The sequence below is a fragment of the Bombina bombina genome, chromosome 1 (assembly GCF_027579735.1).
Source record: "Bombina bombina isolate aBomBom1 chromosome 1, aBomBom1.pri, whole genome shotgun sequence".
Taxonomy (NCBI): Eukaryota; Metazoa; Chordata; class Amphibia; order Anura; family Bombinatoridae; genus Bombina; species Bombina bombina.
The window spans coordinates 837,448,049-837,592,227 of record NC_069499.1 but is presented as its reverse complement, the minus strand read 5'-3'; the positions used below and the strand labels follow the sequence as shown (position 1 = coordinate 837,592,227).

The window sequence follows — 144,179 nt, the reverse complement described above, 5'->3', positions numbered from 1 at the left end:
ACTGACTTAGCATGCACAGTTGCAGTGGTCTGAGGTGTAAGCGTGCAAAGGGTACTATGTCCATTGCCGCTACCATTAAGCCGATTACCTCCATGCATTGAGCCACTGACGGGTGTTGAATGGAATGAAGGGTGCGGCAAGCACTTTGAAGTCTTGTTAGCCTGTCCTCTGTCAGGTAAATCTTCATTTCTACAGAATCTATAAGAGTCCCCAGGAAGGGAACTCTTGTGAGTGGAACGAGTGAACTTTTCTTTTCGTTCACCTTCCATCCATGTGACCTTAGAAATGCCAGCACTAACTCTGTATGAGACTTGGCAGTTTGAAAGCTTGAAGCTTGTATCAGAATGTCGTCTAGGTATGGAGCTACCGAGATTCCCCGCGGTCTTAGTACCGCCAGAAGAGCACCCAGAACCTTTGTGAAGATTCTTGGAGCTGTAGCCAATCCGAATGGAAGAGCCACAAACTGGTAATGCCCGTCTAGGAAGGCAAACCTTAGGTACCGATAATGATCTTTGTGAATCGGTATGTGAAGGTAAGCATCTTTTAAATCTACAGTGGTCATGTACTGACCTTCTTGGATCATAGGTAAAATTGTCCGAATAGTCTCCATCTTGAACGATGGAACTCTTAGGAATTTGTTTAGGATCTTTAAGTCCAGGATTGGTCTGAAAGTTCCCTCTTTTTTGGGAACCACAAACAGATTTGAGTAAAACCCCTGTCCCTGTTCTGATCGTGGAACTGGATGGATTACTCCCATTAACAAGAGCTCTTGTACGCAGCGTAGAAACGCCTCTTTCTTTGTCTGGATTGTTGACAATCTTGACAGATGAAATCTCTCTCTTGGAGGAGAGTATTTGAAGTCCAGAAGGTATCCCTGAGATATTATCTCTAGCGCCCAGGGATCCTGAACATCTCTTGCCCAAGCCTGGGCGAAGAGAGAAAGTCTGCCCCCCACTAGATCCGATCCCGGATCGGGGGCCCTCAATTCATGCTGTTTTAGGGGCAGCAGCAGGTTTCCTAGTCTGCTTGCCCTTGTTCCAGGACTGGTTAGGTTTCCAGCCTTGTCTGTAGCGAGCAACAGCTCCTTCCTGTTTTGGTGCAGAGGAAGTTGATGCTGCTCCTGCTTTGAAATTACGAAAGGAACGAAAATTAGACTGTCTAGTCTTGGCTTTGGCTTTGTCCTGAGGCAGGGCATGGCCTTTACCTCCTGTAATGTCAGCGATAATCTCTTTCAACCCGGGCCCGAATAAGGTCTGCCCTTTGAAAGGTATATTAAGCAATTTAGACTTAGAAGTAACATCAGCTGACCAGGATTTTAGCCACAGCGCCCTGCATGCCTGAATGGCGAATCCTGAATTCTTCGCCGTAAGTTTAGTAAGATGTACTACGGCCTCCGAAATGAATGAATTAGCTAGTTTAAGGACTCTAAGCCTGTCCGTAATGTCGTCCAGAGTAGCTGAACCAATGTTCTCTTCCAGAGACTCAATCCAGAATGCCGCTGCAGCCGTGATCGGCGCAATGCATGCAAGGGGTTGCAATATAAAACCTTGTTGAACAAACATTTTCTTAAGGTAACCCTCTAACTTTTTATCCATTGGATCTGAAAAAGCACAGCTATCCTCCACCGGGATAGTGGTACGCTTAGCTAAAGTAGAAACTGCTCCCTCCACCTTAGGGACCGTTTGCCATAAGTCCCTTGTGGTGGCGTCTATTGGAAACATTTTTCTAAATATCGGAGGGGGTGAGAACGGCACACCGGGTCTATCCCACTCCTTAGTAACAATTTCAGTAAGTCTCTTAGGTATAGGAAAAACCTCAGTACTCGTCGGTACCGCAAAATATTTATCCAACCTACACATCTTCTCTGGTATTGCAACTGTGTTACAATCATTCAGAGCCGCTAACACCTCCCCTAGTAACACACGGAGGTTTTCCAGTTAAAATTTAAAATTTGAAATATCTGAATCCAGTCTGTTTGGATCAGAACCGTCACCCACAGAATGAAGTTCTCCGTCCTCATGTTCTGCCACCTGTGACGCAGTGTCTGACATGGCCCTAATATTATCAGCGCACTCTGTTCTCACCCCAGAGTGATCACGCTTACCTCTTAGTTCTGGTAATTTAGCCAAAACCTCAGTCATAACAGTAGCCATATCCTGTAATGTGATTTGTAATGGCCGCCCAGATGTACTCGGCGCTACAATATCACGCACCTCCCTCTGAGCGGGAGATGCAGGTACTGACACGTGAGGCGAGTTAGTCGGCATAACTCTCCCCTCGTTGTTTGGTGAAATTTGTTCAATTTGTACAGATTGACTTTTATTTAAAGTAGCATCAATACAGTTAGTACATAAATTTCTATTGGGCTCCACTTTGGCATTGCAACAAATGACACAGGTATCATCCTCTGAATCAGACATGTTTAACACACTAGCAAATAAACTTGCAACTTGGAAATACAATTCAATTAGAATAATATTAAAACGTACTGTGCCTTTAAGAAGCACAGAAGATCTATGACAGTTGAAAATTAATAAATTGAAACAGTTATAGCCTCAATCCTTGTAAACAACACAACTTTAGCAAAGGTTTAATCCCATTAGCAAAGATAACAAATTCTGAAAGCAGGAAACAAATTACAGAATAAACGTTTTTTATCTCAGTCAACTATAATTCTCACAGCTCTGCTGAGAGAAATTACCTCCCTCAAAATAAGTTTTGAAGACCCCTGAGCTCTGTAGAGATGAACCGGATCATGCAGGAAATACAATGAGTTGCTGACTGAAATATCTGATGCGTAGCAAAAGCGCCAAAAAACGGCCCCTCCCCCTCACACACAGTAGTGAGAGAGAACAGAAACTGTCAGAAAAAAAGATTAATCAACTGCCAAGTGGAAAAATAGTGCCCAAACATTTATTCACTCAGTACCTCAGCAAATGAAAACGATTTTACATTCCAGCAAAAACGTTAAACATAATTTCTAGTTATTAAACAGCTTTATGTATTTCTTACAGTGTAATTCTAGTGAAGTACCATTCCCCAGAATACTGAAGTGTAAAGTATACATACATGACATTATATCGGTATGGCAGGATTTTCTCATCAATTCCATTGTCAGAAAATAAAAGCTGCTACATACCTCTATGCAGATTCATCTGCCCGCTGTCCCCTGATCTGAAGTTTACCTCTCCTCAGATGGCCGAGAAACAGCAATATGATCTTAACTACTCCGGCTAAAATCATAACAAAAACTCTGGTAGATTCTTCTTCAAACTCTGCCAGAGAGATAATAACACACTCCGGTGCTATTTTAAAATAACAAACTTTTGATTGAAGATATAAAACTAAGTATAATCACCATAGTCCTCTCACACATCCTATCTAGTCGTTGGGTGCAAGAGAATGACTGGGAGTGACGTAGAGGGGAGGAGCTATATGCAGCTCTGCTGGGTGAATCCTCTTGCACTTCCTGTTGGGGAGGAGTAATATCCCAGAAGTAATGATGACCCGTGGACTGATCACACTTAACAGAAGAAATGGCTCCACTCTGTTCTCATGCCGGAGAAGGAGGCAGAGTCACATGGCAGAAGAGAAGTGTGTAGTTAACATTTAATATCACGCTCATTCACACCACCACCAACTTAAATCTTCAGGCAGCCCAAACTCTGGAAGAACGATCTTGATTACAAGCAAAAACTCACCCTGTGAGTTCGGGTTCCACAAACTCAAACCTTACCACTGTGCTACAGTGGATACACATAACTGCAGTTTAGTGAAAAATTAAGTGCAATCGAACTTAACCAAAGTCACAGCCTCAGGGGATAGTTCCCGCCATATAGAGGAATAAACCCCACATGTCTCACACATAAATTAAATGCCTGCCACTGCCAATTAAAATCCTTCCCAAAAGATTCATCTGTCCCAATAAATATTACAGGGAAATTCTTCCTAGTGCAAGTCTCCCAACCTAAAAGACAAAGGCACTTACCTGCAGCCTAGCCGTCCAGCAGGAGAACAGTTTACAAGGTGTTAGAGGACACATACTCCTCACAGAGACCTGTAGAAAGAGAAAGAACAGAGTAAACCTACTCTGGCTTTCTATACCATGTGCAGCAAATATGTTGGGAAAACGCAGCAAGGCCCACCTCACAAGTTCCTAACTGCTTTAAAGCCACCACCACCCTACTGAAGAGATTAATGTGGACTACGGCTAGACCCAAAAATATTGCTTAAAGCAAAAGAAATCCAATTTTCTTCAGACACCAAAACTTCACCTCCTCCATTGACAGAGGCAGAGAAAATGACTGGGTATTGTGGGTAGGGGAGTGACACGCTCTTTGCCTCCTCCTGCTGGCCAGAAGTGATATTCCCATTAGTAATTGATGACGTTGTAGCCTCAGATACACTTGTTGATATATATTTAAAGGGACACTGAATACAATTTTATTTTATGATTCAGATAGAGCAGGCAAAATTAAGCAACTTTCTAATTTAATCCTATTATCAATTTTTCTTTGTTCTCTTGCTACCTTTATTTGAAAAAGAAGGCATCAAGGGTTTTTTGGTTCAGACCTCGGGACAGCACTTTTTTTTATTGGTGGGTGAATTTATCCACCAATCAACAAGAACAACCCAGGTTGTTCACCAAAAATGGGCTGACATCTAAACTTACATTATTGGATTTCAAATAAAGATACCAAGAGAATGAAGAACGTTTGATAATAGGAGTACATTATAAAGTTGCTTAAAATTTCATGCTCTATCTGAATCAAGAAAGAAAAAAATTTGGGTTCAGTGTCCCTTTAAGCTGCAATAATTTTTTTAAACATCTGTAAGAAGTATTTTTGTTGTGTAACAGATAACTACTTCCGCAAATTCTACATCTAAAGTACGCGATTTAGTAACATATATATTTCTCATTAAAAAGGGGCAATAAACCCACATTTTTTCTTTCATGATTCAGATAGATAATGCAATTTTAAGCAACTTTCTAATTTACGCCTATTTTTTCTTTGTTCTCCTGCTATCTTTATTTAAAAAGCAGGAAAGTAATGCATAGGAGCCGACCCATTTTTGGTTGAGAACCTGGGTTATGCTTGCTTATTGGTGGCTTAATGTCAGCCACCAATAAGCAAGCACTATCCATGGTGCTGAACCTAAAATGGGCTGGCTGCTAAGATTTACATTCCTGCTTTTTAAATAAAGATATCAAGAGAACAAAGAAAAATTTATAATAGGAGTAAATTATTAAGTTGCTTAAAGGGATAGTAAAGTCCAAATTAAAACTTTCATGATTCAGATAGGGCATGCAATTTTAAACAACTTTCTAATTTACTTTTATCATCAAATTTGCTTTGTTCTCTTGTTATTCTTAGTTGAAAGCTTAACCTAGGTAGTCTCATATGCTAATTTCTAAGCCCTTGAGACAGCCTCAATTGAATGCATTTGAGTTTTTCACAGCTAGAGTGTTTTATATAGATAACACTGTGCTCATGCACGTGAAGTTATTTAAGAGTCATCACTAATTTCCTAAAATGCAAGTCTGTCAAAAGATCTGAGATAAGGAGGCAGTCAGCAGAACCTTAGATACAAGGTAATTACAGAGGTAAAAAGGAAATTTATGCTTGCCTGATAAATTAATTTCTTCTACGATATGACGAGTCCACGGATTTAATCCTTACTTGTGGGATTTATCCTCCTGCTAACAGGAAGTGGCAAAGAGCACCACAGCAGAGCTGTATATATAGTTCTTCCCTTCCCTCCACCCCCAGTCATTCGACCAAAGGTTAGGAAGAGAAAGGAAAAGCTAAAGGTGCAGAGGTGACTGAAGTTATAAAAAAATAAATATAATCTAAACCTGTCTTAAAAATAACAGGGTGGGCCATGGACGACTCATATCGTAGAAAAACTCAATTTATCAGTTAAGCATAAATTTCCTTTTCTTCTACAAGATTTGACGAGTCCACGGATTTCATCCTTACTTGTGGGATACAATACCAAAGCTACAGGACACGAATGAAAGGGAGGGACAAGACAGGAACCTAAACGGAAGGCACCACTGCTTGAAGAACCTTTCTCCCAAAACCAGCCTCAGAAGAAGCAAAAGTATCAAATTTGTAGAATTTTTAAAAAGTGTTAAGAGACGACCAAGTCGCAGCCTTGCAAATCTGTTCAACGTTTTTAAATGTCCATGAGGAAGCCACAGCCCTAGTAGAATGAGCGTAATTCTTTCAGGAGGCTGCTGTCCAGCAGTCTCATATGCCAGACGGATGATACTCTTCAGCCAAAAAGAAAAAAGTAGCCGTAGCTTTCTGAATCATACGCTTTCCAGAATAAACAATGAATAATGAAGATGATTGACGGAAATCCTTAGTCGCCTGCAAGTAAAACTTCAAGGCACGGACCACGTCCAGGTTATGCAACTTATGCTCCCTCTTAGAAGAAGGAATCAGGATTAGGACATAATGAAGGAACAACAATTTCCTGATTAATACTCTTATTAGAAACAACCTTAGGAAGGAAACCAGGTTTGGTACGTAAAACCACCTTATCAGAATGGAAGAAAAGATAAGGTGAATCACATTGTAATGCTGAAAGCTCAGAAACTCTACGAGCAGAAGAAATAGCAACCAAAAACAAAACTTTCCAAGTTAACAGCTTAATATCTATGGAATGCATAGGTTCAAACGGAACCCCTTGAAGAATATTAAGAACTAAATTCAAACTCCAGGGCGGAGCAATTGGTCTAAACTCAGGCTTAATTCTGGTTAAAGCCTGACAAAAAGACTGAACGTCTGGAACATCTGCCAAACGTTTGTGAATTAAAATTGACAAAGCAGAGATCTGTCTCTTTAAAGGGACAGTATACACTCATTTTCATATAACTGCATGTAATAGACACTACTATAAAGAATAATATGCACAGATACTGATATAAAAATCCAGTATAAAACAGTTTAAAAACTTACTTAGAAGCTCTCAGTTTAGCTCTGTTGAAAGGGTTGCTGGAAAGCCCACTGCAAGTGGGAAATAAGACACTCCCCCCTCCCCCTTCTTTTGCATATGAAAAGACCCTTTACACAAACAGGAGCAAGCTGAAGAAGGTAGCCGACGGTATTCACATAAAACTTTGGGGCTTGGTTAGAAGTCTAAAAATCAGAGCAATGTTATTTAAAAATAAGCAAAACTATATTTTTTTTTAAAAAAGAGAACTTTATGGGCTATATAAATAGATCATCTACAAAACATTTATGCAAAGAAAAAATGTGTATAATGTCCCTGAACTCACTGATAACCCTTTCTCCAATCCTTCTTGGAGAAAAGACATCATTTTGGGAATCCTAACTTTACTCCATGAGTAGCCCTTGGATTCACACCAAAAAAAGATATTTACGCCATATAGATCTTTCTAGTGACAGGCTTACGTGCCTGAATCAAAGTATCAATGACCGCATCAGAGAAGCCCCGCTTAGATAAAATCAAGCGTTCAATCTCCAAGCAGTCAGCTGCAGAGAAATTAGATTTGGATGTTGGAAAGGACCCTGAATGAGAAGGTCCTGTCTCACTGGGAGTTTCCACGGAGGCAGAGAGGACATGTCCACTAGATCTGCATACCAAGTCCTGCATGGCCACGCAGGTGAGATTAGAATTACCTAAGCTCTCTCCTGTTTGATCCGAGCAATCACCCGGGGAAGGAGAGGGAAGGAGAGGAAACGGTGGAAACACATAAGCTAGGTTGAACCACCAAGGCACTGCCAAGGCATCTACTAGTTCGGCCTGAGGATCCCTCAACCTGGACCCGTATCTTGGGAGCTTGGCATTCTGTCGAGACGCCATCAGATCCAATTCCGGTCTGCCCCATCAGAGAATCAGTGAGACAAATACCTCCGGATGGAGTTCCCACTCCCCCGGATGAAAAGCCTGGCAGTTTAAATAATCCGCTTCCCAGTTGTCCACTCCTGGGATGTAGATTGCTGACAGATAAGAGTGGGTCTCCGCCCATCAAATTATTTTGGATACCTCTTTCATCGCTAAGGAACTCCTCGTTCCTCCCTGATGATTGATGTAAGCCACAGTCGTGATGTTGTCCAACTGGAATCTGATGAATTTAGCCTAAGCCAACTGAGGCCACACCTGAAGCGCATTAAATATTGCTCTCAATTCCAGAATATTAATTGGAAGTAGAGACTCCACCCGAGTCCATACACCCTGAGCCTTCAGGGAATTTCAGAATGCACCCCAGCCCAGTAGACTGGCGTCTGTTGTCACTATCACCCACGAGGGTCTGCGGAAACACGTCCCTTGGGACAGATGATCCGGCGACAACCATCAAAGAAGAGAGTCTCTGGTCTCTTGATCCAGATTTATCGGAAGAGATAAAATTTGCATAGCCCCCATTCCACTGTCCGAGCATGCACAGTTGCAGTGGTCTGAGATGAAACCGAGCAAACGGAATGATGTCCATTGCCGCCACCATCAATCCAATTACCTTCATACACTGAGCCATTGATGGCCGAGGATTGGACTGAAGGGCTCGGCATGTATTTAGAATTTTTGACTTTCTGACCTCCATCAGAAATATCTTCATGTCTATAAAATCTATCAGAGTTCCCAAGAAGGGAACCCTTGTCTGTGGAATTAGTGAACTCTTTTCTAGATTCACCTTCAACCCGCGAGTTCTCAGAAAGGACAACACTGTGTCCGTATGAGACTTTGTCAGATGATAAGTTGACGCCTGAATCAAAATATCGTCCAGATAAGGCGCCACTGCTATGCCCCGTGGCCTGAGAACCGCCAGAAGGGACCCTAGAACCTTCGTGAAGATCCTGGGTGCAGTGGCCAACCCGAAGGGAAGAGCCACAAACTGAAAATGTTTGTCCAGGAAAGCAAACCTTAGGAACTGATGATGATCCTTGTGGATAGGAATATGAAGGTATGCATCCTTCAAGTACACGGTAGTCATATATTGACCCTCCTGAATCATTGGTAAAATTGTTCTGATAGTCTCCATCTTGAACGATGGAACTCTGAGAAACTTGTTTAGACTCTTGAGCTCTAAAATGGGTCTGAACGTTCCCTCTTTTTTGGGAACCACGAAAAGATTGGAGTAAAACCCCTGTCCCTGTTCTAGTCTTGGAACGGGACAAATTACTCCCATAGTAGAGAGGTCTTTTATACAATGTAAAAACGCCTCTCTATCTGGTCTACAGACAATCTTGAAAGAAGAAATCTCCCCCTTGGGAGAAATCCTTTGAACTCCAGTTGATACCCGTGGGTCACAATTTCCAGTGCCCAGGGATCCTGAACATCTCTCGCCCAAGCCTGGGCAAAGAGAGAAAGTCTGCCCCCTACTGAATCCAGTCCCAGATCGGGGGCCGCCCCTTCATGCTGTCTTGGTAGCAGCAGCGGGCTTCTTGGGTTGCTTACCCTTGTTCCAAGCCTGGTTGGGTCTCCAGACGGACTTGGCCTGAGCAAAATTCCCTTCCTGCTTTGTAGAGGAAGAGGAAGAAGAGGGTACTCCTTTAAAGTCCCGAAAGGAACGAAAATTATTTTGTTTACCCCTCATCTTAACAGACTTATCCTGAGGTAGGGCGTGACCTTTACCTCCAGTAATGTCAGAGATGATTTCCTTCAATTCAGGCCCGAATAGGGTCTTACCCTTGAAAGGAATAGCCAAGAGCTTTTACTTAGATGACACATCAGCAGACCATGATTTTAACCATAACGCCCTGCGCGCTAAAATGGCAAATCCTGCATTCTTAGCCGCCAATTTAGCAATTTGAAAGGCGGCATCTGTGATAAAAGAAAAAGCTAGCTTGAGAGCCTTAATTCTATCTAAAATGTCCTCTAAAGGGGTCTCGACCTTCAGAGACTCTTCTAGAGCCTCAAACCAGAAAGCCGCTGCAGTAGTCACTGGAACAATGCAGGCTATTGGTTGTAAAAGGAAACCCTGATGAATAAATAACTTCTTTAGAAGACCCTCTAATTGTTTATCCATAGGGTCTTTGAAAGCACAACTGTCCTCAATAGGAATAGTTGTACGTTTAGCCAGGGTAGATATAGCTCCCTCCACCTTAGGGACAGTCTGCCAAGAGTCCCAAACGGTGTCTGAAATGGGATACATTTTCTTAAAATTAGGAGAGGGGAGAAAAGTAAATTTATGCTTACCTGATAAATTAATTTCTTCTATGGTACGACGAGTCCACGGATTCATCCTTTACTTGTGGGATATTATCCTTCCCTACAGGAAGTGGCAAAGAGCACCACAGCAGAGCTGTCTATATAGCTCCTCCCTTAGCTCCACCCCCAGTCATTCGACCGAAGGTACAGGAAGAAAAAGGAGAAACTAAAAGGTGCAGAGGTGACTGAAGTTTAAATAAAAAAAATATAATCCGTCTTAAAATGACAGGGCGGGCCGTGGACTCGTCGTACCATAGAAGAAATTAATTTATCAGGTAAGCATAAATTTACTTTTCTTCTATAAAGGTATGACGAGTCCACGGATTCATCCTTTACTTGTGGGATACAATACCAAAGCTATAGGACATGGATGAAAGGGAGGGACAAGACAGATGCCTAAACAAAAGGCACCACTGCTTGAAGAACTTTTCTCCCAAAAATAGCCTCCGAAGAAGCAAAAGTATCAAATTTGTAAAATTTGGAAAAGGTATGAAGGGAAGACCAAGTCGCAGCCTTACAAATCTGTTCAACAGAACATTTTTAAAAGCCCATGTGGAAGCCACCGCTCTAGTAGAGTGAGCTGTAATTCTTTCAGGAGGCTGCTGTCCAGCAGTCTCGTATGCCAAACGGATGATGCTTTTCAGCCAAAAAGAAAGAAGTAGCCGTAGCTTTTTGACCTCTACGCTTTCCAGAATAGACAACAAACAGCGAAGATGTTTGACGGAAATCTTTGGTCGCTTGCAAGTAAAACTTCAAAGCACGAACCACGTCCAAGGTGTGCAACAGACGCTCCTTCTTAGAGGAAGGATTAGGACACCGAGAAGGAACAACAATTTCCTGATTAATATTCCTATTAGTAACAACCTTAGTAAGAAATCCAGGTTTGGTACGCAAAACCACGTTATCAGAATGAAAAACATGATAAGGCGAGTCGCATTGCAATGCAGATTGTTCAGAAACTCTTCGAGCCGAAGAGATAGCAACTAAAAACAGAACTTTCCAAGATAGAAGCTTAATATCTATGGAATGCATAGGTTCAAACGGAACCCCTTGAAGAACTAAATTCAAACTCCAAGGCGGAGCAACAGGTTTAAACACAGGCTTGATTCTAACTAAAGCCTGACAAAACGACTGAACGTCTGGAACATCTGCCAGACGCTTGTGCAGTAAAATTGACAAAGCAGACATCTGTCCCTTTAGGGAACTAGCTGATAACCCCTTCTCCAATCCTTCTTGGAAAAAGGACAAAATCCTAGCAATCCTGATTTTACTCCATGAGTAGCCTTTGGATTCGCACCAATAAAGATATTTATGCCATATCGTATGATAAATTTTCCTAGTGACAGGCTTTCAAGCCTGAATCAAGGTATCTATGACCAACTCGGAGAATCCCCGCTTGGATAAAATCAAGCGTTCAATCTCCAGGCAGTCAGCCGCAGAGAAACTAGATTTGGATGCTGGAACGGACTTTGAATGAGAAGGTCCTGTCTCAGTGGCAGTGTCCACGGTGGTAGAGATGACATGTCCACCAGGTCTGCATACCAAGTCCTGCGTGGCCACGCAGTTGCAATCAAAATAACTGAAGCTCTCTCCTGTTTGATTCAGACGAGGAAGGAGAGGAAATGGTGGAAACACATAAGCCAGGTTGAACGACCAAGGTACTGCTAGAGCATCTATCAGTACTGCTTGAGGGTCCCTTGATCTGGACCCGTAACAAGGAAGTTTGGCATTCTGACGAGATGCCATTAGATCCAATTCTGGTGTGCCCCATTGATGAATCAATTGTGCAAACACCTCCGGATAGAGTTCCCACTCCCCCGGATGAAAAGTCTGACGACTTAGAAAATCCGCTTCCCAGTTCTCCACTCCTGGGATATAGATTGCTGATAGATGGCAAGAGTGAGTCTCTGCCCATCAAATTATTTTGGAAACCTCTCATCGCTAGAGAACTCTTTGTTCCCCCTTGATGACTGATATAGGCTACAGTCGTGATATTGTCCGACTGGAATCTTATGAATCTGGCCGAAGCCAGCTGAGGCAACTCCTGAAGCGCGTTGAATATCGCTCTCAGTTCTAGATTATTTATCGGGAGGAAAGCCTCCTCCTGAGTCCACACACCCTGTGCTTTCAGGGAATTCCAGACTGCACCCCAGCCCAATAGGCTGGCGTCTGTCGTCACTATGACCCATGCTGGCCTGCGGAAACACATTCCCTGGGACAGATGATCCTGTGACAACCACCAAAGAAGAGAGTTCCTGGTCTCTTGATCCAGATTTATCTGAGGAGATAAATTTGCATAATCCCCATTCCACTGTCTATCAGAGTTCCCAGGAAAGGAACTCTTGTGAGAGGGGTAAGTGAACTCTTTTTACGTTCACCTTCCACCCGTGAGATCTTAGAAAAGCCAATACAATGTCAGTGTGAGATTTGTCTAGTTGGTAAGTTGACGCCTGAATTAAGATATCGTCCAGATAAGGCGCCACTGCTATGCCCCGCGGCCTTAGGACCGCCAGAAGGGACCCTAGCACCTTTGTGAAAATTCTGGGAGCTGTGGCCAAGGGAAGAGCCACAAACTGCTAATGCTTGTCCAGAAAGGCGAACCTGAGAAACTGATGATGATCTTTGTGGATAGGGATGTGCAGATACGCATCCTTTAAATCCACAGTGGTCATATATTGACCCTCCTGGATAATTGGTAAAATAGTCTGAATGGTCTCCATCTGAAGGTTCCCTCTTTTTTGGGAACCACAGATTGGAGTAAAACCCCTGCCCCTGTTCTGTTTTTGGAACTGGGCAGATTACTCCCATGGTATATAGGTCTTCTACACAGTGTAAGAACGCCTCTCTTTGCCTGGTTTACAGACAATTGAGAAAGATGGAATCTCCCCCTTGGAGGGGAATCTTTGAAGTCTAGAAGATACCCCTGGGACACAATTTATAAAGCCCAGGAGTCCTAAACGTCTCTTGCCCAAGCCTGAGCAAAGAGAGAAAGTCTACCCCCTACTAGATCCGGTCCCGGATCGGGGGTTGCCCCTTCATGCTGTCTTGGTGGCAGCAACGGGCTTCTTGGCCTTTTTACCCTTGTTCCAAGTCTGGTTAGGTCTCCAGACTGACTTGGATTGAGCAAAATTCCCCTCCTGCTTTGCAGCAGGGGAGGAGGAAGAGGGACCACCTTTGAAGTTTTGAAAAGAACGAAAATTATTTTGTGTGGTCCTCATCTTATTTGACTTATCCTGAGGAAGAAACATTTCAAGAAACTCCAGCCACCAATTTCTTTTAAAAGACCTTTATTCTTTTGTCATGGGTCCCATTGATATACAACGTTTCAAGCCAGCATTAGGCTCTTAGTCATGTACACTTTAGCTATACAGGTTTCTGATACTTATACCTGCACCTGTTAATCACTCACCTGATGTTAATTAACCCATTCCATAAGGAACACAACCATTGCTATTGCAACAGTGACATCTTGTGGATAAAAGATATAGTACACCACATGTTTTTATTCTGAATTTTTCAGTGTTCCTTCATGGAATGGATAAACACCATCACATATTCTTAAAACCACATAAAACCTATATACAATTTAAAAAGAGGAGCATAAAATCCCAATGTCTATAGAGCCACAGTAATAGGAATCAATGTACATAATACATTCTCATTATCATAAATTTCAGACAAAAATATAATCATACAGAAAAATTTAAAGAAATATACCTTCCCAAAGGCGCCTATGGTAGCATATAAGAAAAATAAAAGTATCAAGGATTTGATTGTACACACTGACATAGGTTCTGCTAAAAGAAATGTCCAATTAACAATTGGTAGTAAAAATAATGGTTGTTATCCGTGCTTGAATTGCAGTCATCGCAGTTCCATGATAAAAGGAAAAAACTTCTATCATCCAACTAGCGGACGTAAATTTACAATAAATAAATATTTTACATGCAGAACCACCTTTGCTATTTATATGATCAAGTGTCCATGTGGACTTATCTATGTAGGCGAGACCTGCAGAGAGGTAAGGGAGAGGATAACAGAACATAAAGATGTAAAAACATGGAGGCTCCTGTGTCCTCTCACTTCCTCTCTGCAGGTCATAATATTAGTCAACTTAGATTCCTTATTATAGATCAGGTAATGAAACCAAGAAGGGGTGGTGACAGGGAACATCTCCTCAAAATGAGGGAGATGTTCTGGATCCATAAATTAGATTGCCTGACCCCTAGGGGTCTAAATAAAGACTTTGATTGGAGTCTGTTTTGTTGACCTCTAATCAATTATGCAGCATATGGATAAGTCAACTAATAAATATATTATGGGTACAGACATTAATATCTAAGGATAATAATAACTGGTCAAATACTGGCAAATAGGATCTGAGATATTTTTTTGAAAAAAAAATAGGCGCCTTTGGGAAGGTATATTTCTTTAAATTTTTCTGTATGATTATCTTTTTGTCTGAAATTTATGATAATGAGAATGTATTATGTACATTGATTCCTATTACTGTGGCTCTATAGACATTGGGATTTTATGCTCCTCTTTTTAAATTGTATATAGGTTTTATGTGGTTTTAAGAATATGTGATGGTGTTTATCCATTCCATGAAGGAACACTGAAAAATTCAGAATAAAAACATGTGGTGTACTATATCTTTTATCCACAAGATGTCACTGTTGCAATAGCAATGGTTGTGTTCCTTATGGAATGGGTTAATTAACATCAGGTGAGTGATTAACAGGTGCAGGTATAAGTAACAGAAACCTGTATAGCTAAAGTGTACATGACTAAGAGCCTAATGCTGGCTTGAAACGTTGTATATCAATGGGACCCATGACAAAAGAATAAAGGTCTTTTAAAAGAAATTGGTGGCTGGAGTTTCTTGAAATTTTGGACCTTGGTGAGACTTGGCAAGTCTGTTACTCCGTGCCCCACTGGAAGAGGTAAATTGGTGTGCTGTTTTCTATTTTTTGATTCTACTTATCCTGAGGAAGGGCATGGCCTTTTCCTCCAGTGATGTCTGAAATGATCTCTTTCCGTTCAGGCCCGAATAGGGTCTTACCCTTGAAAGAGATGGCTAAAAGCTTAGATTTTAATGACACGTCAGCAGACCAGGACTTAAGCCATAACGCTCTACGCGATAAAATGGCAAAACCTGAGTTCTTTGCCGCTAATTTAGCCAGTTGAAAAGCGGCATCTGTAAAGAAAGAATTAACTAGCTTGAGAGCCCTAATTCTATCCAGAAAATCATCTAATGGGGTCTCAACCTGAAGAGCCTCCTCTAGAGCCTCAAACCAAAAAGCAGCTGCAGTACAGGAACAATGCACGCTATAGGTTGCAGAAGAAAACCCTGAAGAGTAAATATTTTCTTTAGGAGACCCTCTAATTTTTTATCCATAGGATTTTTGAAAGCATAACTGTCCTCAATAGGTATAGTTGTACTCATAGCCAGGGTAGAAATAGCTCCCTCCACCTTAGGGACCGTCTGCCACGAATCCCGCATGGTGTCTGATATGGGAAACATTTTCTTAAAAGTAGGAAGGGGAGAAAAGGGAATACCTGGTCTATCCCACTCCTTAGCAACAATGTCCGCAATCCTCTTAGGGAACGGAAAAACATTAGTGTAGGCAGGAACCTCCAGATATCTGTCCATTTTACACAATTTCTCTGTAACAACAATAGGGTCACAATCATCCAGAGTCGCTAAAACCTCCCTGAGCAACAAGCGGAGGTGTTCTAGTTTAAATTTAGAAGCCGTCATATCCGAGTCTGTCTGAGGGAACATCTTTCCTGAATCAGAAATCTCTCCCACAGACAGCAAATCCCTCACTTCAGAACATTGTGAGGGTACATCAGATATGGCTAATAAAGCATCAGAGGGCTCAGCATTTACTCACACCAGACCTATTGCGCTTCCCCTGCAACCCGGCAGCTTAGATAAAACCTCTGTGAGGGTAGTATTCATAACTGCGGCCATATCTTGCAGGGTGAAAGAATTAGACGCACTAGAAGTACTTGGCGTGGCTTGTGCAGGCGTTAATGGTTGTGACACTTGGGGAGAACTAGATGGCATAACCTGATTCCCTTCTGACTGAGAATCATCCTGCGACATACTTTTATCAGCTAAAATATGTTCTTTGCAATTTATTGCCCTTTCAGTGCATGAGGTACACATTTTAAGTGGGGGTTCCACAATGGCTTCCAAACACACTGAACATTGGCTTTCCTCAATGTCAGACATGTTGAACAGGCTAGTAATGACCACAAACAAGCTTGAAAACACTTTATTTTAGTGAAAAAATAACACTTAAAAAAACGGTACTGGGCCTTTAAGAGAAAAAAAAAAGCATACACATTCTGCAAAACTGCTTTAAAATACACCAATAGTTTAAATTTTTTGATTTAAGATTCAATTTATGCAGCTAAGTTTGCCGCACAAAGAAAGGAACACTTAACCCTATATTGTGAAAACCGGATCGTTAAGGCCTAAATCCGGAAAAAAACACCCCCTGCACCTCGCCACAGCCCTGCTGTGGCGCCTACCTGCCCTCAGGGATTGGAAAAATGGGGATAAAGCTTCGATTTGGCCCTACACTTCCACAAGGAACCACCGGAGTTGGAGCTTGCTTTGTTAATAAAACTGCGCAACTGAGGCACGAAAATAGGCCCCGCCCATCTCACTCGATTTTTTTCAGCCTAAATGAACTGCACCAGAGCAGTTCCAAACTAGCCATGTGGGTTCTGAAACCCAAAAAAGAAGCCAAGTGTACCCTCAATAAAGTCTCAAAAAAACGTTATTGCCAAAAACGTTATCAGCACTCCCAGTTCACAAAACGTTTGCCCACAAACATTCAAACTCAGTGTCAACCATTTTTTATTAGCCCCTTATGCAAGCTTAGTAATACCTCTCTATATCTCTTAGGATTACTGCTTACCCTCCCCCTCATGGTGATACTGTCAGCCAATTCTGAAATACCACAGTCTCTCCAGAAAAAAATGACTGAACATACCTCACTGCTTATAGCATGAAAACGTTCCTCACACTGAAGTTTCTTGTACCCCTCAGCCATTCTGTGGGAACTGCTCTGGATTTTAGTGACAAATGCTAAGATCATCAGCCTCCAGGCAGAAGTCTTCATCCATCTGCTGCCTGAGAGTAAATAGTACTCACCGGTACCATTTAAAATAAAAAAAACTCTTGCTTGAAGAAAATAAAAACTAATATTTTATCACCTCTTTCACTTTACCCTTCCTAGTACTTAGAGTAGGCAAAGAGAATGACTGGGGGTGGAGTTAAGGGAGTAGCTATATAGACAGCTCTGCTGTGGTGCTCTTTACCACTTCCTGTTAGCAGGAGGATAATATCCCACAAGTAAAGGATAAATCCATGGACTCGTCGTACCTTTATAGAAGAAGAACGGTATACCCAGTCTGTCCCACTCCTTAATAATCTCCGAAATTCTCTTAGGAAACGGAAAAACATCAGTGTAAGTGGGTACTTCTAGATATTTGTCCATTTTACACAATTTCTCTGGTGGTACCATAATAGGGTCACAGTCATCCAGAGTCGCTAATACCTCCCGAAGTAACAGGCAGAGGTGTTCTAGCTTAAATTTAAAGGACATGGCGTCCGAATCTGTCTGAGGTAACATTTCCTGGGTCCGAAAGTTCTCCCTCAGACAAAAGTTCCCTGACCCCCAACTCAGAGCCCTGTGAGGGTACATCGGAAATAGCCAACAAAGCGTCAGAGGACTCAGTATTCACATTAAATCCTGTCCTACTGTGTTGATCCTGTAACACTGGTAATTTAGATAATACCTCTGTAAGGGTAGTTGACATAACTGCAGCCATATCCTGCAGAGTAAAAGAATTAGACGCATTTGAGGAACTCAGCGTCGCTTGGGTGGGCGTTAATGGTTGTGACACTTGGGGAGAATTGGATGGCATATCCTGAATCTATTCAGACTGAGAATCATCCTTAGGCATACTTTCTTTACACTAAATATGCTTTTTACATTGTAAGGCCCTTTCAGTACAAGAGGTACACAAAGTAAGAGGGGGTTCCACAATGGCTTCTAAAGACATAGAACAAGGAGTTTCCTCAAGTTCAGACATGTTAAACAGACTAGCAATAGCCACAATAGTCGCAATTAACCTTTAATAGTGAATTAAACAAATTTCAGAAAAATATGTACTGCGCCTTTAAATATTAAAAGTGCAACAATTTTACTGTACAGCACTAAAAACGATTTTTTCCACTAAATAATCAAACAAATCAGTTCAAATTTTCCAAACATTATTGCAGCAATGGAGCAAAGCTAAATCACCCTGAATTTTTTTTTTATATATGGTAAAAAACTTTAAAGATAACAGCCCCTGCACGTCTGAGCGCGCGAAATAGGCTACGCCCACTATGGGCGTCGTGTCCACAGTCTCCCTAACCGCATGGAAAGCGGTTTTCATAGCCATGTGGTCCCCAAGTCTTAAAAACAGTCGATATGCCTACCTGCTGCCTTGATAAACATAGTAAAAACACAACAGCCTCTCCCAGTGTCAAGCCCTTAATAAACTAACATACCAAAGTAATAGTTATGTATGCACCAGTAAGATCAGTAACCCATAGTCCCTATATGTCTACTGCTTACCCCTTCCTCTACAGGGAATAATGTCAGCCATTTCTGATATAACAAGTCTCCTCGGAAAATAAAAAAAGACTGAACATACCTCAATGCTGCCTGTAGCATGACACCGGTCTCCACACTGAAGATTTCTCTTGCATTAGCTTCAGAACTCTGTGGGAACCAGAATGGATCTTAGTAACGTCTGCTAAGATCATCAACCTCATGGGAGAAAAAAGGATCTCTTCATTCCTCTTGGGAATCCAGAATGATAATTTCTCCCTGAGGAAAAATAGTACACACCGGTACCATTTTAAAACAAAAAATATCTTGACTTAAGAAACTAAAACTAACACCTCACTTTACCTCTTCCTATTACTAACACAGGCAAAGAGAATGACTGGAGGGAAGGGAGGAGCTATATATACAGCTCTGCTGTGGTGCTCTTTGCCACTTCCTGTTAGCAGGAGGATAAATCCCACAAGGATGAAATCCGTGGACTCGTCATACCTTGTAGAAGAAATGTATATTTCTATAACAGTGTTGGTTATGAAAAACTGGAGAATGGCAAAATAAAGGGATTATCTATTTTTTAAAACAACATTTTTGGTGTTTACTATCTATTTAAAATGTCATGCTCTATCTGAATCATGAATGAAAAAGTGTGGGTTTAGTATCCCTTTAAGAACATAATTTTCTTTTTTTTTTATTATAAATTTTTATTTTAGACAAAAGGTGCAATAACAATACAATCAATCATTTTCAATAGTTATTGTATATGGGTGGAACACAATATCAGCTCTAGAGGACACAATGAAAATGGGAGGGTCAAAAAAAAGAGGGCACCACAGCCTGCAAAACCTCTCTCCCTAAAGCTGCTTCAGCCAAAGCAAACATGTCAAATTTGTAAAACTTAGAAAAAGTATGTAAGGAGGACCAGGTAGCCACCTTACAAATCTGCTCCATAGAGGCCTCATTCTTGAAGGCCCAAGAAGAAGCCACAGCTCTAGTGGAGTGAGCCGTAATCCTTTGAGGAGGCTTATATCCCACTGTTTCATAAGTCAGGCGAATCATGCTCCTCAGCCAAAAAGCTATGGAAGTGGAAGAAGCCTTCTGTCCTTTGCGCTTCTGGTGTACACTGTCCCTTTAATTCTCAAAGTTTGAACAAAAGACTGAACGTCTGGCAGAATTACCAAACGTTTGTGCAGAAGAATGGACAACGCCAAAATCTGACCCTTTAGAGTACTGACTGACAAACCTTTCTGCAGACCTTCCTGAAGAAAAGCCAAAATTCAAGTAACTAACTTTGTTCCAAGAGAACCCCTTAGAATCACACCAATAAAAAGGTATTTATGCCATACCTTATGGTAAAGCTTACGAGTTAACATGTTTACAAGCCTGAAGCATAGTATCTATGACTCTCTCAGAAAACCCACGTCTAGCCAAAACTAGGCGTTCAATCTCCAAGCAGTCAGCTTCAGAGAATCTAGCTTTGGATGAAGGAAAAGGCCCTGAATTAGAAGGTCCTTCCTCAGAGGCAACTGCCACGATGGAAAAGATGACATCCTGCGAGGCCATGCAGGAGCTATTAGGATCACAGATGCTCTCTCCTGTTTGACACGAGCGATGACATGTGGAAGAAGAGCAAATAGAGGAAATAGGTATGCTAGATTGAAGATCCAAGGAACCGCCAGAGCGTCTATCAAAACGGCTTGAGGATCTCTTGACCTTGAACCGTACCTTGGAAGTTTGGCGTTTGCTCATCAGATCCAAATCTGGAACCCCCAACCTGAAGGTTATCATTGTGAAAACCTCTGGATGGAGAGCCCACTCTCCTGGATGAAAAGTTTGCCTGCTCAGAAAATCCGCTTCCCAGTTGTCTACCCCGGAGATGTAGATTTCATAGAGATGACAATCTAGAGATTCCGCCCACTGAATGCGAGTCACCTCCTTTATTGTTAAGGAACTCCATGTTCCTCCCTGGTTATTGATGTAGGCCACTGAAGTGATGTTGTCAGACTGAAATCTGATAAACCGGAGCAAGGCTAGTTGAGGCCAAACTGTCAAAGCATTTAAGATTGCTCTCAACTCCAAAATGTTTATAGGAAGAGAAGACTCTTCCTGAGTTCACAGACCCTGCACCTTTAATGAGCCCCAAACTGCTCCCCAGCCTAAAAGACTGGCATCCGTGGACACAATCACCCAGGAAGGTCTCTGTAAACACGTGCCCCAAGACAGATGATCCTGAAACATCCACCACAAGAGAGAGTCTTTTGTTAGAGGATCCAGAACCATCCTCTGCAAGAGATTTGAATGGTCTCCAATTCCATTGTCTGAGCATGCAAAGTTGCAAAGGTCTCAGATGGAACCGAGCATAAGGAATGATGTCGATAGAAGCAACTATCAGACCAATCACCTCCATGCATTGATACAAAAAAACAGAAAGGGCGCCTCCTAGTGTAGCCAATAAATGTATGACTTAGTACTAACTAATAATGGAATAATACTCAGAGTATAGCGGCAAAGAATGCCGAGGATAGCGGTCTGGGAGCTCAGCAGTGTCCCAGTAGACTCTGCACATACAAGGGCAGCTCCTCCTGAAATCAGTGGTAGATTCGGCAGTCTGTAAAAAGGTAAAGAAAAGAGGGCGACTCCTAGTGCAGGCAAGTAAGATGTAAGAACCCCTTAGACAAATCCCAGGTAGGTGGGTACTCACAATGTAAAGCGCACACGATAGTACAAGTTATGCTTACTGGGTATATTATAGTGTCCCAGTGCACATGTAAATCAGCCAAAAGGTTTTTCCTCCGGTGAAAGATGCAGGCAGCAGATACAAAAATAGGAGACTCCAGGTATAAAGTTTAAAAAAACTTTATATAAACGATAAAATGACAATAACATACAAAAGTAATAACAGATGTTAAAGATAAAATCAGTAAAAACTCGCTACGCGTTTCTCAGCGTTAACCATGCAGTTTCCTCAGGCTAGTGATACTGATTGATAGCTGGAGACTCCTTTTTAAACTGCTTCAGACCAATGATTGACAAAGACACTCTTTGTAACAGGTGGTGTATAATCCGCTCTAATACAAACATATGACAATGGACTTAATATAGTTTTCGCTGCTCAGTTAAAAATTGTTAGTAGTAATAAGTACAGATAGCAGAAATATCTATATGATGTATAAATAATGCAAATAGCAAAGATATCTTATAAACAAATACATAAGTGCTTAGTATACTACAACAGCGCTATATACCAAAAATAAATAAGACAAGCAGGCAGTAGTGTTAGTACAAACAAATGCTATAGGAATCTTATGTTAATAACAAAAAAGACCTATATAACAACACACAGTGAATAATTATAACTATATTTGGCCAATGACAAAACAAAATATATATAGATACAAGTAATCTAACTTCGAAATAATTGTTCCTCCGTTATGCGTGTCAAACAGAGCAGGAGTGGGGGGGGGGGGGTGAAAGTTGTAAGCCAATAGTAACTCTTTTACAGAATAAGTGTCTACCAATATCTATTTACAAAGGAATAAACTAATGTGAGTGTTGATAAATTTTAAAGTGACCTAAATAATATGTGTTAATTAATAAAATAATAAAATGTAACCATGCAATAGATCTATGAAAAAATATATATATATATATATATATAATAAATTGATGTGTGATTGAAATAAATATATATGGCTATAGCGCCAACAATATAAACTAGATTGTATGTGTTAAATAGTTAATAAAGTGTAAAAAGAAAAAACAAATAAGATCTCTTTGAGGAATGATATCGTCAAATACGGTTAGTGATATCCTATGTATCGATGTCATAGAAGGAAAATTGATCGATATGACTTAAAAGCAGTGTGGCTAAAGATGAATAAACTAAAATGAATAAAAAGTCTAAATAAGGGGATTGTATAATAAAGTGTTGCGATGTAGAATAAGTAAAAAATGAACACTATAACTAATGATAAGTGTAATAATATAAAAACATAACCAATAAACTGATTGGTTTAGCAATTAATGTGTATGGCTGTTGATAGAACATCACAACTAAAAATATTAAAGGCTAATAATGCCGATAGAAATGTGTATCAAAAATAATGACAAACAAATAATATTTGCAAATCTATTTAAATGAGAATAAAAAGTGATAATTAGGAAAGACTAAAAGATCAAGAAACTAAAACAGTAAACTAAATGGATAATATGTATATAAATACTATACTATGTGATCTAATGGTATAAGGAAAAAGTATATATATATAAAAAAAATTTTTAATGTTATGAATGAGTCAAATGTGTACTATATGTTATAAGTACTGAAATGTGCGTGATAATTTATTTAAGTTATTTCTAATAATTAATATTGTATATGTTCAGCTGAATGTAAAAAGTCATAATATACTATGCTGATGCTAAAGGTACATAATATGTATATAGTAGATTTATATCGATATTCTGTATGAATAGATTTTAAAAGTTTTATATTTTGTATAGAAAGATTTTATATATAGTGTAGTAATAAAGAATTTTTATATACATATGGACCCTCTATACATACAAGAGTAATATAGTGTAATATTGAACATATACATACAAGATTAATATAGTGTAATATTGAACATAGAGGATATGGAACATACATTATAAGAATGCCCCAGTGTATATGACTTCATTTAAACCATCAGGGAACAATGACCCAAATTTATATATCCAATGAGTTTCTCGCTGACGGAGCCTAGACATTCTATTTTGTGAGTTTATGAAGGGGATACTTTCTAATGGTGTTATTTTCCTTACACATTTATTAGTATCATGTACTGTAGTGTGATGTTTAGAGGTGCTATATTTATCTAAACCTCTCAAAATACATCTAAGATGTTCTGACCATCTCTGCCTGACTTTCCTACAGGTGCGGCCTATGTATTGAAGGCCACATAAACACGTAATGCAATACACTATGTAGATAGAATTACAAGTCATTCTTTGTTTCAATTCAAAGGTTTCCCCTGTACTATGGGATGTGATGGTTTTGGCACCATTAGTGATGTATTTACACATATGGCATCTGCTATTGTTGCATCTATAGGTTTCCATTTGGGATTCATCAATACGAGTGAAGGAAAGTCTAGAGCTGTTTTTTTAGAAAATGTGCCTCGTTTACTCATCACTACCTTACTAGGTGCCAATTTTTCTTTCAGGGTGGGTGCCCTTCTAAAAGTGCAACTTGGATGTGTCGCTAAAATTTGTTTAAATATTGGGTCCCTTCTTAGTAGAGTCCAATGTTTTGAGAGTATCTTCCTTATTTCTCTATAATTATCATTATATCTCGTAATAAATGTAATCTCATATTTAGGGTCACAGATAGGGCTTTTTTTGGACTTAAAGGGACACTGAACCCAATTTTTTTCTCTCTTTCGCGATTCAGATAGAGCATGAAATTTTAATCAACTTTCTAATTTACTCCTATTATCAATTTTTCTTCATTTTCTTGCCATCTTTATTTTAAAAGCAGGAATGTAAATCTTAGCAGCCAGCCCATTTTAGGTTCAGCACCATGGATAGCGCTTGCTTATTTGATGCTTTCATTTACCCTCCAATAAGCAAGCATAACCCATGTTCTCAACCAAAAATGGGCCGGCTCCTGTGAATCATATTCCTGCTTTTTAAATAAAGATAGCAAGAGAACAAAGAAAATTTGATAATAGGAATAAATTAGAAAGTTGCCTAAAATTGCATATATGAATCATGACATTTTTTTTTGGGTTTAGTGTCACTTTAAAAAAAGTCTTCGCTACTAAGAGCGTGCTTTTAAAAAAACGGATTCGATAAGTGCATTTGGATGTTTTTCTTTTTATCTTTTTTTTTGAGAATCTGACTTTGTGTGTCATATGTGGTCAAGTCCATACAATTTCTACGAATACGTCTAAATTGACTGTACGGAATGTTTAATTTCCAACTGGAATAGTGATTACTGTAAAAATCTAAAAAAATTTTACCGTCTACTGCCTTAAAGAAAGTACAGGATTGGATACGATTATTTTCATCCCACATTAACCCTTTAAGGACACAGCATTCAGTTTGCTCAATTGTTTTATGACGGAAAAATTCCGTCATATGTCCTTAAGAGGTTAAAGAAACATCTAAAAAACATAATTTATGTAAGAACTTACCTGATAAATTCATTTCTTTCATATTAACAAGAGTCCATGAGCTAGTGACGTATGGGATATACATTCCTACCAGGAGGGGCAAAGTTTCCCAAACCTTAAAATGCCTATAAATACACCCCTCACCACACCCACAAATCAGTTTAACGAATAGCCAAGAAGTGGGGTGATAAGAAAAAAAGTGCGAAGCATATAAAATAAGGAATTGGAATAATTGTGCTTTATACAAAAAAATCATAACCACCACAAAAAAGGGTGGGCCTCATGGACTCTTGTTAATATGAAAGAAATGAATTTATCAGGTAAGTTCTTACATAAATTATGTTTTCTTTCATGTAATTAACAAGAGTCCATGAGCTAGTGACGTATGGGATAATGAATACCCAAGATGTGGATCTTTCCACACAAGAGTCACTAGATAGGGAGGGATAAAATAAAGACAGCCAATTCCTGCTGAAAATAATCCACACCCAAAATAAAGTTTAATGAAAAACATAAGCAGAAGATTCAAACCGAAACCACTGCCTGAAGTACCTTTCTACCAAAAACTGCTTCAGAAGAAGAGAATACATCAAAATGGTAGAATATAGTAAAAGTATGCAAAGAGGACCAAGTCGCTGCTTTGCAAATCTGATCAACTGAAGCTTCATTCCTAAACGCCCAGGAAGTAGAAACTGACCTAGTAGAATGAGCTGTAATCCTCTGAGGCGGAGTCTTACCTGATTTAACATAGGCAAGATGAATTAAAGATTTCAACCAGGATGCCAAAGAAATGGCAGAAGCTTTCTGGCCTTTTCTAGAACCAGAAAAGATGACAAATAGACTAGAAGTCTTTCGGAAAGATTTAGTAGCTTCAACATAATATTTCAAAGCTCTAACAACATCCAAAGAATGTAACGATTTTTCCTTAGAATTCTTAGGATTAGGACATAATGAAGGAACCACGATTTCTCTACTAATGTTGTTGGAATTCACAACCTTAGGTAAAAATTCAAAAGAAGTTCGCAACACCGCCTTATCCTGATGAAAAATCAGAAAAGGAGACTCACAAGAAAGAGCAGATAATTCAGAAACTCTTCTGGCAGAAGAGATGGCCAAAAGGAACAAAACTTTCCAAGAAAGCAATTTAATGTCCAATGAATGCATAGGTTCAAACGGAGGAGCTTGAAGAGCTCCCAGAACCAAATTCAAACTCCATGGAGGAGAAATTGACTTAATGACAGGTTTTATACGAACCAAAGCTTGTACAAAACAATGAATATCAGGAAGAATAGCAATCTTTCTGTGAAAAAGAACAGAAAGAGCAGAGATTTGTCCTTTCAAGGAACTTGCGGACAAACCCTTATCTAAACCATCCTGAAGAAATTGTAATATTCTCGGAATTCTAAAAGAATACCAAGAAAAATGATGAGTAAGACACCAAGAAATATAAGTCTTCCAGACTCTATAATATATCTCTCTAGATACAGATTTACGAGCCTGTAACATAGTATCAATCACAGAGTCAGAGAAACCTCTTTGACTAAGAATCAAGCGTTCAATCTCCATACCTTTAAATTTAAGGATTTCAGATCCGGATGGAAAAAAGGACCTTGCGACAGAAGGTCTGGTCTTAACGGAAGAGTCCATGGTTGGCAAGATGCCATCCGGACAAGATCCGCATACCAAAACCTGTGAGGCCATGCCGGAGCTATTAGCAGAACAAACGAGCATTCCCTCAGAATCTTGGAGATTACTCTTGGAAGAAGAACTAGAGGCGGAAAGATATAGGCAGGATGATACTTCCAAGGAAGTGATAATGCATCCACTGCCTCCGCCTGAGGATCCCGGGATCTGGACAGATACCTGGGAAGTTTCTTGTTTAGATGAGAGGCCATCAGATCTATCTCTGGAAGCCCCCACATTTGAACAATCTGAAGAAATACCTCTGGGTGAAGAGACCATTTGCCCGGATGCAACGTTTGGCGACTGAGATAATCTGCTTCCCAATTGTCTACACCTGGGATATGAACCGCAGAGATTAGACAGGAGCTGGATTCCGCCCAAACCAAAATTCGAGATACTTCTTTCATAGCCAGAGGACTGTGAGTCCCTCCTTGATGATTGATGTATGCCACAGTTGTGACATTGTCTGTCTGAAAACAAATGAACGATTCTCTCTTCAGAAGAGGCCAAAACTGAAGAGCTCTGAAAATTGCACGGAGTTCCAAAATATTGATCGGTAATCTCACCTCCTGAGATTCCCAAACTCCCTGTGCCGTCAGAGATCCCCACACAGCTCCCCAACCTGTGAGACTTGCATCTGTTGAAATTACAGTCCAGGTCGGAAGAACAAAAGAAGCCCCCTGAATTAAACGATGGTGATCTGTCCACCACGTTAGAGAGTGTCGAACAATCGGTTTATTGATATATCTTCGTGTAATCCCTGCACCATTGGTTCAGCATACAGAGCTGAAGAGGTCGCATGTGAAAACGAGCAAAGGGGATCGCGTCCGATGCAGCAGTCATAAGACCTAGAATTTCCATGCATAAGGCTACCGAAGGGAATGATTGAGACTGAAGGTTTCGACAAGCTGTAATCAATTTTAGACGTCTCTTGTCTGTTAAAGACAGAGTCATGGACACTGAATCTATCTGGAAACCCAGAAAGGTTACCCTTGTTTGAGGAATCAAAGAACTTTTTGGTAAATTGATCCTCCAACCATGATCTTGAAGAAACAACACAAGTCGATTCGTATGAGACTCTGCTAAATGTAAAGACTGAGCAAGTACCAAGATATCGTCCAAATAAGGAAATACCACAATACCCTGTTCTCTGATTACAGACAGAAGGGCACCGAGAATCTTTGTGAAAATTCTTGGAGCTGTAGCAAGGCCAAACGGTAGAGCCACAAATTGGTAATGCTTGTCTAGAAAAGAGAATCTCAGGAACTGAAAATGATCTGGATGAATCGGAATATGCAGATATGCATCCTGTAAATCTATTGTGGACATATAATTCCCTTGCTGAACAAAAGGCAATATAGTCCTTACAGTTACCATCTTGAACGTTGGTATCCTTACATAACGATTCAATAATTTTAGATCCAGAACTGGTCTGAAGGAATTCTCCTTCTTTGGTACAATGAAGAGATTTGAATAAAACCCCATCCCCTGTTCTGGAACTGGAACTGGCATAATTACTCCAGCCAACTCTAGATCTGAAACACAATTCAGAAATGCTTGAGCTTTCACTGGATTTACTGGGACACGGGAAAGAAAAAATCTCTTTGCAGGAGGTCTCATCTTGAAACCAATTCTGTACCCTTCTGAAACAATGTTCTGAATCCAAAGATTGTGAACAGAATTGATCCAAATTTCTTTGAAAAAACGTAACCTGCCCCCTACCAGCTGAACTGGAATGAGGGCCGTACCTTCATGTGAACTTAGAAGCAGGCTTTGCCTTTCTAGCAGGCTTGGATTTATTCCAGACTGGAGATGGTTTCCAAACTGAAACTGCTCCTGAGGACGAAGGATCAGGCTTTTGTTCTTTGTTGAAACGAAAGGAACGAAAACGATTGTTAGCCCTGTTTTTACCTTTAGATTTTTTATCCTGTGGTAAAAAAGTTCCTTTCCCACCAGTAACAGTTGAAATAATAGAATCCAACTGAGAACCAAATAATTTGTTTCCCTGGAAAGAAATGGAAAGTAGAGTTGATTTAGAAGCCATATCAGCATTCCAAGTCTTAAGCCATAAAGCTCTTCTGGCTAAGATAGCCAGAGACATAAACCTAACATCAACTCTAATAATATCAAAAATGGCATCACAGATAAAATTATTAGCATGCTGGAGAAGAATAATAATATCATGAGAATCACGATTTGCTACTTGTTGCGCTAGGGTTTCCAACCAAAAAGTTGAAGCTGCAGCAACATCAGCCAATGATATAGCAGGTCTAAGAAGATTACCTGAACACAGATAAGCTTTTCTTAGAAAAGATTCAATTTTTCTATCTAAAGGATCCTTAAACGAGGTACCATCTGACGTAGGAATGGTAGTACGTTTAGCAAGGGTAGAAATAGCCCCATCAACTTTAGGGATTTTGTCCCAAAATTCTAACCTGTCAGGCGGAACAGGATATAATTGCTTAAAACGTTTAGAAGGAGTAAATGAATTACCCAATTTATCCCATTCTTTGGAAATCACTGCAGAAATAGCATTAGGAACAGGAAAAACTTCTGGAATAACCGCAGGAGCTTTAAAAACCTTATCCAAACGTATAGAATTAGTATCAAGAGGACTAGAATCCTCTATTTCTAAAGCAATTAGTACTTCTTTAAGTAAAGAGCGAATAAATTCCATCTTAAATAAATATGAAGATTTATCAGCATCAATCTCTGAGATAGAATCCTCTGAACCAGAAGAGTCCAAAGAATCAGAATGATGGTGTTCATTTAAAAATTCATCTGTAGAGAGAGAAGATTTAAAAGACTTTTTACGTTTACTAGAAGGAGAAATAACAGACAAAGCCTTCTTTATGGATTCAGAAACAAAATCTCTTATGTTATCAGGAACATTCTGCACCTTAGATGTTGAGGGAACTGCAACAGGCAATGGTACATTACTAAAGGAAATATTATCTGCTTTAACAAGTTTGTCATGACAATTATTACAAACAACAGCTGAAGGAATAGCTACCAAAAATTTACAGCAGATACACTTAGCTTTGGTAGATCCAGCAGGCAGTGATTTTCCTGTAGTATCTTCTGGCTCAGATGCAACGTGAGACATCTTGCAATATGTAAGAGAAAAAACAACATATAAAGCAAAATAGATCAAATTCCTTATAAGACAGTTTCAGGAATGGGAAAGAATGCCAAATATCAAGCTTCTAGCAACCAGAAGCAAATGAAAAATGAGACTGAAATAATGTGGAGACAAAAGCGACGCCCATATTTTTTAGCGCCAAATAAGACGCCCACATTATTTGGCGCCTAAATGCTTTTGGCGCCAAAAATGACGCCACATCCGGAACGCCGACATTTTTGGCGCAAAATAACGTCAAAAAATGACGTAACTTCCGGCGACACGTATGACGCCGGAAACGGAAAATAATTTTTGCGCCAAAAAAGTCCGCGCCAAGAATGACGCAATAAAATGAAGCATTTTCAGCCCCCGCGAGCCTAACAGCCCACAGGGAAAAAAGTCAAATTTTTGAGGTAAGAAAAATATGATAAATCAATGCATAATCCCAAATATGAAACTGACTGTCTGAAAATAAGGAAAGTTGAACATTCTGAGTCAAGGCAAATAAATGTTTGAATACATATATTTAGAACTTTATAAATAAAGTGCCCAACCATAGCTTAGAGTGTCACAGAAAATAAGACTTACTTACCCCAGGACACTCATCTACATGTTTGTAGAAAGCCAAACCAGTACTGAAACGAGAATCAGTAGAGGTAATGGTAAATATAAGAGTATATCGTCGATCTGAAAAGGGAGGTAAGAGATGAATCTCTACGACCGATAACAGAGAACCTTATGAAATAGACCCCGTAGAAGGAGATCACTGCATTCAATAGGCAATACTCTCTTCACATCCCTCTGACATTCACTGCACGCTGAGAGGAAAACCGGGCTCCAACTTGCTGCGGAGCGCATATCAACGTAGAATCTAGCACAAACTTACTTCACCACCTCCCTTGGAGGCAAAGTTTGTAAAACTGATTTGTGGGTGTGGTGAGGGGTGTATTTATAGGCATTTTAAGGTTTGGGAAACTTTGCCCCTCCTGGTAGGAATGTATATCCCATACGTCACTAGCTCATGGACTCTTGTTAATTACATGAAAGAAAATCTATATGGTCTTCTTGTACATTCCATGTAAAATTAATGCCCATATCATTCATATTAATCTCATGTTGAAAGTTTTTAAGATAGAGATATATATATATCTGTTCTCAAATGAACCCATGAATAAATTTGCAAATCTGGTCCCCATGGCCGTCCCCTTAATTTGTATGTAAAAATTATCAAGAATCTGGAAATAGTTATGGGTCAAAATGAAACCAATCAATTCCAACAAATAATCCTTTTGTTTAGCAGACATAAAAGGGTCGTCACTCAAAAAAAAAAAAAAACTATCTATTGGATTGAGACCTATGTCATGTGTGATGTTAGAATACAACAAACTGACATCACAAGATACCCAGTGAAAATGATCACCTTTTTCTATATTGGAAAGCTTGAATTGAAGGTCTGTGGTGTCTTTAATACATGATTGTAATTGTATAACATATCTTTGTAAATAGAAATCTATATACGCAGATAAATTGTCAGTTATACTGTTCATACCCACAATAATGGGTCTACCAGGGGGATTCGACACATTCTTGTGTATCTTGGGAAGGTGGTAATAGTAGGGAATATTTGGATTTCTAGAAATCAAAAAAACATAATTTATGCTTACCTGATAAATTTATTTCTCTTGTGGTGTATCCAGTCCACAGATCATCCATTACTTGTGGGATATTCTCATTCCCAACAGGAAGTTGCAAGAGGACACCCACATCAGAGCTGTCTATATAGCTCCTCCCCTCACTACCATATCCAGTCATTCGACCGAAAACAAGCAGAGAAAGGAGAAATCATAGGGTGCAGTGGTGACTGTAGTTTAAAATTAAAAAAATACCTGCCTTAAAATGACAGGGCGGGCCGTGGACTGGATACACCACAAGAGAAATAAATTTATCAGGTAAGCATAAATTATGTTGTTTTCTCTTGTAAGGTGTATCCAGTCCACGGATCATCCATTACTTGTGGGATACCAATACCAAAGCTAAAGTACACGGATGAAGGGAGGGACAAGGCAGGTACTTAAACGGAAGGTACCACTGCCTGTAAAACATTTCTCCCAAAAATAGCCCCCGAAGAAGCAAAAGTATCAAATTTGTAGAATTTTGAAAAAGTATGAAGCGAAGACCAAGTCGCCGCCTTGCAAATCTGTTCAACAGAAGCCTCATTTTTAAAGGCCCATGTGGAAGCCACAGCTCTAGTAGAATGAGCTGTAATCCTTTCTGGAGGCTGCTGGCCAGCAGTCTCATAGGCTAAGCGGATTATGCGTCTTAGCCAAAAGAAAGAGGTTGCCGAAGCCTTTTGACCTCTCCTCTGTCCAAAGTAGACAACAAACAAAGCAGATGTTTGACGAAAATCTTTAGTAGCTTGTAAGTAAAACTTTAAAGCACGAACCACGTCCAGATTGTGTAATAGACGCTCCTTCTTTGAAGAAGGATTAGGACACAAAGACGGAACAACAATCTCTTGATTGATATTCTTATTAGATACCACCTTAGGTAAAAACCCAGGTTTGGTACGCAGAACTACCTTATCTGCATGGATCAGATAAGGAGAATCACATTGTAAGGCAGATAACTCGGAAACTCTACGAGCCGAGCAAATGGCTACCAAAAAAAGAACTTTCCAAGATAAAAGTTTGATATCTATGGAAGAGGTTCAAACGGAACCCCCTGAAGAACTTTAAGAACCAAATTTAAGCTCCAAGGTGGAGCAACAGGTTTAAACACAGGCTTGATTCTAACTAAAGCCTGACAAAATGCCTGAACGTCTGGGGCATACGCCAGACGCTTGTGCAAAAGGATAGCGCAGAAATCTGTCCCTTTAAGGAACTAGCTGACAATCCTTTCTCCAATCCTTCTTGAAGAAAAGATAATATCCTGGGAATCCTGACCTTACTCCACGAGTAGCCCTTAGATTCACACCAATAAAGATATTTACGCCATATTTTACGATAGATTTTCCTGGTGACAGGCTTCCGTGCCTGAATCAAGGTATCAATGACTGACTCGGAGAAACCACGCTTTGATAAAATCAAGCGTTCAATCTCCAGGCAGTCAGCCTCAGAGAAATTTTGTCAGAATTTGAAAAACAGTGAAAAAAGGCAGTAAATCAAACGAAATTTTTACAGTGTGTATAATAAGCTAACAGAGCATTGCACCCACTTGCAAATGGGTGATTAACCCCTTAGTTCAAAAACCGGATAAAAAAAGAAACGATAGACGTTTTTTAACAGTCACACCAAACTGCCACAGCCTTGCTTTGGGCTTACCTTCCCCAACAAACGATTTTGGAAGCCTAAAAGCCCTTTAGAGATGTCCTGTAGCATTCAGGGAACTCCTGGATGTCTCAGTCTGTAATAGTTAATGCACAAAAAAGCACTAAACTAGGCCCCTCCCACTCATAGTAACACAGTGGAAAGCCTCAGGGAACTGTTTCTAGGCAAATTTAAGCCAGCCATGTGGAAAAAAACTAGGCCCCAATAAAGTTTTATCACCAAAGTATATATAAAAACGTTTAAACATGCCAGCAAACGTTTTATATTGTAAATATAAAAGAGTTTTACCTCAGAAAGTAAGCATGATACCAGTCGCTATTAAATCACTGTATTCAGGCTTACCTTACATAAATTTGGCATCAGCAGCATTTTCTAGCATTCACATCTTCTAGAAAAATATTAACTGCACATACCTCATAGCAGGATAACCTGCACGCCATTCCCCCGCTGAAGTTATCTCTCTCTTCAGTCATGTGTGAGAACAGCAATGGATCTTAGTTACAACCTGCTAAGATCATAGAAATCCCAGGCAGATTCTTCTTTTTTCCTGCCTGGAACAAAATAGCAGAACTCCGGTACTATTTAAAAATAATAAACTCTTGATTGAAGCAAAATAACAGCTACATTTCACCACTTCTCTCTTACTACCTCCATGCTTGTTGAGAGTTGCAAGAGAATGACTGGATATGGTAGTGAGGAGAGGAGCTATATAGACAGCTCTGCTGTGGGTGTCCTCTTGCAACTTCCTGTTGGGAATGAGAATATCCCACAAGTAATGGATGATCCGTGGACTGGATACACCTTACAAGAGAAACCTCTCTTTGTTATTGAGAATGCCATTATTATGACCATAAGAAATCAATGAATTAAGTTCCTTCATAAAGATGTTTGTAGGATTTTGTCGTTTTTTTTGTAATAATCTTGATCTAACAAAATTGAATGTGCTTCAGTAATGTAAATCTTCATAATTTTGAAGTACTATCCCTCCACCCTTGTCAGCCTGATGAATGACAAAAGTACTGTCATTCGCCAGACTGGAGAGAGCCTTCCTTTCATTAGGCCAAATATTGCCCTGTTCATTCTTATTCTGAGGGAGTCTTTCGAAGTCTTCCATAACAAGGCTTTGAAATAAATCCAGATAAGCCACATCCTCTTTCTTAGGGTGAAAAAGAGACGGTGGAGCTAAATTAGTGTGTATGATGCCTTCGAATAGTTGTTCAGATAAATCATCTGGATCAACATAAATGACTGGTGTGTCATTTGTATCATTTGTAAATAGGGGAGTACCATTAATTTTATGTGTTTTTAACTGTTAGCAAAATAACGTTGTAAAGATAATTTTCTAGTGAATTTGTTGAGATCAACAAAAAGTTCAAAAATTGAATCAGGTCACTTTAAAATTTATCAACACTCACATTAGTTTATTCCTTTGTAAATAGATATTGGTAGACATTGAATCTGTAGGAGAGTTACTATTGGCTTACAACTTTCACACCCCCAACTCCCGCTCTATTTTTGATAAGCATAACAGAGGAACAATTATTTCTAAGTTAGATTACTTGTATCTCTATATTTCGTTTTGTTATTGGCCAAATATAGTTATAATTATTCACTGTGTGTTGTCATATAGTTCTTTTTTGTTATTAACATTAGATTCCTCTAGCATTTGTTTGTACTAACACTACTGCCTGCTTGTCTTATTTATTTTTGGTATATAGCGCTGTTGTAGTATACTAAGCACTTATGTATTTGTTTATAAGATATCTTTGCTATTTGCATTATTTATAGATCATATAGATATTTCTGCTATCTGTATTATTTATTACTACTAACAATTTTTAACTGAGCAGCGAAAACTATATTAAGTCCATTGTCATATGTTTGTATTAGAGCGGATTATACACCACCTGTTACAAAGGGTGTCTTTTTGTCAATCATTGGTCTGAAGCGGTTTAAAAAGGTGTCTCCAGCTATCAATCAGTATCACTAGCCTGAGGAAACGGTGAGGTTAACGCTGAGAAACGCGTAGCAAGTTTTTACTGATTTTATCTTTAACATCTGTTATTACTTTTGTATGTTATTGTCATTTTATCGTTATATAAAGTTTTTTTAAACTTTATACCTGGAGTCTCCTATTTTTGTATCTGCTGCCTGCATCTTTCACCGGGGGAAAAACCATTTGGCTGATTTACATGTGCACTGGGACACTATAATATACCCAGTAAGCGTAACTTGCACTATCGTGTGCGCTTTACATTGTGAGTACCCACCTACATGGGATTTGTCTAAGGGGTTCTTACAGCTTACTTGTCTGCACTAGGAGTCGCCCTCTTTTCTTTACCTTTTACAGACCTCTATGCATTGAGCTACTGATGGATGAATCACAGACTGGAGAGAAAGGCATGAAGCACGAAGACGTTCATCAGAAAAACCTTCACAGAGAATCTATAATTGTTTCCAAGAAACATACCCTTGTATCTTGAACAAGGGAACTCTTCCCCAGATTCACTTTCCACCCGTGGGAACGTAGAATAGATAACATCTCTGTATGAGATTTTGCTAGATGAAAAGATGGCACCTGAACCAAAATGTCGTCCAAATAAGGCACCAAATCAATGCCCTGAGACCTGACCACTGCCAAAAGAGCCCCCAGAACCTTTGTGAAAATTCTGGGAGCCGTAGCAATGCCAAATGGAAGGGCAACAAACTGGAAATGTTTAAGGACGGCAAACCTCAGATACTGGTAATAATCCCTGTGAATGGGAACATGAGGATACGCATCCTTCAAATCTGTAGTCGTCATGAATTGACCAAAGGAAGAATGGACCGGATGGTTTCCACTTTGAAGGACGGAACCCTGAGAAATTGGTTTAAACACTTTAGGTCCAAAATAGGACGGAAAGTACCCTCTTTTTTGGGAACTACAAAAAGATTTGAATAGAATCCTAGACCCTGTTCCTCTAGCGGAACTGGAACAATCACTCCCAGGGATGATCGGTCCTTTACGCAATTTAAGAAGGCCTCTCTCTTTATTTGGTTCGCAAATAACCTTGACAGGTGGAACCTGCCCCTGGGAGGACAAGATTTGAATCCTAATCTGTAACCGTGGGATACTATATCTATGGCCCAAGGATCCAGGACATCTCGTATCCAACCTGCCGAAAAAAAGAAAACCTGCCCCCCACCTGATCCATTACAGGACCGGGGGCGGCCCCTTCATGTTGATTTGGAATCAGTGAAAGACTTCAAGGTTTGCATCCCACTACTCCAAGGCTGACCGGACCTCCAAGAGGACTTGGATTGATCCGATTTGGAAGAGGAAGACTTTTGTCCCTTAAAGTTACGAAAGGAACGAAAATTAGAACTCTGACGACCCTTAGGTCTATTCTTCTTATCCTGAGGTAAGAAAGAACCCTTTCCACCTGTAATGTCAGAAATCTCAGCCAGACCTGGACCAAACAAAGTTTTGCCCTTATAAGGCAAATATAAAAACTTAGACTTTTTAACCACAGAGCTCTGAAAACTAAAACGGTAAACCAGACTTAGCACCCAATATAAGAACTTGCATATTGGCACCACAAAAAAAAAAAAAAAAAAAAAGTATTAGCTAATTTGGGAGCTTTGATCCGATCTTGGATCTCCTCTATAGTAGTCTCCTCCGGTATAAGATTAGATGAATCATCACACCAATAAGATGCAGCCTCCACAACTGTAGCAATACTAGCAACAGGTTGCCACTGCAAACCCTGATGAATATACATTTTCTTTAAAAAAGTCTCAAGCTTCTTATCCATTGGATCTTTGAAAGAACAACATATCCTCAATAGGAATACTAGTTCTTTTAGCCAAATTAGAGATAGCCCCCTGTACCATAGGAACTGTGCACCAGGAGTCACGAATAACATCAGCAACAGCAAACAATCTTCTTAAAAACAGGGGACGGAGAAAAAAGAATCCCCGGCTTATTCCATTCCTGAATGATTAAATCTGCCATACGGTCTGGAACTGGAAATACTTCCACGGATAGAGGCACATCATATACCCTGTTAAGTTTACTAGAACAAATCTGAAATTAATTTCCTCTGAATCTGTAGCATTGGTCATTACAGTATCAGAATCTGATAACTCACCCTCAGAAGCCTCTGAGGATTTATCAGATAAATGGGAAAGACTGACTAACGTAAAACCCTTACCAACATTTAATACACTTGGATTTCCTCTTACGTTTACCAGAAACCGGAAAAGCTGATAAAGCTGAAGACACAGCAGATATTTGTGCATCAAAATCCATAGGTAAATAAACACCCCCAGAAGGAGGCTGAGAGGAACCGCAAGGCACTTCACGTGAAATAGAATGGGACGTTTTAAGAGGTAACTGAGGCACGGCCTGGACAGCATTATCCTGAGAGACAAGCTCAGGATACATTTTATCTTAAAAATGTAAAGTCTTATCTAAACATGTGGAACACAATTGCATAGGAGGCATAATCTGAGCCTCTAAACAAAGTAAACATTTAACTAAGGTAGCTGCAACATCTTGTTCAGTATCCATAGTAGCAAAAAGTATTTGAAGATTTTCACAGAATAAACAAATTAGAAAATAGAAGTACAATACCCCACTGCAGAATGAGATCCGAAGTAAAAAAACGCTACCTCTAAATCCTCAGAGGTAACTCACCACACCAGAACCAGGAGCTTCCACTAACAATCAGATTAAAAAGAAACAAGATAAACCCTCCGACATCCAGTAGACAGGATAATAAATACCCTTAGCAGCAGATCCAAGCAGCACACCACTCTGCTGCTCAAGACGCTGTGAAAACTAAAGCGGAAGTGCGGAGAAATACGTGACCGCAACGTCATCGGCTCCAAGCACGCAAAACAAGTGCCAAATTTAAAAACAAAGACTGCCACACAAAATCGAAGTAAAATTGCACCAAATCAGGGAAAATAAAATAACCCTGAAACATCCAGCCTTACTCAACCTCAAAATCTAGGGCTAAAAATTAAACCCTAAAGAATCTCCTCTTCTAGTTGTCCATTTTCATATTATATATATATAAAAAAAATAATAATACACTTAGATGCCCTAATACAGCCGAAACTCAAATTCCTATACCAGGAAATAAAGTGAAACCCAAAATAAGATCCACAGAGGATTAACTCTAAAGTGCTACCCTCAATACCTAGGAGGCAAAAGCACATACCAGTGGATCCGGCTGCATGGCAAGAACAGCTTCTAAGGTGTGACTGATACACCAACATCTGTCAGGGACCTGTAGAAAAAGTCTGGTTTTCTATCAAAGGGGTAGGATAAGTGTTAGAAATAAGACAAGGACCACCTTGTCACCTAACTGCTAAAAGCCACCATTACTCCTACCAAGGAGATTGACATGGACACAGCATAGCCCCAAATCCTTGCTTGCAGGGAAAAGTACCCATTAAAGGATTAATATCTTCAGACACCTTCTTCACCATCCTCCCGTGATCAATGCAAAGAGAATTACTGGGGGTTATGGGTAAGGGAAGTGATATTTAACAGCTTTGCTGGGGTACTCTTTGCCGCCTCCTGCTGGCCAAGAGAGAATATACCACTAGTAATTGGAATGAATCGTGCACTCTCTATGCCATAGGAAAGAAATAATATGAGTGGAAATCTTTAAATTTAGGGGACAGTTCAGAAGAATCTTGGGAATGGCCCTAGTGGGCAGTAAACCCTTGGCCACACTGCTGTAGGGGCAGAGTTACAGGACCCCGTCTAGGATTAGATATATAGATATGTTGTGCATAGCTGAGCAGGGACACATACCAAAACCTTAAATAGCTAACATTAAAGGAGTTAAATTATTCCTTACATAGCAAACATTAAAGGGGTTAAATTATTCCTGAGGTCACGTGTGGATTTTCAGAAAGAAAAAAAAAAAATGTACTGTCACCTTAAGAGAAAAAAAGTAAAAATAAATGCTGCGGCAGGATATATAGGGTAAATCGCTAGTTTTGATTAAGCTCTGATAAGTTTTATGATGAGCTCACCTAATCTCCTGAAGAATACAGGACTGCTATAAGAGATGACCACCAGTCTTTGAGATAAGAAGAGAAGCAGGAAGATATGCTGATTTGGAGTTAAAATGTTAACCCCTGTTGTCCCAGAGAAGATTAGCTAAGCATGAGCTGATATTTTTTTCAAAAATGTGTTGCTAACGGGACTGGCACTCAGTGTGTGCCTAATACAATCACTATAAATATAAAGAGACAGTATCCCAGTTTTTGGCGCATGATCCTACGTCCCCAATCTATATGAATCGTATGTACATGTCCATACTGATGAAGGTGCATTGTACTTACCTGTGAGCACCTTCCTACACAGCACCCAACCTCAGCTGAAGAAGACAGCTCATCTGAGGCAAAGCAAGCAGGGTGCTAAGGATCTCACAAGAAACAGCATCTACAAACTAGGGGATTGGCAGATACATCTGCAATTCACCTAGGGAGGGCTGTGTGTCGCAAAAAGCAGCACACATAGACCACAGGGCTGGCAGATAAAAATGCATTTCACCTGGGAGGTCTGACATTTACACACTGGGAAAGGATTCTTCACTGCCTGGCTGAAACACCCTGCCAATTCTTAATAAACCTCACTCCTTGCTGGAAGAAAAAAAATGATTTGTACAGAAGAGTGGGAGGGATTAAAAACTCTGGTATGTTTTTTTTTTATAGTAAGATTTATATCTAATTAACTGCACTGAAAATTAAAAAAAAATATATATAAAATAATCTAAATAAAAATAATCTGATACACGTGAGCCATCAACTGCTCCTGACTTTTGCAATCCAGCTGACACAAAGAGCAAATGAAGAGTTATGATTCAGCATGACTATTCAAAGATTCAGAAAGCTGATAGAAACAAAAAATCTACATTAAATATGTGACAAACAGAAAATATAGTATAACCAACCCAGCTTTAGTATTACCAACCCAGCTTTTCCTAGACATTCTATCAACAATAATCCACCAAATCCATGCAACCATGATTCTTAGTCAACTCCACCAGGTCTTACAGTCTCCTCAGAACTCTGTATTTCTCTGCTGATCCCTGGCTCGTTTGCTTCTTCATTGGTATCATCTTCTGAGGCAGGCGATGAAAAATCATCATTTGTTGTATCCTCTGCATCGCTGTCACCTGGATAGGAGGGATCGACAAAGACTATTTTATAAAGAAAGAGAGTAGTGAGAATACTGTATGATCTATTATAATATTTTAAATAATTACAGAGACAGACAAATGGGACAATACAGTCAAAATTCAACTAAAATACAATACACAAGTAAATGTGGAAGTTTTCCTGTTTTAGGGTGATCTTTTATGGTGTATCAGACATATCGGGAATATATCCATATCATGAGAGTGCAACTAGCTCAGAGAGCTGAAGGTGGGGCGCACTACGTTAACATGTATATTGAAAAAAAATTATGTACACACACACATATATATATATATATATATATACATATATATATATATATATATATATATATATATATATATATATATATATATATATATATATATATATATATATATATATATATATATATATAAAGACAAACATTTTAAAATGCCTTTTTTAACTTGAATCATAGAGGGGACTTTAATGTTCATTTAATATTAAAACGTCAAACAATGAATAATTAGCCTGCATGCCCCTAAAACCAGATTTTACTTACTGCTACTTCGGTCATGCTGTTCCACCCCTGACTCCTCTTGCTTCATAAGCTCAGTTTTCATCATTGCTTGACGAGCCTGCTGCTCCAATCCAGCAAACACCTGCTCCCCTGCCACAGGAAAAAAAAAGAAGATTTAAACCCATCAGCCCATTCACAATTTATATTTTAATTAGACATACCCTTCCCTTGCAGCCCACAAATCTAAGTTGTCACTTTCAGATTATTACCAAGTCATTTTAAAAAAAAATATTACTGAAGACCTCAACTTCTATAACTTTGTATCTTGTTACACAAGGAAGCAAGAAGCAAACACTGGCCTTAGCTTCAGATACGAATAGTCAGCCATGATTATCTTGCCGATTCCTACTCAAAATCATTAAATGAGTGACCTCTCTAAATGTGGAAAAATCCACTAAAAAAATCCACTAACACTCAATATTTGTATTTGTAATGAAAGTTATTTGGGGGAAAAAAAACACATCTTTTATTACTTTTTTTTGCACATAAGGCAGCACACGTTCTATTATCTTTAGGTGAAAGACTACAAATGGATTTACTAAATATCTGTATTCTAAAACATAAAAAGTAACCTTGTTATATTACTAGAGGAAGCACTATAGTTGACAGGTGCGGAGACAGGCTGCACGTAAGTGTGCAATGGGCTGGGTGGGGAGGGGACTCTGGACACCCTCCAGAGATAAGGGTATTCTAATCTAAAACATTTTTATGGTTAAATGTTTTTTCTTGATCCTTTTTCATTACAAATATAGTTAATAACCATGTAGGTAGAAATAAACAGACAAAGTATACATAAACATCTTCACAAATGAATGATCAGGTTCATATTTTGTTAGGTACGGAAAGGGTTTCTCGAATCCCCTTTGAATGAGTCCAGGACAAGGGGTTTTAAATGTCTGTAGGACCTTAGGAGCTATAGTCTCTAGCTTCTCTGATATAACTGCGACCCTCCGGTCTTTTGAGCGCAATATCATAAATCGTCTCATATCGTTAAATATAGTATGTTGACTTTCAGTTATTTAGTAGTTACAGATATCGAGAGTGATCTTCTAGGATTCAGCCTTGGTGTTATAATATAAAAACATCCATTGGAATGTAACAAAGAAAAGAAAAGATAGGAAAAAAAAACAAGAAACAATCATAGAAAGAAAACAAATTATGCTTACCTGATAATTTCATTTCCATCTGTGGGAGGAGAGTCCACGGCTTCATTCATTACTTGTGGGAATTAATAAACTGGCCACCAGGAGGAGGCAAAGACACCCCAGCCAAAGGCTTAAATACCTCCCCCATCATCCCGCCAAGGGAACAAGGAACGTAGGAGAAATATCAGGGTATATATGGTGCCAGAAGATTAATTAATAAATTTAGGTCCGCCCACCGGATTAACGGGCGGGTGCAGTGGACTCTCCTCCCACAGATGGAAATTAAATTATCAGGTAAGCATAATTTATGTTTTCCATCTTAATGGGAGGAGAGTCCACTGCTTCATTCTTTACTTGTGAGAATACCCATGCTCTAGAGGACACTGAATGGAAAAAAACAGGGAGGGTAAAGGAGGGGGACCCTATACTGAGGGCACCACAGCCTGCAGAACCTCTCTCCCAAAAGCTGCTTCTGGCCAAGCAAAAACGTCAAATTTATAAAATTTCTCAAAAGTATGTAAGGAAGACCAAGTGGCTGCCTTACAAATCTGCTCCATAGAAGCCTCATTCTTAAAGGCCCATGAAGAGGCCACAGCTCTAGTCGAGTGAGCCGTAATCTAGTCGAGCGAGACGGATCATACTCCTCAACCAAAAAGATAGAGAAGTGGCAGAGGCCCTTTGTCCCCTGCGCTTCACTGAATACACAACAAATAAAAGGACGAAGTCTGTCTGAACTCCTTCGTAGCCTGAAGATAAAACTTTAGGCAGTAATATCCTGAGGTGTAATTGCAGCATTTTATTCTAGCAGTGCTCTCACCTTTCCTCTCCAGCTCCGCGCTCCCAGCTCTGATGTATTTCCTCAGATACTCAATACATCTCCCCTGCAGGTGAATAGAAGAGTCGAATATAGAGGGGGAGGAGTGAAGAGCTGAACTGGCAGGACGCACTTTGGGGAAGCTCCTGGCCCACATTTGGAATATATGTGCTTTTTGGGTGCTTCTAACAGTTATCAATGTCTTAACAGTGGATATAACTTTAAAGGACCACAAAGGAGAGTGAAGGTTGCTTTTCAGAGTGTATTCCAGCCTATGCTGTTCAGCCAAACCAAACGTTTCTATTTAACAGGCTGTGGAGTTTTAAGATGCTGCATATTCCCCCCCCTCCAGGGACACACTGTTACGGAGCAGTCCTACTTGACTACACATACTGCATGAAGATGGCTACCGAATTAATCTGTGTTATGCTAGAAAATCATTATGCTGGACTGAGAATCTTGATAGCGCAATCTTTAGCGAGCTGTTCTAATCCACGTGGCTATCAAGATGGCGTCTGGGAACCAGAGACTCTTAACAATCTATTGGGATCTCATGAGTGTAAGAGCGCAAAGGAAAATGCAGCATCTATGATGGCATTAGATCCAGAAATAACTTCCCTTTCTGACACTAAGCGATGCCATGCATGCTGCTGTGAGCCTAGATGTGAAGGTGCAGGGTGCTGTTCCTTTGTGCGGGGTGGAGCCTGCTCAGACCCCTTAACCTCGGAACGCAATTGACGGGGAGCACAGCTCTGGAGAATTGGTGTTTTTCAACAAAATCCCTACACTAGAAATCACCCCATGCCACATAGAAGCACCTCATCAGGTCCTACATTGCCAGCGTTTCGTATCCAGGATTTCCATTTTCGCCGAATATGGCGATCAGAAGAATCTTGATACAGCAGAGATGGAGGCTGATCCTAAGGGATCACTAGCGCCTGATAAAGAAAGCAGCATCCTTCCAGCTCTACTGAGAGGGACATTTGTCACAGCTAAACCCCTGTTACACCAGAGAGCTTTAAGTGAGCAGGTATTTTCTTCCTGCGGGGTCATCTTGGTCTTCATTGGGGCCAGATATACAGCAGTTCAGCCTGACGACAGAGAACTGACCCCCACTGAGCCTGCGTACTATGTGGAGAAGTTTTATGCAATCATTGTTACTGCCTTGGTACAAGAGAACCGGGACCCTGGTGGATCTGGAGCCTCCAACGGCATGTTCAGAGCCGTTACAGCTTCCGTTCTGGATCTGGATCTAAAGGCAGGATTGAACTACAAGCAGAGTCCGTTCGGTGATACTGGTGTGGGGTAGGGTGCTATGCCCCAAATTTGCACCATTCTAGCAGATGGAAGGTTTGTGTGAACTCTTTGATTCACCTCCCCATAACCTGTGGACCTGGGTAAATGTGGCGATCTTAGAACAGACATTAGGTAATTTTTATTATACACTACGCCACTTCAACGGCACTAGCTGTAAACTTATGAGGATCTGCAGTTCTGAGACTTCCTACGTACAGCTGTATTGACAATGAGTGACTCTTCTTTTCTTTAAAAAATAAAATGTTATATCCCCAAGGTGACATTGCTTCAAGAACGAATTTAGTATAACTTGCTAGCAGTGGATCGCTTCATATGATTTTAGGCATTAAATATGACACTAACTAGAGTTGAACCCATATGACGTGATATGATTTTCTTTACTGCCTTGCTATATTGTAAATATGCTTAATCAAGTGTAGACTGTAGGACCATATAACCCACTTCAATTGGTATGTCTATGGGATTGTTTCTCCAACGATACATATTAAAACTGCTACCTGTTATTGTTGTCACTTCAGGGACTCTGTATCTTACAGCTAAACCTGATATACTTGGTCACATCTTGAATATATATACCCTAATGATGGCAATGAAGCCTGAGGTTTGAAGGACACTATTTGCTCTCATTTGTTGAATTCTAGTCTTTTTAATTATTGTTTGGAAATTTGGTCACATGCTCCTTATCTATATAGCATCTTCCTATGTTGCATAGCCAAGATGTTTAGTTGAGATTCTATATACAGTTATAACCTCTTATAAGGTAACCTAACAATTTCAGAGACAGGTTAACAGCCCTATTATAGAAGAAGAAGAAAAAAGGAAAACGTATTCTTAATCCAGTGTCCTTTTATTTAGAAATGTATCCGACCCTACATAGGATCAAATATTGTGTCCTTTAATTTGGTAGCCACAGCTTTACTTGCTTATACTATACACTGTTCTGGGTTTATATGATCTTCACTTTTTTGTATGGAGACTATATAGTTGCACTTTATGCATAGCAGTCACTTTAAATTTTACTTCATAGCATTAATGGGCGGATGGCCTAGCTATATGTACTATTTATTTTCTATTTGTAGCATAAATGAGTTAAGAAAAAAAAAAAAAAAAAAGTGGTTTTTCATGAGATCCACAAGTGGTCTCCATCTCAGATACCTTCCTATATCTACATTTTTAGATTGAGGTCCAAAAGGGCCTCATAAATAGCCTCGAAGGTTTACATTTTGTTAGGCATGTCACATATGTAATGTATCTTTGTTATGTTTTATTGGATATTGTAACTTGTTTGACTTACTAAGGTGAATATTCTGTATGATTTAAACCTCAATTTTTATCTATATCTATATCTATATATATATCTATATATCTCTTGTTAAGTGTATCCAGTCCACGGATCATCCATTACTTATGGAATATTAACTCCTCCCCAACAGGAAGTGCAAGAGGATTCACCCAGCAGAGCTGCTATATAGCTCCTCCCCTAACTGCCATTACCAGTCATTCTCTTGCACCCAACGAATAGATAGGATGTGTGAGAGGACTGTGGTGATTATACTTAGTTTCATACCTTCAATCAAAAGTTTGTTATTTTATAATAGCACCGGAGTGTGTTATTCCTTCTCTGGTAGAATTTGAAGATAAATCTACCTGAGTTTTTCTATGATTTTAGCCGGAGTAGTTAAGATCATATTGCTGTTTCTCGGCCATCTGAGGAGAGGTAAACTTCAGATCAGGGGACAGTGGGCAGATTAATCTGCAAAGAGGTATGTAGCAGCTTATTATTTTCTGACAATGGAATTGATGAGAAAATTCTGCCATACCGATATAATGTAAACTCAGCCTTAAATGCAGTAGCAGCAACTGGTATCAGGCTGTCATGTATGTATATTTTACACTTCAGTATTCTGGGGAATGGCACTTCACTGGAATTATACTGTATGCATAAAACTTTAGCCTAATTTGCAGGGACTAGCAACAGGCTTTTTAATAACACTCAATTTATTAATGTTAAACGTTTTTTGCTGGCATGTAAAATCGTTTAATTTTCTGAGGTACTGGGTGAAAAACAGAATTTATGTTTACCTGATAAATTACTTTCTCCAACGGTGTGTCCGGTCCACGGCATCATCCTTACTTGTGGGATATTCTCTTCCCCAACAGGAAATGGCAAAGAGCCCAGCAAAGCTGGTCACATGATCCCTCCTAGGCTCCGCCTTCCCCAGTCATTCGACCGACGTAAAGGAGGAATATTTGCATAGGAGAAAACATATGATACCGTGGTGACTGTAGTTAGAGAAAATAAATCATCAGACCTGATTAAAAAACCAGGGCGGGCCGTGGACCGGACACACCGTTGGAGAAAGTAATTTATCAGGTAAACATAAATTCTGTTTTCTCCAACATAGGTGTGTCCGGTCCACGGCGTCATCCTTACTTGTGGGAACCAATACCAAAGCTTTAGGACACGGATGATGGGAGGGAGCAAATCAGATCACCTAGATGGAAGGCACCACGGCTTGCAAAACCTTTCTCCCAAAAATAGCCTCAGAAGAAGCAAAAGTATCAAATTTGTAAAATTTGGTAAAAGTGTGCAGTGAAGACCAAGTCGCTGCCTTACATATCTGATCAACAGAAGCCTCATTCTTGAAGGCCCATGTGGAAGCCACGGCCCTAGTGGAATGAGCTGTGATTCTTTCAGGAGGCTGCCGTCCGGCAGTCTCATAAGCCAATCTGATGATGCTTTTAAGCCAAAAAGAGAGAGAGGTAAAAGTTGCTTTTTGACCTCTCCTTTTACCAGAATAAACAACAAACAAGGAAGATGTTTGTCTGAAATCCTTTGTAGCCTCTAAATAGAATTTTAGAGCACGAACTACATCCAAATTGTGCAACAAACGTTCCTTCTTTGAAACTGGATTCGGACACAAAGAAGGCACGACTATCTCCTGGTTAATATTTTTGTTAGAAACAACTTTCAGAAGAAAACCAGGTTTAGTACGCAAAACCACCTTATCTGCATGGAACACCAGATAAGGAGGAGAACACTGCAGAGCAGATAACTCTGAAACTCTTCTAGCAGAAGAAAATGCAACCAAAAACAAAACTTTCCAAGATAATAACTTGATATCAACGGAATGTAGGGGTTCAAACGGAACCCCCTGAAGAACTGAAAGAACTAAATTGAGGCTCCAAGGAGGAGTCAAAGGTTTGTAAACAGGCTTGATTCTAACCAGAGCCTGAACAAAAGCTTGAACATCTGGCACAGCCGCCAGCTTTTTGTGAAGTAAAACAGATAAAGCAGAAATCTGTCCCTTCAAAGAACTTGCAGATAATCCTTTCTCCAAACCTTCTTGAAGAAAGGATAGAATCTTAGGAATTTTTATCTTGTTCCATGGGAATCCTTTAGATTCACACCAACAGATATATTTTTTCCATATTTTATGGTAGATTTTTCTAGTTACAGGCTTTCTAGCCTGAACAAGAGTATCAATGACAGAATCTGAGAACCCTCGCTTTGATAAAATCAAGCGTTCAATCTCCAAGCAGTCAGTTGGAGTGAGGCCAGATTCGGATGTTCGAACGGACCTTGAACAAGAAGGTCCTGTCTCAAAGGTAGCTTCCATGGTGGAGCCGATGACATATTCACCAGATCTGCATACCAAGTCCTGCGTGGCCACGCAGGAGCTATCAAGATCACCGATACCCTCTCCTGTTTGATCCTGGCTACCAGCCTGGGAATGAGAGGAAACGGTGGGAACACATAAGCTAGGTTGAAGCTCCAAGGTGCTACTAGTGCATCCACTAGAGTCGCCTTGGGATCCCTGGATCTGGACCCGTAGCAAGGAACCTTGAAGTTCTGACGAGACGCCATCAGATCCATGTCTGGAATGCCCCACAATTGAATTATTTGGGCAAAGATTTCCGGATGGAGTTCCCACTCCCCCGGATGCAATGTCTGACGACTCAGAAAATCCGCTTCCCAATTTTCCACTCCTGGGATGTGGATTGCAGACAAGTGGCAGGAGTGAGTCTCCGCCCATTGAATTATTTTGGTCACTTCTTCCATCGCCAGGGAACTCCTTGTTCCCCCCTGATGGTTGATATACGCAACAGTCGTCATGTTGTCTGATTGAAACCGTATGAATTTGGCCTTTGCTAGCTGAGGCCAAGCCTTGAGAGCATTGAATATCGCTCTCAGTTCCAGAATATTTATCGGGAGAAGAGATTCTTCCCGAGACCAAAGACCCTGAGCTTTCAGGGGTTCCCAGACCGCGCCCCAGCCCACCAGACTGGCGTCGGTCGTGACAATGACCCACTCTGGTCTGCGGAAGCTCATACCTTGTGACAAGTTGTCCAGGGTCAGCCACCAACGGAGTGAATCTCTGGTCCTCTGATCTACTTGTATCGTCGGAGACAAGTCTGTATAATCCCCATTCCACTGACTGAGCATGCACAGTTGTAATGGTCTTAGATGAATTCGCGCAAAAGGAACTATGTCCATTGCCGCGACCATCAAACCTATTACTTCCATGCACTGCGCTATGGAAGGAAGAAGAACAGAATGAAGTACTTGACAAGAGCTTAGAAGTTTTGATTTTCTGGCCTCTGTCAGAAAAATCCTCATTTCTAAGGAGTCTATTATTGTTCCCAAGAAGGGAACTCTTGTTGACGGAGATAGAGAACTTTTTTCTACGTTCACTTTCCACCCGTGAGATCTGAGAAAGGCCAGGACAATGTCCGTATGAGCCTTTGCTTGTGGTAGAGACGACGCTTGAATCAGTATGTCGTCCAAGTAAGGTACTACTGCAATGCCCCTTGGTCTTAGCACCGCTAGAAGGGACCCTAGTACCTTTGTGAAAATTCTTGGAGCAGTGGCTAATCCGAATGGAAGTGCCACAAACTGGTAATGCTTGTCCAGAAAGGCGAACCTTAGGAACCGATGATGTTCCTTGTGGATAGGAATATGTAGATACGCATCCTTTAAATCCACCGTGGTCATGAATTGACCTTCCTGGATGGTAGGAAGAATTGTCCGAATGGTTTCCATTTTGAACGATGGAACCTTGAGAAATTTGTTTAGGATCTTGAGATCTAAGATTGGTCTGAATGTTCCCTCTTTTTTGGGAACTATGAACAGATTGGAGTAGAATCCCATCCCTTGTTCTCCTAATGGAACAGGATGAATCACTCCCATTTTTAACAGGTCTTCTACACAATGTAAGAATGCCTGTCTTTTTATGTGGTCTGAAGACAATTGAGACCTGTGGAACCTTCCCCTTGGGGGTAGCTCCTTGAATTCCAGAAGATAACCTTGGGAAACTATTTCTAGCGCCCAAGGATCCAGAACATCTCTTGCCCAAGCCTGAGCGAAGAGAGAAAGTCTGCCCCCCACCAGATCCGGTCCCGGATCGGGGGCCAACATCTCATGCTGTCTTGGTAGCAGTGGCAGGTTTCTTGGCCTGCTTACCTTTGTTCCAGCCTTGCATTGGCCTCCAGGCTGGCTTGGTTTGAGAAGTATTACCCTCTTGCTTAGAGGATGTAGAACTTGAGGCTGGTCCGTTTCTGCGAAAGGGACGAAAATTAGGTTTATTTTTAGCCTTAAAAGACCTATCCTGAGGAAGGGCGTGGCCCTTACCCCCAGTGATATCTGAAATAATCTCTTTCAAGTCGGGGCCAAACAGCGTTTTCCCCTTGAAAGGTATGTTAAGCAATTTGTTCTTAGAGGACGCATCCGCTGACCAAGACTTTAGCCAAAGCGCTCTGCGCGCCACAATAGCAAACCCTGAATTTTTCGCCGCTAATCTAGCTAATTGCAAAGTGGCGTCTAAGGTAAAAGAGTTAGCCAACTTAAGTGCTTGAACTCTGCCCATAACCTCCTCATAAGAGGATGCTTGATTGAGCGACTTTTCTAGTTCCTCGAACCAGAAACACGCTGCTGTAGTGACAGGAACAATGCATGAAATTGGTTGTAGAAGGTAACCTTGCTGAACAAACATCTTTTTAAGCAAACCCTCTAATTTTTTGTCCATATGATCTTTAAAAGCACAACTATCTTCTATAGGGATAGTGGTGCGTTTATTTAGAGTAGAAACCGCCCCCTCGACCTTGGGGACTGTCTGCCATAAGTCCTTCCTGGGGTCGACCATAGGAAATAATTTCTTAAATATAGGGGGAGGGACAAAGGGTATGCCGGGCCTTTCCCATTCTTTATTTACAATGTCCGCCACCCGCTTGGGTATAGGAAAAGCTTCGGGGGGCACCGGGACCTCTAGGAACCTGTCCATTTTACATAATTTCTCTGGAATGACCAAATTGTCACAATCATCCAGAGTAGATAACACCTCCTTAAGCAGAGCGCGGAGATGTTCCAATTTAAATTTAAATGTAAGAACATCAGGTTCAGCTGGTTGAGAAATTTTTCCTGAATCTGAAATTTCTCCCTCAGACAAAACCTCCCTAGCCCCTTCAGACTGGTGTAAGGGCATGTCAGAACCATTATCATCAGCGTCCTCATGCTCTTCAGTATCTAAAACAGAGCAGTCGCGCTTTCGCTGATAAGTGGGCATTTTGGCTAAAATGTTTTTAATAGAATTATCCATTACAGCCGTTAATTGTTGCATAGTAAGGAGGATTGGCGCACTAGATGTACTAGGGGCCTCCTGAGTGGGCAAGACTGGTGTAGACATAGAAGGGGATGATGCAGTACCATGCTTACTCCCCTCACTTAAGGAATCGTTTTGGGCAACATTATTATCAGTGGTATCATTGTCCCTACTTTGTTTGTCACATTTATCACATATATTTAAATGGATAGGAACCTTGGCTTCCGAACATACAGAACATCGTCTATCTGGTAGTTCAGACATGTTAATAGGCATAAACTTGGTAACAAAGCACAAAAAACGTTTTAAAATAAAACCGTTACTGTCTCTTTAAATTTTAAACTGAACACACTTTTTTACTGAATATACGCAAAAGTATGAAGGAAATGTTCAAAATTCACCAAAATTTCACCACAGTGTCATAAAGCCTTAAAAGTATTGCACATCAAATATGAAAGCTTTAACTCTTAAAATAACGGAACCGGAGCAGTTTTTACATTTAACCCCTATACAGTCCCTGGTATCTGCTTTGCTGAGACCCAACCAAGCCCAGAGGGGAATACGATACCAAATGACGCCTTCAATAAGCTTTTTCAGTGGATCTGAGCTCCTCACACATGCATCTGCATGCCTTGCTTCTCAAAAACAACTGCGCATTAGTGGCGCGAAAATGAGGCCTATGACTAGAAAAGGCCCCCAGTGAAAAAGGTGTCCAATACAGTGCCTGTCCGTTTTTTTAACAATTTGCCAAGATTAAAATAACTCCTAAGTTATAAACCATTAAACATGCTTATATAGTAATCGTTTTGTCCCAGAAAAATGTCTACCAGTCTTTAAAGCCCTTGTGAAGCCCTTGTATTCTTATATTGAAAATTAAGAAAATGGCTTACCGGATCCCATAGGGAAAATGACAGCTTCCAGCATTACCAAGTCTTGCTAGAAATGTGTCATACCTCAAGCAGCCAAAGTCTGCTCACTGTTTCCCCCAACTGAAGTTAATTCCTCTCAACAGTCCTGTGTGGAAACAGCCATCGATTTTAGTAACGGTTGCTAAAATCATTTTCCTCTTACAAACAGAAATCTTCATCTCTTTTCTGTTTCAGAGTAAATAGTACATACCAGCACTATTTTAAAATAACAAACTCTTGATTGAAGAATAAAAACTACATTTAAACACCAAAAAACTCTGAGCCATCTCCGTGGAGATGTTGCCTGTGCAACGGCAAAGAGAATGACTGGGGAAGGCGGAGCCTAGGAGGGATCATGTGACCAGCTTTGCTGGGCTCTTTGCCATTTCCTGTTGGGGAAGAGAATATCCCACAAGTAAGGATGACGCCGTGGACCGGACACACCTATGTTGGAGAAAAATGTTTTGGGCACTATTTTTTTCCACTTGGCAGTCGTTTTATTTAATTTATGACAGTTTACTGATCTCTCTCACTGTTATGTGTGAGGGGGAGGGGCCTTTTTTGGCTCTTTTGCTACACATCAAAAAATTCAGTCAGAAGTTTATTGTCTTCCCTGCATGATCCGGTTCATCTCTACAGAACTCAGGGGTCTTCAAAACTTGTTTTGAGGGAGGTAATCACTCACAGCAGAGCTGTGAGATTGTAGTTGACTCTGATAAAAAAAAAAAACGTTTATTTCTGCATTTTTTTTTTTTTTTTTTCTGCTATCAGGGTTAGTTATCCTTTGCTAATGGGAGCAATCCTTTGCTAAAATTGTGTTTTTTACAAATATTTGATGCTATAACTTTTCAGTTTATTAATTTTCAACTGTCATAACTTTTTCTGTGCTTCTTATAGGCACAGTACGTTTTCATATTATAGTAAATTACTTGAAAAGTATTTCCAAGTTGCTAGTTTATTTGCTAGTGTGTTAAACATGTCTGATTCAGAGGAAGATATCTGTGCTATATGTGCTAAAGCCAAAGTGGAGCCCAATAGAAATTTATGTACTAACTGTATTGATGCTACTTTAAATAAAAGTCAATCTGTACAAATTGAACATATTTCACCAAATAACGAGGGGAGAGTTATGCCGACTAACTCGCCTCACGTGTCAGTACCTGCATCTCCCGCTCGGGAGGTGCGTGATATTGTAGCGCCGAGTACATCTGGGCGGCCATTACAAATCACATTACAGGATATGGCTACTGTTATGACTGAAGTTTTGGCTAAATTACCAGAACTAAGAGGTAAGCGTGATCACTCTGGGGTGAGAACAGAGTGCGCTGATAATATTAGGGCCATGTCAGACACTGCGTCACAATTTGCAGAACATGAGGACGGAGAGCTTCATTCTGCGGGTGACGGTTCTGATCCAAACAAACTGGATTCAGATATTTCAAATTTTAAATTTAAGCTGGAAAACCTCCGTGTATTACTAGGGGAGGTGTTAGCGGCTCTGAATGATTGTAACACAGTTGCAATACCAGAGAAAATGTGTAGGTTGGATAAATATTTTGCGGTACCGGCGAGTACTGACGTTTTTCCTATACCTAAGAGACTTACTGAAATTGTTACTAAGGAGTGGGATAGACCCGGTGTGCCGTTCTCACCCCCTCCGATATTTAGAAAGATGTTTCCAATAGACGCCACCACACGGGACTTATGGCAAACGGTCCCTAAGGTGGAGGGAGCAGTTTCTACTTTAGCTAAGCGTACCACTATCCCGGTGGAGGATAGCTGTGCCTTTTCAGATCCAATGGATAAAAAGTTAGAGGGTTACCTTAAGAAAATGTTTGTTCAACAAGGTTTTATATTGCAACCTGATGTGAAAGATTGTGGAAAAAATAGTGCGCTGGAGTATAGAGTATCAGACCGCTTACAGTGTTTTAGATCCTTCAGTCTAAAAATAATGTATAGTGAAAGAAAAAGGAGGTCTTGTAAGGGCGCTAATAGCTGAAGATACTTATGTGAAATTATTAATATTACTTGTGATAAATATGTGTACAAAAGTAAAATAAAAATAAGAACAGTATCTAAGATAACAAGTGATTTATTTGGTTACAATATGATTTGAAAAAATAGAGACGTCTCTAGTACAATTCAATTAAAAACAATGATGAAATATAGCATAAAAAATGATAAAAAGTGGTACTGATTAGTACTTCATGAGAAATTTAGATTACTGTTTAATAGTGTAGTCACAAAGAAAATTTTTTGGGGTGTGACTAAACAGTTAGCCAAGATTTCTCGTGAGTTATTAAGTCTGTATACAGTTATGCATAAAAATATATAAAATACCGATATCAGCTTGATAAAACTTCTGCAAAGGCTATATATTGCACACAAAAAATTATAATGGAGCTTAAAGAGGAGCTGTGCATAAGAGGAAAATTATATAGGGTTATGCTCTAGCTCTGATTATGTCAATCCTTATATCTGTATTCTCAGCGAACTTATTGATATGTCCATACGTATGAACCAAGAGAAATGTCCAGTAATATATACTGCTAGTAGTTTAGGATTACAGTTCGCAATCTTAAAGCAGATGGTACCTTATAGTAAGCTTGAATAGCAGCAGGGAATCCTATGCGTCCTGCGGCTCAGTTCTTCTGACAGTGTCCTCGTGTTGTTGGCGTCTGACGTCACACCCGATGTATATAAGTACAGATATCAGACAGAAGAAAAATTGTGAATACACAATATCGGACGTGAAAAGGCATTTCGGATACTCACAACTGTCTAAGCAGCGATTGGCCGACGCAAGACAAGCCCCCCGCACATCGGGTGTGACGTCAGACGCCAACAACACGAGGACACTGTCAGAAGAACTGAGCCGCAGGACGCATAGGATTCCCTGCTGCTATTCAAGCTTACTATAAGGTACCATCTGCTTTAAGATTGCGAACTGTAATCCTAAACTACTAGCAGTATATATTACTGGACATTTCTCTTGGTTCATACGTATGGACATATCAATAAGTTCGCTGAGAATACAGATATAAGGATTGACATAATCAGAGCTAGAGCATAACCCTATATAATTTTCCTCTTATGCACAGCTCCTCTTTAAGCTCCATTATAATTTTTTGTGTGCAATATATAGCCTTTGCAGAAGTTTTATCAAGCTGATATCGGTATTTTATATATTTTTATGCATAACTGTATACAGACTTAATAACTCACGAGAAATCTTGGCTAACTGTTTAGTCACACCCCAAAAATTTTTCTTTGTGACTACACTATTAAACAGTAATCTAAATTTCTCATGAAGTACTAATCAGTACCACTTTATCATTTTTTATGCTATATTTCATCATTGTTTTTAATTGAATTGTACTAGAGACGTCTCTATTTTTTCAAATCATATTGTAACCAAATAAATCACTTGTTATCTTAGATACTGTTCTTATTTTTATTTTACTTTTGTACACATATTTATCACAAGTAATATTAATAATTTCACATAAGTATCTTCAGCTATTAGCGCCCTTACAAGACCTCCTTTTTCTTTCACTTTATATTGCAACCTCTTGCATGCATTGCGCCTGTCACGGCTGCAGCAGCATTTTGGTTTGAGTCTCTGGAAGAGACACTTGAATCAGCTCCATTAGATGAGATTACACACAAGCTTAAAGCCCTTAAGTTAGCTAACTCATTTATTTCAGATGCCGTAGTACATTTAACTAAACTTACGGCTAAGAATTCCGGATTCGCCATTCAGGCACGCAGAGCACTGTGGCTAAAATCCTGGTCAGCTGACGTTACTTCTAAATCTAAATTGCTTAATATACCTTTCAAAGGGCAGACCTTATTCGGGCCCGGGTTGAAAGAAATTATCGCTGACATTACAGGAGGTAAAGGCCATGCCCTGCCTCAAGACAGAGCCAAACCTAAGGCTAGACAGTCTAATTTTCGTTCCTTTCGTAATTTCAAAGCAGGAGCAGCATCAACTTCCTCTGCACCAAAACAGGAAGGAGCTGTTGCTCGCTACAGACAAGGCTGGAGACCTAACCAGTCCTGGAACAAGGGCAAGCAGGCCAGGAAACCTGCTGCTGCCCCTAAGACAGCATGAATCGAGGGCCCCCGATCCGGAAACGGATCTAGTGGGGGGCAGACTTTCTCTCTTCGCCCAGGCTTGGGCAAGAGATGTCCAGGATCCCTGGGCGTTAGAGATCATATCTCAGGGATACCTTCTAGACTTCAAATTCTCTCCCCCAAGAGGGAGATTTCATCTGTCAAGGTTGTCAACAAACCAAATAAAGAAAGAGGCGTTTCTACGCTGCGTACAAGATATTTTATTAATGGGAGTGATCCATCCGGTTCCGCGGTCGGAACAAGGACAAGGGTTTTACTCAAATCTGTTTGTGGTTCCCAAAAAAAGAGGGAACTTTCAGGCCAATCTTGGATTTAAAGATCCTAAACAAATTCCTAAGAGTTCCATCGTTCAAAATGGAAACTATTCGGACAATTTTACCCATGATCCAAAAGGGTCAGTACATGACCACAGTGGATTTAAAGGATGCTTACCTTCACATACCGATTCACAAAGATCATTACCGGTATCTAAGGTTTGCCTTTCTAGACAGGCATTACCAGTTTGTAGCTCTTCCATTCGGATTGGCTACGGCTCCGAGAATCTTCACAAAGGTTCTGGGTGCTCTTCTGGCGGTACTAAGACCGCAAGGAATTGCGGTAGCTCCGTACCTAGACGACATTCTGATACAAGCTTCAAGCTTTCAAACTGCCAAGTCTCATACAGAGTTAGTACTGGCATTTCTAAGGTCGCATGGATGGAAGGTGAACGAAAAGAAGAGTTCTCTCTTTCCACTCACAAGAGTTCCCTTCTTGGGGACTCTTATAGATTCTGTAGAAATGAAGATTTACCTGACAGAAGACAGGTTAACAAAGCTTCAAAATGCATGCCGTGTCCTTCATTCCATTCAACACCCGTCAGTAGCTCAATGCATGGAGGTGATCGGCTTAATGGTAGCAGCAATGGACATAGTACCCTTTGCACGCCTACATCTCAGACCGCTGCAATTGTGAATGCTAAGTCAGTGGAATGGGGATTACTCAGACTTGTCCCCTACTCTGAATCTGGATCAAGAGACCAGAAATTCTCTTCTATGGTGGCTTTCTCGGCCACATCTGTCCAGGGGGATGCCATTCAGCAGGCCGGACTGGACAATTGCAACAACAGACGCCAGCCTACTAGGTTGGGGCGCTGTCTGGAATTCTCTGAAGGCTCAGGGACAATGGAATCAGGAGGAGAGTCTCCTACCAATAAACATTCTGGAATTGAGAGCAGTTCTCAATGCCCTTCTGGCTTGGCCCCAGTTAACAACTCGGGGGTTCATCAGGTTTCAGTCGGACAACATCACGACTGTAGCTTACATCAACCATCAGGGAGGGACAAGAAGCTCCCTAGCAATGATGGAAGTATCAAAGATAATTCGCTGGGCAGAGTCTCACTCTTGCCACCTGTCAGCAATCCACATCCCGGGAGTGGAGAACTGGGAGGCGGATTTCTTAAGTCGTCAGACTTTTCATCCGGGGGAGTGGGAACTTCATCCGGAGGTCTTTGCCCAAATACTTCGACGTTGGGGCAAACCAGAGATAGATCTCATGGCGTCTCGACAGAACGCCAAGCTTCCTCGTTACGGGTCCAGATCCAGGGATCCGGGAGCGGTTCTGATAGATGCTTTGACAGCACCTTGGACCTTCGGGATGGCTTATGTGTTTCCACCCTTCCCGATGCTTCCTCGATTGATTGCCAGAATCAAACAGGAGAGAGCATCAGTGATTCTAATAGCGCCTGCATGGCCACGCAGGACTTGGTATGCAGATCTAGTGGACATGTCATCCTGTCCACCTTGGTCACTACCTCTGAAACAGGACCTTCTGATCCAGGGTCCCTTCAAACATCAAAATCTAATTTCTCTGAAGCTGACTGCTTGGAAATTGAACGCTTGATTTTATCAAAACGTGGTTTTTCTGAGTCAGTTATTGATACCTTAATACAGGCTTGGAAGCCTGTTACCAGAAAGATTTACCATAAGATATGGCGCAAATACTTATATTGGTTCGAATCCAAGAGTTACTCATGGAGTAAGGTTAGGATTCCGAGGATATTGTCTTTTCTACAAGAAGGTTTAGAAAAGGGTTTATCCGCTAGTTCCTTAAAGGGACAGATTTCAGCTCTGTCCATTCTTTTACACAAACGTCTGTCAGAAGTTCCGGACGTTCAAGCTTTTTGTCAGGCTTTAGCTAGGATCAAGCCTGTGTTTAAAACTGTTGCTCCACCATGGAGTTTGAACTTAGTTCTTAATGTTTTACAGGGGGTTCCGTTTGAACCCCTTCATTCCATTGATATCAAGTTGTTATCTTGGAAAGTTCTGTTTTTAATGGCGATTTCCTCGGCTCGAAGAGTCTCTGAGTTATCTGCCTTACATTGTGATTCTCCTTATCTGATTTTTCATTCAGACAAGGTAGTTCTGCGTACTAAACCTGGGTTCCTACCTAAGGTGGTCACTAACAGGAATATCAATCAAGAGATTGTGGTTCCATCTTTGTGTCCTAATCCTTCTTCGAAAAAGGAACGTCTGCTACACAATCTAGATGTAGTCCGTGCCCTGAAATTTTATCTACAGGCAACTAAGGTTTTTCGACAAACGTCTTCCCTGTTTGTCGTTTATTCTGGTCAGAGGAGAGGTCAAAAAGCTTCGGCTACCTCTCTCTCCTTTTGGCTTCGTAGCATAATACGGTTAGCCTATGAGACGGCTGGACAGCAGCCTCCTGAAAGAATTACAGCACATTCTACTAGAGCTGTGGCTTCCACTTGGGCCTTTAAGAATGAGGCTTCTGTTGAACAGATTTGCAAGGCTGCAACTTGGTCTTCTCTTCATACTTTTTCCAAATTTTACAAATTTGACACTTTTGCTTCTTCGGAGGCTGTTTTTGGGAGAAAGGTTCTTCAGGCAGTGGTTCCTTCCGTATAAAGAGCCTGCCTGTCCCTCCCGTCATCCGTGTACTTTAGCTTTGGTATTGGTATCCCATAAGTAATGGATGATCCGTGGACTGGATACACTTAACAAGAGAAAACATAATTTATGCTTACCTGATAAATTTATTTCTCTTGTAGTGTATCCAGTCCACGGCCCGCCCTGTCACTTTAAGGCAGGTAATTTTTCCATTAAACTACAGTCACCACTGCACCCTATGGTTTTCCTTTCTCTGCATGTTTTCGGTCGAATGACTGGTAATGGCAGTTAGGGGAGGAGCTATATAGCAGCTCTGCTGGGTGAATCCTCTTGCACTTCCTGTTGGGGAGGAGTTAATATCCCATAAGTAATGGATGATCCGTGGACTGGATACACTACAAGAGAAATAAATTTATCAGGTAAGTGTATATATATATATATATATATATATATATATATATATATATATATATATATATATATATATATATATATATATATATATATATATATATATATATATATATATATATATATATATATATACACACATACATATACACACACAAACTTCAACGCCCGAACCACGTCCAGATTATGAAATAAACTCTCCTTCGAATTAGGGTTAGGACACAAAGAAGGAACTATTTCCTGATTGATGTTACCACTCGACACCACCTTGGGAAGGAATCCCAATCCAGTGCGAAGAACCTTATCGGCATGAAAAACCAAGTAGGAAAGCTCACATTGCAAGGCCGCCAACTCAGAGAGACTGCACGCCGATGCAATAGCCAGTAATAATAGCTCTTTCCATGAAAGAACTTTAATGTCAAGTGGGCAAGAACCAAGTTTAAGCTCCAAGGAGGAGCCAGATTCCTGAAAACAGGCCTGATCCTAACCAGAGCCTGAACAAAGGACTGAATGTCAGGAAGCTCTGCAAGCTTCCTATGCAACAGTACAGATAATGTAAAACCGTATCAGTTCAGCAACATTAGGAGTCCAGTGCACGTGAAGACAGGGAATCTGCCAGGCTCCCCCAATCACAATGGTATATACAAACTTGTCCACAGCACTGTTATTCTTTAATCACTTTATTCTCTGTTCAGGTACAGACATAAAATAGCGATGTTTCGAGTGTTGCCACTCTTAATCATGCTCATGAGCATGATTAAGAGTGGCAACACTCGAAACGTCGCTATTTTATGTCTGTACCTGAACAGAGAATAAAATGATTAAAGAATAAAAGTGCTGTGGACAAGTTTGTATGCACAACAGTACAGATAAAGCGGAGATCTGTCCCCTTAGGGAACGGGCGGCAAAACCCTTACCCAGACCGTCCTGGAGAAAGGCCAAAATCCTGGATAGCCTGACCTTATGCCAGGGATATCCTCGTTCCTCACACCAGGACAAGTAGGTCCTCCACACCTTGTGGTAGATGCGTCGAGTGACCAGCTTCCTGACCTGAACGAGAGTGTAAATCACTTTTTCCGAAAATCCTCTCTTGGTTAAAACTAGTCGTTCAATCTTCACGCAGTCCGCCTCAGAGAACCTAGATTTTGATGTAGAAAGGGACCTTGAACCACCAGATCCCTGCGACAAGGTAGCTTCAACAGTGGAGATGATGACATTGCCACCAGATCCGCAAACCACATCCTCCAAGGCCACGACGGAGCAATCAGAATAGCCGAAGCTTGCTCCTGCTTGATGCTGGCCACTTCCCGAGGTAGAAGAGGTAACGGTGGAAATATGTAAATTAGGTTGAAGTCCCAGGGTACCGCCAAGGCATATATCAGTTCCGCCTGGGGATCCCTGGATTGCGACCCTTATCTGGGTAGCTTGCAATCGAGTCTGGACGCCATGAGATCTCTCTCTGGCGTCCATCTGCTGCAGATTTCTGCAAACATCTCGGGATGGAGGGACCATTCCCCTGGATGAAACGTCTGTCTGCTCAGAAAATCCGCTTCCCAATTTTCAACACCCGGAATGTCAATTGCTGAGAGAGAACTGTGAGTCTCCGCCCACTCCAGAATCCAAGATACTTCCCTCATGGCCAGGGAGCTTCTCGCCTCCCCCCCCGATGGTTTATGCAAGCCACCGAGGTAATGTTGTCCGACTGGAATCTGAAGAATCGGGACGACCCCAGCAGGGGTAAAGCCCTCAGAGCGTTGAATATCGCTCGAAGATCCAAAATATTTACTTGATAGACTTGATTCTTCTCAAGTCCATCTGTCTTGTGCCCTTCTGGCACCCCAAACAGCTCCCCATCCTGATAGACTTGCATCCATGGTCACAATCTCCAAGGATGGTCTCAAAAAGGATGTCCCCTGTGACAGCTGCCCTGGTCGGGTCCACCAAGATAGAGGCTCCCTCAACGGTCTGTTTAGAGATATCTGTTGGACAGATCTGAACGATCGCTGTTCCATTGTCTCAACATGCACAGCTGAAGAGGTCTGAGATGGAACCTGGCAAATGGAATGACATCTATGCTGGTTACCATGAGCCCGATCACCTCCATACACCTGGCTACAGATGTCCCGGAGGATGTCTGAAGAGCTAGACAGTTGGACGCAAGCTTGCAGCGTGTCTGATCTGTCAAAAATATCTTCATGGCTGAAGAATCTATTATCGTACCCAGAAATTCCACCCTGTTGCTGGGGACCAATGAACTCTTTCCTTCGTTTATCTTCCAGCCGTGGGATTGAAGGATAAGAGCTCTCGAGTGATCCTCCGCAAGACTGTAGGACAGAGCCTGGACCAGGATATCGTTCAGATAAGTTGCCACTGCAATTCCTCTGGCTCTTGCTACTGTGAGAAGAGCTCCCAGAACCTTTGTGAAGACTCTTGGGGCAGTCGCCAGATTAAACGGAAGGGCCACAAACTGGTAGTGCTGGTCCAGGAAGGCGAATCTTAGAAACCTGAAGTGATCCTTGTGTGAGGCAAGAAGGCACCCTTGCCACCCGTGACCATAGATATGATAGAATCCAGGCCCAGGACAAACAAAACCTACCCCTTAAATGGGAGGGAAAGCAAGCGAGACTTAGAAGTCATCTCCACAGACCACGACTTTAGTCAAAGCGCTGCAGGCTAAAACAGAAAAACCTGACGTCTTAGCATTCAGGTGAATTATCTGCATGTTAGCATCACAAATTAACGAATGTGCCACTCTTAAGGCCTTGATTCATTCTAGAATTTCATTGAGAGGAATCTCCACCTCGACCATAGCTGATAAGGAGTGTCACACCAGTAATTAGCCGCACCAGCCACCGCCGGTTGAAAAACGAACCCTGTGACAAAACATCTTCCACAGCATGGACTCCATCTTTTTATCCATGGGTTCCTTGAAAGAGGAGCTATCCTCTAGCAGAATAGTCGTTCTCTTAGCAAGCGTTGAGATAGCACCATCCACCTTAGGGACAGTTCCCCACAGTTCAAGCTGCGCATCCGGAACAGGGAAAAGCTTTTTAAAAGAAGAAGAGGGGGAAAAGGGCGAACCAAGTTTCTCCCATTCATTCTTAATAATGTTAGCCATTTTGATGGGAACCGGGAAGGCCTGGGGGACTACCCTGTCCTCATAAACCCTATTCAGTTTAGGGATCGAAGGTTCCTCCGGTAGTTTCGGTTCCGGAACATCCAACGTAGCAAGACCCTCATTTAGCAGAAAGCGCAAATGCTCCATCTTAAATTTGAAATCTGGCTCCTCCGCAGATGGAGGCCTAGACGTAGCAGATTCCGACCCAGAAGCGACATCCTCCGATAAGTCTGAGTTGTCCTCCTCAGCAGATAATCTGTCCGAGACATAGACCCCAGAGACGGATAGCAGTGCAGTACCTTCCGCTTGCATTTAGTAGGGCGAGGCATCGCATTAATGGCCGCAGAAACCGCCGCCTATAATTGATCGGCGAAGTATGGAGGCCAAAGGACCTCTCCCGCAGGAGGATTAGTAAGACAATGGGGAACTGCGTTTGTAATTGGAGATGATTGCAGGGAACGCACCTCGGGGGGCGGGGAGCCCTCAGTCGTATGTCAAAGCATGTGGAACAGAGTTGCGTGGGCGGTTCGACTGGAACCTCCTCATAATAAACACAGTTAATGGGTTTGGATAAAGAGGGAGTATCCTCTAACATAGAGTCCTCCATAGCTTGCGCCATTATTACGGACTTGATCAAAAATAAATGGCACCTTTATATCCCAATGGCCAGGGCACTCACCACCTCCTATGACCCGGAGTAAAAAGAAACCGCTTTCGTCTCCTTCGACAGCAGTTCGAGAAAGAGGAAGTTGCAGATGCCACACCCGGACACATGGGAGTGCCATGCAGGACCGCCCCTGCACTCGAGAGAAGGACGTGCCAAAAAAGCCTGCCTCAATCTCTCGCTAATGAACTGTTCCACACTGACGGAGCAATAGTATGCATAATAATATCCCCCCTGTTCAACAGCCCCTTCCGAGAGTATTACCCTAGATTCTATAAAGATAAAAGGAGCCAAACTGTGACCCTGCCTTCTTGCGTTTAAAAAAAATAAATAAATATATATATATATATATATATATATATATATATATATATATATATATATATATATATATATATATATATATATATATATATATATATATATATATATATATATATATATATATATATAAAACGATCTTACCAGAATCAATGCCGTGGAGCAGGAACACAGCCCTTCAAGTGTGATAGGGTAGTAGCATCGCTCCTGACATTGACTTAAGAAAAGCAGGCAGCGAAACTCGTCAACGCTGATTGCTAATGCAGCTGTTAAATTGAGTACCCACCAAATCTTCACCTCCTCAATGAACAAAGGCAAAGAGAATGACTGGGGGTTGTGGGTGAAGGAGTGATACTTAACAGTTTAACTGTGGGGCTCTTTGCCTCCTCCTGCTGGCCAGGAGTGATATTCCCAACAGTAATTGAAGATGATGCCGTGGACTCACAATATCTTAGAAAAGAAATTAAGTTAATTCCAATAAACACTCATCCTGCAATTATAGGATTAGAGTTAGATTACATTTGATTAGTAAGCTTTACCAATGCTCTGTTCACATTTCCAACTCCATAGACTTTGAGTAGGACATGTAAAGAGAGCATTGGTAAAGCTTACCAGTCAAATGTAATCTGGCCAATAGTGTTGTCCCCCATGATTAAACAGTGCACTGTTCTACTTTTAACTGTATTACATGTTTAGTTGGTTGCAATTTTATTTTTGTTAATATATTTTAATGTAATATTTTTATTTTTAAACATGTTCTGTGAACTTTGTGACAAATAAAACCGTATTATTAATTCATAATGTCTTTTGAGTTACAGTCCTTCATAATTATAAAGAAGGAATCTTAAATAATTAGTCTGTATTGTGCTTGGTAAACTGTCACAGGACAAAAAAAAATAAGTATCGGTGAGTATTTGAAAACAAGTATCGGTACTTGTACTCCGTCTTAAAAAAAATGATATCTGTGCAACCCTACTTTCAGACATAGAATTTTTGCACATTATAGGAGGAGGCATAGTGACTACAACTGCAGAGCACAACAACCTTTAAAACCTGGAGCAAAATCTAAAGCACTTCCTTGTATTGAGGGAACAGAGGGAGGACAGATTCCTTTAAAGTTAAGAGCTGCATTAGACAATGCTTGATGTGATCCATTCAGGAATTGTAGAGCTGTAACAATCCTACAAAACTGAAATAAAATTGGTATAAATGGATACACTCTAAAGGAGAATTCAAAGTAGAGGGGAAATATAAGCAACTTATATGAATAAATCTTGTCACTTGCATCTGAGAATGGCAAGAACTGAATGGCAGAGCATAATGGAGTGAAATGCAACCATTGCCTCAGCACACAACAGTTTTAAAATAGCAGTAGTGCAGTTAAAACCGCCTAACAGAAAACAGTAAAATGGAACATGCAAAAAAAAAAAAAAAGTGCGCGCTATGCAGAGTAAATAAAATGGCCCACATAAAGCTCTGCTCACACTAGACAACACAAACTATGAAATAGGCCAACACGCACTACCAATACGTTACCGTTGTGCGCACAAGGCTAAATGCTGATATGCGCTAATATTGTGCACACTAGGCTAAGAGCCATTGCGCGATACCATTGAGTGCACTAGACAAAAGACAATGTGACGAGGCATGCACTATACAAAAAGGACGTCACGCCATATCACAGAACACAGCAAACTAAGTGCCAGCACTTTACTATTGTGTGCACTAGATAAGAGCTGATGTGTGCTACCAACGTGCGTACTAGACTTGAAACCCCCTACCAAACCACACACTAAACCAAGTGCCAACACTGCAAAAAAAGCAAAATAAACAAATTCCACTAGTAACAATATCTCTGAATTGTATAAATAGATTATTATGTAACATTTAAAATAGTCTAAGAGGTGGTAAAATGTCTGCAGATGTCCCCTGGCTATGATGTACCTCAAAGGTGGTGTACCTGCTAATAATCTGTGGGCTATGTTAGTGCATCAAATGGCTGCAGTTACCTCAGAAAAGACTGCTTCCAGTAGAGAGCTCATTCATTGTTGTGAACATCACAGCAGAGGATGTGTGGAGTGTATTGACGACCCAACAGGAGGAGGCTAAGGACTTGTCCCTGCGATACCTGTGGTAGGCTTGAGACTGACTTAATTGGGAGTGTCACTACCCCATACTCTAATCTCCCCTCTGACTCAGTGGCAAATCTCTGAGAGGAACATGGGCTTCAAATTGGTCTGAGGACCCCTCTCAGTGAAGAATTTAGAGCACCTCAATTCTTTACCATCGTACTGTGGAGGCAAATACCAAAGAGGTGGGAGGTATTAAGTTTCCAGAGCTTTGTGAATCTTTGCCTCCTCCTAGTGGCCAGGTGTTGAATACTAGGAGTAATGGTTTATGGATTCTCACCCCCTTAAAAAAGAAAAACTTAACGCTCAGGCTGCACAACAAACCTTTAACCTCTTAAGGACATATGACGGAATTTTTCCGTCATAAAACAATTGAGCAAACTGAAAGCTGTGTCCTTAAAGGGTTAAAAGAGCTGAAAATAAACACACATAAAACTCCAAAATTTTACTCTGTGTGCCCTAAAAAGTATAAAAAAAACCAGCGATACACTCAGGCATTTAACATCAAGTCTCTTTAACCGACAGTCTACTGTCAATAAACCCTTTATTACCCATTCTCCAATTTTGCATAACAAACACGGTTATATTAACATACTTTTTACCTCTGTGATTACCTATTATCCAAGTCTCTTCAGGCTACCCCTTATTTTTATTAATTTATTATGATTTATTTATAAAGTGCCAACAGATTACGCAGCACTGTTCATGGGTACAAAGATACAAAAGTACAACAAAATACAATACAATACAATATTAGACAAAATTAAACAACAAATAGAGGGGAAATGGAGGGCCCTGTTCCCGTGGGAACTAACAATCTAAATGGGTAGGAGGGTGAGAAACAGGAGGTGGGGGACTGCAAAGGTGATAATGATGTTAGTGTGGAGTTAGATGAAGGCAACTATTAGGCAAGTGGAATTTATTTGTTACTGATTTAGTGATAGGCTTCCGTGAACAAAAAGGTCTTTAGTAAACGTTTAAAAGGAGGACAGATAAGGGGAGAGTGACAGCTCAAGGAAGTGAGTTCCAGAGGGTTGGTGCCACACGAGAGAAGTCCTGTAGTCTAGCATGGGAGGAGGAGGTCATTGTTAAATCTTAGGGGGCGGGCTGGAGTATATTTGTTGATGAGTCAGGACAGGTTGGTGGGGGCTGCGTTGGTAAGGGCTTTGTAGGTCAAGGTGAGAATTTTGAATTTAATTCTGCTGTGAATGGGGAGCCAGTGAAGGGACTCGCAGAGAGATGCAGCAGATACAGAGCGTCGTGTGGATGAGTCTAGCAGAGGCATTTAGGATGGATTGAAGTGGGGAGAGGCAGGATAGAGGAAGGCCAGTTAGTAGGTTTTTACAGTAGTCGAGTCGGGTAATTAAATCACCACACACTTCCGGGCGTCACTCACTTGCAGAGAGAGGAGGATCAGCAGACATGAAAAACTCCCAAATTCAAAGAGGTAAAAACGGATTTATTGGTGACAAGGTTAAAAACAAAATAGAGCCTTAGCTCATAATCGCAAACCGGGGTCACAGAACAGCAATAGCAGACATGTTTCGTGTGGTTCCTCCACACTTGATCACTGCTGATTTCTGCTGATTCTGTGACCTGTTTTAAAAGCACTAGACATTCGCCAATTAGTTAATTAGTGAATAAGTTAAAAACTATGTAGTTAACCCCTTCTTGCCCAAATGTGATTATATATGTTTTTACTCCTAGATAGGCTAATACATATACCTGACCTGAACAGTTTACTAGTATATTAAATGGGCATATAGTAATTATTTATTAGTGATAGACTAAGCTTATTCTATATTTAGATAATATTAACAAACAGAGGCAGAGGTGACATATAGAGTTAAACCCTATTTAGAGTGTTACATATAGTGAGACAGTTATGTGTATTTATATGTTTATCTGTTTCCTTTTATTATATATATATGATTTTTAAATTCTTTTTAGATGGTTTTAAGATGCACATTTATATATATATATGTGCCTCCTTATAATCAACTTTGTAAATTCTGTCACCTCCTCTTTTGTGTGGAGGGACATGATCAATAGCCTGGATAGACAAAAGTGAGGCATCCCCTGCATGTTTTGATTTAAAATGTCTGGATACAGGTGTATCCGTGTCAGGGTCCTCAATATCCCGAATATGTTCTAGTGCCCTGTCCTTCAGGTGGCGTTTTGTTTTGCCTACATATTGAATCTGGCACCCCCTACAGGTGAGGAGGTAGATGACATGATTAGACTTGCAGTTTAATCTAAACCTGATGTCATATGTGCATCTAGTTGTTGTTGAAGTAAAAGTAGTACCCTCTACTACATGATTACATGTTTTACAACGCTGTGCTTTACATTTGTAGAACCCTACCCTATGGGGTAACCATGTTCTATTCTTCTCTATTGGTAAATCTGAGGGTGCCACAATATTGCCAATGGTCTTAATTTTCCTTGCAACAAATTTGCAATTTTGTGTGATGTTTTCTAAATTGTAATCAGTGGTCAAAATAGGAAGGCTTTTTCTTATGATGTTACATATTTTTCTATATTCTAGACTGTATGGGGTACTGAACACAATTTTATTCTCCCCTTTTGGCCTTTGCTGGACACTTTGTTTTTTATATTTTAATAAACTATCTCGTGGTATTAAATCCACTTCTCTCTTTGTGTCTTTTAATAGGCTCTCCGGGTACCCTCTACTGAGTAGTCTCTCCTCTAGTACCTCACATTGTTCCTCGTATATTTTGGTGTCTGAACAAACCCTTTTGGTTCTAATGTATTGTCCTTTGGGGATAGCTTTTTTAACATGCCATGGATGGTTTGACTTAAAATTCAAAATTGTATTCCCCCCTGTAGGCTTCCTATAGAGGGTAGTACTGACAGTCTTTGTAGTTGTATCTACTTGGAGGGCCAGATCTAGGAATACTGTATTTTTGTCACTTTGTACATAGGTGAATTTTAGATTTTTATCATTAGTGTTAATGATGTTTATAAACATATTAACTGTTTCCTCGTCACCATCCCACACCACCAGCAGGTCATCAATATATCTTCCATAATACACTATATGTTCTTTGAGGGGGTTGTCATCTCCATAGACGTGGGCGACCTCCCACCAACCCATAAATAGGTTGGCGTAGGACGGGGCAAACTTAGCCCCCATGGCCGTCCCACGCCTCTGGAGATAACACCCCCCCTCGAACATAAAGAAATTGTGTGTAAGTAAAAATTCAATTGCAGTAAGTAAAAAATATTTAACATCTTCAGCATAGTTTGAAAAATTGTTCAAAAAATATGTCACTGCTGCTAATCCCTGATGGTGTGGGATGGATGTGTATAGGGATGTAACATCTATAGTTAATGAAGCGATATGTGTCCTTACATTTTAATGCTTTCATTTGATTTAATACTTGTGTGGAGTCACGAATATAACTCATTAGTTCTACAACCAGTGGTTGGAGGAATGTGTCTACTAATTCGGACAGGGGTTCAAGTAATGACCCTAATCCCGATATGATCGGACGACCGGGTGGGTTTTTGGTGTCCTTATGCAATTTAGGGACAAAGTAAAAAATGGGTGTATATGGGTTGACAGGTAGTAGAGTGTCTAGCTGGGATTCCTTGAAGGCCCCTGCTTGTTGTCCTAGTGTAAGGATATCAGCTAGTTGAGCTTTAAATTTTTGTGTTGGGTTAAAGGTAAGTTTGGTGTACACATCTTTGTCATTTAACTGGCGGAAAGCCTCTGATACGTAGTATTCGCGGTCCATAACCACTACGTTCCCCCCCTTGTCTGATTCCTTTATTACAATGTTGGTGTTCTCCCCCAACCCTTTTAATGTCATGTGTTGTTTATGTGTTAAATTTAATTTGTATACATCCCTGGTAGCTTTTTCATTTGTTACCTTTTCTGAGAGTATTTTTAGTTTGTTTTCTACTGTCCGCTGGAAAACCTCTATACTTTTGCTTCTACTGTTCACCGGGTAGAAAGCACTTTTTTTCATACTTGGTTTAAATGTTGGAGGAATTGTCTTAACTTCTTCCTCAGCTGTGTTTTCATTTAACATTGTAGTAAGGTCTAATAAAAGACATTGTTCTTCAAAGGGAAGTTGATTTCTATTGTCAATTTGGTGTGCCTGTGCCTCATCCCTATTGACCTGTTCGGCCGCGTCCTGGGGCTTTGAGAAATGATTCTTCAAAGTTAACTTTCTCACAAATTTATTTACATCATGGACGGTGCCGAACAGGTCAAAGTGGGTTGTAGGGGCAAATCCCAGACCTAAACCCAGTACCTCTACCTCTGTGGCTGTTAGGTCGTATTTGGAAAGGTTTATCACATTCTTTATGCATACTTCTTTATTTGGTTGCGTGTCTGATACCTCCCCACCATACCTCCCCTTCTGCCTGTGTCTCCCCCTACTGCCCCTTGTTGTTTTTTTCTTTTGGGTTTTGTCCCCATGCGCCCTTTTTTTGACTGATTTTCACTGACTTCTAATGGATTATCTAGTACTGACATGCCCTCCAAATGTACCACCTCATCATTGGAATCGTGCTCGGAGGTGTCAACGTCATATTCTGTTTCTGCAACCTGTACTTTTTTATTGCCTTTTTTTGGCTGTACATCCATCTTGTGTCTTTGAAACATATGACGCTGACCCCTCCCTGCACTTTGCCATCTATAGACTTTATCATGTTCATAATCTCATTTATCCCTTGATAGTTTTTGCTTTTTAAAAGCCCAAAGATCTTTAGTAAATTTTGACATATTTTCTTCAAATTTCTTATCATAAGTAATAAACTCTTTATCTGTCTGAAACATTTGTAAGTCTCTTTGTACTGTCTTAATATGATCAATGGACTCTCTCCTCTGCTGTTTTTTATATTCCACCAGCAGATCTATCAAGGCAAAGGAACATGTGTCTAAAATTTGGTTCCATTTTTTGATAAAGTCCATATCTGTTACAAGGAATGATGGAAATTTCCTTATTCTTAATCCTCTTGGGATCCTTTTTTGTACATTAGGAAAGTCTTTATGTCTAGGTCTAGTTTAATGTCTTTTCTCCTCAATTCATCCATCTGGAAAAACAAGTCATCTAAAGTGCTCTCATTTTCTGACAATATGTCATCCACCTCTTGGTCATAGCCCTTTAACGATGCCTCCAGGTCCTTAAACACAAATCCTTGTGTATGTTCAGTCATGTCCGGTATATATGTTTTAGCCTAGTTACAAAGGTAGTAAGTCTCTTGTCACCAAAATAAGCTTATATGCAAGATGCAATTTGGTAAGTCCATATATGTATTCAACAGTAAACGGGGTCTTTTTAATAATGGTAAATACCCCTTAAATGAATAAACTGCTGCTTACGGTAAATGAGTATGAACATGAGCCACGCACTATCCTTACGCTAATACAGCTCCACGGACTAATGATTCATCAATAGTACCCCGTATGTAGTCTTGCAGCCACTCCACAGACGTATGATTCACAGTATATACAACAAAAGTGGCGCTTACCGGTCCGGGGTCTCTTCACCGTGTTCTCGAGCGGCGTGTCTTCAGCGTTGGCTCAGCTCAGCTTCTCCGTCTTGTCTCCTCACTGTCAGGAGCCCAGCAATAGCGCCTACGTCTCAGGCGCAGACTCAGGATCCAATCACCACACATTTCCGGGCGTCACTCACTTGCAGAGAGAGGAGGATCAGCAGACATGAAAAACTCCCAAATTCAAAGAGGTAAAAACGGATTTATTGGTGACAAGGTTAAAAACAAAATAGAGCCTTAGCTCATAATCGCAAACCGGGGTCACAGAACAGCAATAGCAGACATGTTTCGTGTGGTTCCTCCACACTTGATCACTGCTGATTTCTGCTGATTCTGTGACCTGTTTTAAAAGCACTAGACATTCGCCAATTAGTTAATTAGTGAATAAGTTAAAAACAATGTAGTTAACCCCTTCTTGCCCTAATGTGATTATATATGTTTTTACTCCTAGATAGGCTAATACATATACCTGACCTGAACAGTTTACTAGTATATTAAATGGGCATATAGTAATTATTTATTAGTGATAGACTAAGCTTATTCTATATTTAGATAATATTAACAAACAGAGGCAGAGGTGACAGAGTTAAACCCTATTTAGAGTGTTACATATAGTGAGACAGTTATGTGTATTTATATGTTTATCTGTTTCCTTTTATTATATATATATGATTTTTAAATTCTTTTTAGATGGTTTTAAGATGCACATTTTATTTATATATATATATATATATATATATATATATATATATATATATATATATATATATATATATATATATATATATATATATATATATATATATATATATATATATATATATATATATATATATATACACATACATATGTGCCTAAGTGATTTTAGATCAATTTTAAATGAACAGATTCACATCACTCTCTTTGTTAATACACAGAGGTGATCTGGTATTCAGCAGAAAGATCCACTGTGCCTCCTTATAATCAAGTTTGTAAATTCTGTCACCTCCTCTTTTGTGTGGAGGGACATGATCAATAGCCTGGATAGACAAAAGTGAGGCATCCCCTGCATGTTGATTTAAAATGTCTGGATACAGGTGTATCCGTGTCAGGGTCCTCAATATCCCGAATATGTTCTAGTGCCCTGTCCTTCAGGTGGCGTTTTGTTTTGCCTACATATTGAATCTGGCACCCCCTACAGGTGAGGAGGTAGATGACATGATTAGACTTGCAGTTTAATCTAAACCTGATGTCATATGTGCATCTAGTTGTTGAAGTAAAAGTAGTACCCTCTACTACATGATTACAACTCTGTGCTTTACATTTGTAGAACCCTACCCTATGGGGTAACCATGTTCTATTCTTCTCTATTGGTAGAGACACGCAGCTCGAGAACACGGTGAAGAGACCCCGGACCGGTAAGCGCCACTTTTGTTGTATATACTGTGAATCATACGTCTGTGGAGTGGCTGCAAGACTACATACGGGGAACTATTGATGAATCATTAGTCCGTGGAGCTGTATTAGCGTAAGGATAGTGCGTGGCTCATGTTCATACTCATTTACCGTAAGCAGCAGTTTATTCATTTAAGGGGTATTTACCACTATTAAAAAGACCCCGTTTACTGTTGAATACATATATGGACTTACCAAATTGCATATAAGCTTATTTTGGTGACAAGAGACTTACTACCTTTGTAACTAGGCTAAAACATATATACCGGACATGACTGAACATACACAAGGATTTGTGTTTAAGGACCTGGAGGCATCGTTAAAGGGCTATGACCAAGAGGTGGATGACATATTGTCAGAAAATGAGAGCACTTTAGATTACTTGTTTTTCCAGATGGATGAATTGAGGAGAAAAGACATTAAACTAGACCTAGACATAAAGACTTTCCTAATGTACAAAAAAGGATCCCAAGAGGATTAAGAATAAGGAAATTTCCATCATTCCTTGTAACAGATATGGACTTTATCAAAAAATGGAACCAAATTTTAGACACATGTTCCTTTGCCTTGATAGATCTGCTGGTGGAATATAAAAAACAGCAGAGGAGAGAGTCCATTGATCATATTAAGACAGTACAAAGAGACTTACAAATGTTTCAGACAGATAAAGAGTTTATTACTTATGATAAGAAATTTGAAGAAAATATGTCAAAATTTACTAAAGATCTTTGGGCTTTTAAAAAGCAAAAACTATCAAGGGATAAAAGAGATTATGAACATGATAAAGTCTATAGATGGCAAAGTGCAGGGAGGGGTCAGCGTCATATGTTTCAAAGACACAAGATGGATGTACAGCCAAAAAAAGGCAATAAAAAAAGTACAGGTTGCAGAAACAGAATATGACGTTGACACCTCCGAGCACGATTCCAATGATGAGGTGGTACATTTGGAGGGCATGTCAGTACTAGATAATCCATTAGAAGTCAGTGAAAATCAGTCAAAAAAAGGGCGCATGGGGACAAAACCCAAAAGAAAAAAACAACAAGGGGCAGTAGGGGGAGACACAGGCAGAAGGGGGGGTATGGTGGGGAGGTATCAGACACGCAACCAAATAAAGAAGTATGCATAAAGAATGTGATAAACCTTTCCAAATACGACCTAACAGCCACAGAGGTAGAGGTACTGGGTTTAGGTCTGGGATTTGCCCCTACAACCCACTTTGACCTGTTCGGCATCGTCCATGATGTAAATAAATTTGTGAGAAAGTTAACTTTGAAGAATCATTTCTCAAAGCCCCAGGACGCGGCCGAACAGGTCAATAGGGATGAGGCACAGGCACACCAAATTGACAATAGAAATCAACTTCCCTTTGAAGAACAATGTCTTTTATTAGACCTTACTACAATTTTAAATGAAAAACACAGCTGAGGAAGAAGTTAAGACAATTCCTCCAACATTTAAACCAAGTATGAAAAAAAGTGCTTTCTACCCAATGAACAGTAGAAGCAAAAGTATAGAGGTTTTCCAGCGGACAGAAGAAAACAAACTAAAAATACTCTCAGAAAAGGTAACAAAAGAAAAAGCTACCAGGGATGTATACAAATTAAATTTAACACAAACACCACATGACATTAAAAGGGTTGGGGGAGAACACCAACATTGTAATAAAGGAATCAGACAAGGGGGGGGAACGTAGTGGTTATGGACCGCGAATACTACGTATCAGAGGCTTTCCGCCAGTTAAATGACAAAGATGTGTACACCAAACTTACCTTTAACCCAACACAAAAATTTAAAGCTCAACTAGCTGATATCCTTACACTAGGACAACAAGCAGCGGCCTTCAAGGAATCCCAGCTAGACACTATATTTTGACCACTGATTACAATTTAGAAAACATCACACAAAATTGCAAAAAGGAAAAATAAGACCATTGGCAATATTGTGGCACCCTCAGATTTACCAATAGAGAAGAATAGAACATGGTTACCCCATAGGGTAGGGTTCTACAAATGTAAAGCACAGCGTTGTAAAACATGTAATCATGTAGTAGAGGGTACTACTTTTACTTCAACAACAACTAGATGCACATATGACATCAGGTTTAGATTAAACTGCAAGTCTAATCATGTCATCTACCTCCTCACCTGTAGGGGGTGCCAGATTCAATATGTAGGCAAAACAAAACGCCACGTGAAGGACAGGGCACTAGAACATATTCGGGATATTGAGGACCCTGACACGGATACACCTGTATCCAGACATTTTAAATCAAAACATGCAGGGGATGCCTCACTTTTGTCTATCCAGGCTATTGATCATGTCCCTCCACAGAAAAGAGGAGGTGACAGAATTTACAAAGTTGATTATAAGGAGGCACAGTGGATCTTTCTGCTGAATACCAGATCACCTCAAAGAGAGTGATGTGAATCTGTTCATTTAAAATTTATCTAAAATCACTTAGGCACATATGTATCAATATATATATATATATATATATATATATATATATATATATATATATATATATATATATATATATATATATATATATATATATATATATATATATATATATATATATATATATATATATAAATAAATAAAATGTGCATCTTAAAACCATCTAAAAAGAATTTAAAAATCATATATATATATATATATATATATATATATATATATATATAAATAATAAAAGGAAACAGATTAACATATAAATACACATAACTGTCTCACTATATGTAACACTCTAAATAGTGTTTAACTCTATATGTCACCTCTGCCTCTGTTGGTTTTTATCTATATTATCTAAATATAGAATAAGCTTAGTCTATCACTAATAAATAATTACTATATGCCCATTTAATATACTAGTAAACTGTTCAGGTCAGGTATATGTATTAGCCTATCTAGGAGTAAAAACATATATAATCACATTAGGGCAAGAAGGGGTTAACTACATTGTTTTTAACTTATTCACTAATTAACTAATTGGCGAATGTCTAGTGCTTTTAAAACAGGTCACAGAATCAGCAGAAATCAGCAGTGATCAAGTGTGGAGGAACCACACGAAACATGTCTGCTATTGCTGTTCTGTGACCCCGGATTGCGATTATGAGCTAAGGCTCTATTTTGTTTTTAACCTTGTCACCAATAAAGCCGTTTTTACCTCTTTGAATTTGGGAGTTTTTCATGTCTGCTGATCCTCCTCTCTCTGCAAGTGAGTGACGCCCGGAAGTGTGTGGTGATTGGATCCTGAGTCTGCGCCTGAGACGTAGGCGCTATTGCTGGGCTCCTGACAGTGAGGAGACAAGACGGAGAAGCTGAGCCAACGCTGAAGACACGCCGCTCGAGAACACGGTGAAGAGACCCCGGACCGGTAAGCGCCACTTTTGTTGTATATACTGTGAGTCGGGTAATTACTAGGGGAGTGGATTAGCTGTTTAGCAGTTTCAGCTATCAGGCGAATTTTGGAGATAAGCGTAGGTGGTTGGGACAGAATGAATAGAGAAATTGGATGTGGGGTATGAAGGACAGATTGGAGTCAAGTGTAACTCCTAGGCAGCGGACTTGGGGTGATGGGGAGATAGTGATGTCATCAACAGTGATAGAAAAGTTAGAAACTGGAGTAGAATTAGAGAGGGGGGGATTAGAAGGAGCTAAGTCTTGCACATGTTGATTTTTAGGTGGTGAGAGGCCATCCAGGAAGAAATGCCAGATAAGCAGTCGCTGATTTGAGAAAGGAAAGAAGGAAAGAGTGCAGGGGTGGATAGGTAGATCTGATTATCATCAACATAGAGGTGATAGTTAAAGCCATAGCTACTGATAAGTTTACCCAGTGAGGAAGTATAAATAGAGAAGAGTAGAGGACCCAGAACAGAGTCTTGAAGTACTCCGACAGAGACAATAAAGAGGAGTCACCGCCAGCAAAGGAGACTGAAAAGGACCTTTTAGAGAGAGATAAGAGTGGATCCAGGAGAGGGCAGTGTCACAGAGCCCAATGGGAGCTGAGAGTCCGTAGGAGAAGGAGATGGTCAATTGTGTCAAAGGAAACAGAAAGGTCGAGTTTACAAACTTAAGGATTGTTTACAAAGAGATGGCTAAAATAAATAAATCTGCCCAATAAGATTGGAAAGTTGTTACAGGAGACAGAAAATGCAAACGTTTAATGAACTTTATTTTGAGAAAATGGTTGGTGGTTTTTGATAGCGAAGGAAAGCAGGTCCTCAAACGCTGTTGATAGCTGTCTGATCAGACAATCCAGGCAGTAGAGAAGCTAAGAATATTCTCAGTTCTCATTCAGAAATGTAATGCCCCTTATAACCAACATGCTAGTAGTAAGAATTAGCCTTAACAGTTTAATGCCTTCAGGAAGACATACCATTATCAGTTCTTGGAAGGGATCCCCCCACATGAACCTGTGTAATAAGTTAATAATGCTTACCACCAAAATTTGGTGTGAGGCAAGAGTGATACACAAGTCTGGGGTACTTAGCACTTTTTGCCTATGATTAAGTGATTTACAAAATCAACAAAGAAGTTGTTAGTACCTTTCCAGTTAAATAGCATGAACTTTGAGCAAAAAGTAACATTTTATAAGTAACGTTTACTTGCCTTTTTACTATAGTTGTAGTACAAAAGGTATCCTTTGATACACCCCCCAAATTAAACAAGTGAATACTTACAATGAACTTTATTTGGAGTTGTCTGTTTCCTCCGGGACATCTTCTGTCCTCCTGGGACTGACACTTCCAGGATACCCCAACAGTGTTGCAATCACTCATCTGCTAACTGTAGAAATAAGGATTGTTTACAAAGAGAAGGCTAAAATAAATAAATCTGCCCAATAAGATTGGAAAGTTGTTACAGGAGACAGAAAATGCAAACCATGAGTAACTATTAAAAGGTACATTAAAAAAGGACCACTCAATGCAGTAGAATAACACAATTAAATAATATAAAGACAAAGCAATAACACATACTCTGAATTTCAAATGAGCAGTATATTTTTTAGGTTGGTAAATACTAATATTAACTAGCTCTAGAAAGGGGTGCTATAATGTTATTGGACAAAGATAAATATATATATATATATATATATATATATATATATATATATATATATATATATATATATATATATATATATATATATATATATATATATATATATATATATATATATATCCCTCAGTTTACGCCGGGGTTAGGTTCCAGAAGGAATGGTTGTAAATCAAAACCATTGTAAATTGAAACCCAGTTTATAATGTAAGTCAATGGGAAGTGAGGGAGTTAGGTTCCAGGCCCCTCTCAAAATTGTCATAAGTAAAACACCTAAACATTATTTTTAAAGCTTTGAAATGAAGACTTTAAATGCTAAACAGCATTTTAAACCTAATAAAATAATCACACAACACAGACTTTACTTGCATTTTTCTGCAAACAATTCGTTCTATGCATTTCAATCTGGACTGATTTATACACAGGAAAATCTTGTTCCTTTGAAAACTGATCGATAGCTCAGGTCTAGTTACACAAGTTAATTTCAGCTTGCTTGGCTTGAATATCTTTGCTGCAACACAAGCGGACAGCTCCACCTACTGGCTATTTTAATCAGTGCACTGCTTCTCAATAGCAGTGACATGACTGGAAAAAAAGGTTGTTATTCTGAAACGATGCAAATTGAACCATTGTAAACCGAGGGCCGTGTGTGTGTGTGTGTGTATGTATATATATATATATATATATATATATATATATATATATATATATATATATATATATATATATATATATATATATATATATATATATATATATATATATATATATATATATATATATATATATATATATATATATATATATATATATATATATATATATATATATGTGTGTGTATACACACACAAATATATACAGGTGGCCCTCGTTTTACAACGGTTCAATTTACACCGTTTCAGAATAACAACCTTTTTCCAGTCATGTGACTGCTATTGAAAAGCATTGAGAAGCAGTGCATTTATTAAAATACAGTAGGTGGAGCTGTCCGCTTGTGTTGCAGCAAAGCCAAGAAAGCTGAAATTAATCAGTTTAATCAGACCTGCGCTATCGAGCAGATTTCAAAGGAACAAGATCTTCCTATATATATTTTGTGTGTGTGTGTGTGTGTGTGAGAGATATAGATAGATAGATAGATATATATATATATATATATATATATATATATATATAAATAATTATTTCATGTAATTGGCAAGAGTCCATGAGCTAGTGACGTATGGGATATACAATCCTACCAGGAGGGGCAAAGTTTCCCAAACCTCAAAATGCCTATAAATACACCCCTCACCACACCCACAATTCAGTTTAACAAACTTTGCCTCCTATGGAGGTGGTGAAGTAAGTTTGTGCTAAGATTTCTACGTTGATATGTGCTTCTCAGCATTGTTGAAACCCGATTCCTCTCAGAGTACAGCGAATGTCAGAGGGACGTGAAGGGAGTATCACTTATTGAATACGATGATTTCCCTAACGGGGGTCTATTTCATAGGTTCTCTATTATCGGTCGTAGAGATTCATCTCCTACCTCCCTTTTCAGATCGACAATATACTCTCAATTTACCATTACCTCTACTGATAACTGTTTTAGTACTGGTTTGGCTATCTGCTATATGTGGATGGGTGTCTTTTGGCAAGTATGTTTTTTTATTACTTAAGACACCTCAGCTATGGTTTGGCACTTTACATATATTTAGAACTTTATATAAATGCATATTGTACTTATATTTGCCATGAGTCAGGTTCATGTATTTCCTTCTGCAGACTGTCAGTTTCATATTTGGGGAATATAAACATTTTTTTAAGAAATTTATTTCTTACCTAGGGTTTAGTCTTTTTTTCAATTGACTACTTCTTGCAAATTGCGGGTGGTATTAGGCCCGCGGGTGCATCAAATGCTAAACTTTATTGCGTCATTCTTGGCGCGAAAAAATACGTCTATGACGCAACTTCATCATTTCCGGCGTCATACTTGACGCCGAGACCTTTCACACGGTTGCATCATTAGTGACGCGAGTGTCTCATTTCCGGTTATTTTTGGCACCAAAAAAGTTTAAGTTACGTTGAGCGTCATAATTGACGCCAAACGTTTTCATTATTTCAATACCCCATTGATGTTTGTCTCTTGCCTTTTTCTCTATCAGAGGGCTATGCTATTTGCATTTTTTTCCCATTCCTGAAACTGTCATATACGGAAATAGATAATTTTGCTTTATATGTTGTTTTTTCTCTTACAATTTAAATGATATCTCAATCTGATCCTGCCTCAGAAGTTTCTGCTGGAACATTGCTGCCTGACATCGGTTCTACCAAAGCTAAGTGCATTTGTTGTAAAATTGTAGAATTTATTTCGCCGAATGTCATTTGTAATAGTTGTCATGATAAACTCTTACATGCAGATAGTGTTATCCATCAGTAATAGTACATTGCCAGTTGCAGTTCCTTCAACTTCTAATGTGCATGATATACCTGTGAATTTTAAAGAATTTGTTTCTGATTCTATACTGAAGTCTTTGTCTGCCTTTCCACCTTTTAATAAACGTAAAAGGTCTTTTAAAACTACTCATGTTGTTGGTCATTTGAAATTTCATCAACTAAATAATTTATCCTCTTCTGATGATGATGATCTATCTGATACAGAAGATCCTTCCTCAGACATTGACACTGACAAATCTACTTATTTATTTAAAATAGAGTATATGCGTTCTTTATTAAAAGAAGTGTTAAATACTTTGGATATTGAGGTAACCAGTCCTCTTGACGTTTAAATGCCGTTTTTAAAACCTCCTGTGGTTTCTCCAGGGTTTTTTCCTATTACTGAGGCTATTTCTGATATGATTTCTAAGGAATGGAATAAGCCAGGTACTTCTTTTATTCCTTCTTCAAGGTTTAAAAATGTGTATCCTTTACCAGCAAATTCTATAGAGTTTTGGGAAAAAATCCCCAAAGTTGATGGGGCTATTTCTACTCTTGCTAAACGTACCACTATTCCTATGGAAGATAGTACTTCCTTTAAGGATCCTTTAGATAGGAAGCTTGAATCTTATCTAAGGAAGGCCTATTTATATTAAGGTCATCTTCTCAGACCTGCAATTTTTTGGCTGATGTTGCGGCTGCATCAACTTTCTGGTTGGAAAATTTAGCGCAACAGGAATTTGATTCTGACTTATCTAGCATTATTCGCTTACTGCAATATGCTAATCATTTTATTTGTGATGCCATTTTTGATATTATCAAAATTGATGTTAGATCCATGTCTTTAGCTATATTAGCTAGAAGAGCGTTGTGGCTTAAATCTTGGAATGTGATATGACATCTAAATCTAGATTACTATCTCTTTCTTTCCAAGGTAATAATTTATTTGGTTCTCAGTTGGATTCTATTATTTCAACTGTCACTGGGGGAAAAGGGAGTTTTTCTGCCTCAGGATAAAAAAACCTAAGGGTAAATCTAAGGCTTCTAACCGTTTTCGTTCATTTCGTCAGAATAAGGAACAAAAACTCAATCCTCCCCCCAAGGAATCTGCTTCCAATTGGAAGCCTTCCTCAAATTGGAATAAATCCAAGCCATTTAGGAAACCAAAGTAAGCCCCTAAGTCCGCATGAAGGTGAGGCCCTCATTCCAGCTCAGCAGGTAGGGGGCAGATTAAGGTTTTTCAAGGATAATTAGATAAAATCTGTCCAAAATCAATGGATTCAGAGCATTGTCTCTCAAGGGTATCGAATAGGATTCAGAGTAAGACCTCCTGTGAGAAGATTTTTTCTCTCACGTATCCCAGCAAATCCAGTAAAAGCTCAGGCTTTTCTGAAGTGTGTTTCAGACTTGGAGTCTTCAGGGGTAATCATGCCAGTTCCTTTTCAGGAACAAGGTTTGGGGTTTTATTCAAATCTATTCATTGTCTCAAAAAAGGAAAATTTATTCAGACCAGTTCTGGATTTGAAAATTTTGAATCGTTATGTAAGAGTACCAACTTTCAAGATGGTGACTATAAGGACTATTCTGCCTTTTGTTCAGCGAGGACATATGTCCACAATAGACTTGCAGGATGCATACCTTCATATTCTGATTCATCCAGAACATTTTCTGAGATTAACTTTTCTAAACAAGCATTACCAATTTGTTGCTCTTCCATTTGGCCTAGCAACAGCTCCAAGAATCTTTTTTCAAAGGTTCTGGGTGCCCTACTCTCTGTAATCAGAGAACAGGGTATTGCGGTGTTTCCTTATTTGGACGATATCTTGGTACTAGCTCAGTCTTTACATACTGCAAAATCTCACACGAATCAACTAGTGTTGTTTCTTCGGAAACATGGTTGGAGGATCAATTTACCAAAAAGGTTTCTTGATTCCTCAGACAAGGGTCACCTTTTTAGGTTTCCAGATAGATTCAGTGTCCATGACTCTGTCTCTAACAGACAAGAGACGTTTAAAATTGGTTGCAGCCTGCCGGCACCTTCAGTCTCACTCATTCCCTTCAGTGGCTATGTGCACCTCTACAGTTTTGTATGCTGAACCAATGGTGCAGGGATTATACAAAGATATCACAATTAATATCCTTAAATCCCAATGTACGACACTCTCTGGCGTGGTGGATAGATCACCATCGTTTAGTTCAAGGGGCTTCTTTTGTTCGGCCAACCTGGACTGTGATCACAACAGATGCAAGTCTTTCAGGTTGGGGAGCTGTTTGGGGATCTCTGACAGCACAAGGGGTTTGGAAATCTCAAGGAGGCGAGATTACTAATAAATATTTTAGAACTCTGTGCAATTCTCAGAGCTCTTCAGTTTTGGCCTCTGTTAAAGAGAGAACCGTTCATTTGTTTTCAGACAGACAATATCACAACTGTGGCTTATGTCAATCATCAGGGTGGGACTCACAGTCCCCAAGCTATGAAAGAAGTATATCGGATACTTGCTTGGGCGGAATCCAGCTCCTTTCTAATTTCTGCGGTGCATATCCCAGGTGTAGACAATTGGGAGGCGGATTATCTCAGCCGCCAGACTTTACATCCAGGGCAGTGGTCTCTCCATCCAGATGTGTTTTCTCAAATTGTTCAGATGTGGGGTCTTCCAGAGATAGATCTCATGGCCTCTCAGCTAAACAAGAAACTTCCCAGATACCTGTCTAGGTCCAGGGATGTTCAGGCGGAAGCAGGGGATGTGCTGACACTTCCTTGGTGTTATCATCCTGCTTACATTTTCCCGCCTCTAGTTCACCTTCCAAGAGTGATCTCCAAAATCATCATGGAACAATCATTTGTGTTGCTGGTGGCTCTAGCATGGCCACACAGGTTTTGGTATGCGGATCTGGTTCGGATGTCCAGTTGCCCGCCTTGGCCACTTCCGTTACGGCCAGACCTACTATCTCAAGGTCCGTTTTTCCATCAGGATCTCAAATCATTAAATTTGAAGGTATGGAAATTGAACGCTTAGTACTAAGTCATAGAGGTTTCTCTGACTCAGTGATTAATACTATGGTACAAGCTCGTAAATCTGTCTCTAGAAAGATTTATTATAGAGTTTGGAAGACTTACATTTCATGGTGTTCTCATAAAATCTCTTGGCATTCTTTTAGAATTCCTAGAATTCTACAGTTTCTTCAGGATGGTTTGGAAAAGGTTTGTCCGCAAGTTCCTTGAAAGGACAAATCTCTGCTCTTTCTGTTTTATTTCACAGAAAGATTGCTATACTTCCTGATATACACTGTTTTGTACAGGCTTTAGTTCGTATTAAGCCTGTCATTAAATCTATTTCTCCTCCTTGGAGTCTTAATTTGGTTCTGAAGGCTTTACAGGCTCCTCCATTTGAACCTATGCATTCTTTGGACATTAAACTACTTTCTTAGAAAGTGTTGTTCTTTTTGGCCATCTCTTCTGCTAGAAGAGTTTGAGCTATCTGCTCTTTTTTGTGAGTCTCCTTTTCTGATTTTTCATCAGGATAAGGCAGTTTTGCGGGCTTCTTTTCAATTTTTACCTAAGGTTGTGAATTCTAACAACATTAATAGAGAAATTGTTGTCCCTTCCTTATGTCCTAATCCTAAGAATTCTTTGGAAAGATCCTTACATTCTTTGGATGTGGTAAGAGTTTTGAAATATTATGTGGAAGCTACTAAAGATTTCAGGAAGACTTCCAGTCTATTTGTTTTATTTTCTGGTCCTAAGAAAGTTCAGAAGGCTTCTGCTATTTCCTGAAGCTTCAGTTGATCAGATTTGCAAAGCGGCAACTTGGTCCTCTTTGCATACATTTACTAAATTCTACCGTTTTGATGTATTTGCTTCTTCGGAAGCAGTTTTTGGTAGAAAAGCTTTTCAGGCAGCTGTTTCAGTTTGATTTTTCTGCTTTTGATTTAAGTTTTTTTCTTTCAACTATGAAAATAAACTTATTTTTTGGGGTTGTGGATTAATTTTTTTCAGCGGAAAATGGCTGTTTTTATTTTATTCCCTCCGTCTCTAGTGACTCTTAAGTGGAGATCCACATCTTGGGTATTGCTATCCCATACATCACTAGCTCATGGACTCTTGCCAATTACATGAAAAAACATAATTTATGTAAGAACTTACCTGATAAATTCATTTCTTTAATATTGGCAAGAGTCCATGAGGCCCACCCTTTTTTATGGTGATTATGATTTTTTGTATAAAGCACAATTATTTCCAAATTTCCTTTGTTGATGCTTTCTACTCCTTTCTTTATCACCCCACTGCTTGGCTATTCGTTAAACTGAATTGTGGGTGTGGTGAGGGGTGTATTTATAGGCATTTTGAGGTTTGGGAAACTTTGCCGCTCCTGGTAGGATTGTATATCCCATACGTCATTAGCTCATGGACTCTTGCCAATATGAAAGAAATGAATTTATCAGGTAAGTTCATACATAAATTATGATATAGAGAATATATATATATATATATATATATATATATATATATATATATATATATATATATATATATACACAGTGGATATAAAAAGTCTACACACCCCTGTTAAAATGTCAGGTTTCTGTGATGTAAACAAAACTAGACAAAAATAAATCATTTCAGAACTTTTGCCACCTTTAATGTGACCTATATACTACACAACTCAATTGAAAAACAAACTGAAATCTTTAAGGTGGAGGGAAGTAAACAAAAAAAAAACTAAAATAATGTGGTTGCATAAGTGTGCACACCCTCTTATAACTGGGGATGTAGCTGTGTTCAGAATTAAGCAATCACATTCAAAACCATGTTAAATAAGAGTCATCACACACCTGCCATAATTTAAAGTGCCTCTGATTTACCCTGAATAAAGTTCAGCTGTTCTAGTAGGTCTTTCCAGACATTTTCTTAGTCGCGTCCTACACAAAAGCCATGGTCCGCAGAGAGCTTCCAAAGCATCAGAGGGATCTCATTGTTAAAAAGGTATAAAGTCAGGAGAATGGTACAAAATAATTTCCAAGGCATTAGATATACCATGGAACACAGTGAGGACAGTCATCAAGTGGAGAAAATATGGCACAACAGTGACATTACCAAGAACTGGACGTCACTCCAAAATTGATGAAAAGACGAGAAGAAAACTGGTCTGGGAGACTACCAAGAGGAATATCTGGCAAGTACTGGCTGCGCGGTACATGTGACAACAATCTCACATATTCTTCATATGTCTGGGCTACAGGGTAGAGTGGCAAGACAAAAGCCTTTTCTTACGAAGAAAAACATCCAAGCCAGACTACATTTTGCAAAAACACATCTGAAGTCTCCCAAAAGCATGTGGGAAAAGGTGTTATGGACTGATGAAACCAAGGTTGAACTTTTTGGCCATAATGCCAAAAGATATGTTTGGCGCAAAAACAACACTGCACATCACTAAAAGAACACCATACCCACAGTGAAGCATGGTGGTGGCAGCATCATGCTCTGGGGCTGTTTTTCTTCAGCTGGAACTGGGGCCTAAGTTCAGATAGAGGGAATTATGAACAGTTCCAAATACCAGACAATATTGGCACAAAACCTTCAGGCTTCTGCTAGAAAGCTGAACATGAAGAGGAACTTCTTCTTTCAGCATGACAACGACCCAAAGCATACATCCAAATCAACAAAGGAATGGCTTCACCAGAAGAAGATTAAAGGAATGGTCCAGCCAGAGCCCAGACCTGAATCCGATTGAAAATCTTTGGGGTGATCTGAAGAGGGCTGTGCACAGGAGATGCCCTCGCAATCTGACAGATTTGGAGTGTTTTTGCAAAGAAGAGTGGGCAAATCTTGCCAAGTCAAAATGTGCCATGCTGACAGACTCATACCCAAAAAGACTGAGTGCTGTAATAAAATCAAAAGGTGCTTCAACAAAGTATTAGTTTAAAGTGAAGGTAAAGTTTGAACTATCTATAAACACTATTCAATTGTTAACATCATAAATAATCTAATCGCTAACTTCTTTTCTACATGTCATCATCTATTTCCCCAATAAACATGATTTATATTATCCCTACCGTGGTGTAACGGACTCCTCCCATCAGCCATTTCCTGATGTCTGACGTATAGAGCGGTCCCACTCGCTCAATACGTCTCTCTTAGGCTCGTTTACGTGGATCACAATAAGTACGCATGCGCATAAAGGGATTTCAGCCTCTGATCTTGTTTCCCATTCGGAGAAAGAAGCCTACGTATTGCAACAATTGCAATAGGCATGCGCAAAACAGGAGCGCTTTTCTTCCAAGGAAGAGAAAAGAATAGGAACGCATGCGCATATTGTCAAACAGGGCAATGACGTTGAATGACGGCCGATGACGGCCGCCTAACGGCCAGAATCTCAATTGGCTGCTGGAAAAACGTGACCAGCAAGTAAAAAAAAATTACATGAACGGGTTGAATTTACATATTGAAATAAAGTAATTAAAAACGGCGAAAACAGACTTTAGAATAAAATTTAAAAAAATTGATGAATGGAAGTGCCATTCATTTAGGCTGGGCTGTATAATGCAATAATGAGATATAACGAACTTTACCTTCACTTTAAGGGTGTGCACACTTATGCAACTATATTTTTATATTTTTTCTTCCCTCTATCTAAAACATTTCAGTTTGTTTTTCAATTGAGTTGTACAGATTATTGGTTACATTAAAGGTGGACAAAGTTCTGAAATGATTTATCTGTCTCATTTTTTTACATCACAGAAACCTGACACTTTAACAGGGGTGTGTAGACTTTCTATATCCAATGTATATGTGTTACAGTGCTATATATAATTCAATTTATGTGATAATAATTTATATAAATTGCCCTACTTACGAGTATCTTATTACCTATACCTAAATATAGTCATTGGGAGGTCAATAGATATTAACCCCCATACCTTGTTAAGGATACATTTATATATACTATTATAACCCCCAATGTAATGAGTGTGTATTGAGTAATCAGATAAACCAAATATATGAGTAAATGAATTATGTGTATTAATATTATAAGTGTTATAATAATGTGACCCCAACTTGATAATTAATATTAATAGTCAAATAAACCTCTCTGTGTATTGATCTCTATTAGAATGATTAACTTTCTTATCGACAATGTTGTAGGGCAGTGCTTGACAAATATCTAGGAGCCAGGCATTTTTTTTGTTTTTTATATGTGTGTGCGCGCGTATATATCGGCTTTCACAACTCAATGCCTGACTCTTTTTACTGATGTGACCATACTATTATCTATCACACTTGTAAAATAATAATAATATACAACCATCAAAACACATTTTCAATGAGGAAAAAAAAGAAAATATATAAAAAACACACACATATAATTTATTTTAAAATTTTTTGAGTGTGTTCTTATTTATGGTTGTATTCAGGTCTTTTTTTTTGGGGGGGGGGGGGAAGAGGTGCTGCTACTCTTTGATAGGTATGGGAATTCTTTTGAACACAAAGCCTTAGTTGTATAAAATGTTATCCTCTTACAGTAATAAAAAATTAAAAGCAACATGAAAATAAGGAATTCCTTTATGGTCAATATACTCAATTTTATTATTACACCTAAAGAATGGTAATTCAATTATGACAATATTTTTAAGCCATACTGTGCTGTTTATATTGGGATCGCTTCCAGTAGCTCTCAGGGTGTTTGCAGTGATGCCTCGATATTGAGGCATCCTGCAATACCCTTTTTCAAGCATCCGATGCAGAGAGAGCCACTCTGTGGCCCTCTCTGCACCGGTAGCGATGGTGCCGATCGTTGGTGGCTGGGAGCTTAGCAGGGAGGCGGGCGGGCCCAGCACTACCCATTATCCGGTTCCTTAAAGTGCAATGTGCATGCTGGGTGCCGGGAGCGTGCGCGGGGGGCCTGCGTGGGCGCGCGTGCCACAACCACTGCCACCAATGATCCCTGAATTGCATCGTGAGAGGTGGGGGGGGGAAAATCGGGGGTGGAATGTGTCAGGTGGGAGGCTGATCTCTGCACTAAAGCTAAAACTAACCCTGCAAGCTACCTACAAGTTACCCAATTAACCCCTTCACTGCTGGGCATAATACAAGTTTGGTGCGCACGCGGCATTTAGCGGCCTTCTAATTGCCAAAAAGCAACGTCAAAACCATATATGTCTCCTATTTCTGAACAAAGGGGATCCCAGAGAAGAATTTACAACCATTTGTGCCATAATTGCACAAGCCGTTTGTAAATAATTTCAGTGAGAAACCTAAAGTTTGTGAAAAAATTAGTAAAAAGGTAAACTATTTTTATTTGATCGTATTTGGCAGTGAAATGGTGGCATGAAATATACCAAAATGGGCCTAGATCAATACTTTCTGTTGTCTACTACACTACAGCTAAAATTAACCCCTACACTGCTGGGCATAATACACGTGTGGTGCGCAGCTGCATTTAGCGGCCTTCTAATTACCAAAAAGCAACGCCAAAGCCATATAAGTCTGCTATTTCTGAACAAAGGGGATCCCAGAGAAGCATTTACAACAATTTGTGCCATAATTGCACAAGCTGTTTGTAAATAAATTTCAGTGAGAAACCTAAAATTGGGAAAAATCTAACTTTTTTTATTTTATCGTATTTGGCGGTGAAATGGTGGCATGAAATATACCAAAATGGGCCTAGATCAATACTTGGGGTTGTCTACTACACTACAGCTAAAATTAACCCTACAAGCCCCCTAATTAACCCCTTCACTGCTGGGCATAATACACGTGTGGTGCGCATCGGCATTTAGCAGCCTTCTAATTGCAAAAAAGCAACCCCAAAGCCATATAAGTCTGCTACTTCTGAACAAAGGGGATCCCAGAGAAGCATTTACAACCATTTGTGCCATAATTGCACAACCTGTTTGTAAATAATTTCAATGAAAAACCTAAAGTTTGTGACAATTTGTGAAAAAGTGAACGATTTTTTTTTTTTTTTTCTTATTTGGATTGCATTTGGCGGTGAAATGGTGGCATGAAATATACCAAAATGGGCCTAGATCAATATTTTGGGTTGTCTTCTAAAAAAAAAAAAAAAAAAAAAGAAAAAAAAAAAAGAAAAAATGATATACATGTCAAGGGATATTCAGGGATTCCTAACAGATATCAGTGTTCCAATGTAACTAGCGCTAATCTTGAAAAAAAGTGGTTTCGAAATAGCAAAGTGCTACTTGTATTTATTGCCCTATAACATGTAAACATTGGGCATTTCTAAACTCAGGAAAATATTTAGAAACTATTTAGCATGGGTGTTTTTTGGTGGTTGTAGATGTGTAACAGATTTTGGAAGTCAAAGTTAGAAAAAGTGTGTGATTTTTTCCTCATATTTTATATTTTTTTAATAGTAAATTATAAGATATGATGAAAATAATGGTATCTTTAGAAAGTCCATTTAATGGTGAGAAAAACAGTATATGTGTGGGTACAGTAAATGAGTAAGAGGAAAATTACAGCTAAACACAAACACAGCAGAAATGTAAAAATAGCCTTGGTCCCAAACGGTCAGAAAATGGAAAAGTGCTGTGGTCCTTAAGGGGTTAAAACTCTGTGCGGCACTAAAAGTTGCATATTAGTTGAAGGGATCCCTACACTATTTTATTATTGCTGTCTTATAAGATACAGATGTGGGTATAGGGTGTTTTGTGGACAGGTGATGGGTGGGATCTGAAGTGGCAAGTAATGTTTTGGCCTGGCTAGTAGCTTAGGACTTGACATTTTAAGCCCTGTCTTATTTTCTAGGAACTTAAATATGGTGCTTGGTGTACTCAACTTTAAATTACTGGCCCTTTTTAAGGCTCCTCACAGCGCCCGTCACCGTTCCACTCTGACATACTAAAGCAGCAATGCTCAGACGAGTCCGGGGTATGCGTATGTTTAGGTAATTTAAAGGACCAGTCAACACAGTAGATTTGCATAATCAACAAATGCGAAATAACAAGACAATACAAAAGCATTAGTCTGAACTTCAAATTATCATTTTTTTTTCTGACAATTTTAAGTTGTTGTTGTTTTCCACTCCCCCTGTACCATGTGACAGCCATCAGCCAATCACAAATGCATACACGTACCATGTGACAGCCATCAGCCATTCACAAATGCATACACACTTATTCTTGCACATGCTCAGTAGGAGCTGGTGACTCAAAAAGTTTAAATATAAAAAGAATGTGCACATTTTGTTAATTGAAGTAAATTGGAAAGTTGTTTAAAATGGCATGCTCAATCTGAATAATCAAAGTTTAATTTTGATTGAGTGTCCCTTTAACGCTGTCTCATTCAGTTCAATAAAAACCTTATTTAAATACAGTTTTGGTCATTATTATATGAATCAGGACAAGTAGATTGTAGTATATATACACACACAGAATTTTTTGCAAGTCGGGTAGTATTATGAAGTAGCCGGGTGGGGGCAGTGTAAAATTTTCTAATATTATATAATTTTCTGCTATCCAAAGCACAGATTTATTGCATAATTTAACAATTTTGTACAATAAACATTGAACATTTTTAATATTGGCTTTTTTTGGCTAAAATTTTGTTTGGTCAGTAAAATCAGCCTGGGGGGGGGGCACTGTGGGTATATATATACACACACAGTGTGCTCCCAAATATTTAGTGATGGTAGATCCTAGGGTTTTTTGAAACGCTAGGATTTACCAGTGCTACAAATAAAAGGCACTTAGGCTCAGGAGCAAGAACACACTACTAGATAGCTGCAGATTGGTGGTTGCACATATATACCTCGTCATTAGTTCAGCAGTGCTATTCAGCTACCTCGCAGTAGTGCATTGTTGCTGCTTTAACAAAGGACACCAAGAGAATGAAGTAATTTTGATAGAAGAAATAAATTGGCAAGTTATTTAAAATTGTACAATCTCTCTTAATCATGAAGGGAAAAAATGGTTTTCATGTCCCTTTAAGTAGCATTTATAAATAACAGAAAATGTTATGTTATAATATTGCAAAGTATCACACTGCCCCCACCAGGCAACTTCATAATGTTGAGAACACACATCTTCCGAAACCTTGTCATCTTATAAATGTATAGTTAGTCCAATTAAAAAAAAAAAAAAAAGTATAATTTCTCAATGCAATACTCTTGTTATTTTGAGATTATATATATATATATATATATATATATATATATATATATATATATATATATATATATATATATATACATACATATATACACACATACATATATACACACACCATCTATAAATATTGAGAATGGAAAGGGAAAGATACAGGGAAAATCTAAAATGTTGAAAATAAAATTAGGTTTGCGTTTGATTTTCAAATAAGAATGGACATTATTCATTCTATAAAATGTCAATACACAACAAAAATAAACAAGCAAATAATCAAATTAACAACATATATATTAATAGTAGAAATATAATTAAAATAAAATTTAAATTCTACTAAAACATAATAGACACAAAATAAAAATTTAAAAAATCAAAATGCACTTACATGCATGACCTCGGTAAACCAGTCCGTCACCGGCATCCGGGTGTGTCCCGGCTCCGGACAGACAGACACCAAGATGGCGAATACGCAGGAGCGCGCATCAGGGACAGTAGAGAACAAGTCTTGTTTCTAGTAAGGTGACGTCACCACACAAGCACCGGAATTTCTATAGCAACTGATGAATAGTGGCGTCTGAAAGGTAGCGCGACCACCATTTTTGTTTGGGGCAACAAAATCGCTTTGTTTGACATTAAAGAACACAATAAAGCCTTAAACGTTATGGTGATCAAAGAGGCTGCTAGTAACTTTAGCACCCATATTTAACCCAATTTCTATTCCATCCATCGATTCCGGATATGATGGTGTGCGGATGACTCACTATCCTTTGATAGTGATATCATAAAGTCAATCTTCCGCTTGGAGAAAGTCACCAGGTATATTGAACAGTGACAAAATAAAAGTTTGTTTGTTGGACTGGCTTCCTGAGACACTGCGAGCCTTGAAAACGACGGAGTACTGGTAGGTGACGGTCTGGAACTTTCTGCTGGTGACAGAAACATAGAACTATAATCGTTTTTGACTGCGCTTGCAGGAAGCTGTGCAGGTAAATGATGGTTGGAGTCTCACTGAAGATCAGCAAGGGGGTTCCGATATTTTATCCTTAACCTACAGTAAAATAGCTATTAGAGAGAACAACCATTTTAGGGATCATAATTTTGTGTCCTTTATTTTCTGGTTCTTTTTCTTGGTGGCCCAGTTTTAACGGAGGGTATTTTGTATTATTATTACGTAAAACAAATTGAAATTACCTTTACCTTTCCTTTTAAATAAACCGGAAGGGTTTTACAACAAGGAAGTTGGTTTCTTATTCAAGCTGTTTCTTACTCGTGATATTCTGTTTCTTCTTCATAGAAGTTGGTTTCTTATTCAAAATTTTTTTTTTTGTCAGACTGCTTTAAATTAACTTTAAAATAAAAATATAGGTTTTATTTACATAAAAATATGATTCATATAATGTAGTTACACCGAGGTGGAATGGCATACATTGGCACCAATACAAATATTAAAATTTTGAATACAAAACTGATATTTTTAAAGGGTTAATGACCATTGGGCCACTGATTTTACTGTTAATATATTTAGGGTAGATTCCCCCCTCCATGACATGGAATTGTTTTTAATGTGGAAAAGAGAATTGAGCCCAAGCGCCCAGATAAGAACCTCTGGCTGTGCACAAAAGCCCCCTAGCTAGGCCACAGGAGAGAATGAATATAGAATGGGGTGTGCAAAGTGCCTGAAAGGCAGAGGTGCAGACTAAATATTAAAACGCAAAGGTGTGAGAATCGAGAAGAACACAGGATTGCGTTCGCTTGCGATTAATAGGGTGTTTGAGTCTTGATAAAGGCCTGATTTAGGGCCGAAACGCGTTGACCCAGCTGGTAAGCGTTATTCCTATATTCACTTTTTGTACACTCTACACTATCAATTTACTTTTCACAGGGACACTTTAAAAGAATTGAACAAGAAGATTCAAAGAAACACTCAGGTTTCCATCCAAGGATAACTACTATCAAACAAACAAGTTGGTCAATTTTTCATTGTCATTTGGGAATTACAATTGTAATTTGATAACATTGCACTGACAATCCAGGAGTCACTTCTCCACTTTTTCCCTAATCAGGACATTTTTTTCACTATTTTAAATCCACAGACTTGCAATTCAAATAGTTTTCTTTTTTTATTTTTTTCACGTGCATTTTTCTATTCTATTTAATCTCTTCACAGATTTCACAATCGTTTTTGAATTTATCCCTCTGTTAACCCATTGGGATAGTTTGCTACACTCTGTTTGTATTTTGCATCTTGCATTTGTACGCTTTGACACTGCTGTATTCATTTGCACTAACTCTCTGCCGCCGTAACCTCTTCACCGCATCTTTGGCTGGCTTTACACACCATTATACACCATTGTGTACACGCTTACACGCTCAGACTTTTAGCTATCTTATTGCAGACGCATATCACCTTTATTATTCGGCTCATCTCAGCATTTTAGCCATTATTTAAACATTATGGATCCATGATTAACACTCACATTGCCACTATTTATTATTGTTCAACATTGTTTTTATATCACTATTTTTAGTAAATTTCTTTTATTTTTATTGCCAACCAATGTTTTAGTGATCATTTATTCATTGTTTTATACATTGCTGCTATTGATTGTACCAATAAACACCCTTTTAATCGCAAGCGAACACAATCCTGTGTTCTTCTCGATTCTCACGCCTTTGAGCTTCAATATTTAGTCTCCACCTCGGCCTTTCAGGCGCTTTGCACACCCCATTCTATGGAATTGTTTTTAGCCTGGCCAAATGGTGTTTTGCGCACAGAAATGAATGCCAATCCTGGCATAGATGCTGTCCTTCCCATTTTTGAATAAGTAACTGATATTTTCAAAGGGTTAATGACCATTGGGCCACTGATTTCACTATGAATATATACAGGGCAGATCCCTCTACATGACATGCAATTGTTTTTAGCCTGGCCCAATGGTTTTTTGGGCACATAAATTGTATCCACACATTTATATACTGTTTTTCTCGCCATTAAATGGACTTTCTAAAGATACCATTATTTTCATAATATCTTATAATTTACTATAAACAAATATATAAAATCTGATGAAAAAATGGAAAAAACACACTTTTTCTAACTTTGACCCCCAAAATCTGTTACACATCTACAACCACCAAAAAACACCCATGCTAAATAGTTTCTAAATTTTGTCCTGAGTTTCGAAATACACAATGTTTACATGTTATAGGGCAATAAATACAAGTAGCACTCTGCTATTTCCAAACCATTTTTTTTTTTTTTTAAATTTGCATGTTACATTTTAACACTGATATCTGTCAGGAATCCCTGCATAACTCTTTACATGTATATTTTTTTTAGTAGACAACCCAAAGTATCTAGGCCCATTTTGGTATATTTCATGCCACCATTTCATAGCCAAATGCGATCAAATAAAAAAAAAAATTGTTCACTTTTTCACAAACTTTAGGTTTCTCACTGAAATTATTTACAAAAAGCTTGGCACACATGGTTGTAAATGCTTCTCTGGGATCCCCTTTGTTCAGAAATAGCAGACATATATGTCTTTGGCATTGCTTTTTGGTAATTGGAAGGCCACTAAATGCCGCTGTGCACCACACGTGTATTATGTCCAGCAGTGAAGTGGTTAATTAAGGAGCTTGTAGGGTTAATTTTAGCTTAAGTGTAGAGATCAGCCTCCCACATGACACATCCCACTCCCTGATCCCTCCTCAAACAACTCTCTTCCCTCCCCCCCTAAAGGTCACCCCCATCTTAAAGGGACACTGAAACCAAAAAAAATTTCCTTCATGATTCAGGTAGAGCATAGAATTTTATGCAACTTTCTAATTTACTCCTATTATCAATTGTTCTTTGTTCTCTTGCTATCTTTATTTTAAAAGAAGCAATGTAAATCTTAGCAGCCAGCCCATTTTAGGTTCAGCACCATGGATAGTGCTTGCTTATTGGTGGCTGACATTAAGCCACCAATAAGCAAGCATAACCCAGGTTCTCAACCAAAAATGGGTCGGCTCCTATGCATTACTTTCCTGCTTTTTAAATAAAGATAGCAGGAGAACAAAGAAAAAATAATAGGCGTAAATTAGAAAGTTGCTTAAAATTGCATGCTGAATCATGAAAGAAAAAAATTGGGTTTAGTGTCCCTTTAAGTACTGGCAGAAAGTCTTCCAGTATAATTTTTTTTTTAATTATATATTATATACAGGGTAGTATCCTCCCTGATTTCTCCCTCCCCCCTCTAACTGTTAGGCACCATCTTAGGTACTGGCAGCTGTAAATCTTAGCAGCCAGCCCATTTTAGGTTCAGCACCATGAATAGTGCTTGCTTATTGGTGGCTTACATTTACCCACCAAGTAAGCATAACCAAGGTTCTCAACCAAAAATGGGCCGGCTCCTATGCATCACATTCCTGCTTTTTAAATAAAGATAGCAAGAGAACAAAAAGAAATTGATAATAGGAGAAAATTAGAAAGTTACTTAAAATCGCATGCTGAATCATGAAAGAAAAAATTTGGGTTTAGTGTCCCTTTAAGTACTGGCAGAAAGTCTTCCAGCATAATTTTTTTTTTTTTTAATTTTATATTATATACAGGGTAGTATCCTCCCTGATTTCTCCCTCCCCCCTCTAACTGTTAGGCACCATCTTAGGTACTGGCAGCTGTCTGCCAGTATCCAGTTTCCAGTAAAATTGTGCTGTTTTTTTTAATAAATAAACCCTCCTTTTTTTTTTTTTTTTTTTTTTTTTTAATTCTTTCTTTCTTCCCTGTAGTGTAGCTGCCCCCCTCAATAGCATACCCCCTCCCAGATCCCTTCCCCAAATCCTTTTGCCCTCTTATTATGTACTAATACAGTACAATATGTGTCATAGTGTAGCGGTCCCATCTGCTTCTGCCCCATCGCGCGCACACATGCACGCCCCACCCACGCACGTGCACCGGCCACTGACAATCACGGACCGCGCGGAACTACTTCAGCCCACCCGCCCTCCCTGCTAAGGCTCCCACCCACGATCAGCACCATCGACAACTCTGCAAATCTTTTTCTGCAGTGCCCCCACTCGCAGTAGAGAGAAGCCCAGGACCTTAAAGGGACAGTTCACTCAAAAAATTCTCCCATTTAAATTGTTCTTAATGATCCATTTTACTTGCTGGAGTGTATTAAATTGTTTACTAGTAGCTCCTTTACCCCTATTTTGGCCTTTGAAATAGCCGATTTAGCTTGTGGTTTCCCAACCTATACTGAAAGTTTTGATACTGGAGTATCATCTATTGAATAGCCTAAGTAAACACAGCCAGCAGAAGAAATTAAAATCACAGTGGGGTGCAGGATAGTTAAGTAATAAAATGATAATTTGCCACATTGTTCTCTCTATGTATTGAGCTTTAGTTTTCCAGACAAATATAAGATAAGGAAGCAAGTGTGTGTACACAAAGTGATAACATAATGAGATCTGATATTACCTTAAGCTCAACCCGTTGTAATAGGCTGTGGTTTAAAAGCACAAAACCAGCTACTTCAGATACACAAATAAACCTGAAAATGCAAATTCTCATACATTTTATACTCTGCAGCTGGTATAACAAGTCATTGAAAATACATTAATATAAAAACAATTTTACAGTGTACTGTGCCTTTAAGAGCATAACGACCAGTGTCGTACAGGGTACGATGCTGGTCGATAAGGGGTTAAAACACATAAACTAGGTTTGAAAAATAAGGATACAAAAAACATTTATTTAAATATGTTGAAAATTTAGAGCACTAGATGGCAGCAGTGTTTGTTTTTATAGTGCTCCAGATATGTACATCATACCTAGGTATGCTCATCAACAGAATAATATGAGAACAAACAACATTTGCTTATAGAAGTAAACTGGAAACTTTTTTTTTTCCATATTCCTTTAAGTACAGTTGTGTTTTTGTTTTTATAACAGTAAGCCACTACCATGCTGGGGTCAGGATTCAAGGCTGAGAGATTAAGGGTCAATCTGAGACTGGTCATAAACAGACTAAAATTGCTAGAGAAGAAGAAAAGTAAGTACATTTTGGATTTGATGTTGATGAGAGAGATGGATTTTTTGAATGTTGCCTTGTGTGCTCTTTTTTTAAAGTGACATAAAATAACCGGCTGTGTGATTAATCATGATACGAGGCTATACAATATCTGATTCGCACAATTTTGCATTTTTTTTTTTTTTTTATTAAAAAAAAAAAAAAGCCAGAACTGGCTTCCTTAACGTCAAGTCAGTCACACAGCACGTAACACTACTGCCACCATTTTACTTTCCTCATGGTTTATCATGTCACCTCACACTCCCTCCTTGTGTGTAGGGATGGGCATAAACCAACTACTTTCAGTAAAGTTATTGTTCTGCAATCTGCTGCTAGTTACACTTGCCACAAATTCACCCAAATATGATGAAATTGGTTTTCCCATTAAAAAAAACAAACAAACCTGTAAGTAGGGGTGAACTTGTCTGTGCTATATTCCCCATGTTTTCACGAACGGCTATATGACTTACACCTGCAGCAGAGTGTGTGCTGCACTTACTTGGAAACATAAATAGTGCTGCTATTCATGTTCCTCCTTGCATACCCTGCTGCATTTTATATCTCATAGGTGACTGTTCAGGAAAACATGGCCAATGTGGAAAGAACCTACAAGTAATGTAACCACCAGGCAGTGTTTGAGACTTTTGGTGTGTAATTTTGCCTGGGCATGTGTTTGTCTTTAAATAAACATCTAATATTGATCAAGGTGCTTTAATGAACAAGCAAAATGTGCACTTGAAGTTTTGAATGTATGTTTATACAATATTTTAATAAAAAGGAAATGTGATTGTTTGCATTATGCATTCATTGTTTATTTTGTTGGCTTTAGTATAAAAATTGTGCTTGTCTGATATTCCCTAGAGAATCAAAACAGCAAATTCTGTAACCTATATTCTTTAAAAATTATGCAAAATGCCAGCTACAGTGATTGCTTAGAGCAGTGGGCAAACTTCATTATGGCTAGCCCTTATTGGTCACAACTTATGCAGATGTTACTCACCATAGTTTTCAGGTTTTGAAACAAGTGACCATTTGAAATAGTCACATGTAGGATTATACTTCCTGGAGTGTTTCTCAACTCCAGTTATTCATGATATCTTAATGATTAAGTAAAATAAAATATGCACAAAGCAGTTTTTAGGGGTTAAATTGAGTGGGTTTGGGGTGTTAGAAAAAAACGGCACTGAAAAGTGCCTTTACACTGCGGTCTATGGGGACTGTGATAAAACTGTATATATATATATATATATATATATATATATAATTATTAGGCAAGTTGTATTTTTGAGGATTCATTTTATTATTGAACAACAACCATGTTCTCAATGAACCCAAAAAACTCATTAATATCAAAGCTGAATAGTTTTGGAAGTAGTTTTTAGTTTGTTTTTAGTTATAGCTATTTTAGGGGGATATCTGTGTGTGCAGGTGACTATTACTGTGCATAATTATTAGGCAACTTAACAAAAAACAAATATATACCCATTTCAATTATTTATTTTTACCAGTGAAACCAATATGACATCTCAACATTCACAAATATACATTTCTGACATTCAAAAACAAAACAAAAACAAATCAGTGACCAATATAGCCATCTTTCTTTGCAAGGACACTCAAAAGCCTGCCATCCATGGATTCTGTCAGTGTTTTGATCTGTTCACCATCAACATTGCGTGCAGCAGCAACCACAGCCTCCCAGACACTGTTCAGAGAGGTGTACTGTTTTCCCTCCTTGTAAATCTCACATTTGATGATGGACCACAGGTTCTCAATGGGGTTCAGATCAGGTGAACAAGGAGGCCATGTCATTAGATTTTCTTCTTTTATACACATCACAGTATTAACCCATGCATGATTAAGGGAAATTAATCCCGAAACGTTGCTGTTTTATTGTGTCCTGAAATAAAAGAATTTGTCATTTGGAGTGCTGTGGACATTATCATCTTTGCCACTTCTAATACCAGCGCACAATTGCATGCGCTGGTATTACGAGTGGAGCGCAAATATTGCACTTGCAAAATCTTAATTTTGCGCTACACTCGTAATCTGGCCCTTGGTGTTTTAATGTCTCTTTTAACTAGATCACAGGTGAAATCTATTTACTGATCAATCAGCTGATTATTTCACCTGTTCTCTAGTTAATATATCAAGAGATTCTGGCCTATTAGGGGTACTTGAGGACTGGAATTGAGAAACACTGCATTAGGAGTAATACACCCCCTACATTCCAGAGCTTTTTCTTTCACTGTAATTCCTATATACCATGCAGTTTGTTTTTTGCTTCCAAATGAATAAGGTGAATTAAGAAATGCTTTGATCTTCATGTTGCCAATAGGAGTTCTCTTTCCTATCTGAGACCTATTATCGTCCTCAATAGTGTTTTTTAAGAACACAGGTGCAGTGAAAAATCTGTTACAGGGCTTCCCAGGTTAAATGCAGATTTATCTGCCAATCCTCTGGTCTACAGTGTGCAGTTCCTTGGCTCTGACCCTGCACTGCCTCAGATGGCCCTTTGGAAATATGCAGTCTCGTGCAGCTGTGGTACATAGTACAGGAGATTGCTGACATGCAAGCACATTTACACCTTCCACATCCCACCAACAGGATATGTAAACTTTATTCCCATAGCCTGAGGAAATTGATACACTTTGGGCATCTTTTGGGACTTTTAATGCCTCTGTCACTTTAAGAATATCGTGCCCGGCATTAGCGCACTCTGCTAATACAGACTCTCTTCAAACATGCTATTTTCATAGCAGTTTGATTAGGAAACGTCCTGGGCCTGCTCTCTGGTAGCCTACTAGGGGTTAAGAGCTGCAGTTTGTGTGTGCTAACCACTCTTTCCTGGAATTTCTCTTCTTTCCTTTTCTGTGCAGTAGCCGTCTTAGAAATGTGTGTGTGTGTGTGTGTGTGTATATATATATATATATATATATATATATATATATATATATATATATATATATATATATATATATATATATATATATATATATATATATATATATATATATATATATATATATATATATATATATATATATATATATCTATATCTCTATCTTTCATATAGGTGGCGAGAGTCCATGAGTTGGTCACTGATTGGCTATACATTCCTACCAGAAGGGGACAAAGTTTCCCAAACATCAAATGCCTATAAATACACCTCCCACCTCACTCATACCTCAGTTTTTAAAAAAATTGCCTCCTTAGGAGGTGGTGAATCATGATGTGCTTGATTCTTCAGTGAAAGGCTCTTCTAAGCATATTGAAGCCCAGATCCTCTCTAAGTACAGTTGTGACGGCTACCCCGACTGGGTAGCTCCGCCAAACGGGTCCTGCTTCCTCCCTGCCGACTGCAGCTATGTAGCTGGCAAGTTGACCACAGCCTGTAGCCACCCCTGATGCCCACCAGTACTCAGGGTCCCACCCTGTGGCAGACTCCAGCTACCCAGACTAGGTAGCTCTGCCAGAGTGTCCTTCCTCTGCCTGGAACAGGCTGCTATGTAGCCCAGGAAAGTGATTCTAGCAGAAGCCCACCCAAATAACTAGACAGACTAGCATTCAGGTGAAACAAGAACTGATTTTATTGAAAACACACACTCTCTTTTTATACAGACAGCTCATCTTGATAAGACCCTGGACAATCCCACTATTTTCCCGCCATTCCCGCCCCCTCCAGACAGCCCGGCACCTCCATAGGAGCCACAGTCCCACATAATCCCAATACCTAGGGGTGGCGGTCTCGGTGGGGGATCCTGGTGGAGCGGTGGCACTTCCAGGGTGTCATTTTAAAGCTCTCAGTCCCCCAGATGCCACAGCATGATTCGTTACTGGGGACCGGAGTTACAGTCCGTTGAAGTTATGGGGTTAGGGGTGTCCAAAACCCCTGGTTCCCAAAGGAGCTCCCCTCTGATAATTGCCACAGCTCTTGTCCTCACTAGGGGCTACCAATCCCCAAAAGAGCGGAGCTCTGGGGCAAAGGGCTGCTGGAGCGACCAGGGATAAAGTTAGCAGGTGTCCTGCTGTCCTGTGGCCGACCGGGAGTTCCAGGAGCCCGGCCAGCCTAGGAGGGTTTTCCTGGCCATACACCAGCTCTTCACAAAACAAGCAAACAAAAGCTTCCAGATATTGTGGTTGCTCTGAGGAGCCCAAAACCACTGAGAAACAGGGGTGAGGTTGTAGGGGGGGTGGGTTTTTAGCCGTAGCTGTCTGGTATCCGTGACCTCTCCCCCCCTTCAGTTCGGCAGACCCGGCTAGACCCTTAACGGGTCGGCCTGGGGCTGTCCGATGGTGGCCCTCCACTTCTTGGTTGCTGGGAGAGGTTATCCCATCTCTCCGGAGCTTGGGGCATCCTAGGGGGTTCCTGCTGGCGTTTATACCCTGCGCCCTGGGCGCAGGGATAGTCGCATAATGCAAAGTCCCAAAGCCGGCTCCCAAACAATTGCTGTTCCACAAGTTCTAGTGTCCTTAAGTTCCATGGCCAAACTGTCTCCCTCTGTGACACTCTGTGTACTGGCTGACCCACCCACAAACAAAGCCAGTGCCGGTTTCCCGGCTGTATCCCCACCCCAGACTGTAGGTTGAGGTTGCTCCTTGGTGGGGCAGGCAAGATTCGGATGCCCAAACTGGTGGCACCAAATGCAAGGGCGGGTATCCAACAAAGTTATTGCCGGTTTCCCGGGTGTTGGTGGAAGTTGCTCCTTGGTGGGGAAGGCAAAACTTGGGTGCCCCAAACTTGTTGCACCAACTGGATGAGCGGGTACCCCCCTGACCTGCCCCCTGTGAGAAATACTCCGGGACAAGAAAAGGGTAGAGACCCTGCCAAGCTACTTAGGGGAGAGACCGTCTGTCTCTTCTTCCGAAAAGATCTACCGCTGGGGAGGGAGGTCTGCAACCTTCGCTCCATGGGAAACTGCTCTGCTGCTGGGGAGAGAGACCGACTGTCTCCTCTCCCAGGAAGGGGTTCTGCTTACGGGGAGGGAGGACGACTACCTCCGCTCCCAGGGGATGGCTCTGCCGCTGGGGAGAGAGGCCGACTGTCTCCTCTCCCAGTAGGGGTTCTGTTTAAGGGGAGGCGAGGACGACTACCTCTGCTCCCAGGGGAGAGGGACCGACTGTCTCCTCTCCCTGTACCTGGCTCTGCCGCTGGGGAGAGAGACCGACTGTCTCCTCTCCCACGAAGGGGTTCCGCATAAGGGGAGGTAGGACGACTACCTCCGCTCCCAGGGGATGGCTCTGCCGCTGGGGAGAGGGACCGACTGTCTCCTCTCCCTGTACCTGGCTCTGCTGCTGGGGAGAGAGACTGACTGTCTCTTCTCCCACAAAGGGGTTCTGCGGGAGGGAGGACGACTGTCTCCGCTTCCAGGGGATGGTTCTGCCGCTGGGGAGAGAGACCGACTGTCTCCTCTCCCTGCTCCTGGCTCTGCCGCTGGGGAGAGAGACCGACTGTCTCCTCTCCCTGCTCCTGGCTCTGCCGCTGGGGAGAGAGACCGACTGTCTCCTCTCCCTGCTCCTGGCTCTGCCGCTGGGGAGAGAGACCGACTGTCTCCTCTCCCTGCTCCTGGCTCTGCCGCTGGGGAGAGAGACAGACTGTGTCCTCTCCCTGCTCCTGGCTCTGCCGCTGGGGAGAGAGAACTGGATAATGATAATCTGCGCTATAGACTGAATAAATGTTAAATAAAGGAATTCAACAATTTAAGATGTATAAATTACAAATATCAATCACAAATATTCCTCTTGACTGTCTCCTCTCCCAGGAAGGGATTCTGCTTACGGGGAGGGAGGATGACTACTTCTGCTCCCAGGGGATGGCTTTGCTGCTGGAGGGGATGGCTTTGCTGCTGGGGAGAGAGACCGACTGTCTCCTCTCCCTGCTCCTGGGTCTGCCGCTGGGGAGAGAGACTAACTGTTTCCTCTCCCAGGAAGGGATTCTGCTGCTGGGGAGAGTTATCAACATCCATCTCTCCCTGCAAGGGGTTCTCTCTAAGGGGAGGGAGGACGCCTACCTCCACTCCCAGGGGATGGCTCTGCCGCTGGGGAGAGAGACCGACTGTCTCCTCTCCCAGGAAGGGGTTCTGCGTAAGGGGAGGGAGGACTATTACCTCCTCTCCCAGGGGATGGCTTTGCCGCTGGGGAGAGAGACCGACTGTCTCCTCTCCCTGCTCCTGGGTCTGCCGCTGGGGAGAGAGACCAACTGTCTCCTCTCCCAGGAAGGAATTCTGCTGCTGGAGAGTTATCGACATCCATCTCTCCCTGCAAGGGGTTATCTGTAAGGGGAGGGAGGACGCCTACCTCCACTCCCAGGGGATGGCTCTGCCGCTGGAGAGAGAGACCGACTGTCTCCTCTCCCGGGAAAGGGTTCTGTGTAAGGGGGGGAGGACGCTTACCTCCTCTCCCTGGTTTCCTGTAGCTGTTACTGGTGCTGGGCAGAGGCCGGCGGCTCTCTGCCCTGTTGCCAGTGCTTCTGCTGGGGGGGCTCCCTTGTCCAAGTCCATAAGCTCGGGGCCCGGCTGCTGATCTGTATCTAGCAGCTCGTCGCTTATGCTCTGTTGCCACTTCTCTGAGGCCAACCTCCATGATTCCCAGACTGCTGTATCATAGCTCCCTGCAGGCTCTGTGGCATGCTGTTTAACGCAATCTAGCTGTCTTTTGTATCTCTGTTCCATCTCCAATTCCTTGCCACATATATAATCCAAATCGGCTTGCAGCCAGGGTACCCCTGAGAGACTCGACAGGCTCCCTCGGTACTCCCAAATGTCATTAAGTCTCCACTCCTCCTGACTCCCAAAATCTGGGTCCTCTGCCATTAGTTCAAATAGTAATCCAGGGCCGCCGTAGCCAAAGCCCTCTGTGGGGACATACCATCGGAGGGCCCTGTAGCTGTCATCCAGAACCATCTCCTCCTGGACCAGTCCATCCAATTCAGACAGCCATTCCCACCCGGGGCTGTCCTCCCAGGCAAGGTACTCGGAACTTCCACTGGAGCCAGTAATCTTCGTCATCAGGGGAGAGGGTTGTTACTCGATAGCCCTGCTCTTGTTGAAGAGCCTCCCTCCAGAGTCGCCTGCGGACAAGGTCCCTTTGTGCCAGCAGGTCCCAATACGAACTAGGACTGTCCAGCTAGGCCAGCGCCTCCTCTCCTTAGGAGCTTGTGACGGATACCCCGGCTACCCCGACTGGGTAGCTCCGCCAAACGGGTCCTGCTTCCTCCCTGCTGACTGCAGCTATGTAGCTGGCAAGTGACCACAGCCTGTAGCCACCCCTGATGCCCGCCAGCACCAGTACTCAGGGTCCCACCCTGTGGGAGACTCCAGCTACCCAGACTAGGTAGCTCTGCCAGAGTGTCCTTCCTCTGCCTGGAACAGGCTGCTATGTAGGCCAGGAAAGTGATTCTAACAGAAGCCCACCCAAATAACTAGACAGACTAGCATTCAGGTGAAACAAGAACTGATTTTATTGAAAACACACACTCCTTTTATACAGACAGCTCATCTTGATAGACCCTGGACAATCCCACTATTTTCCCGCCATTCCCGCCCCTCCAGACAGCCCGGCACCTCCATAGGAGCCACAGTCCCACATAATCCCTATACCTAGGGGTGGCAGTTTCGGGGTGATCCCGGTGGAGCGGCGGCACTTCCCAGGTGCCATTTTAAAGCTCTCGGTCCTCAGGTGCCACAGTCCAAAAATCAGCATGATTCGTTACTGGGGACCGGAGTTACAGTCCGTTGAAGTTATGGGGTTAGGGGTGTCCAAAACCCTGGTTCCCAAAGGAGCTCCCCTCTGATAATTGCCACAGCTCTTGTCCTCCCTAGGGGCTACCAATCCCCAAAAGAGCGGAGCTCTGGGGCAAAGGGCTGCTGGACGCGACCAGGTGTAAAGTTAGCGGGTGTCCTGTGGCCGACCGCGTGTTCCAGGAGCCCAACCAGCCTGAGAGGAATTAGGTTGGTGTCCGTTATGAAGCAGCCGACCAGGTGTTCCAGAAGCCCGGCCAGCCTAGGAGGGTTTTCCTGGCCATACACCAACTCTTCACAACACGAGCAAACAAAAGCTTCCAGAGATTGTGGTTGCTCTGAGGAGCCCAAAACCACTGAGAAACAGGGGTGAGGTTGTAGGGGGTGGGGGGTAGCCTTAGCTGTCTGGTATCTGTGACAACAGTGTTTTGTCTGAGGGATGTGAAGGGAGTATTGCCTGATGATACCATGTTTTCGCCTATGGGAAATCTATTCATAAGGCTTTCTGTAAATCGAGTTGCTGCCTTCCTTTTTATAGATCGACATTATACTCTTGTACCCCAAGGTAGAACATGCAGTGATCTGAGATGTCATCACAGAAAATGCAGCATGTCAGCAGAAAGGCAATAGAAGTACATTTTGAAAGTTGTTTAAAATCCAGCGTTTTAGCTCCAGGCTCTCTGCCAGCTCCACGGCAGCTGTTTGTGCGACCAGAAGTATACAAAGAGCGTAACTCTGGTTTAGTGTAAAGTTAGCAATAGAGTCCCATCAAACTTGGAATGCCTTTACAGAAAATTACAGCTAAACACAAACACCGCAGAAATGTAAAAACAGCCCTGGTCCTTAAAGTGAATGTAAATTTTGATGCTAAAGTGCCCGGTTTTTAAAACTTTGATTAAAAACAGGGGCACTTTAATTCATCAATATTTTCATTTCACTCCTGTTGTGAAAATAAACTTACTTTTTAATCTTCACAGCAGCTCCATCTTCCTCCACCTGTTTCAAAGCCTCTTCCTGGGTCTAAAATGAGGTATCTGGCTTCCTCCAATCACAGCAGTGAATCAGACACTGAATCCCCCGGGGGGGAATCTGTGATTGGAGGATGACCTATCAATCATTTCTGACATCAGAAATGGCTTGTGAGACCGGAGGAAGCAGCAGCTGCTGTGAAGTTTAAAGGTAAGTTTTTTTTTTTTGTCACAACAGGAGTGAAATGTAAATTTTGATGAATTAAAGTGCCCCTGTTTTTAATCAAAGTTTTAAAAACCGGGCACTTAAACATCAAATTTACATTCACTTTAACGGTAAGAAAATTTGAAAAATGGTCTGGTCAATAAGGGGTTAAAATTGTATGTTCTATCGAAATCAATCATGAAAGAAAATGTTGGGGTTCCCTGTCTCTTTAAGACCACCAACTGCTTTATTTGTGATGTAGCTTTGGAAATAGTTTGTATTAATGATAAAAGTTCTTGAATGGCCAGGTGTGCCTTTTGGCTTAAGTCTACTCTTGGAAACTAACATACCATGATTTAACGCTTCTCTTTTAGGGTAAAACTCTCTTTGACACAGGACTGTTATTGTCACAGTCGATAGTCGGAACGGAGCGTTTCTACTTCGGAACAAGAATTCAAAGGTTATGAATGGGCCTGTAGTATGATTTCATGCCTTGTGGCACAAAGTCTGCATATGGTTCAGGGTGGGTGGGTGCAGAATGTAACTTTTTCAAGGATGGGGGAAAGGTCTATGTCAGACCCTTGGGTTTTAGAGATTGTATCTCAAGAATACAGAATTGGCTTTAAAATCAGAACTCCTCGAGAGATGTGTGCGGTTTTTTTTGTTTGTTTTTTTTGTTTGTTTTTTAACCTCCCCTGTTGAGCCGGACTGACTATAAAGGCCAGGGCTTTCCTGTCTTCTGTAGTGGACTTAGAGGGAAAGGTAATTATTGTCTTTTTTCCTAGAACATGAAGGTAGGGTACTTTTTGTTCTATTAGGGATCTCAAATCTCTAAACAGATTCCTGAATGTCATTCTTTTTAAAAATGGAGACCATTTGTATTATTCTTCCTTTAGTACTTGAGGGAAAGTTTATGTATACAATAGACTTAAAAGATGCTTATTTGTATATCCAGATTCACAAAGACTGTGAAATTCCTTAGTTTTGGCTCAACATTAGCAGTTTGTGGCTCTTTTGTTAACCCTTGCAACTGCCCCCCAGGCTGTTCACCAATGTACTGGGCTCCTTCCTGATGGTAGCTTGAGCTAAGGGTATTTCAGTTGTGCCTTATTTGGACAACAGTCTTGTGTAGCTGCTTTCCTTTTAGCAGGCTGTGAACCATACAGAGGCCTTGCTTCCGATGTTCTGCAGTCAGTGGGTGCATAAATTTTTGCCAGAGCGCTCCCTTTTTTCTCAAGCTTGTGTCTCCTTTTTAGTGTCAATCCTAGGTCAGGTTTTCATGATACTGCCTGGGACAGAGGAGAGTAGGATTAAGCTGCAGTTTGTGCTTGCTTAAAGCATTGTATAACATACATCTCTTCCTACGGTTGCTCAATGCATGGAAATTGTGGTTCTGATGATGGCTGCCTTAGATGTCGTTCCCTTTTTCCAGGTTTCATCAAAACCAGTACAGCTGTCCCTTCTGCTGCAGTGGAACATGGATTACGAGTATTTTTCTCAGAAGTATTTAGGAGAAATGACTGAGTCACTGTCAGTTGTTCAAGGGGCCTAGGTTCTTTGGCCAATCTAGACCGTGATCACACTAGATGCTAGCCTGTGAGGTTTGGGGGATGTGTAGATGTCTCTAAAGGCGCAATGTTTGGTCTCCTCAAGAGGCGAGGCTACAATAAATACCCTGTAGCTCTGTGTGGTTATCAAGGCTCCACAGAGTTAGCATTGGTAATCAGACAGTGTCACAACTGTGTCATACATCTGGGGGAATTCAGAGTTCCCTTGTAATGAAGGAGAGGTTTCTTGCTTTATCAAGTGGGTTGAATACTTCCATATCCTTATTTTGACCATCCACATTCAGTGGCGGCTTGTGAATTTTGAAGATGGTGGGGCACTAGACCTCACCCCTTGAAATAAAACCCAGCCCTCATATGGCTCCTCCCATAGCACTACAGTTATTTATATGTATTTTTTTTTTTTTTTTTTTATAATAGCAAGCTTTAGATACCATGTAAGATGCTAGTTTAAAAAAAAAATGCCTCTTGGCTAAGTTGGATTCTTAAGTACAGCATGTCCAACATGACCTAAGCACCCTCCAGGCCTACCATCACCACAGTCCACCAATACGTGATTTTTTATTTTTTCGTATGCAGCAGGAATTGGAGAATGAAAGCTGTGTATACTGGAGTAGTACAGAGATCCACTACATACAGGAATAAAAACAAAGCTATGTCTGTAGGTGTCTGCTTTCAGCACCAGATTGTACTGATGGCTTGTTGTTAGTGTCTAAATTAAAACAGTATGATAATCTAATGAGGGCAAAGCACAGACATTTGACTATCACTGATACCACCAGCTCTATTATTTATGTGAACATAGCTAAGTCAGTATATATTGCTACACAGTCACTACCATTCCTGTTCCCATTAATCTTATACAAGCAGGTTATTTTTGAAATTCCTATGGATACTACATTTTTATTGCTGTTGGACCTAGGAAATAAAATCGATTTAACGCCTTTTCTTACTCCTCCTTTACTGGGAAGTGTTAACATATTAAGAATGGTTTTTTTTTTTTCCCCTAGACATAATATGGTAATCTGGGTTTTTATCTAACAATTTGGAGTGTCCGAAGATTCCATATTAAACTCTTGGAAGCTGCTGTATTTATTGATATTAAGTGTAGGCGGGGCTAAATAAGTGAATTCAGTACTTTTGAAGCTTGGTAAAACACGAATGCTTACATTTCATAATATAACACTAGAGGGCAGTGTCTCCCAAGTGTTCTCATGCAAATGTAACTATCTGTATTAATTCATAAATCCCTTCTTTACACATTTCATTAAACGATCTAGAGTACGCAATATTGATGCCTTAAATACAATTCCATAAGTGTGTGTGTGTGTGTGTGTGTATGAAGCCAGCTACTCATTATCTTAGGTGTTAGCAGTTTTGTTTAATATATTGAGAATAAGCTTAATAAATAAGCCAAGGATAAAATTCTCTTCACAAACATGCAGATGGTTTTCTGAGATAATCAGACCTTTCTACATACTGACCTTCCAAAACATGGAAATTTCCAGTTTCTATGGGAACACTTCCTGAAGTTCATGTCAGTTTTTGGTCATCAACGGGACTATTATTCTGCAGCAACTACTGCTTCTGGCTTCCCTAGGTATTCTACCTGGAAAATAAAAGTGCTACTGACTTGAATATAGCTTAAAATAAACATCAACATTTATCAAAAATAGGAAAGAGGAAACTTTATAAAAATGTAAAAACAAAGTTTCAGAACCCAAGGCTTGTATATTCCTCTAAAACCTTGACTAGAAAACCTCAAACGACACCTCAAGCACTGCAATCTGTATGTATAAGGAAGGACAAGTCACTGCTACTATCTAGTGGACTTCAGTCAGAACAATTCAACACTAGATTAGTAGAAGTGACTCGTCACTACTTGCTCACCTTTTCTCCATGATGACCTGGAGCTGATTCTTTCTCCTGACTTCAGTCAGAAGGATTCAACACCAGATTAGTATCAGTGACTCGTTACTACTTTCACACCTTTTCTCCATGATGACCCGGAGGTGCTTCTTTCTCCTGTCCGGTGTTCTGTCGGACCGGCTGGCTGTTACTATATTCTCCACTTTCCACAGCCATGCCAATGCTGTGCTCAGCTGCTGCACAGGTGATGTCACCAGCTGGTGGTGGGGGGGGGGGGGTAGCATACAGCACGCTGTAGTTAAGTAAGCTTGTAGGAGCTAAGGGCCTGGCTTTTTTTAGGAGGGGAGTGGGTAATAAAAAGAAAAAAAAATATAATAATAAAAATATATATATATATATATATATATATATATATATATATATATATATCTCAACCTAACTGTGCCACCACAATAGCATTTTATTTTTCCTTTCCCCCCAAAAAAACTGGTAAGACATTGCCCCTACTTCCTGCGATGCTTAACTACCTTTTTAGGTTCTGTTGAAAGTATGTGTACCTTTTTTAGAGTAATGAATTTAATATTCTTAGTCATAAACACACAGGTTAGTTAAGAGTAAATTATTTGGAATGTAGCTACAAAATAAAACAGTTTAACTGCATGTAAACTACCTAAAACATATAGTGTAGCAATTTAAGGGACATTATACACTTTGAGATGGTAATATAAAAACATAATTTATGTAAGAAACTTACCTGATAAATTAATTTCTTTCATATTAGCAAGAGTCCATGAGCTAGTAACGTATGGGATATACATTCCTACCAGGAGGGGCAAAAGTTTCCCAAAACCTCAAAATGCCTATAAATACACCCCCTCACCACACCCACAAATCAGTTTAACGAATAGCCAAGAAGTGGGGTGATAAGAAAAAGTGCGAAAGCATAAGAAAATAAGGAATTGGAATAATTGTGCTTTATACAAAAAAAATCATAACCACCACAAAAAGGGCGGGCCTCATGGACTCTTGCTAATATGAAAGAAATGAATTTATCAGATAAGTTCTTACATAAATTATGTTTTCTTTCATGTAATTAGCAAGAGTCCATGAGCTAGTGACGTATGGGATAATGACTACCCAAGATGTGGATCTTCATGCAAGAGTCACTAGAGAGGGAGGGATAAAATAAAGACAGCCAATTCCGCTGAAAATAATCCACACCCAAAATAAGTTTAAATCTTATAATGAAAAAAACTGAAAATATAAGCAGAAGAATCAAACCTGAAACAGCTGCCTGAAGTACTTTTCTACCAAAAACAGCTTCAGAAGAAGAAAACACATCAAAATGGTAGAATTTAGTAAAAGTATGCAAAGACCAAGTTGCAGCTTTGCAAATCTGATCAACCGAAGCTTCATTCTTAAATGCCCAGGAAGTAGAGACTGACCTAGTAGAATGAGCTGTAATCCTTTGAGGCGGAGTTTTGCCCGACTCAACATAAGCATGATGAATCAAAGATTTCAACCAAGATGCCAAAGAAAAGGCAGAAGCTTTCTGGCCTTTTCTAGAACCGGAAAAGATGACAAATAGACTAGAAGTCTTTCGGAAAGTCTTAGTAGCTTCAACATAATATTTCAAAGCTCTAACAACATCCAAAGAATGCAATGATTTCTCCTTAGAATTCTTAGGATTAGGGCATAATGAAGGAACCACAATTTCTCTACTAATGTTGTTGGAATTCACAAACCTTAGGTAAAAATTTAAAAGAAGTTCGCAACACCGCCTTATCCTGATGAAAAATCAGAAAAGGAGACTCACAAGAAAGAGCAGACAATTCAGAGACTCTTCCAATCTAAAGGATCCTTAAAGGAAGTACCATCTGCCGTAGGAATAGTAGTACGTTTAGCAAGGGTAGAGATAGCCCCATCAACTTTAGGGATTTTGTCCCAAAACTCTAATCTGTCAGACGGCACAGGATATAATTGCTTAAACGTTTAGAAGGAGTAAATGAATTACCCAAATTATTCCATTCCCTGGAAATTACTTCAGAAATAGCACCAGGAACAGGAAAAACTTCTGGAATAACTACAGGAGATTTAAAGACCTTGTCTAAACGTTTAGATTTAGTATCAAGAGGACCAGAATCCTCAATTTCTAATGCAATTAGGACTTCTTTAAGTAAAGAACGAATAAATTCCATTTTAAATAAATATGAAGATTTAATCAGCATCAACCTCTGAAACAGAATCCTCTGAACCAGAAGAATCATTAGAATCAGAATGATGATGTTCATTTAAAAATTCATCTGGATAAAGAGAAGTTTTAAATGACTTTTTATGTTTACTAGAAGGAGGAATAACAGACATAGACTTCTTAATGGATTCAGAAACAAAATCTCTTATGTTATCAGGAACACTCTGAACATTAGATGTTGATGGAACTGCAACAGGTAATGGTGTTTTACTAAAGGAAATATTTTCTGCATTAACAAGTTTGTCATGACATTTAATACAAACAGCTGGAGGAACAGCTACCAAAAGTTTACAGCAGATACACTTAGCTTTGGTAGTTCCAGCACCAGGCAGCGATTTTCCTGAAGTATCTTCTGACTCAGATGCAACATGAGACATCTTGCAATATGTAAGAGAAAAAACAACATATAAAGCAAAATTGATCAAATTCCTTAAATGACAGTTTCAGGAATGGGAAAAAATGCCAAAGAACAAGCTTCTAGCAACCAGAAGCAATGAAAATGAGACTTAAATAATGTGGAGACAAAAGTGACGCCCATATTTTTTTTTAGCGCCAAATAAGACGCCCACATTATTTGGCGCCTAAATGCTTTTGGCGCCAAAAATGACGCACATCCGGAACGCCGACATTTTTGGCGCAAAAGAAAGTAAAAAAAATGACGCAACTTCCGGCGACACGTTATGACGCCGGAAACAGAAAAGATTTTTTGCGCCAAAAAAGTCTGCGCCAGAATGACGCAATAAAATGAAGCATTTTCAGCCCCCGCGAGGCCTAACAGCCCACAGGGAAAAAGTCAAATTTTTTTTAAGGTAAAAAAAATGATTGATTCAAATGCATTATCCAAATATGAAACTGAGGAATGTTGAACATCCTGAGTCAAGGCAAATAAATGTATGAATACATATATTTAGAACTTTATAAAAAAGCGCCCAACCATAGCTTTAGAGTGTCACAGAAAATAAGACTTACTTACCCCAGGACACTCATCTACATGTTGTAGAAAGCCAAACCAGTACTGAAACGAAAATCAGCAGAGGTAATGGTATATATATATGAGTATATCGTCGCTCTGAAAAGGGAGGTAAGAGATGAATCTCTATGACCGATAATAGAGAACCTATGAAATAGACCCGTAGAAGGAGATCATTGCATTCAAATAGGCAATACTCTCCTCACATCCCCTCTGACATTCACTGCACGCTGAGAGGAAAACCGGGCTCCAACCTGCTGCGGAGCACATATCAACGTAGAATCTAGCACAAACTTACTTCACCACCTCCATAGGAGGCCAAAGTTTGTAAAACTGATTTGTGGGTGTGGTGAGGGGTGTGTATTTATAGGCATTTTGAGGTTTGGGAAACTTTGCCCCTCCTGGTAGGAATGTATATCCCATACGTCACTAGCTCATGGACTCTTGCTAATTACATGAAAGAAATGATAAATTGTATATATAAAACAACCTCTGCAGTATACTTTCATTATTTATTTATTTTGTCCTTTGCCTGTAATTCCATTCAGAAATTGTGAGCTTTTCAGTTCCTGTTAGAAATGGAAGTGCAGAACACTGTTAAATCCAGCACAACCATTGGCTGCACACTTTAATGACCTATGTATAACTGTCCCTAATTGGCCACAGCAGAGAAGGTAACACAAGTTACAACATGGCAGCTCCCAGTGTTTTATAGACACTAAAACTTTACACTTATTTTGTCACTTTTTTAAACAACTAATGAAACTTTAAAAAAATACATCTACATGTTAGTCATGGACTAATCTTTTCTTTGAATGCATCCTATCTAGCATGTATTTAGTGATTAATTTCCCTTTAATGTTGGACAAAATAAAGTGAAATATCTAATAAGAATACAGAGGAATAAATTAGAAAGTTCTTACTTTAAAGTTGTCTAGATGTTTTCAATGGTCTTAGAACTCCTGCTCAGCTGTTCAGAGGCTTCCATAAAACAAGCAGCCTGATCACATAAAGCAATAGAGCAAAGTAATTAGGAAGGTTGTAGGTGACAAAAACAAGCAGCAGTAGATTACTGAGTATCTGCAACTTCAGACTTAGGGACAGCATAAAACTTGCGACCAACAAGCAATGTAACAGTTGCTTGTTGAAGCCAGACTTTAGTAGGAGGTGTTTTTTGTTTTCTTTTTGTAAATTAAAGTATAGACTCAGAAATCAGGAATATGACACTGCCCCTATGGAGGAGCTTTCCACTGTCCCACATTCCAGGTAATCAACAGGAGGCAAACTTTCTCAATCGTCAGTGTCTCCACCTGAGGGGAGTGGTCTCTGCATCAGTAGATGTTTAACCTGATTAAGAAAAATTGGGGTATCCCTTGCTTAAAGGTACAGTCTACACCAGAATTGTTATTGTTTAAAAAGAAAGATAATCCCTTTTTTACCCATTCCCCAGTTTTGCATAACCAACACAATTATATAAATACACTTTTTACCTTTGGGATTACCTTGTATCTAAGCCTCTGCAACTGCCCCTTTATTTCAGTTCTTTTGACAGACTTGCAGTTTAGCCAATCAGTGATGGCTCCCAGGTAACTTCACGTGCATGATCACAGTGTTATCTATATGAAAAACATGAACTAACACCCTCTAGTGGTGAAAAACCTGTTAAAATGCATTCTTAAGAGGCGGCCTTCAAGGTCTAAGAAATTAGCATATGAACCTCCTAGGTTAAGCTTTCAACTAAGAATACCAAGAGAACAAAGAAAAATTGGTGACAAAAGTAAATTGGAAAATGTGCCCAATCTGAATCATGAAAGTTTTTTTTTTTTTTTCTTGGACTAGACTGTCCCTTTAAATCACAAACTTCCCCACTATTGTGCTAGGTCTCTGGATCCTCAAGTGGATGTGGAGGATGCCTTACTAGTTCCTTTGTCATTCAGGCTGAAAAACATCTTTCCTTCCTTTGTGTTGCTATCCAGGGTGATAGCTGTAATCAACAGGAATAGGCTTTAGTAATTCTGATTGCTTTGGCTAAGCCTTGCAGAAAAGAAAATGTTATGTGGATCTCGTCCTCTTGCCTGCAGTTGCTGCCTCATCTCTGGAATGTAAATGTAGGGGTGTTTTTGCCTCCTCCTAGTGGACATGTGGTGATCTCATGGACTCTCACCATTATAAAATAAATTAATTTATCAGGCAAGCATACATTTTGTTTGTATGGATTTATTTAGCATTTCATTACTTAACTACTAATAAAAAAAATGTTTTATTGTCTTTTGCCTGTTTAGCTGAGTTAGCTCAGAAGGCAAGGAAGGAGATCGCTGATTACTTGTCCACTGGGAAGGATGAGCGAGCTCGAATCCGTGTGGAGCATATTATTCGAGAAGATTATCTTGTGGAAGCTATGGAAATCCTTGAGCTGTACTGTGACTTGCTGCTAGCAAGATTTGGCTTAATTCAGTCTATGAAGTGAGACAATAAATAATATTGTGAAATGTTTCTGAGACACAGCAGTTTGGGTGGTGTGTTATATCTGCTGGAATGATAAAGGGCAGATCCTGAATCTTTTATGTCTGCCAGTAGTAGTAGTAGGGGAGTAATGAAAAAGTAAGCAAATTTTGTCTGTTAATCAATAACGCATTTTCTTGAACACCCTGTTTATTTTTTTTCTCTAGAGAACTAGATCCTGGCTTATCTGAAGCTGTTTCTACGCTTATTTGGGCTGCTCCACGGCTCCAGACAGAAGTTTCTGAGCTTAAAATAGTGAGTAAAAAATAGTCTTTCTTTGTGTGTTAAAGGATATTATAGCTGGCCAGTAGTGCAGCTGTAGTTTAAGTTTAAACAAAGTTTCTGTCTGTTTAAATTATTCATAACTTTTGAAGTCAAAAATATAACTGGCAACAAGTTCTATGGAGAAGACACACACACTATCTATATCTCAAACCACTGCACTACCTTGCAGTGCAAATCCGCAGGTGCTCAGTCCATAGAAATAGACACACTGTATAGTTAACCAGGCACTCTTGCTTAATTTGAATAAATTCGTTATCGGTATTCCCCAACGTTTCGGTCCTCACATTAGACCTTTGTCAAGGGTACAAATCTGTCAAAACAGTACACAGGTAATCACAAAAAGTTGTACTTGCCATATTTACAATGTCACACAAGGAAACACAGAACAAATCATCAAAACAGGAAGTCATGTCATACCTGATCCTGGTTCCGGCTATCACATACTTCCCCTTCTTTGGTTAATGTGTGACATTGTAAATATGTAAGTAGAAATTTTTGTGATTACCTGTGTTACTGTTTTGACAGATTTGTACCCTTGGTCTAATGTGAGGACCGAAACGTTGGGAATTACCGGATTGTACCGGATAATAAAGAATTTATTCAAACTAAGCAAGTGTGTCTGGTTTACTATACAGTGTGTGTATATGTGTATATGTGTATATATATATATATATATATATATATATATATATATAATATATATATATATATATATATATATATAATATATATATATATATATATATATATAAACATTCAACCCCAAAACAAAGGAAGAAAGAAACTCTTCAGTCGCCGGTCTCTTCAAAACAGCTTTATCCATCATCTTCAAAACATCAATCAAACATTCCCAAATGTTTCGATACTGTTGGTATCTTTTTCAATGGGTTGTTTTTTCAAAATATCCTTATCCCAAGAAAACACCCATTGAAAAAGATACCAACAGGTATCAAAACATTTGGGAATGTTTGATTGATGTTTTGAAGATGATGGATTAAAGCTGTTTTGAAGAGATCGGCGAGTGAAGCGTTCTTTCTTCCTTTGTTTGGGGTTGAATGTTATCACTATATGTTTTCCACGCAGCACCCCGGCGGATGTATTTGTGTGGATATACTACGCTAGAGGATAATCATAGCTGTGTGTAAAGAAGGGGTGAAAGAATAAGGAGGAGGCTGTGTGTAACAGACAAAAGGTAGAGAAGCATAAGAGGGTGTGAAAGATGGGTGAAGAGGAAAGCGGTGTGAGAGAGTGGGGAGGATAGAGGATATCAGGGAGGTGAGAAGAGAAGTTGAGAAGGTGGCTGTGTTTGATAAGGGAGGGCTATAAAAATGAACAGAAAACTAGTGTGTGAGTGTTAGTTGGATTGAGAGGTTGAACAGGGTATGAGTGAGATGTAAAGAAATGTGTTTGGGGAAATGGTGGCGAGCGTGTGAGGAGGATATTGTGAGGGAGCATGAGGAGGTGGTTGCATGTGAGTTAGAAGAGGAATGAAAGGTAGCCAGGGTCATATGTAAGGGAGAGTAAGCTTAGATGGTGCAGATTCTACTATATCGTAGGTAATGTCACTAGTGACGTCATTGATGAGATCATCAACAATGTTATGTGTGATGGCATTGATGATGCCATGCAAAGCACTCAAGAGTTAGTGGGGGTAGTTTGTTAGGTATCTACCTTGCTATTAAATGTTTGATAGAAAACTTAGTCTCGCTTTAAAGAAAGCCAATTAATATAGCATTTTTTTTTTTGAAACATGTTCTAGATCTAGAATGTAAAAATGTCATAGTGTTCAGCCTTCCCTTTTTATTCTCTGATAGTTCAGCATTTTTGTTTTACAGGTGGCTGATCAACTTTGTGCCAAATACAGCAAGGAGTATGGCAAGCTCTGCAGGACTAATCAGATAGGCACTGTCAATGACCGGGTATGAAAGATAATTTAGCATAAGTTATTTCTTTAATGCTGATTGTTGTGAGATTGTTATTACCTGGTTTTCAGGTTTTTATAACTCTGAATTGTGTGCGTGAAATTTGTCAGTTTAGTAGACACACAGTACCTGGAAATGCTATAACACTATCAGGGTTGATTTGATTTAAATCAGATTGATGTTAATCACAATTTAAATCCCTAGTCAATCCCTAGTCAATACGAAACACACACATTTAAAAAAACAAATAGCGCTGCTAACTAAAGAACTATGAACACAAAGAAATAATAACCCAAATACTGCAAACATGTATCTATCCTTCTAGAAAAAAAATCACGTTTTTTCAATTAATTGCAGCAAAGCAGAAAAAAATAAGCTCACAGTTTTCAAAAGCAAAGTTACTATAAAAAGTCTATTTCCTTCTATTGTCAGTCCACAAAAACAATCTTAAAGGGACACTGAACCTAAAAAATTTTCTTTCGTAATTCAGATAGAGCATGCAACTTTCTAATTTACTCCTATTAATTTTTTTTCGTTCACTTGCTATCTTTATTTGAAAAAGAAGGCATCTAAGCTCTGGACAGCACTTTTTATTGGTGGATTATTCACCAAAAATGGTTCGGCATCTAAACTTTCATTCTTGCATTTCAAATAAAGATAAAGAGAATGAAGAAAATTTGATAATAGGAGTAAATTAGAAAATTGCTTAAAATTGCATGCTCTATCTGAATCACGAAAGAAAAAAATTGGGTTCAGTGTCCCCTTTAACCTATGGGAATTACTCTTCCTGGTCACCAGGAGGAGGCAAAGACATCCCAAACAAGACTATAAATATACTTTCCCACTTTCCCTACCCTCCAGTAGTTATTGTCCTTGTATCGTGGAGGTAGGCAAAGAGAGGAGCTCTGTTAAGAAGAATGAAGTTGATCATGGATTGGCTTGTTTAAAGCTGGGGATAATATAATCATGTAAATCTCTATGGAGTATTGGGTTATAAAACACTGTATGACCCTGGGTCTCCCATACCTCTTACAGTCTAATCAAATACCCTGTCTGATAATGCAGTGTGTTTCACACTAAATTACAGCCTTATCATGGCAACTTGTCTATTAAGAGGTGGTATTTTCTTGTATGACAAGACAATACCACCTCTGTATTAGACAAGTTGCCATGATAGAGGGGAGAACGTACCTATGATAAGGCTGTAATTTAGTGTGAAACACACTGCGTGTACACTTTAGCCCCATGTGTCAGACACTACTGACGAATTCCAACTCTGTTCCACTAATAGGGCTAAGAAGGGTGTGCTTTAGATGTGCTGAGATGCAAGCTTCTGACAAGCATTTTCGTCCTATTGGACGTTATTCGCACTGGATCTTGCTACCAGCCCTCCGGTTTCATACTCCACAAGTTTGGGGCAACACCCCACCTGGGGTGAGGGGCACCAATACTTGAGACCACAGGCATGACTGGATGTAGGCGGAGATGCTGTTTTCCCGCCGTGAATAACGCTTTTGCGCCATTTCCGCTTCAGATCCAGTGCGTGGCAGTCCTGTGGGGGAGCAGTTGCAAGGGGACAGTGTTTTGTGCTTCGGCACCCCAAATATCCCGCTGTAAAGTTCACAAGTGCTACTACACTCACTTTTTCACCGCACTTATAATGGATGACTCTAGTTTGATAGAGAGTCTGGAGGAATCTCTCATTTAACTCCATTGACAATAGTAAATTAATGCTTTGCAAGATTATTACTGTTAACCCTCCGGCACAACTATGCAATTGCTGCCTGACTTATGTACTGACATCTTATTCAGGAGGCCCAATCGGTCACACCGCAAATGAACTCCTGCATGTCCTATCGCCAGCTCTCAGGCTTTGGCAGATGCAGAGATTCCTGTCAAAAAGACCAGTAATGTACCTGCAGTTGCTCCAGAGTGTTGTACAGAGAGCGGGCCTGACCCCCGGCTGGGGTATTCCCTTTACCTGATGACTTCACGGCCTGTAACAGGGCTGCTGTGTCTGCTGTCTTGAGCGCTAGCCAGGTGTCAGGGAAGATGAAGGGAAAGGTTTAACATTGCTCTCCTACATGTAGCCCAAGCGTGGTGGCGGAGGCCACAACTGACAGTTATGGGCAGGCTTCTGAGAAGAACCCATAGTTAGCTCTGAAGGTGAACTACCTTCCTCTGACCACTCTGAAGAGGACTTGATTAGGCTCAAAGTGGAGCAGCTCAGACTCCTGGAACAGGTCCAGAGACTGGAATCGGTATTTAGACCTAGGACTAGGGCCCCGGATGTTTTAAGAGGTTGTTTCCTGTTCCAGCTGCAGAAGCGGAGATCTGAAACAGGTTACCTAAGATGGATAGCGTTATATCTACTATAGCCTAAGCGCACAAATATCCCGCTTGAGGACAGTACCTCCTTTAGAGAACCCCTTGACAGAAGGCTTGAGGGATACCTCAAAAGGGTGTTTCTTCAGTCTGGCGCATTGTTTCAACCTGCAGTTGGTATTGCTGCAGTTACGGGGTCGTCAAATTCTGGTGTGAGTCTAGCGTACCTGATCACGGGAGAAACTCCCTTAGAGGAGAAAGCAATTTTAACAGATTATCTGCATTTACGCAAAATACTCTAGTTTTGCGGTTTCTAGCCTAGAAGGGCGCTATGCTGAAATCCTGGTCAGTAGATAATGTGTCTTAATGTAGGACTGGTGTCGCAGTCATTCAAGGGTAAGTCCCTGTTTGGTCCGGGTCTTGACTCATAGTCACAGGCGGAAAGAGATCCTTCCTACCACAGGAGAAGAAGTCTAAGGACCAATATCCGGCAGGACGTTTTCGTTCATTTTGGAATAAAAATCAAAGGAAATAAGGGACTAAAACTGAGTCTCCCAGGCCTACCTGGAAGCCAGGGGTGGAATAGAAACAAGCAGCTCAATACGGCTTCCCAGAATAGCAATCGGCATGATGGTGTTGCCCCCGACCTGGGATCAGGTTGCTTGGGGGGCAGACTTTCTCTGTTCTTGAAGGAATGGTGTCAGTACTTCCAGGATTTCAGCTTTGATGTGTCCTCCGTATCTATTAAACCATCAGGATAAGGCTGTGTTGAGAATTCAACTAGACTTTCTGCCTAAGGTAGTAAATACTAGCAACATTAACCAGGAGATTGTGGTTCCTTCACTTTGTCCTAACCCGTCCTCCTCTAAGGAGAGTCTGTTACATAATTTGGATGTGGTCAGAGCGTTTAAGTTCTACCTTCAAGCTACTAAGGAATTTCTTCAATCTTCTTCCTTGTTCGTCCTGTACACAGAAATACCCCTTTTTAGAATCACAGCTCATTCTACTTGTGAGGTGGCAACCACTTGGGCCTTCAAGAATGAGAGGAATGATTTGAACAAATCTGTATGGCTGCAACCTGGTCTTCATTGCATACCTTCACAAAGTTCTATAAATTTGATGTTTTGCTTTTGGGAGAAGTTTTCTACAAGCTGTGGTGCTTAGTACATAGGACTGCTTTCCTATTCCCCCTGAACATTAGTTAATTTCACAGTTTGGGTATTAGTTTCCCATAGGTTAAGAAGGTTTTCGTGGACTCTCTCTGCCAACAGAGGGAAAATAAAATTTTCCTTCTTAATACAATAATTAGCTTTCCTTCGATACAGGGAGAATCCACAGCTGAGGCAAAGACACCCCAACCAAAGGCTTAAATACCTCCCCCACTTCCATCATCCCCAGTCATTCTTTGCCTTTCGTCACAGGGACGACATTTTGGTATAAGCACCATTGTCTGGCGGAAGACCATTCGGAATCTCTCCTCTGGGGAAGATAAATAGAGAAAGGAGTTCTTATTCCAAGCACCAGGGTGGAATTCTTGGGCACGATATTAGATTCCATAGACATGAGAATATTTCTAACATACCAGAGAAGTTGCAAACTAGCTTTAACATGTCTTGCCCTCCAGACCTCCTTAAGGCCATCTGTGGCTCAGTGTATGGAGGTGATTGGTCTCCCATGGTGTCCAGCATGGACATCGTTCTCTTTTTTGCCAGGTTTAACCTCAGGCCGTTGTGACTGTGCATGCTGAGGCAGTGGAACAGCGATTATTTTGATCTGTCTCAACAGATTCTCTGGACAACCGGTCAAGAGAATCGCTCTCTTGGTGGCTCTGTCAGGATCACCTGTCCGGAGGGCCATCCTTTTTAAGACTACCCTGGGTAACTGTGACTACGGACACAAGTCTGTCAGGTTGGGGAGCTGTTTGGGCCGCCAAGAAAGCACAGTGCCTCTGGACGCAGGAGGAGAGCTCCCTCCCGTTCAACATTCTAGACCTTCAGGCGATATCAATGCTGTAAAGGTTTGGCCCCTACTAGGTTCGCCCCAATTTATCTGATCCAATCAGACCATATATCCCCGGTGGCTTACATCAACCATCATGGGGGGGAACGAGAAGCTTCCTGGCATCGAGGGAAGTATCTCAGATTCTAAGGGTGGGCTGAGACCCACAACTGTTCACTGTCGGCGATCTCATGGCGTCCCGTCCCGCTACCAAGATATGGGTCAAGTTTCAGGGGTCCTCAGGCGGTGCTAATAGATGTATTAGCGGTTCCTTGGAGGTTCAATCTAATTGCTCCTTTCCTGCCATTACCACTCCTTCCTTGAGTGGTGCCTCGAATCTTTCAGGAGCAGTCATCGGTTATATGGATTGCTTCATCGTGGCCGCAAAGGATATGGTTCGCGGATCTAGTGGGGATGTCATCTCCTCCTTGGAGGTTACCTTGTCGCAGGGATCTGCTGGAACAAGGCCCCTTTATTCATCGAAATCTCTGAGGCTGACTGCATGAAGATTGAATGTTTAGTCTTCAGCCAAGAGAGGATTTTCTGAGAGTGTTATCGATACTCTCAAGCTCGTAAGCCGGTTACTCGTTGCATCTGTCAGAAGGTGTGGAGGATCTACTTATTCTGTTGTGAAGAGCATGGTTTGTCCTGGCACAAAGTAAAGGTTGCCAGGATTCCTTTTTTTTCTCCAGGTTTAGAATGGAGGAGGGCCTCTCAGCTAGTTCCTTGAAGGGACAGATTTCGGCCCCTGTCTGTTTTACTGCGCAGAGAGGCTCACTGAGCTTCCGGATGTACAGTCCTTTTGTTAAGGTTCTGACTAGGATCAGGCCGGTGTTTAGATCTAATTCTCCTCCTTGGAGTTTAAATCTTGTTCTTAAAGTTTTGCTCCGTTTTGAGCCTATGCACGGGGCTAACATTTACGTTTTTTGTCTTGGAAGTTTATTTTTCTACTAGTTATTGCTACTGCGCGCAGAGTCTCTGAGATTGCTGCCTTGCAATGCGACCCTCCTTATCTGGTGTTCCATGCTGATAAGGCTGTTCTACGAACTAAGTTAGGATTTCTTTTAATAAGATTGTGTCAAATCGCAACCTCAATCAAGAAATTGTGGTTCCTTCCTTATGTCCTAATCCTTATTCATAGAAGGAACGTTTACTGCATAATCTGGATGTGGTTCGTGCCTTGAAGTTCTATCTTCAGGCTACAAAGGAATTTAGACAAACTTTTTTATCTATTCTGGGAAGCGTAGGGGTCAGAGGGCCTCTTCGACTTCCTTATCCTTTTGGTTGAAGAGTATCATCCGCTTAGCATATGAGTCAGTGAGTCTTAAGCCTCCTCAGAGGATTACTGCTCATTCAGGAAAGCAGGGGTTTCCTCTTAGGCCTTCAAAAATTAGGCCTCTATGGATCAGGTTTTTAAGACGTGCTATCTGGTCCTCCTTACATACTTTTTCCAAATTTTACAAGTTTTATGTTTTTGCTTCTGCTGAAGCAGCCTTCGTGAGACAGGTTTTGCAGGCTGTGGTGCCCTCAGATTAGAGCAGGCTTTATTTTTTACCCTCCTGTTAGCATTTAGTGTCCTCTGTAGCTTGGGTATTGTTTCCCACAAGTAATGAATGCAGCTGTGGACTCTCCCTGTATTAAGAAGGAAAACCTAAATTATGACTTACCAGATAATTTACTTTCCTTGGATACAGGGAGAGTCCACAGCTCCTGCCCGTGTTCTCCGATGGGTGGCCCTAAATTTATTTTGTTTTCTTCTGGCACCTTTTTCACCCTGATATTTCTCCTACTGTTTCCTTGTTCCCTCGGCAGAATGACTGGGGGATGAGTGAAGTGGGGGAGTTATTTAAGCCTTTGGCTGAGGTGTCTTTACCTCCTCCTGGTGGCCAGATTCTGTATTCCCACAAGTAATTAATGCAGCTGTGGACTCCCCCTGTATCGAAGGAAATTATCTGGTAAGTCCTAATTTGTTTTTATGCTTACCTGATAAATTAATTTCCTTCTTAGTAGCCCCAAGGCAGAACATAGTGCGATCTGCTATCTTATCACAGAAACTGGAGCCTGCCTGCAGAAAGAACGGGCAGGTCCGTTAAGCAGAGAATTTTCTTCAACAGGATTTTTTTTTTTCTGGCCAGTGCAGTGCTTTCAAATTGACAACCAGCACAGTTTTAGTGCAGTACTTTTCAATTATTGACTGCTCTGCTCCTGAAAATTGATACTTTTTAGATGCAATATTATTGTTACTTTTACCCACCAGAAAGGCTTCCTTTCATACTATCTACTCTGTGACTGTCTGCGACTGCGAGGTAAGTGTACTAGCTTTCTATTACTGCAGCTGTTTGAAACTCCGTTCCCTATTACTGTGTCGGCTTATCGTGTAGGTGCTTGGTGTTGACTTGAGCAGTGAGTGCACTAATTCAGTATTATCATTGATTAGTGTTTAATCGTGTTTTTACTGAGTGGGCACTGGGGCAGGCAGGCATGTAGTTAATAATATGTTAAGAGGCTCAGGCTGGGGATGAAAGGGAGGCACTTCTCAGTGTCACATCTCACATGTACTGCGTGCTTTCAAAACAGACTTCGGAACGGCAATAACAAATTTTAATTTCTGGCTTTTCAAGAATGTCATTTTGTAATATTGCCGTTCCGAAGTCTGTTTTGAAAGCACACAGTACATGCGAGATGTGACACTTAGAAGTGCCTCCCTTTCATCCCCAGCCTGCGCCTCTTAACATAATAATAATAATAATAATAATATTCTCCTCCTCGGACTGGCGATGGGGCCCTTCCGGGGGGTTGCAGCTTGTGTGTCCTCTGCGTACAGAAAGAGTTCCGGTAAGTGTAGAGGTGTTTCCTCCGTACGTCACCCGTGACGTAGCAAGGCACACTGAGGGTAGTGAAGCGTGAAGGGGCGGAGAACAAGCCCAGGAGCCCAAGTGGTTATAGCAAGGAGATCAGCGATGCAAAGAGCGGTATGCCCAACCGCTATAAGGTACTATGGACACAAAGAAAGTACGCTGACTCCAAAAGTTAGTATTGATGGAAACAAATAATTTATTGTAAGATCCAACCATCAGTGGTGAAGTAAAGGGGTCACAGTAGAGAACGCCTGACGCGTTTCGCGCATGTGTGGATGCGCTTCTTCGGAGGCTAATTAGAATCGGGCAGTGACAGCTTTTTTTTAGATCTCCCTCTCTCAGCCGAGGATTTAGATATGCTAAGTATACATACAAGATTTTCCTTTAGATAGTACAGATATCATTTTATGAGTTGTTTAAATATTTCTTTTATGTATTATATGTAAGTTATATACAAATGTATTTTTTCCATGCACTGTATTAATGTTTATCGTAAAACTTAGTACCTTGGTGGGGCACTACTGAACAGTAATTAATAAGCAATAATTAATATTATCTGCATTTATTAAATATATACACACATCATTAGACATGATACCATACTGTTCGATAGCGCAACACCATTAGTTAACGTTCAAGTCGCCCCAGGATTGGTGGATAAGATGTTTAAAAAGCTGTCACTGCCTGATTCTAATTGGCCTCCGAAGAAGCACATGCGCGAAACGCGTCAGGCGTTCTCTACTGTGACCCCTTTACTTCACCACTGATGGTTGGATCTTACAATAAATTATTTGTTTCCAGCAATACTAACTTTTGGAGTCAGCGTACTTTCTTTGTGTCCATAGTACCTTATAGCGGTTGGGCATACCGCTCTTTGCATCGCTGATCTCCTTGCTATAACCACTTGGGCTCCTGGGCTTGTTCTCCGCCCCTTCACGCTTCACTACCCTCAGAGGGCCTTGCTACGTCACGGGTGACGTACGGAGGAAACACCTCTACACTTGCTCAGATATACTGTTAGAGTACCCTTGGGGATTCATTCTGAATACTCCTCTTGTTTTTTCTCTTGTAAGGTGTATCCAGTCCACGGATCATCCATTACTTGTGGGATATTCTCATTCCCAACAGGAAGTTGCAAGAGGACACCCACAGCAGAGCTGTAATATAGCTCCTCCCCTAACTGTCATAGCCAGTCATTCTCTTGCAACTCTCAACAAGCTAGGACGTTGTAGGAGAGAGTGGTTAAATATAGCTAGTTTATTTTCTTCAATCAAAAGTTTGTTATTTTTAAATGGTACCGGAGTTGTGCTATTTTATCTCAGGCAGTAAATAGAAGAAGAATCTGCCTGAGGTTTCTATGATCTTAGCAGGTTGTAACTAAGATCCATTGCTATTCTCACATATGTCTGAGGGGATTACACAGATGAGGTAACTTCAGCGAGAGAATGGCGTGCAGTTTATTCTACTATCAGGTATGTGCAGTTATAATTTTTTCTAGAGATGGAAAACACTAGAAAATGCTGCTGATACCGGATTAATGTAAGTTAAGCCTGAATACAGTGATTTAATAACGACTGGTATCATGCTTACTCCCAGGGCTAATACCCTCATGATATTTACAATATAAAACGTTTGCTGGCATGTTTAATCATTTTTATATATGCTTTGGTGATAAAACTTTATTGCTGCCTAGTTTTTTCCACATGGCTGGCTTAAATTTTGACTAGAAACAATTTCCACTGTTGTAGTATAAAAGTTACAGTTGGTGCAGTTAAAATTACAAACTGTGACATCCAGCTTCCCTCAAAGGCCCTCTGAATGCTATAGGACATCTTTAAAGGGCCCAAAGGCTTTCCAAAGTCGTTTTATTGGGGAAGGTAGGGCCACAGCTTGCTGTGGCAGTTGGTTGTGACTGTTAAAAAAACGTCTATTTCGTTTTTTGATCCGTTTTTTTTTTTGTTTTTTTTTAACTAAGGGGTTAATCATCCATTTGCAAGTGGGTGCAATGCTCTGTCTGCCTATTATACACACTGTAAAAATTTCGTTTGATTTACTGCATTTTTTCACTGTTTTTCAAATTCTGACAAAATTTGTTTCTCTTAAAGGCACAGTACCGTTTTTTATATTTGCTTGTTAACTTGATTTAAAGTGTTTTCCAAGCTTGCTAGTCTCATTGCTATTCTGTATAAACATGTCTGACATAGAAGAAACGCCTTGTTTATTATGTTTAAAAGCCATGGTGGAACCCCCTCTTAGAATGTGTACCAAATGTACTGATTTCATTTTATGCAATAAAGATCATTTTCTGTCTTTAAAAAATGTATCACCAGAGGAATCTGACGAGGGGGAAGTTATGCCGACTAACTTTCCCCACGTGTCAGACCCTTTGACTCCCGCTTAAGGGACTCACGCTCAAATGGCGCCAAGTACATCTAGGGCGCCCATAGCGTTTACTTTACAAGACATGGCGGCAGTCATGGATAATACACTGTCAGCGGTATTAGCCAGACTACCTGAACTTAGAGGTAAGCGAGATAGCTCTGGGGTGAGACAAAATGCAGAGCATACTGACGCTTAAAGAACCATGTCTGATACTGTCTCACAATATGCAGAAGCTGAGGAAAGAGAGCTTCAGTCAGTGGGTGATGTTAATGACTCAGGAAAGATACCTGATTCTAATATTTCTACATTTAAATTTAAGCTTGAACACCTCCGCGTGTTGCTTAGGGAGGTTTTAGCTGCTCTGAATGACTGTGATACCATTGCAGTGCCAGAGAAATTGTGTAGACTGGATAAATACTTTGCAGTGCCGGTGTGTACTGATGTTTTTCCAAATACCTAAAAGGTTTACAGAAATTATTAATAAGGAATGGGATAGACCAGGTGTGCCGTTTCCTTCCCCTCCTATTTTTAGAAAAATGTTTCCAATAGACGCCACCACATGGGACTTATGGCAGACAGTCCCTAAGGTGGAGGGAGCAGTTTCTACTCTAGTAAAGCATACTACTATCCCTGTCGAGGACAGTTGTGTGTTTTTTTTTTAGATCCAATGGATAAAAAATTAGAGGTTACCTTAAGAAAATATTTATTCAACAAGGTTTTATCCTACAGCCCCTTGCATGCATTGTCCCTGTCACTGCTGCTGCGGCGTACTGGTTTGAGTCTCTGGAAGAGGCTTTACAGGTAGCGACTCCATTGGATGACATACTTGGCAAACTTAGAGCACTTAAGCTAGCCAATTCTTTTATTCTGATGCCATTGTTCATTTGACTAAACTAACGGCTAAGAATTCTGGTTTTGCTATACAGGCGCGCAGAGCGCTATGGCTTAGATCATGGTCAGCTGACGTGACTTCAAAATCTAAGCTACTTAACATTCCCTTCAAGGGGCAGAACCTATTCGGGCCTGGTTGAAGGAGATTATTGCTGATATCACTAGAGGAAAAGGTCATGCCCTTCCTCAGGACAGGTCCAAATCTAGGGCCAAATAGTCTAATTTTCGTGCCTTTCAAAACTTCAAGGCAGGTGCGTCATCAACTTCCTCTAATAATAAACAAGAGGGAACTTTTGCTCAGTCCAAGACGGTCTGGAGACCAAACCAGACATGGAAAAAAGGTAAGCAGGTAAAAAAGCCTGCTGCTGCCTCTAAGACAGCATGAAGGAACGGCCCCCTATCCGGGAACGGATCTAGTAGGGGGCAGACTTTCACTCTTTGCCCAGGCGTGGGCAAGAGATGTTCAGGATCCCTGGGTGTTGGAAATTATATCCCAGGGATATCTTCTGGACTTCAAAGCTTCCCCCCCAAAAGGGAGATTTCACCTTTCACAATTATCTGCACACCAGATAAAGAGAGAGGCATTCTTACACTGTGTACGAGTCCTCCTAGTTATGGGAGTGATCCATCCAGTTCCAAAGGAGGAACAGGGACAGGGTTTTTACTCAAATCTGTTTGTGGTTCCCAAAAAAGAGGGAACCTTCAGACCAATTTTGGATCTAAAGATCTTAAACAAATTCCTCAAAGTTCCGTCGTTCAAGATGGAAACTATTCGTACCATCCTACCACTGATCTAGGAGGGTCAATATATGACTACAGTGGATCTAAAGGATGCTTATCTTCACATTCCGATACACAAAGATCATCTTCGGTTTCTCAGGTTTGCCTTTTAAGACAGGCATTACCAGTTGTAGCTCTTCCCTTGGGATTAGCTACAGCCCCAAGAATCTTTACAAAGGTTCTAGGGTCACTTATGGCGGTCCTAAGGCCGCGGGGCATAGCAGTAGCCCCTTATTTAGACGACATCCTGATACACGCGTCAAACTTCCAAATTGCCAAGTCTCATACGGACGTAGTACTGGCATTTCTGTGGTCGCATGGGTGGAAAGTGAACGAGGAAAAGAGTTCTCTATCCCCACTCACAAGAGTTTCCTTTCTAGGGACTCTGATAGATTCTGTAGAAATGAAAATTCACCTGACGGAGTCCAGGTTATCAAAGCTTCTAAATTCCTGCCGGGTTCTTCATTCCATTCCGCGCCCTTCGGTGGTTCAGTGTATGGAAGTAATCGGCTTAATGGTAGCGGCAATGGACATAGTGCCGTTTGCACGCTTACATCTCAGACCGCTGCAACTATGCATGCTCAGTCAGTGGAGCGGGGATTACACAGATTTGTCCCCTCAACTGAATCTGGACCAAGAGACCAGGGATTCTCTTCTCTGGTGGCTATCTCGGGTCCATCTGTCCAAAGGTATGACCTTTCGCAGGCCAGATTGGACAATTGTTACGACAGATGCCAGCCTTCTAGGTTGGGGTGCAGTCTGGAACTCCCTGAAGGCTCAGGGATCGTGGACTCAGGAGGAGTCTCTCCTTCCATTAAATATTCTGGAACTAAGAGCGATATTCAAGGCTCTTCAGGCTTGGCCTCAGTTAGCAACTCTGAGGTACATCAGATTTCAGTCGGACAACATCACGACTGTAGCTTACATCAACCATCAAGGGGGAACGAGAAGTTCCCTAGAGATGTTAGAAGTTTCAAAAATAATTCGCTGGGCAGAGATTCACTCTTGTCACCTATCAGCTATCCATATCCCAGGTGTAGAGCACTGGGAGGCGGATTTTCTAAGTCGTCAGACTTTTCATCCGGGAGAGTGGGAACTCCATCCGGAGGCATTTGCACAACTGATTCATCGTTGGGGCAAACCAGAACTGGATCTCATGGCGTCTCGCCAGAACGCCAAGCTTCCGTGTTATGGATCCAGGTCCAGGGATCCCAAGGCGACACTGATAGATGCTCTAGCAGCGCCCTGGTCTTTCAACCTGGCTTATGTGTTTCCACCGTTTCCTCTGCTCCCTCGACTGATTGCCAAGATCAAGCAGGAGAGAGCATTGGTGATTCTGATAGCACCTGCGTGGCCACGCAGGACCTGGTATGCAGATCTAGTGGACATGTCATCCTTTCCACCATGGTCTCTGCCTCTGAAACAGGACCTTCTACTTCAGGGTCCTTTCAACCATCCAAATCTAATTTCTCTGAGGCTGACTGCCTGGAGATTGAACGCTTGATTTTATCAAAGCGTGGCTTTTCCGAGTCAGTTATTGATACCTTAAGACAGGCACGAAAGCCTGTCACCAGGAAAATTTACCATAAGGTATGGCGTAGATATCTTTATTGGTGTGAATCCAAGGGTTACTCATGGAGTAAGGTCAGGATTGCTAGGATATTATCTTTTCTCCAAGAAAGTTTGGAAAAAGGATTGTCAGCTAGTTAAGCGTCTGGCAGATGTTCCAGACGTTCAGGCATTTTGTCAGTCAGGCTTTAGTTAGAATCAAGCCTGTGTTTAAACCTGTGGGCTCCACCATGGAGCTTAAACTTGGTTCTTAAGGTTCTTCAAGGAGTTCCGTTTGAACCTCTTCATTCCATAGATATCAAGCTTTTATCTTCGAAAGTTCTTTTTTTTGGTAGCTATTTCCTCGGCTCGTAGAGTCTCTGAGCTATCTGCCTTACAATGTGATTCTCCTTATCTGATTTTTCATACGGATAAGGTAGTCCTGCGTACCAAACCTGGGTTCTTACCTAAGGTGGTATCTAACAAGAATATCAATCAAGAGATTGTTGTTCCATCCTTGTGTTACACAATTTCGACGTGGTCCGTGCTTTAAAGTTTTACTTACAAGCTACTAAAGATTTTCGTCAAACATCTGCTTTGTTTGTTGTCTACTCTGGACAGAGGAGAGGTCAAAAGGCTTCGGCAACCTCTTTTTCTTTTTGACTAAGAAGCTTAATCTGCTTAGCCTATGAGACTGCTGGACAGCAACCTCCTGAAAGGATTACAGCTCATTCCACTAGAGCTGTGGCTTCCACTTGGGCCTTTAAAAATGAGGCTTCTTTTGATCAGATTTGCAAGGCGACGACTTGGTCTTCGCTTCATATTTTTTCAAAATTTTACAAATTTGATACTTTTGCTTCTTCGGAGGCTATATTTGGGTTTTACGGGCAGTGGTTCCTTCCATTTAATTTCCTGCCTTGTCCCTCCCTTCATCCGTGTACTTTAGCTTTGGTATTGGTATCCCACAAGTAATGGATGATCCGTGGACTGGATACACCTTACAAGAGAAAACACAATTTATGCTTACCTTATAAATTTATTTCTTTTGTGGTGTATCCAGCCCACGGCCCGCTCTGTCATTTTAAGGCAGGTCATTTTTAAATTTAAACTACAGTAACCACTGCACCCTATGGTTCCTCCTTTCTCGGCTTGTTTTCGGTCGAATGACTGGCTATGACAGTTAGGGGAGGAGCTATATTACAGCTCTGCTGTGGGTGTCCTCTTGCAACTTCCTGTTGGGAATGAGAATATCCCACAAGTAATGGATGATCCGTGGACTGGATACACCACAAGAGAAATAAATTTATCAGGTAAGCATAAATTGTGTTTTTTTATATATATATATATATATATATATATATATATATATATATATATATATATAACAAAAAGAGAAAACAGACCACTATTAACCAGCACTAAACTATTACTCTATCATAAATGTCACACATAAAAACACACAGGAGGATAAGGGAGAGAAAGATCTATGTGAACAGTTAATAAATTATGCATATTTATTCTTGTAACAAGAGAACATCCTTTTGAAATATTAGAATGATATTTATAGCAAAGTATCCAATGTGAATAGTGTTGTAATAAGTAGCAATTGTCAACATGATATACTGTATGTATATGTATAATTTCACCGGGCAACAAAAATACTAAACAAAGGTGGAGTTAATTGTATATAATGGAGGAGATCCTCCAATCACTATTAAGCAGGATGAAGCCTGTATGTTTGAACGGGTGAAACGCGTGTAGCTGCTACTCAGCGGGCTTGTCAGCTGCAAGCCGCTGAACGCTACCGCTTGTCTGCAAACTATTTTGAGCTATCGAAAAAGGCGCACTTATGCGCTCAAGTGCCTTTGACATGTTCGTAATTGCTTCTGCATACTAAAAGGAACATTTGTGGCAATATCAACATTACTAAAGTGTATGAATGGTGCTATTACCCAACCCAAGAAGGAGGAGACAGGTACACACAATGCAAGGTAACACAGCATATAACCCCAGTCTACCTAAAGTGCTGAAAGTGTGAAAGCAACACTAAGCTGTTCATAAGCTTACATCGACTAAGGTAATATAGCGGTTTGCTGTTTTTCATGTTGTGTATCCGTGGTTGGAAGGAATTGGTTCACCTGAATTTCTGCATCATCGCCAGTTCAAATGGATGGATAATTCTGAATTGGTAGAATATATCTGATTGCCACTTGTTGAGATAATACTGATAATCTTGTTTCTTTTGGATTATAAATACAGCAGGTTTGTGCTGTGATTGGGAACATGAACTGATGGTAATTCACAAACTCTAAACAACTTGCCTTTTGGTGGGACATTTTCCAGCCTTTTAGCTCAATATTGTATTAGGAACATAATACAGTTGTTAGATGTATCAATTATATGAATATGCACAGGAGGGACCCAATGGACCTCTGAAACCTGTTGTGGCTGTCTTGCTGTCGGACAGCATAAAAGGTAAGTGCAGTTTTTATTCCTCTATAGGATATACTTTAGGGAGTCCTGCACTTACACATATTGATGGGAATCAGGGGCTCTGTCAGTAAAGAGTCTTTTTTCCCTGACAGCTTAGCAGACTGGATCGTGTTGTGGGGGACTATCTCTTTTCACAGTAAGGACTCCTCACATGGCGTCTTATTTCAGTATTGGGGCATGTGTTAGGCTCACTACGTGACAGACGTTTGGCACTAGTCATTACCTTGTTGACCATGACTACTGGCTATCCTTTAGGGGATTTGTGAGGAACGGTCTGTGTGTGTGTGTGTGTGTTTTTCCCTCCCAGCGCTTTCTGGGTCAATCTGTAATGGCGACCGGGAGCTGGTAGAAAGACTTTATTGGAAATTAAGTCTCATTCTGAATAGCAGTGTCATGGATGTGTATGGGCATGATTGGGCTGTTCTTAGACAGCAGGCGGCTCAGTTTTTTTATTTACACGCTCCCGGTGCCTTTACACTATCAATGGCGAGGAGATGGTTGTTTACACCCACGATGGGTGGGGTTTTCACATGAACAGTTTCATAGCAGATTGCTTAGATTTTCTTTGCTCGCTCCCGGTGCCGTTACAATATCAGTGGTGACCGGGAGATGATTGTGTACGCCCATGATGTATTTGTACTTATCGATGTCGACCGGGAGATAGTTGACGAACCGCCCATGAGGGGTAGAGTCATGGCGCTAAAGTAATGGGCGCCGAGGTCTCTGCTTCCTCCTAACTGTTAATGAACATTTTAGTATGGAGAAGGGCTTTTATTTGTGCAAGGAATAAGCGCGCAATATATAGCAGTGTTCCTTTTGTGTGCAACATATGACTGGTGCATTAAACAATGTCGCACATTGTGTATACACACTCCAGTTTTTATTGAGGCCTTAGGTCATGTTGATATATTATGACACTCTACGCATACATTTTACTATTTAGAATGTCAGTAGTTGAGCTGCAGTATTTCCTTTTTGCAAGCAAGAAGACCATTTCTTTGTTTTATTTTTTTAAAGAGACAGTGACACACATATAATTACGCTCTTCTTCTGCTGTTAAGAGACAGTAATGATTTTTTTCCTTCATGCCTTTCAAATGTTTGATGTATGTGTACTTATAAGTGCACACATAAAGTATGTTTTCGGACTTGCATGCGGTGCTCTGCGGTTCAATGCAAAAATGGAATTATAGGCACAAGACAGGGTTGTTTGTGTACATCGCAATGGCTATTTCAAAGAAGCCAGTCTGTGTCACCTAATGGGCCGCATGGCTACCCCACATGTCAAAGGCTCAATGATTCCATTTAGAGGGTTCTAATTGGATGATATATGAAACTTAAAGTGATAGTAACATTTTTACTGTGTAAACTTTATTTACTGGTTTGCAGCTGTCTATTGTTATTTCATCCCTTGTGATATAGGATGATACTTAACAACACAGATTTTTAATTGTTTTTCAATTTTAAGAGACAGTTGACGCTCTAGTAGAGTCTCTTAGGACTGAGACTTCTTTGAGGAAATACAGGATAGAATTAAGGCCCTTGAGCTTGATAATTCTTTCATTACGGATGCCTCCTTTCAGATCACCAAATTGGCGGCTAAGAGTTCGGGAATATCCATCTTAGCACGAAGAGCCTTATGGTTAAAATCTTAGTCTGCGGATGTGTCCTCTGAATCCAAACTTTGGCTATTCCTTTCAAAGGAAAGACCCTGGTCGGGCCTGACTTGAAAGAGATCATCTGTGACATTACGGGAGGTAAGGGTCTCCTCCCTCAGGATAAAACATCTAAGCAACAGAGTAATTTTCGTTCCTTTCGAAATTTCAAGGGAATTCCCTCCTCTTCCGCTAAACAGGAAGGGAATTTTGCACAAACCAAGTCCATCTGGAGACCCAACCAGACTTGGAACAAGGGTAAACAACCCAAGAAGCCTACTGCTGCTCCCAAGACAGCATGAAGGTGTGGCCTCCGATCCGGATCTAGTAGGGGGCAGACTTTCTCTCTTTGTCCAGGCTTGGATAAGAGACGTTCAGGATCCCTGGACACTAGAAATCATGTCTCAAGGATATCGGCTGGAGTTCAAAAATTCCTTCCCAAGGGGAAGGTTTCTTCTTTCACGATTATCTGTAGACCAGATAAAATGAGAGGCGTTCTTACGTTGTGTAAAAGACCTCTCCGCTGTGGGAGTAATTTGCCCCGTTCCGAAACAAGAACAGGAGCAGGGGTTTTACTCAAATCTTTTTGTAGTTCCCGAAAAAGAGGGAACGTTCCGACCCATTTTAGATCTCAAGATTTTGAACAAGTTTCTCAGAGTTCCATCCTTCAAGATGGAGACTATTCAGACAATTCTTCCATTGATCCAGGAGGGTCAATATATGACTACCGTGGACTTAAAGGATGTATATCTTCACATTCCTATCCACAAAGATCATCACCAGTTCCTAAGGTTTGTCTTCCTGGACAAACATTTTCAGTTCGTGGCTCTTCCCTTCGGCTGGCCACGGCGCCCAGGATCTTCACAAAGGTTCTAGGGTCTCTGCTAGCGGTTCTCAGACCGCGGGGCATTACAGTGGCGCCTTATCTGGACGATATTCTAATCTAGGCGTCGTCTTACCAGCTGACAAGTTCTCATACCAACATGGTTCAGTCCTTTCTAAGGCCTCACGGGTGGAAGGTGAATCTAGAAAAGAGTTCATTAATTCCACAGGCGAGGGTTCCTTTCCTGGGAACCCTAATATATTCTATATCCATGAAAATCTCCTTGACGGAAGTCAGAAAGTTAAAGATTCTGAATACATGCCGAGCCCTTCAGTCCAATCCTCGGCCATCAGTGGCTCAGTGCATGGAGGTAATTGGATTGATGGTGGCGGCTATGTACATCATTCCGTTTGCTCTTTTTCATCTCAGTCCTCTACAACTGAGCATGCTCAGACAGTGGAATGGAGATTATGCAAATTTGTCTCCTCAGATAGATCTGGATCAGGAGACAAGAGACTCTCTTCTTTGGTGGTTGTCACAGTATCATCTGTCCCAAGGGACGTACTTCCGAAGACCCTCATGGGTGATAGTGACAACGGATGCCAGTCTTTTAGGATGGGGTGCAGTCTGGAATTCCCTGAGGGCTCAGGGTGTGTGGACTCGGTCAGAGTCTCTACTTCCAATCAATATTCTGGAGTTGGGGGCAATATTCAATGCTCTTCAGGCTTGGCCTCAGTTGGCTTTGGCCTAGTTCATTCGATTTCAGTCGGACAACATCACGACTGTGGCTTTACATCAATCAGGGAGGAACAAGGAGTTCCTTAGCGATGACAGAAGTATCCAAGATATTTCGGTGGGCGGAGGCTCACTCTTGTTCTCGGTCAGCTATCTACATCCCAGGAGTGGACAACTGGGAAGCGGATTCTTTGAGCAGGCAGACGTTTCATCCGGGGGAATGGGAACTCCATCAGGAGGTCTTTGCCGCCCTGATTTTCAAATGGGGCTGACCGGAGCTGGACCTCATGGCATCTCGTCAGAATGCCAAGCTCCTGAGATACGGATCCAGGTCCAGGGATCCTCAGGCCGAACTGATAGATGCCTTGGTCGTTCAACCTAGCTTATGTGTTTCCACCGTTTGCTCTCCTTCCCGGGTGATTGCTCGGATCAAACAGGAGAGGGCTTCAGTGATTCTCATTGCTCCTGCGTGGCCTCGCAGGACTTGGTATTCCCTTCTGGTGGACATGTCCTCTCTGCCACCGTGGAAACTTCCATTGAGGCAGGATCTTCTCATTTAGGAACCCTTCCATCATCCGAATCAAATTTCTCTGCAACTAACTGCTTGGAGATTGAACGCTTGATTTTATCTAAGCAAGGGTTCTCTGATTCGGTCATTGATACTTTGATTCAGGCGCGTAAGCCTGTTACTAGAAGAACTTTACCATAAGATACGGCGTAAATATCTATCTTGGTGCGAATCCAGGGGCTACTCATGGAGTAAGATTAGGATTCCTAGGATTTTATCCTTCCTCCAAGAAGGATTGGAGAAAGAGTTGTCAGCAAGTTCCTTAAAGGACGGATTTCTGCTCTATCTATTTTGTTACACAAACGTCTGGCAGATGTTCTGGATGTTCAATCTTTTTGTCAGGCTCTGACTAAAATCAGGCCTGTGTTTAGACCAAGTTCTCCTCCTTGGAGTTTGAATTTAGTTCTTAATGTTCTTCAAGGGGTTCCGTTTGAACCTATGCATTCCATAGATATTAAGTTGTTATCTTGGAAAGTTTTATTTTTGGTTGCTATTTCTTCTGCTCGCAGTTTCTGAGCTTTCAGCATTACAATGTGATTTCCTTATATTATTTTTCTTTCCGATAAGGTAGTGCTGCGTACCAAACCTGGTTTTCTTCCTAAGGTTGTTACCTATTCTAATGACATTTAGACGGGGTTGCGTCTATTTCACTGTATAGTGACATTAGTGATTTTACTTATTAGGATTGATAGAGCAAATATTGGGATCACATAGTGCTTGTTTACAACAATAGAGGCCGAACCCGCTTAGCCAATTAAATCACACGCCCCAGTTTTACGTGATTCACTCTCCTGGAGCAAGTCTAACCTAGGTATGCAACCTTTATTCCCACATTTGGTTCCGTTGCAGTGTTATGTTGTACATCGTAAAACGTAGGAGTTTTTAATTGCATACGCTCACATTGGTCAATACGACACCCTTTGCTGTGCAGTTTCAGGTTTTTTTTGCACAGGGGGGGGTCTGTATAGGGTATAAATGTTCTGTACACTCATTGTAACACTGGTTTGATGAAGGGGAGCATTCCCTCCGAAACGTCACTAAATAAACTACATTGTTTGAAAGTTTTAAGCCCAGTGAGTGCTGTTTTCTGCTTGCTGTATATATATATATATATATGTGTGTGTGTGTGTGTATCTCTATCTCCACAAATATTCCTCCTCCTATGGTGTTATTGTGACTGATAATGGTAGTGTTTGTATGTGAATATGTTCTGTGTAGGGGTCACTGCTGTATTTAATAGTAACTAAAGCAATAGTGTACTTAAAGAATACTTTGGGTTGTCTACGTAAAAATATATATATTTATAGTTTTGACTGGTAAATAAAAAAACAAAACAAAAACAAGGCTCTATTTCTGTTTAAATGTAGTCAGTCCCAGTAGTGAAGGGGTTAACTTACTATATTCAACATGTTTAACAAAAGAAAAATAACCATTTATTATACAGTCTGAATTCTTTAGCACATATTTACATTTAAAGGGATATCTTTTAATCCCCAGTATAATCACCACATAAACTAGTTAGACTTTATACATAAAAAAAAAAATCATAGCGGTCAACAAAATCTTAAAAAATAAAACAGAATTTAACCACTTAATTACAGACATCATACAGGAAACAGCAACTGGTATGTCCTTAAGGAAACAAGTTTTTGATTCCTTAAAGGGACACTGAACCCACATTTTTTCTTCCATGATTTAGATAGAGCATGACATTTTAAGCAACTTTCTAATTGACTCCTATTATCAAATGTTCTTTATTCTCTTGGTATCTTTTTTTTTTAAATGCAAGAATGTAAATTTAGATGCCGGACCATTTTTGGTGAACAACCTGGGTTGTCCTTGCTGATTGGTGGATAAATTCATCCACCAATAAAAAAATGCTGTCCAAAGTCCTGAACCAAAAAAAAGCTTAGATGCCTTCTTTTTCAAATAAATATAGCAAGAGAACGAAGAAAAATTGATAATAGGAGTAAATTAGAAAGTTGCTTAAAATTGCATGCTCTATCTGAATCACAAAAGAAAAAAATTGGGTTCAGTGTCCCTTTAAGTGAAATGTAAGTCTGTTTAACTCAAAAATATTTACCAAAGCTTTTTGTCACATTCTGTCTCTCAACAGCTTATGCACAAACTTAGTGTTGAAGCTCCACCCAAAATACTTGTGGAGAGATACTTGATCGAAATTGCAAAGAATTACAATGTACCTTATGAGCCAGATTCTGTTGTTATGGTGAGTGTGGTATAAGTCTTAACGTTTTATTGATCTATGTCCTGACACAGATAGGAAAACAATGGTTTAAGTTTGTATTTGCCCATATTTCTCCACAATATTTCTTTCCTTTCTAAGGCAGAGGTTCCCACTGGTATAGAAGCTGATCTCATAGATGTAGGATTCACAGATGACGTAAAGAAAGGTGGAGGAGGAAGTGGAGGATTTGGAGTACCATTGTCAGGGCATATGCAGATGCCAACACCCACCATACCCTTCCCATATTCTGCAGCTTCTGGTCCAGTATGTACCACATTTCCTTCTGTGAATATGTGTATACTATTTAGATTGATGGCTGAGCATCTATTCCTATTTCTACAGGACACCTTTAGTGGAGCAGGTGTGGGAATCTACCAACCTTTTAGTAACCTGAAACCACCTGCAGTGAGTGGTATACCACCACCGGTCCCATCAATGCCCCCCACATATGAGTCTGTAAGTAACTTAGTTTGGTCATCCCACTATGGAGAAGAATATTGTATATTTTATATTTTGGAGGGATGCTGACAGATCAATACAATAGTAGACTTACAATAAATTGTAATATGCTTACATTCAGGCCGATTCAGTTTTAAAAAGCCTGTGTTCACTGTTCTGTTGGTGTCTAGATTAATGCAAATGCGTTTCTTGCAGATTATAGCCTTGTTGCTCTATTGGAATGAAAAATGGGTTATAAGAACATTTTACAAGAATTGTCCTTCCCACATTTTGCATTGGGTGCATTGGAGTTGTTTTTAAATCTATTTTCTTCTTGATCTGATTCCATATTTGGAGTCTGCTTTGCTAGAAAATACAGACTGTAGCATCTATCCTACCTATGACATTAATCTCTGAGGTTTACATTATACAACAAATTTATAGTTCTAGAAAAAGAAAAAGCACCAACTCTCTATTTGCAGCGCTCACACCACAAACCAAAATATAAAAATAATTTAAATACCGGTCTTCAACAAATTTTTATTTACATTTTTGCAAACTAAATTAAAATTAAATGGCAAGACCACACATATCAAAAAAGGAAAGACATTTTCTTCAATGTCCAACTTTTAACAAAGCATTCAATTTGTAGAGAAATAAATTCTCTGCAGCTGTTCCCTGTAACACTGCAATCACTGGTAGGCAGAAAGTGCTGAATAAAGTTCACACAAAAAAACATGCGCTCCTTTCCTTTTGTGACCTTGCATTATACAAGCTTATAATAGTAGATCTCATTTTAGTTATTTATATCGTACAGGAGAGTCCACAATCTATTACTCCTTGGAATTATTCTTCCTGGCCAATAGGAGGAGAAAAAGATTCCCAAACCCCAAGAGCTCTATAAAACCCCTCCCATCTTACTGGAAATTAGTCTTGTCTTTGCTTCTGCTGGAGGTTGGTGAAGAATGAAGCTCTGCATGGTATTCTTCAGAATGTGTTAAAGCCTGTTTCCCCTCAGAGTGCAGTGTAGTCCTTTGCCTCCTCCTGCTGGGTCTTCAGTATACTCCTTATTCCATATCTTATGCTCGTATGTTTCTGCACTGGTTTGGCTTACTACTGTTTTTCCCAGTAGTTGAGTGTCTATTGGTATACACACATACACACTCCAATAGCCCTCCAAACCTCACACACCGTAGTACCTGAGAGGGAGGCGGCACTCATTGGTCTTTTCAAAATGCGGGGTAATGAGCCCCTTATTCAGACATGAAAAACTGCATATTTATGCATAAAAACAAATTAAACATCTGTGCAGTTAAATGCTTTCCATGTGCTATGTGTGCTCATTTCTTAGTGAACAAAACATATATGTAAGAACATGCTAATTTATATTAAAACATACTAGTTTTTAACTATGGAAAAATAGAGGGACATCTTCAAAGTCTGTTGCAATACCATTATAGAAGGGAAAACTATCCCATTCAACAGACAAATTAGGGAAGAACCTCCATATTCCTTTTAAGATATTTGCTCTGCTGTGTATATTCCTACAAATAGAAAGATGTAGCCCAAAATGTTGTATATATTTATCATGCTATGTTAACATAATATATAGCATGTTGCAGGGAAATATTGAGGAAAAGCAAATACTGTACCAATCTTATACACATCACCAGATGGTAGAGGGAAGATCTAAACATCATACATTGTTTATTGGGTATTTCAGGTTTAATATCTTGCAAAATTGTAGCCAATAATATCTTATGCAGCCTATCTTATGGGAATAGCTGAAAATGTTAGCTTCTGGATAAATAACTAGCTAAAAGACCAGGAGCAACGAGTACTAGTAAACAGATCATACTCAGATTGGACAAAGGTAATCAGTGAAGTCCCCAGGGATCAGTACTAGGCACTGTTCTTTTTAATATTTTTATTAATGACTTGGAGCAAGGATTAAATAGCAACATCTCTATTTCTCTTGTAAGGTGTATCCAGTCCACGGATCATCCATTACTTGTGGGATATTCTCATTCCCAACAGGAAGTTGCAAGAGGACACCCACAGCAGAGCTGTCTATATAGCTCCTCCCCTAACTGCCATATCCAGTCATTCTCTTGCAACTCTCAACAAACATGGAGGTAGTAAGAGAGAAGTGGTGAAATGTAGCTGTTATTTTACTTCAATCAAAAGTTTATTATTTTTAAATGGTACCGGAGTTGTACTATTTTGTTCCAGGCAGAAAAATAGAAGAATCTGCCTGTGATTTCTATGATCTTAGCAGGTTGTAACTAAGATCCATTGCTGTTCTCACACATGACTGAAGAGAGAGATAACTTCAGCGGGGGAATGGCGTGCAGGTTATCCTGCTATGAGGTATGTGCAGTTAATATTTTTCTAGAAGATGTGAATGCTAAAAAAAAGCCTGAATACAGTGATTTAAAGGGACAGTCTACACCAGAATTTTTATTGTTTTAAAATATAGATAATCCCTTTATCACCCATTTCCCAGTTTTGCATAACCAACACAGTTATAACAATATACAGGTATACCTCACTTTACAGCGCTTCACTTTACAGCGATTCGCTAATACAGCGCTTTGTGGAGCTGAAGTTCAACCTCCAAGGATTTTGAAACAGTGATGTAATCATCATGAGATTGCTAGAAAAGTGAATGGCACTATTTTGTTATGCTTAGTTCACTCTGTTTACATCATTACAATGCGACTGTCTCAGTGCTATAGTCTGGCAAATTTTACTACTGTAATTGTCACAATTTTACAGGTACAGTATTTATTGAATGCTCGTTGTGCTATTGTTAAACTAAACGTAGCACTATTGCACGCCTAATATATGTTAGTTCAAACATGTTTTCAAGATTTTAAACACTGAAAAGAAAGCTAAAACTGCCTTGTTTCACTTTAAGGCGGTTTTCACTTTACAGCGGGGCTCCGGTCCCTAACCCGCTGTATGAGCGGGGTATACCTGTACTTTTAACCTCTGTGATTATCTTGTATCTAAGCCTCTGCAAACTGCCCCTTTTTTCAGTTCTTTTGACAGACTTGCAGTCTAGCCAATCAGTGCCTGCTCCCAGATTACTTCACGTGCACGAGCACAGTGTTATCTATATGAAATATGTGAACTAACACCCTGTGGTGTTAGTTGGTGGAAAACTGTTAAAATGCAATCTGAAAGAGGTGGGCTTCAAGGTCTAAGAAATTAGCATATGAACCTCCTAGGTTAAGCTTTCAACTAACAATACCAAGAGAACAAAGCAAAATTGGTGATAAAAGTAAATTGGAAAATTGTTAAAAAATTACATGCTGTATCTGAATCATGAAAGTTTATTTTGGCCTAGACTGTCCCTTTAATAGCGATTGGTATCATGCTTACTTTCTGAGGTAATACTCTTTTATATTTACAGTATAAAACGTTTGCTGGCATGTTTAAACGTTTTTATATATACTTTGGTGATAAAACTTTATTGGGTTTTTTCCACATGGCTGGCTTAAATTTGCCTAGAAACGGTTTCCTAAGGCTTTCCACTGTGTTACTATGAGTGGGAGGGGCCTAATTTAGCGCTTTTTTGCGCAGTAACTTTTACAGACTGAGACATACAGCTTCCTCCAAGGGTCCTCTGAATACTATAGGACATCTCTAAAGGGCTCTTAGGCCTTCCAAAATAGTTTGTTGGGGAAGGTAGGCCCACAGCAAGGCTGTGGCAGTTTGTTGTGACTGTTAAAATACGTCTATCGTTTTTTTTTAATCCGGTTTTTGAACTAAGGGGTTAATCATCCATTTGCAAGTGGGTGCAATCCTCTGTTAGCTTATTATACACACTGTAAAAATGTCGTTTGATTTACTGCCTTTTTTCACTGTTTTTCAAATTCTGACAAAATTTGTTTCTCTTAAAGGCACAGTACCGTTTATTATATTTGCTTGTTAACTTGCTTTCCAAGCTTGCTAGTCTCATTGCTAGTCTGTATAAACATGTCTGACATAGAGGAAACTCTTTGTTCATTATGTTTAAAAGCCATTGTGGAGCCCCCTCTTAGAATGTGTACCAAATGTACTGATTTCACTTTAAGCAATAAAGATCATATTCTGTCTTTAAAAAATGTATCACCAGAGGAATCTGACGAGGGGGAAGTTATGCCGACTAATTCTCCCCACGTGTCAGATCCTTTGACTCTCGCTCAAGGGACTCACGCTCAAATGGCGCCAAGTACATCTAGGGCGCCCATAGCGTTTACTTTACAAGACATGGCGGCAGTCATGGATAATACACTGTCAGCGGTATTAGCCAGACTACCTGAATTTAGAGGAAAGCGAGATAGCTCTGGAGTTAGAAATACAGAGCATACTGACGCTTTAAGAGCTATGTCTGATAATGCCTCACAATATGCAGAAGCTGAAGGAGAGCTTCTTTCTGTGGGTGCTGTTTCTGACTCGGGGAAGATGATGCAACCTGATTCTGATATTTCTACATTTAAATTTAAGCTTGAACACCTCCACGTGTTACTCAGGGAGGTTTTAGCTGCTCTGAATGACTGTGATACAATTGCAGTGCCAGAGAAATTGTGTAGACTGGATAAATACTATGCAGTGCCGGTGTGTACTGATGTTTTTCCAATACCTAAAAAGGTTTACAGAAATTATTACTAAGGAATGGGATAGACCAGGTGTGCCGTTCTCTCCCCCTCCTATTTTTAGAAAAATGTTTCCAATAGACGCCACCACACGGGACTTATGGCAGACAGTTCCTAAGGTGGAGGGAGCAGTTTCTACTCTAGCAAAGCGTACTACTATCCCTGTCGAGGACAGTTGTGCTTTCTTAGATCCAATGGATAAAAAGTTAGAGGGTTACCTTAAGAAAATGTTTATTCAACAAGGTTTTATCCTACAGCCCCTTGCATGCATTGCTCCTGTCACTGCTGCTGCGGCGTTCTGGTTTGAGTCTCTGGAAGAGGCTTTACGGGTAGCGACTCCATTGGATGACATACTTGACAAGCTTAGAGCACTTAAGCTAGCCAATTCTTTTGTTTCTGATGCCATTGTTCATTTGACTAAACTAACGGCTAAGAATTCTGGTTTTGCTATTCAGGCGCGCAGAGCGCTATGGCTTAAATCATGGTCAGCTGACGTTACTTCAAAGTCTAAGCTGCTTAACATTCCCTTCAAGGGGCAGACCCTATTCGAGCCTGGTATGAAGGAGATTATTGCTGATATCACTGGAGGAAAAGGTCATGCCCTTCCTCAGGATAGG

At 40.3% G+C, this 144,179-nt stretch overlaps 2 protein-coding genes across 2 annotated transcripts; one reads left to right on the top strand and one right to left on the bottom strand.

Annotated features, from left to right (window-relative positions):
• Nucleotides 1-40,135: 40,135 nt before the first annotated feature.
• ZNF821 (zinc finger protein 821) lies at nt 40,136-91,433 on the bottom strand. Its single transcript, XM_053715553.1, has 4 exons — nt 91,238-91,433; nt 76,941-77,046; nt 40,827-40,934; nt 40,136-40,281 (listed from the first exon to the last, which is right to left on the bottom strand). The coding sequence occupies exons 2-4, from the start codon at nt 76,978-76,980 to the stop codon at nt 40,136-40,138; spliced, it is 294 nt and encodes a 97-aa protein (XP_053571528.1). The 5' UTR covers nt 76,981-77,046; nt 91,238-91,433.
• Nucleotides 91,434-91,617: 184 nt separating this feature from the next.
• IST1 (IST1 factor associated with ESCRT-III) lies at nt 91,618-139,164 on the top strand. The gene is made up of 9 exons (XM_053715544.1): nt 91,618-91,753; nt 96,788-96,887; nt 114,755-114,935; nt 115,142-115,229; nt 117,095-117,178; nt 138,353-138,463; nt 138,581-138,745; nt 138,824-138,937; nt 139,111-139,164. The coding sequence occupies exons 2-9, from the start codon at nt 96,800-96,802 to the stop codon at nt 139,162-139,164; spliced, it is 885 nt and encodes a 294-aa protein (XP_053571519.1). The 5' UTR covers nt 91,618-91,753; nt 96,788-96,799.
• Nucleotides 139,165-144,179: the final 5,015 nt, after the last annotated feature.

Coding starts and splice junctions, on each gene's coding strand:
- ZNF821 (XM_053715553.1), bottom strand. CDS start 76,980: ATGTCCCGGAGGAAACAGACAACTCCAAATAAAGTTCATT. Junction 40,935..76,940: donor AACTCCAAATAAAGTTCATT/GTAAGTATTCAC, acceptor TTCCTGTGGCAG/GGGAGCAGGTGTTTGCTGGA. Junction 40,282..40,826: donor ACAGCATGACCGAAGTAGCA/GTAAGTAAAATC, acceptor CCTCCTATCCAG/GTGACAGCGATGCAGAGGAT.
- IST1 (XM_053715544.1), top strand. CDS start 96,800: ATGCTGGGGTCAGGATTCAAGGCTGAGAGATTAAGGGTCAATCTGAGA. Junction 115,230..117,094: donor AAGTTTCTGAGCTTAAAATA/GTGAGTAAAAAA, acceptor TTTGTTTTACAG/GTGGCTGATCAACTTTGTGC. Junction 138,938..139,110: donor TGCCCCCCACATATGAGTCT/GTAAGTAACTTA, acceptor GTTGGTGTCTAG/ATTAATGCAAATGCGTTTCT.